Genomic DNA, 144,179 nt, shown 5'->3' with positions numbered 1-144,179 from the left:
TGTAAAAACAAAGCCAGGACCACAGAAGCCTTGCTTCCCCCAAGTAAGCTCTAAATTGGCCCACTGCTGGCAGAAAGTCCGATTATTTATGGCGATGGGGAATTTACTGATTTTTTTCCCCTTAATTACGCCCATCTCTATGAAAGGGACTGAAGCCTCCATGTGCATTCTATAGAGGGTCATTTAGCAAAATGACATCAGACGCTGTGGCATGCTCCACGCATAGCGGCTTTTAAAAATGGTTATTCTGTGCCACTAAATGGTATAGATATACCAACACAGACTAGATTTTTAACTCTGGAAGACGTGCCGGCTCCAGGCTCTTTGTTGGGTTTTGTAAGATGCATTTTGCGCCTGGTTTTCCGCTTGGCTGGAGACACGCAAACTGAATCTGCAAGTGATACAGGCAGCGAGCAAGGAGCCTGCTAGAGGTCGAGTAGGATTCTGAGCACGTCCTTGGTAACTGACAAGAAGCAAGCCAGCCAAAACCCCACCAATTTCTTTTTGAATCTTGGTAATTGGGTACTTTTACACGCTGCTCACGCTATGGGGATAGAGTCACAAGCAGGCTTAGATAGGCCAGAGTCTCAAAGCGACCACACATTTGTACTACATTTACATACTCCAGTCTAATTCCTTTCGGCAGAGAATTTGTATCATATGGGTCTTTTACTTCAACTCGGGATGGAAAGTGTATATATTGGAAGAAATATGTATATATTGGGGAGGGGGAGTATGGGCCTAGAAGTGAGAGCAGAGGAGTCCACTCCACCCCTAGAGTTTGTTTGTGGACAGGGAGACCCACTCCCAACCCCAACTTTCAGCATTGTCCTCCCAAGCACCCAGATCTAGACCAAATCACAGCGCCCAGCCTTCCATCTCCCCACAGTGATAACCTACAATGGGCTGAGCGTGGGGGAGGCAGAGGAGGAGCATCCCTTCCCAGGCTACTGCTTTGGGGAGTTTTTTTTTTTTATTTTTTAGTGTGTGGTAGGGTGAGGCAACTATGAATTGCCATCTATTTCCCTGGGAGTTGTATATCTGCACAGTGGATAAAAGAGAAGATGGTCCCCGCACACAACCATCACCAAGTTACCACTGGAGTAGGACAGGTTGGACCACTTCTCTCCCTCGGTTCTGCAACTGAGCACCCTTGGCGCCTCCCTCCCTCCCTCCCTCCTCCCTCCCTCCCCCTCTCCCTCCCTCCCTCCCTCCCTTTGGGTATTTTGATAACTTAGCCAGGAGCATCAGAGCCAAAGAAGATGAAGAAGTAGAGGCAGCTGGTCATTCTCTCGCTCTCTCTCTTTTTTTTTTTTTATAAAAAAGGAAAAAAGTTTTATTACAAAACTAGTTTGTATAAAACAGGGTTATACATGTTTTCGGTAAGTTTGTAATAAAACAGTAAGGGGGGGGGGAAGGCAGTGGTAGAAATTTCCAAAAGGCAACCCATGGGAACCAACTGGCTGCCACTTTGCGTTTGGACAGTAGCTGCATACACTTTGCTCTCCTTGAACAGTTTTTAATAACATCCTTAATACATTAACAACGCTTCTATGAAGTAAGACACATTGGTGCTGAAGTCATTCTGGTGGCGTTGAGATCTCACCTATGAGGAGGGTTCTTTACAAGGGGCGGGGGTGGGGGTGGGGTGGGGTGGGGGAATGGCAGTTGTAAGATGGACCACACATCTAAAGTATGCAGAGGTAATCGCATTACATGTTAAAGTATCAAGATATACACATTTAAAACCATTTGTACAAAACTTCTATAAATTTTTTCTCTCTCTTTCTTATGTACAAAAATATCTTAATATATCCCCAAAACTGGTTAGGATAGATACAAATAGATTTTTTTTTCTTATAATAAAAAAAAAATTCACAAAGATTGGAAGCATTCTATGATGAAAACAGAAGCAAAGACCTTGGGAGGGAGAGTGAGGGTTTGGGGAGGAGACCACCAGGAGGGGGGGGGGTGCCCAAGAACTGATATGGTATGACACAGCTGCTTCGCTGCAGACAAACGCCCACAGCTCACTGGGATGGGGCTTCCTAAGGAAAGACGTCAACCCAAGTCCAAGGGCTAAGACTTGGTTTGAGCGAGGGCGGGCGGGCGGGCGGGCGGGCGGGGAGGTGAAGGCACTGGCGAGTGCTTTCGACCCTGCCTGTTAGTGGTTGGCTGGGAGTCACTACAGGGTGCGTGTAGCTCTCTCTTGCTCTAGGAAAGGAACCCACTGCTTTTGCACACCAGCTGTGACTTGGGCTTGGGTTCAGGTCCCAGTCACTCTTCTCGTGTGTCTGAGAATGATTGGAGTGCAAAGACACTGTGTGGAGCCCGCCCCCCGTTTGCTGAGAACGTGGCATCTCCGTCGAGTTGCCCCTCGAGGTGGGCCGTCTGGCTTGCTTGTTTTCTTTCTTTTTCTTTTCTTCCTCCTTCTCAATGTCCGTGGCGAGAAACAGTAAAGACCAGGATATGCTGTCACCCTGTAACAGAAACAAGAGAGGTTAGTGTGAATTCAGAGGGCATCGGCAGAGGCTGTGGGGGCTTGGGGAAAGCCTGTCAGGTGAAACATCTCTTTGGACAAGTCCCAGGACTCAGTACCCAGCGTCTTCGCACCTGACCTCTACCCTCCATTCCTTAGAAACTTGGGCAAAGGCACTTTCAGGGGTCAGTACTGAAGCTAACAAACCAGGATTGGAAACAGTCCTAACAGCAAAAAGCAACCCCCCCCCCGCGTTCCTGGAGGCAGCCCCTACCCTCCAGGGACCCTCAAACAGAGGAAAGGGGGCCCAGGTGAGAAAGCCTCTGCCCAACCCCAAATGACACGTACCTACTTCGAAAGTCCATTCCCAGTGGGCCGGACAGGCCCTCAGAACCAGTTGGTGAAGTCCAGCAGCTCCTGTTCCTCTGGGCTGAGAGGGTCGTAGGATCCCTCGTCGGAGGAGTAGGACGAGACCGGAGAACCCGCCATAGAGTTCATGTCGTTGGAGTAGTTGGGGGAGATGGTGGGCGACAGGACGCCCGCCTGGAAGGCGGCGCTCACCGCGTCGTGCTCGTCCAGCAGCTGCTGCAGAGCGCGGATGTACTCGACGGCCGAGCGCAGCGTTTCCACCTTGCTCATCTTCTTGTTGGCCGCGCCGTTGGGGACGTGCTCCCGGAGGGTCGCAAAGCCCAGGTTGACCAGCTTGACCCGGTTACGCTCGCGCTCGTTGCGGCGCGCCACGGCGGCCGGCTGCTGCTGCGGCAGGCTGTAGCCGAACCCGCTGAAGTTGAGCCGGCGTTTGCAGCGCATCAGTTCCGGAGAGGACGAGCGCTGGCGCTTGACCTGCTTGGCCGCTGACTTGTGACCGCCCCCTGAGGGCTGGCCGTCGGCCACTGGGCTCAGCTGCGGCGCCTGCTGTGGCTGCGGCTGCTGCGGCTGCGGCGGCGGCTGCTGCTGCTGCGCGCTCTGCGCTGCTGCCGCTGCTGCCGCCGCCGCCGCCGCCGCCGCGGTAGCAAAGAAGCAGGCTGCAGGCGGCAGGAAGGGCTGCGGGGGCTGCGGCTGCTGGCCAGCTCCGCTCTCCATCTTGCCAGAGCTCTCCATGCCCGGCCCAGGAGTCGCCGCGGGAAGAGCAAGAGGGGTACGCCGGGGTGCGCGGAGCGCTAGGGGGACGCGGGACTCGGAGGCACGATCAAAAGGGGCGAAGCAAAGGAGAGAGGGAGAACGGGCCCCGGAGGAAAGTTAAAAGAGAAGAAACGCTCAGAAGGCCGCAGAGTTCTCCAGCGGCAGCGGAGGAAGGTGCCTGGGCGATCGTCTTCCCTCTGCGCCGCCTCCTCCCTCCCCTCCTCCCGCCGCGGTTGGCTTCGGGAGCCTCGCGTGGCGCTCGCGTGTGCGGCCGCCGCCGGCGCCTTCTCGGAATTAAAAGAAAAAGGGAAAGGGAAAGCAGCAGCAAAAGTCAGTGCTGAGCGCGCTCTGCCGGGTCGCCCCGCTCCGGTCGTGCTGCACTCTCTTGCGCCCGCTCTCCCCGGCTCCAGCCTAGCTTGAGCCTAGTTCTGGGATTATTTGGTTAACCCCCTCTTTTTTTTTTTCTTTCTAATTCCTCCTTCGCCCCCAATCCGCCCTCCCTGATGGGCTCCCAGCCGGTACGCCTTCCACGTTCCCTGGCCAGAAGTGAGAGAGTGCTGGGCGGCTGCGGGGCGGCCGCCTTTTCAATGGGACACCCAGCCCCACGCGCAGCCCTGGCCCCGCCTCGCCCCCCACTCCCCACTGCTGCCGCGGGCGGCTGCAGCCCCCACCCCCCCTCCTCTTCCCCACCCCCTCAGCTCCCTCCCTCCCCTCCTTCCCCCCCTCCGGTTGCCCGCGCCCGCTCCTTGCAAACTCTCCATTCAGCCGGGTTTGTTGTTGCAGTGCGTGCGCCTGGCGCGTGCCGGACTCCCGGCTGAATAAACAGGCTGCGCGCTCGGGGCGGTGGCTCGGGGCGCCAGGGGGTGGCTCTAGAAATGGGGGCCTTCTTCTTAAAGAGGGTAAAGGGCTCTGGGACTTGGGGTGCCTAGGTGGAAAGTCTGGAGGGAAAGTGTCTTTGGAGTCTACTGAGAACTTGGAAGAAAATGCACAATACACGGAAGGATTTAGTCAGGAAAAAGTAGCCAGGGGACCTCATGGAGGTTGGGGGACCGGGTTTCTGTTTTTTTCCCCTCTTTCTTCTCTCCACAGTTATTCTGGAGGATTGTTTGACGGCCCTTAAACAAGCAAAACAGATTTGTAATTAGGTTTAGAAAGATGGAAGGGGAGAGACGTTGCAGACAGTGAGTAAGGTACTGGTCACTGTATGAAAACTTGAGTCCCTTGGGTCCTCTGGCTAGCGTTGCGGCGCTAGGTAAGCTCTCCCCTCTCTGGCCGCATCTGTGGCCGGGGAAAGCTGCATTAAGTGGGCAAGGCTGTCCTATTAGGCTTCTCCAGCTTCAAGACAAGGATGTGCTGGACACAACTCGCCAAGTGTGGAGAGGATAGAGGACGTGGACTGGTGCTTACCAGTTCTCCAAGAAACGGAGGCAGGAGAATCTTAAGTTCGAGGGTAGCTTGAACTACATAGTGAAACACCCATCGGTTTAGAAAATGGTGTGTGTGTGTGTGTGTGTGTGTGTGTGTGTGAGAGAGAGAGAGAGAGAGAGAGAGAAAGGTGCGTGCAGGTGGTCAGTGGTGTAGGGACGTGTATATGGGGAAGCTCTCAGGGTTATCTAATTCTGGCCCTCTGGAACACCTGCCACTCCTCAGAAGATGCTTTCTAGACTAGCTGTGAAAGGAGAGCGCTCCAGGATATTCCAACTCCAATGGAGGAGGACGAGGGCTGCTCGGAAGGAATGGAGTTGTGTCCAGTACATCCTCTTCTTGAAGCTGAGTTTGGGCGAATGGAAAGGCTTCCCTCCTTGTCCTGCTCTGCCTCGGAGGCCTTGGCGCAGCCTTCATCCCGCCCCAGGCGTGTGCCTGGCGGGCCGGTGGCAGGCGACTGGGAGCGGAGCCCGCTGGGGCCGTGTGCTGGCACCGCGAGAGAGGGGGAGGCGCCTGCCGCGGTCGCCCGCCTGGCCGCTGGGACAGTGCCTGCCCAGGCGCCCTTCCTGGGCCCTAGGCCTGGCGCACGCTCTGTCCGAACCAAGTCCAGCTTAGAAACGCCACGCACTGCAGGCAAAGGTCTCAGACTGCTCTGGTACACCCTGGGCTGGTCTCTGGTCGGGGTCTACATAGGCAGAAACAAGCAGAGACCAGTCCTCTGGTAGATTTGTCCAGAAGTCCTCAGGTTCGATCAAGGGCTGGAGTGCAGTAATGATTATGGCGAAGTACCAGGATAATGGCTTCTAGTTATCGTGGTTATTGTCATTTTAATTATTATTGGAGCTATTTTTTAGTGTCTTACTGCAGAGCCAAAGCTGGCCTTGAGCTCTAGGTAATCTTCCTACCTTAGCTTTCCCAGGACCGAGATTATGAGCATTGGCCACGACTTCCGGCCAGTATAATTGCTTCTAGATGATTTCTCTTTGCGGAGATAGGTCTTCCTAAAGGGTCCATGAAGATGTCCCAGAGCGATGCCCTAGACATGAGTGGCTAATTAAAAGTGTTCTTAGAGCAATAGTGATATCCACGTGCAGAAAGAAGGGAAACTTCCCAAATGAATCACAAGTTGCCTTGGCTCTTTGTAGAAGGATAGTTAGGGCGTGCATAGGTTGTACCCACGCCAACAGACCATTCTGTAATCCTTCCCACTCACACATCCTGTAGGCTCTGCCATAGTTAGCATATTGACCTCACCTGTACCATGCCACGCCCCCTCCATCACAGGCAGAGATCACGGAATGAGACTGGATTGATGAGGAAGTCATTCTCAAACACCATCTAGGACATGTGCTGTGAGAGTGTCTAAGTCATCTTTCTATCACAACTACCAAATGCCTGAGATACTTTATGAAGAGGAAAGTTTCCTCTAAGCTCACAGTTTTAGAGGTTTTAGTCTGTGGTCAATTGGTCCCTTCGTTCTAAACCTGTGTGAAAGGCATATCATTGCTGAAATACATAGAATGGCAAAACTACTCACATTATGACCAGTAACAAAGGGGGCAAGAGAAGAGTGCTGCTTGTTTTTGTTTGTCTGTTTGTTTTTGGACACATCTGGGAAGACAGAGTCCTAACTGAGAAAAAGCCTCCATCAGATTGTCAACTCACAAGTCTATGGGGGAATTTTTTTTATTAATGGTTGATGTGGAGCAGAAGAGCCTGGCTCACTGTGGGCGGTGCTACCCCTGGGCAGATAGTCCTGGGTTGTGTAAGAAAGGAGGCTGAGCAAAACCAGGAGCAACAGTGCTCCTCCTCGGCCCCTTCCGTAGTTCCTGCCTTGAGTTCCTTCTACAACTGCAAAAGGAAATAAACCCTTTCCTTACCAAGTTGCTTTAGGTCATGGTCTTTCTCATAGCAATAGGAACCCAGCTAAGGCAGAAATCGGTACCAGCTACAATGCTGTGACAGACCTGACCTTATTGTTTTGGGGGTAGTTAGGGAAGACTTTGGAACTTTGGACTTGAAAACTCATTATAGCTTAATGCACTGTTGTGGGAGTTGAAAGGAAGGGATGCTGAAGGAGAAGCAGATGATGGAGACCTGGCTTGTAAAAGTTTGCAAGGAAGCAAAACCGATTCATGTGCGATTTTGAATGAGGAACCTGTGGCTCTGGTCAGCTGGGGTGGACATATCAGCTGTGATTAACACAAGGCGAGAAACGCTAAAGAGAACTTTCGCTTTGCTGGAACCATCAATGCTGGTCATCTACAGCTGGAGCTTAGAAATCAGCCGCAGCTGAGACGAGGAATAATCACCTGAGAAGTGTTTCCTGAGGAACAGCACATGGAAGCTGTGGACCAGAGGGAGCCAAGGCTGACAACTGAAGATGCTAATGTGTAAAAGCCACCTAGGTTGTACTGGTTTTGAATGCATGGAGGAGTCTCGGAGAGTAGTTGAGGCTTGGCACTCTATGGCAGGGCAGGAGTTCCTGAAGAGACGCCCTTGGTGAAGAGGCAGCCTCACTTATGGTAGTGACTCCAGCATATTGAAGATACCAGTAGCATCATTACTGTCAAGGACATCAGCAGCTGTGGAGTGGAATCCATCTGAGCCTATGAGATGGGTTTTATGAGTTGTATATGACCAAGCCAGAGAAGTAGGGCTGCTCAGGCTCTTTGGAGGCCAGAAGATGATGAGGAGTGAGTCCCAGATGATGGACACTAAGCTATTTTATACTACTGAAGTTTGGCTTTGCTCTGATTTGATTATGATGAGGGTATCCTGATTCTTCTTTCGTGGAGTAAGAAAGTATTTAACTTATTTTTTATTTTACAGGAGCCCACAGTTGAGAGACTTTGAACTCTTTTTTTTTTTTTTTTTTTTTTTTTTTCGAGACATGGTTTCTCTCGTGTAGCTTTGTGCCTTTCCTGGGACTCACTTGTTAGCCCAGGCTGACCTCGAACTCACAGAGATCCGCCTGCCTCTGCCTCCCGAGTGCTGGGATTAAAGGTGTGCGCCACCACCACCCGGCTTGAGACTTTGAACTCTTAAAGAGATATTTAGAGACGAGCATGGTGGTTGTCCAGTGCCATAGAATCAGCCCTGAAAACATACATATAAGCAACACTATACAGACTGCACAGGTTAGATTTAAGAATATACATGTATACACATATTTGTATGCAATAACGATTAATGAAAAAGGAGTCTGTAATAAATTTGAATGAGAAAAGGGAAGGTTATACGGAAGAACTTAGGAGGGAATGGAGAAATGTTGCCATTAAATTAAAATCTCCAAAATAAAACAATAAAAAATAAATGTTAGATTTTTAAAGGAAACTTGAGCTTTTAAAGTAATGAAAAATTTAAGACTGGGACTTTCAAAGTTACGCTATGCTTATATTGTGATATTAGTGGGAGATCTTGGGGATGAAGAAGAAAGGAAAGGCTATAGTTTAATAAATGATGTCTTTGTGTGTCCAGTTGACAGTGGGTCAATTGTACTGGCTGGTTTTGTCAACTTGACACAAACCTAGAACTATTTTGGAAGGGGGACTCTTAGTTGAGAAAAACGCCTCCATCAGATGGAACTGTAGACATGCCTGTGGGGCATTTTCTTGGTTAATTATTGATGAGGGAGGGTCCAGTCCACTGCCAGTGCTGCAACTCTGGGTGGTCCTGGATGGTATAAGAAAACAGGCTGGGCAAGCCATTGGAGCAAGCTAGTAAGCAGAGTTCCTCCATGCCCTCTTCTGCAGTTCCTGCCTTGAGTTCCTGTCTTGGCTTCCTTCCGTGGACTGTGACTCAGAATGTGCAAACAAACAAACAAACAAACAAAAAACCAAACAGACGGACAAAAACAACATTCCTTCCTTAAGTCTCTTTGGCCATGGTGTTTTATCTCAGCAATAGAAACTCTAATAAAGAAAGGGGCTGTGATCCCACAGTTTCCCTCAGGGACCTCAGACCCTCCCAGGTGGCCTTAGGAACCTCAGAAATTCCCAGGAGGCCTTATCTCTTAAAGAGTCTACCACTACCCATAGCATCACCCTGAAGGGAGAAAAAAAAAAAAAAAAACAAGAACAAAAACAAAACAAAACAAAAAAACTAAAACATTTAATCCATGAAGCCTTAGGGAATATTTAAGATCCAATCTAATGTGGAGCAGGAGACTCAACTCTTGGCTTCCTGGAACCCCACTGTGATAATTGTTCTAACTACTGGAAATTCAATATTGTGTCTCCCCTAGCACTAAATAATTCCTTTTATTCTTGGTCAGTGATGATGCTGGTGGATCAGGGTGGTAGAGATAGGAACCACATTTTAGGACACCAACAATCTTGAGGCTATTAAATACCGATGGTGCAGTGTGATCATTCACCAAAGGAGCTATAGAAGGACCACTGGCCCACATTCTACCATCAGCTTTCTGTGGCTTTCTTGCCACCCAGTGGGTTGACTGCAGACGAGTTCCCAGGGTTTTACTTGACCAGGTCACTTGAACAAAGTCCCGCTTTATCCAAGAAGAACTGCATACCTTTATCCCAAACTCATCAACAACTCCTGTGCCTATCTGTCAAAGCCTTTACCAGAATGAAGTCAGGAGCTGTCCACGAGACGGCTTTGGAAAGAGCCCCATGGGTATCAGGGAATACACAATGAATGTTCTGTCCTGTGATGGGGCAGGACAATACATCTGTGTTACCCAGAACACAGGCACTCTGGCAGAAGGGGATGACTTGCCTCATCTTTCCATACACTACGGGACTTAATTTCTACATTTGGTTTTTCTTATCTCATGACATCCTTGAGCTGGACCATACTTTAGATCGGTCCTTCTCTACATTCTGAGCCAAGATCCTGTAGGGGAGAAGGCTTTCCTGGTGAGCCATGGCAACTGCTTCCTAGATGGCCTGAGCCTGGCACCTTTAGTTTTTTGGAATCTTCATTTCACTAACAGTAGAAGATCAGACAGGTAATACTTTCATTCACATACAGCTCAGAATCCTGTGGCTTTTCTCTGTGGAAATGAGGTATGCCTCATCTCTTTGAAAAATTTCCATTTATGTCACATTTTTGAGGTGGGACATTCAATACTAAAGACTAAACTAGGTTTCAATTGCTTCTTTTATTTTAATTTTGTTTTTGTTTTTCAAAATAACGTTTCTCTGTGTAGGCCTGGCTGTCCTGAAACTCACTCTGTAGACCTCAGACTCGGAGATCTGCCTGCCTCAGTCTCCTGAGTGCTGGAATTAAAGGTGTGGCTAACTTAGGTTTCCCATGAAACAGTTTCTTAATAAGGTTGTGGGTATAGTGGATCTTAAATGAGGGGCAAAGAGTAAAAAAAAAAAAAAATAACGAAGGTAAGTCTTGGACTCGGATTTTTGTGCAGTCTTCAATTTGGGGGAGTTTTGAATCCCAGAACTTCAGGTGCTCTGAGAAAAGAGGATGCAAATGGAATCAGTTGCAAACACAGCTCCAGGCGGCCACAACACAAGGGCTCATTCCCCGGAGGGTAAGCAGTCCTAAGCCCACGCTAGATACTGTCCTAAGGGGAGATAGTAGCCTACCCAGGGAAAAATGCGTCCTAACCGGGGTCTCCTGGTTAGGCAAGCCCTGTCTGCCCTTTCCTAGGTAACCTTGGGGGAACTGCTGGGTCTGCAGCGAGGCAGAGAGGGCCCCTCAGGAGGACAGCGGAACACAACAGCCCGCCCTGCACCTGCATCAAGGACTCCAGACTTCTAATGAACCTATTCAGTTTTTCAATATGTCTTAAAAAGAAAAAAAAAGTTGGAAAAAAGCAAAACAAAACAAGCACAAAGTATATTTTATTGTGGCTTTTTGGATAAGGGGGGAAGGAGGGGAGGGAGTAATTTGCAGTCAGCCTCACAGGAGCTTTTGAAGTTCTCCAAATAAGGAGAACTAATGCTAAGTCTTTATTTTTTTTTCTAAAGCCCCATTTACATTATGATTAAATACCTTCCTTGGATAAGCATAAAGAAAGTCGTTAATCTATATAGCTCTCCAAAGAATCAATACATTCTAAACTTTTGTAGGATTTGTTACACTCTATTTTGTTGTTACAGTAGGCCGGCCCAGCTCTGTCTAGGCACAGGGCTCTTCTTCCCCCACCCCTCAGCACCTCCTCCAAGAATGAAAACAAAGCAAAGGTCTTTCACCATAAACAAAACCAGCTGATTCTTCACAGAGAACCCCTGAATAGCTTGGGAAGGGGGAAAAAAACCTTACAATAAATGGTGCATTTTTTTTCTCTGCTGGGTATATTATTCAAGGATCAGGGCAGTATTCAAACAGAGGTCCATTTTTTTGCTCAGCAAGAGAGTTTAGAAAAGAAGCGTGGAGTCCATTCAGAGCTTCCCCTCACAATCACAGGGCTCTGTGAAACCTATCTTCCATGCCTTGTCAGACTGTTTCTGGGGACCAATTAGCGCTTTGTTGCACGGCTTCTTTGCTGAATCTTTGAGCAGCAGGAAAAAGCGCTCTTGAGTCTCCCCTTATTTTGACCATTTCAGTCATTACTCAGTGTAATAATTAATATGACAACTGGACGCTCCAGTTTGTATAGAAACACCTCAGCGACAGGAGCGAGTTTGCAGTGGGTGGTAATGAGCCGCACATCGGCCCCAGAAGCCACACACACAAAAAGGGAATGAATGGCGACAGAGAAAGAGAAGGGATAAAGATAAAATAGTTGGCACAAGGCAGAGGGACATAAGACAGCCTGGAATGGAGAGAGGGAGGAGGAACCAGGACAATTAGAAGGGGAGGGGTAAACACCCTACGGAGGTTAACTTATTTTGAAACTGTTTGTGAATAGGACCGTGGACGTGAGTGGCCAGCTTTCAGCCCATTGCCCCCACCCCGCCCCCGCCCTTTTATGGACCATCTTGGAGGAAGGATGGGGATAGGGGATGCTGCAATCTTTAGATTGTTCTCGGACTCCTAGAGAGTGCATCCACCGGCTACCAGGCTCAAATCCCAGCAGCCCTTCGCTTGGTGTTCTGCAAAAGCCAGGTTACGTTGGCAGGACCAGAGATACCCTACTGTCTCGGGGGATGAATTTTGGGGAAAAGAGAGGTCCAGACTTTCAGACACTGCATCAACTCTGCGCAGTCTACCGCTGCAGGGTTCCGGAGCTAGGAGGTGGCTCTAGGGTTGCTGAGCAGCTACTGCGTCCCCGTCCCCATGTTGCGCGCTGTGCCCCTGGGCTGCGACCCCTATGGGACAGCATAATAAATAATTAGAACGTTTAAGTCTGTTGGCCACAGCTCATGCTAATGAGGCCGATAAGAACTCACACTAAGCCTAAGCGACAGTTTGCATATAAGACAAAAAACAAACAAAAGCTCCCCAAACTGAAACCCTGCTCTTTTTGCCCCAACTCGCTCCTTCTGTAATTCCTCTCCCGAACCTTTTACTTAATTCTGACTCCTCTCACACACATTCCCTCCCTCAGTGTGCAACTCAACATTTCTTCCACCCAAAGGGCCTGCCTCCCTGTGAAGACTGCCTCAGTTCTCTGAAAGTTCACTCCCAGCCGCCCTGTCCGGCCAGGCATCTAGTGATGATTTTCTTTGTACGGAACACATGCTACCTCACATCCTGAGGGTAGGACTTGAAAGGTCAGGAAACCGGGAGCTTCTCTATGTCTTGGGTGCTGTCCAGGTTCAAGGGGCAGGGGGATCTTCCACGTGGGTGAAGAACAGGGGCACTAGGAACCTAGGAGTTCCTGAACTGCTCCTCCCGCCTCCCCCGAAAGCAGGAACAGTTTACCGAAGTGTCTGAGGTCAGTCGTGTGTCCCCATTGTGTGGCCACGCGTCCTGTGTCCATCAGCACCTCCCCAAGCCCAGACTCAGCCTGACTCCTTGCGGTGCAGTCTGGGAATACTGTGGCTTATCAATCAGTGGACTGGGGACCTGGATCCTGGCGCTGAGGGCCAAGGAGAAAGTTGACCCTGGACAGAAGCCCGACCAGTCACTGAGGGAGACATCTAGCCTGCCTGGTTCAGCCACTGGTCCATAGTCCCATTTTTATCACAAACAAGGGACAGCAGCCATCGGGATTTTGGAATTCTTGGGAGCCAGGGGGGAAGGGGGCATCAGGGAGTAATTTTTAATATGGATACTCCTTGACGTGAAACCTGTAGCAGCAACAAAGATGAGATTTAGGACTTAATATTTATAAAATTCTCTGTGTTAAATATAACGTAGCAAGAGGACACAGGAGTCCTGTCAAATCAACACTGTTTGATTCTAAACGTGACCGAGACCGGTATGAGCATCGATCCATCAAATAACTGGCGCATTTGAGAAGAGGGAGACAGGTCTCATTTGCTGCTTCCTGGGAAGGTTCGGATGGAAGAGTCGGTGTGAAAGAAAGAAAGTCCCTTCAGACAGCAGGACAACAAAAGACTGTCCTCTTCCTCGGACCCCACCCTCTCCACATACCTGAGTACCGCAGATATAAATTCCAGATAAGAACAGGGGCTACAAACACAGATCTTCAGGTCACCCAGAGCCTCTCTCCTAAGCAGATGTTTGGCAGTGTGGAAAATACAAGCTGGACCACACAACACTCTAGTGACAAGTCTCTTCCCTCTTTGAACTCGTGTGTGTGTGTGTGTGTGTGTGTGTGTGTGTGTGTGTGTGTGTATCTTCCTTATAAAATAACCTTCATGGGTAAATGATGTTATCATCAGCCTGCACTACATAGTGGTAATGCTAAATGCTGAAATTATGGGCCCTGCTAGCCAGAAAGCAACCCTCAGCATCCCAGAGACAAATGATTAGGGCTAGGGACAAGGATAAACTTCGGGCCTTTGGTGCATCTTGACTAACACGCAACAGAATGAAACACCACTGTTCCCCACAGCTTCCCTGGAGCAACAGGACATTGATCTGTGACTGCAATAGTTTCTCATCTGAGATATGGGGACCTGGTGGTAACGGCCTTGTCTTCCCTTGCTGGATGTGTGGGTCGCTTGCCACCTGCTGGTTATTAGTGGAACTGCAACAGGAACGGTGTGTGTGGAGGGAAATCTGCAATGGAATTCGTTCCACATCACTCAGTTCAGTTCTATTAATTCTGCTCTATGTAATGCAGATATATATGTCACCACAATGGCCACAGTAATGATATCTGAGGTGTTCTCTATGTGTGTGGTGTATGTGTGCATACGTTGACATGTGTCTGGAAGCCAGAGGACGATAGTGAACACGTTCCTCCTCTGTCAGGCTTCACCTTTGTTTTTGACAGTCTCTCACTGAACCAGTAGCTCATCCATTTGTGAAACTCTCTGGCCATTGAGCTCTAAGGGTCCCCCTCTTCCCTTCTTCCCTCCACCACCGTGACTGACTTTTAATTTATCTTTACTTTTACTAATCTGAACTCAAGTCTGAATATTTGGGCTGCAAGAACTTTATCGGCTGAGCTGTCTCCCCAGACATGTGAGGTGCGTTTAACACTAGGATTCTAAAGCTTCATCCCATGCCTAATCAAGCAAGACCAGGGACCTTGTTCTCTCAACAAGCTACGATTCCCATGCCAAGGATGGGAACTGCCTCACCAGAGGCATGCTGAGTGGTAAGGTAGTGAAAACTGAACCCTTTCTGGTAAAGAATGTGTATTTGTCCTGAAAGGTCAGGTACCCGGGTAGTTTTGAGGGAGAGGAAGTGGGTAAGTTAATACTGAGATGCTTGTCTTACTGAGCCTAGGGAGTGGTCAGAATCCTGACTCAGAGGGAAAGGTGCCATACAAATGGCCTGCCCAGTGCCAGGGATTTACATGCCTTTACTTCCAGTCCACTGAGTCCTCCAATTGGAGCTACTTCTTGGCCTTACTGTGGGATCATCCACAGGTTCCTCACTACCCACATTCCTGCTCTGTTTCTCTCCAGCCTCAGCTACTTTCTTTGAGTTTGGTCCCTCTGCAATTCATTCCAGAAAGCTTGACTGATTACCCTAGATTTATAAACACTAACCGTTTCTGGCAACTCCTTTAGAGAAGCCCATGTCCGCGCTCTTCAGTGTCTTAGCTTTGGTTCTGAGCATTTCTCTTCCTCTCATTATTTATTTATTTATTTATTTATTTATTTATTTATTTATTTATTTATTCATTCATTCATTTATTTTATCTTTATTATCTACAACAATTTTTAAATTTCAATAGATTTTATCATATTCCTACCCTTCCCCAAGTCCTTCCAGATCCTCTCACCTTCCCTACCCACTCAACTTTAAGTTCTTTCTCAACAAAACAAAACAAAAACAGAATCCTCCAAAACCAAGAAAACAAAATAAATAACCCCCAAAAGAAAATAAAAACCACCAAACCATAACCAAATGAAAAACCACACACACAACTTCTGTAGTCCATTATATGTTGGGCACCTGTGCCTGAAAGTGGGTCCTGACCTGCAGTGGTTGATGTGCCAATTGTCACTCTACTGTAGAAAACTGATTTTCCCTCTCCCATCAGGTATAAGTGACATTTCAACCACTCTGGTGGCTAGATTTTCATTCATTCATTTTTTAACAAAATAAAATATAATAAGATAAAACAAAACTATCACTTCAGAATTGGACAAGACAAACCAACAGATGGAAAAGAGCCCAAGAGAAGGAACAAGAATCAGAGACCTATTTGTTCACTCAGGAATTCCCTAAAAACACTAAACTAGTAGCCATAATATGAAGACAGAGGACCTGGTACAGGCCTATGCAGAACCCCAAGTGTGGTGATATGTTCCCCAAAATATTGTGCACCCTAATAAACTTATCTGGGGTCAGACAACAGAAGAGACACTAGATATAGAGGCCAGAAAATGGTGGCACACATGCCTTTAATCCTGGCATTCAAGAGGCAGAGATCTGCCAGGATCTCTGTGAATTCAAGGCCACACTGGAAACAGGCAGGCATGGTAACAAGAGCCTTTAATCCCAGGAAGTGATGGCAGGAAGCAGAAAGCAATGAATAGGATAAGCAATGAAATTTTTTGTCTGAGTTTATCAAATGTTACTGGACTGGACATTGTTAATATATATAATGGAGTTTTTTGTCTGAATCTGTCAAATGTTAGTGGACTAGACATCGTGAATGTAATTCTTGACTGTATATATATATATAGTTATTGTACTTAATGTATATAGTTTTTTTATATTAGTTATAACTTTTTTCCTTTTTTTCTTTTTATTAGAATAGAAGGGGGAAATATGGCTATGTTTTATTTGTGCTGAAATGTGATTTTATTTTTGTGTTAATAAATAAAAGTGCCTGGGGGTCAGAGCTAATAACAAGCCATTTAGCAGAAGTCTGGCAGTGGTAGCACATGCCCTTAATTCTGATCACATGACAGGCAGATCTCTGTGTATTCAAGGACACCACCAGCATGGAGACACACGCCTTTAATCTCAATACCAACCATAGAGACATGGAAGTCTGTATAGACAGGTAGTGACAAGGAGGTCATGTGGTTAGGTTTACAACCAATGAGAAGGCAGAACAGAAAGTCAATAAAAAGACAGACACATAGGAAGTAGGTCTCTTTCACAGGGGAAAGATGGCAGCGGCAGTGGGTGATAAGAAGGTGGTCTTGGTCTCAGCTCTTAGCTACTGATATCTGACTTCTGGGGCTTTTAACTCTGCATTTGGCTCTGTGTTTCTTATTTAATAAAACTGTTCAGAATTACATCTACACCCAAGCTTGCTGCTTCAGTCTCCGTGAGCTCATGTGAGCTTTGCATGTTGCTTTAAAGGGCCTGAGTTTCCTGGTGTCCTCCATCCCCTCTCTTTGACTTCTCTTCTGCAGGATTCCCTGAGCTCTTAGGGGGGAGGGAAGGGATTTGTAATCAACCAATAACTGATTTGACTTAAGGCCCACTCCCCAAGATGTAACCCATACCTGACATTGGTGTAGATAGCCCTGGGACCTAGGGAAAACCAAATAATACTGGTCTAAAAAAAGAAAAAAAAATGTAGTGATAAAATGACTCTTAATGATATTCTGCTATACTCATAGACCAGTGCCTTGTTCAGTCATCATCAGAGAAGCTTCCTCCTGCAGCAGATGGGAACAAATACAGACCAACAGACAGATACTACACATATAGTGAGAGACCCTGGAGTCACAGCCCTGAATGGGATGTCTGCATCAAATCTCTTTTCCCTTAATCCCATGTGTAAGCCTGCATCATCGATTTAATAGCTTTATTAAACCACAATTATACTCATAAAACAAACAAACAAAACAGCTTTTTCATCCAAAGAAGAAGCCTATCCATCCCTTGACTTTATGACTAGCTTTACATCATTTATTTCTCATCCCTGCTGATGTTTCCCCTTTGCCAAAGGTCCTAATTTTGATGGTTAAATTGGTATGTGTACTTGACTGCACCAGAGTGCTCAGATATCCAGATAAATGTTTTTAGCACTGTCTCTAAGGATGTTTCTTGATGACCTTAACGTCTGAATTGTAGACTGAGTATGACATTACATTTCCTATGTTGAGACCTCATCCACTCTAATGATGGCCTGAATAGAACAAAAACGGGGGTTTCTGTCTGCCCCACTGTTTTTCTCACTGCCATCTCTTGCCTCCAGACTTGGGCTCGGACTAGAACGTATGCTGCAGGAATCTTTCTGAATTAGCACTCTGACATCAATGAAAATAGAAGAGAGGAAATATATTTGCCATGGATCGAAGCCAAGATAGTTCCTGAAAGGCCTTGGTCCTAGGTTCACTTTGCATCCTCGTTTTATACTCTAAAACCACAAGGTGGGGTGAGCAAGCAAGGGAGATTTTGCAGAAGCGTACATGGCAGCCAGCCCTTTGTTTTTAAAGGCCTACATTATAGTGGATATGTGTAAGCTTTTGTGGTCAGGTTGCTAAGGGCGATGACCCATTGTTCCAGCCATTTCTCAAGGTCTTTTTGTTCCAGGTAGCCGGTGAATTCATGCTTGGAAATGAACAGTACAGCAGCATTTTAAGTAAATCACTAAGTCATTATCTAATATTTTTTTTCTGTTATTCTGCTTCATTTGTTCCTGGGTCTCTAGGTTGGTTGTAGGACTTGAGGCTGAGTGAAGTAATACTGAGGGATAGTATCTTATCAATCTAATTGATCTATCTTTCATCTGTCTGTCTGTCTGTCTGCCTATCTGCCTGCCTGCCTGCCTACCTACCTACCTATCTGTCTATCTGTCTGTCTGTCCGTCCGCCCGTCCATCTGTCTATCTATCCATCCATCTATCATTTATCCACTCATCTATTCATCAATTTTTTTTCTAATCTCCTGCTGGTTCTGATTCCCAAGAGCACTCAAGACCGATACATTTGACTTTATTTTGCTCAATGCATTGGATGCTTCAAGCCCTTGACTGGCACAATGCATTAGGCACTGTTGCTGGCCTGTGAAGTTTAGTCTTAGTTGTCAACATAACTGTATCTGAGATTGATTACAAGGCAAGACGTTGGGCACTGCTGTGAGGGATTTTTTTGTGGATCAGATTATTTGAAGTGAGAAGAACCTGCCCTACATCTTGGTGCCATTTTTCATTGGCAACCTAGATAAAAGGAGATAGAGGAAACTTTGCCTTCATTCTCACCAGCAAGTTCACATACTTTATGCTGTGTACCTTTTCTGATATTAGCACTCAGATTCTATGGGTTTCCAACAAGGACTGAAGACCATGAACTCCCTATTCTTCCAGTACTATGCTGGAATTGCTGGGGCACCCTGCTTTGTGGGTTGAGAAGTTACCAGGTTCTTGGCTTTCCTAATGTGAGATATCCATTGTTGGACTATCCAATCCATACAGTGTAAGTCAATCTAATAAATCCCCCTTTAATAGTTATTCATTTTATCTATTCTGTTCCTCTAAGGATATGATTCTTAATAAGGCTATCTACATAAGGATACAAAGCCCCTCATATCCTCTTGAATTCTCTTTCTTTAGGATGCCATGTTTGTTATCCCCTTGATCACAACAAGAGAAAAATAGAAGAGTGTGTCTACATTTATTTATGCTTTATTCTCAAGAATACTCTTGGCGCCGGGCGTTGGTGGTGCACGCCTTTAATCCCAGCACTCGGGAGGCAGAGCCAGGCGGATCTCTGTGAGTTCGAGGCCAGCCTGGGCTACCAAGTGAGCTCCAGGAAAGGCGCAAAGCTACACAGAGAAACCCTGTCTCGAAAAACCAAAAAAAAAAAAAAAAAAAAAAAAAAAAAAAAAAATACTCTTGGCTGTAATAGCAAGAACCTGGAAACAACCTAGATACCCCTCAACTGAAAAATGGATAAGGAAAATGTGGCACATATACACAGTGGAGTACTGCTCAGCAGTAAAAAAAAAAAAACAATGACATCATGAAATTTGCAGGCAAATGGATGGAACTAGAAAATAGCATCCTGAGTGAGGCAACCCAGACTCAGAAGAACAAACATAGTATGTACTCACTCCTAAGTGGATACTAGATGTGAGGGAAGGGATGGCCAGACTGCAACCCACAGCTCCAGAGAGGCTAGCTGACAGGGAAAGACCCTAGGAGGGACACATGAACGACCCTGCGAAGGAGAAGTGGATGAGATCTACATGAGTGGACTGGGAGTGGGTGGTGGTGGCGGAGGGCGAGGAGTGGGGCATGAGAACATAGGGATATGGGAGGGTGGAGCTGGATCAGGGACAGAGTGGGAGGGCAGAGAGGAAGACACCATGATAGATGAGGACATCATGGGAAGAGGAAGAGGCAGGGTGCCAGGGAGGCTCTCAGGAATCCACAAGGATGACCCCACCTTGGTCTGCTGGCAGTGGTCCAGAGGGTGCCTGGACTGGTCTACTCTGGTGATCAGTCTAATGAATACCCTAACGGTCATCATAGAGCCTTTGTCCAGTGACTGATGGAGGCAGATGCAGAGATCCATGGCCAGGTACCAGGCCGAATCCAATCAATGAGAGAGAGGAGGCATTCTGCAGGCGGGGGACTTCAAGATCATGATGGGAGGATGTGCACAGACATCATGAACTGTGGACTAGTGGCCATGGAGCCCCCATGGAACTGGACTAGGCCCTCTGGATATGGAAGACAGTTGTTTGGCTCAAACTGTTTGAGGGGCACCCAGGTAGGGGGATCGGGATCTGTCCCTGGGGCATGGGCAGGCTTTTGGGAGCCTGGTGCCTGTGGTGTGACACCTTGCACAGCCTTGGTGAGGTGGAGAGGGGCTTGGACCTGCTTAGGCTCAGTGTGCCGGGCTCTGCTGACTCCCCATGGGAGACCTTGATTTGGGGGATGTGAGGATGTGGGATGGCTTGGGAGAGAAGGCTGAAGGGTGGGAGGAAAGAGGAGGGGGAATCTGTGCGTGGTATGTAGAGTGAGTAGAAAATTTCTTAATAAAGAAAAAAATGAAAAAAAAAATACTCCTGGCAAAGAAATTCTGGCCAAGAATGGAAGTGGACTGTGTGCAACAGAAGATTTCTCAAGACTGTAAAATCAGATGACTGACAGGACTGGATGCCTCAGGAGCCCCCTTTCACCTGAATGCCCAGCTTCACTTAACTGTCCATGAAATGATGTAATCACATTCACTAAAGACACATGAAATGTATCTTAGTCTGAACTTACCGTCTGGCTCTCAGAGTCTGCAGCCCCTGGATATGAGAAATGTAACAGGTGAGAAGGGATGTTCAGGAACATGTTGTGCAGTATCTGTACCACACTAAGAAAGAACCTCATGAGCATGGGTAGTGAAATAAAATATAGTGAAGTGTTAGTGAGTAATGGGTTGAGTGTCACATTTTTGATATACATACTTTATTCAATTGTTGAGTTTATTTGGTTTATTTTTAAGTTACAATTATAGTTAGCAACAGGGTTACCAAATTCTTGAAAAATCATTCTTGAAAGCCTGGATAAGCTTCCCCTAGTCTGTCACTGATTATAGTGCAGCGGCTGCATGAACTTACCTTGTTCATCTAACCTCAGATCACGCCTTTCTCTCCTGCTCCAGCCACAAGTAGCTCAGGTATACTCCTGGATATTCCTAAGAAGTGTCATATTTAATTCTAATCTAGATGTTTATACAGGCATTCCTTCTATTAGGAACCCCCTTTGCTCCCAAATCTGTGAGTCTGTGACCTCCTTCTGACTCAGTTCTCAGCTCAAAGTCTCTATGTTCAATAAGTTTCCTCTTGATGTAACCAGTCTCCCTCAAAACCTTTCTTTTCTTTTTTTTTTTTTTTAGAAAAAAATAATAGCTCTTCTTAAAACATTATTTCTTCTTAGTCATACTCAAGGCTAACATTACTTGGCTTTTCTTGTTTCTCTTTCTCGTCTTTGTGTTTACTGTTCCTGTTCTTACTAGAATGTGAAATCAATGGGAATGGTAACCTTGACAGTTCTCATCACCACTGTCTAGAACAGTGCCTGGTAAATATGTATTCAGCAAATATTTACTGAGTACATGAGCGAACAGATGACCATACCCAATGATCTCACTCTGATGTTACCCAGACAGGATGCTAAAAGTATGGCCCCAGAAGCTGTGCTACATCCATGCAGCCCTTCTTTTCATTTAATAGACCTTTAATCAAAGGCACTTGATTTACTAATTGATTTTATTATAAGTCAATGTAATGCCTAAGTTCTGCTCAGAATTCCTGGAATAGGCAGCCCTAAATATTATTCTGATAAAAAGCATGACTTCATATCTTAATCACATTTAGTGTACAGGGGCATTAGTTGATAATGACCTTCAAGTTTCTGGGCTGTCTCTGTTGGGAAGAAGATTATAAAGAAAGATGAGGTAGAAATAAAATTCTGCAGAAGGTGATTGCAGGGTGGGAATTTCCTAAGAGTTGAAGTGTGGCATTGAAGTGTGTCCTTTAAATTCTGCTGAGGAAAGAGCAGTTCTTCTGATGATAAGTCCATCTTGTACTTCCTTTTCTTGTTTCTCATCTTGTCAGGATTAGATGTGGCTGTGAAAGAAGTCTCAGAACGTGGGTGGGTTTAAGCAAATTAGCAGTTCATTTTTCTTTCCTACAAAATGCCAGGCCAGCACACTCCTAGATGTCAACTACCGTGCCCTTTCTCTCTTGATCCCTCTCTTTTTCTGCATTGAAAATTATGGATGGTTGACATTCTTAAATTTATCCCATAATCCACCATGGTGGCTCTTGCTCCAATGGCATTTCCACATTGAAACCATCAAGGGGAAAAAATGGAAGGAGAAGGGTATGCCTCCTAAAATACACTTCCTTGTAGTTATGTGGATTTTCCTCCTGGATTTCTTGGGTTACACATCTGATTTGTATATACTTAGCTTCAAAGAATTCTGAGAAACGCACCTTTTATTTTACAAAGAATTTCAGCTATCGCCCAAGCTCCAAGGTTCCATTTGTATAGGTGAGGAGGACACAGCCCCTTTGCCTCCTGGAGCTGGCCCTGAAGTTTCTGAGCTGCAGCCTAAGATAAAAGTGGGACGGTCCATGCATCCATAAAATGGGCCAGTGGGGCAGCAGTAAGGACAGATGGGTTCCCTTATTACTGTAAATGTCAGAGAAGGTGTGGCTTTTGTTGGTTCTCCTCTTTAATTTGGAAATCTTCAGGTAGGATCTAAGCCGAGAGTGTTCTGGGATGAGGGCACTCTGATGGTAGCAGGGCACTGATGGCAACTGCTCAATGCTCTTTTCCAAAAATAAACATGATTTTTTTTTAAAGCAAGTTTTTTTTTTTTTTTTTTTTTTTTTTTTTTTTTTTTTTTTTCTAGAAAGAGGAGGGAGACATCAAGACAACTCTGAGTATCTTCAGAGCTGGAGATGCTTTCTATTCTTATTATACTGACCTGAAAAAACCCTCTGACTCAAAGGGAGAAACAATTGTCAGGGCACTTATAAAATACTGCATTAGAGAAATATTTAGAATCCAGAATACTTTTTGGTAAAAGAAAAATTTAGAGGACAGTGCAATGCCACACTATAAAACTTAGGAAATTCCCACTTCCTAATACCCCTGTGGCCAGATAGGTCACAGGCCCTAATACTGTTATTCTGCCAAGTAGATGTAGTCTTAAAAAAACAACTCCCAGTGACTTATTGCTCTACCCATAGATCGGAGTGCTGTTCAACCCAAACCAGGGAAGTTTCTCTTTTCAGTAGATAAAAAGTAACCCAGACTCCCAGCTGGTCAAGGTGCAGAGGATAACAGACAATTGCGTGCTCAGCCCTAACAGGGATGTCCTTATCAACCCCCTTGGCCGAAGACTCACGGATCTCTGTGAAAGGTGGGTGGAAGGACCATAGACTCCAGAGATGCTCGAGGGCAACACACGCTCGGCTGATAGGGAACCGAAAGACATCTCAAAGTTGGGTGGGAAGGGAAGGGGGGGGGATGAAGGGGGTGGCTGTTAGAGGTGTTAGGGGTGGTGAATATGTTCCATAGCAGGAAAGTCTCCAAAAAATTGTTAAATACTGTCTAACAAAAGAAAACACCCAATGCCATGTTGCCATTGTGGAGTTTATTTTCTACCTCAGTGGAACTAGACTTGGAAGTGAGTGCTGCTTAGAGACAAAACCTTGGCTTTTATCCTGCCCTATGATTTTTTTAAAAAATCTTTTTACTTTACAATAAACAGAAAATAAATTATATTTACAGAAGTGAGGCTATAGCTCAGTGGTAGCATGTGCAAGGTCCTAAATTCAATCCCCAGTACCAAAATATTTCATTTAAATATATGAAAGCATTGCTTAAACTAAAAGATATCATAATTTGAACTCATGTCTGCTCCTGCTGTTTGCATCTGGGAGAAGTTCCTCCCAGAATTCCTTTGGTGTCCTGTCCATCAGTCTAGGGGTGAAGCAGGGAAGCAAGCTGCCATGATGTCTGATGTTCACTCAAGTGTTGTAGTCTCTGCGGGGAACTGACCTGGTAAAGACTGTGGGCTTGTCCCAAGCCATGTGAATGACCTCTTTCTGTGAAAAATGACCAAGCAGGCCTCTGAGATTCATTCAGCGGATGCTTAGTTTGTCTTTGAATTGGAACTTTTTGATATTTATCACTGGTTGTTATATTCCACCTCACATTGTGTTAGAATATGTTTAGGGAAAGAGACTTGCACTTTGCCAGTAGACAATACATTGGTAGAGGCTGATTAGAGATAAAGAGAAAAGCTGGGAGTATCCCAAGTACCTGGAATTGAAATAATGTACTCTTTAAAGCCTTTCAATTATTGAGATTATATTTAAAACCTCAAACTGAACAGTAGTATAACACACACACATACACACACACACACACACACACACACACACACACACACACACACATACTCACACACACACATACTCCAAATTAATGAGCCTCAACTACAATAGTACTTAGAAATATTTCATTTTAAATGTATTTCTTAGGAAACAGAGATGAATGAAAACAAACCAGTGCTTGACCCAAGAAGTTGGAAAAAGATTAACAAAACAAATCCAGTCAAGGGAACAGTAAGGACAAGGAGAAAGGAACCAATGAAAGAGAGAAGAGCAGAGAGGAGGTCAGTGTGATGAAATGCCCACCCTTCGTGGACAAACATCAGGTAAGATGAGAGAAGATATAAATAAATAAAACACAGGCCCGGGGAGACAGACCAGCCTGGAAAGTGCTTGTTGTGCAAGCAGGTGGACCAAAGTTCCATGCTCACAACCCATGCAAAAAGTCAGGCACAGTGAGAGATGGCACGTGTTTGCAATTCCAGTCCTGGGAGTTAGAGACAGGAGGATCCCCAGGACTTGCTACCCAACCAGCCCAGCCTAACCATGCATCAGGATGATGAGAGATCTAGGTGGATGCTATCTGAGGAGGAAGACACCAGAGGTCATCCTCTATGCACGCATGCACACACACACACATACACACATACACACACACACACACACACACACACACACACACACGTACGCACGCACGCACGCACGCACGCACGCACGCATATACACATGCCTGTGCACCCCACCCCCAACAAAACAATAATAATGACATACAGAAAAAGGAGGGAAATACATATAGATAGATAGGGAAATAATGTTATGAACTGTAATACATTCATTTCATGGAACCCTTAAGAGACTGCATTAATTCCCAGGGAAAATGTAAGAAGAGATGTAATAGATTATAGCAATAAGAGTAACAGTTAAAGAAATTGAAATGTAACCTTAAACCTATCCCTGAATACCTCCTCCTACCTCTTTATCTCAGACCCTGTGTATGTAAGAAGACTGACCAAATTCTTAAGAAACAAATCACTCATGTCTTTTGAAGATGATTACCAAAATTATAAAAACAGAGAAAGTTATGCAAGGTCCTCCATAAAGCTTTTATAATTGCTATTCCAAAATGAGATGACAGACACGTGAGGAGATGATGGTTCTATTTTCCTAAAACATAGGCAGAAAAATCCTCCATGAAACATCACCTGATAGGCCAATGAGAAGGTTCAGTGGGTAAAGGCTCTTGCCATCAATCCGGATGGCTTGAGATTGTGGGAGTGCAGATGGAGTTCACCAAGTCTGCACCCCACATGGTGGAATGAAAAAATAGACTCTGCAAGTTGTCCACTGGCTTCTACACATGTACACACCTGAACACACACATACACAAATAAACACAAAAATAAATGTAAGAAAATTAAAATATATGAACTAACCATATGTAATAGAACATTTAAAATAATAAACCATTAAATAAAGGTTACCCTAGAATGAAAACTATTTAACGTCTGAAAAACTATGGATATAATCCTACATGTTAGCTTATTAATGTTTAGCCATATTAACAGACCAAACGGAATAGATCACATACTTCTTTTAGTAAATTCTAAAAGCCATTTCTCCAATTCAACACTTTATGATGAAAACACATGAACTTCACTCCATAGTCAGAAGGATTTTGCAAAGCCAATGAAGGTTACAACATCAGAAACTTACATCAAACAGCAACAACAGTGGTTACACACAGAAGATATTTTACACCAGAACAGGTCATCAGCGAACTAAGTTCCCATCCCTGGGCATGACAAAACCTTCAGCGTAGAATCTGAACTCTATGGTACTTCTATATGCCATAATAAACCTATAGAGCAACATCACATATCATGGAAAACACACTCCTATGCACCCACCTAACATCAGACATGAAGGCTCCCAGGATGTTCTTTTATCTTGATTTCTCAAGATGAAAGAGAATGAGCAAATCAAGTAACAAAAGTGGCTCGTAGGCTTTGATTGTGTGCCAGGAATCTGTGGATTATGATTAACAGCCTCGTACGCATGAAGTTAAATAGAGAGAAGTCGATAAACTAGCAAGGGTTGGGCAATCTTGAACTTTTAAATCAGCGGAATCAGTGCTAAGATTGCCAAGTCCGGCGCTGGATGCTCCTCTTCTACATCGCTCTCCCTCCTGTACATCCTTTAAAGTGACCCAGTGGTCTGCAGACTGTCAGCATGAAAACATCTGGATCTGCACTTTCCTCTGCCTTTACTTAGCACCTGCCACTGCCCCTGTTAGCTACAGCACCTATTCCACCCAGTCATCTACAAACTTTACTTCACCAGCAATCCCCTGTGATGGCAGGTTTGTGCTGGTCCATAGATAAATGTGATCCTTCTTTTGCCCAAGCAAATTTTTGGTTTGTTTTTTTTTGGAGACATGTTTTCACATAGCTCAGGCTAGGCTTGAACTTGCTTCTGTAGTCAAGGATTATTGAATTTCCGACTTTCCTCCTGTACTTTCCCAGTGCCGAGATTACAGGCATGCACCACCACACCCAGTTTTCTGAAGTGTTGGGGATCAAACCTAGGACTTCTGGGATGCTAGGCAACTACATTACTAAGCCATGCCTGCTCACAGAGTCGGGTTTTTGTTGTTGTTTTTAACTAAGAAACTGTTAGTAGTCTTTTCTCTGAGACAGCAGACAGTGAAGTATACTGTTTTTTTTCAACCTAGACTTGGGGCACTTTAAAAAAAACGTGAAATGGATTTAGAATTCTATTTTTAACTGGTGTGCCGAGAAAAGAGAAGGGTCATCGCCATGTTCTCCTAAAAACCACACGATTATTTCAAAAAGGAGAGAAAGAAGATTTAAGGGCCAAGGCTTTGGGTTTGAATCAAACATTGTTTGAATTCCAGCTGTGGATTGAAATGTCCTGGGCAGCCATTGCTTTGTCTGTTTAGAGGATAGGGCTGGTGGCAGGAAGAAGTGAAATGCTGCGTACACGCGAAGAGCCTGGCTTGGTGTTGAGCACACAGCACGCATGCAGATCAGGCTGCTGCAGCTGTGTCCTTCATCATTACCAGACCTTCATATTGCAGGGTCTTCTGATGGCACTGCCCTCGGTGGCACACCAACATCGATAAGGGACAAAGTGGCGTTTCTAAGACAGTCCTGAATGGAGGACCCTATTTCACATCTACAACCTCTAGAGCAGGGGTTCTCAACCTTCCTAATGCTGCGACTTTTTTAATACAGCTCCCCATGTTGTGGTGACTCCAAACCATAAAATTATTTGTGTTGCTACTTCATAACTGTAACTTGGCTACTGTGGTGAATCATAATGTAAATATTTTTTGGAGAGAGGGGGTTTACTGAGGGGTGGCGACCCACACATTGAGAGCTACTACTCTAGAGGGATACTGAAGTCAGACAGAGAAGGAGAAAGTCAAGATCATGAACTTGAAACTTATTAGAAGGGAGATTAATGAGACACCCAAGGAGTCCTTTGAGACAGAAATTATTCTTACAATATTGATGTTCTTGGAATTCAGGAGAAAGTGTTGCACTATGGAGATTCAAAGAATCCTGAACAATAGCCCCAGACAGACCCACATTTTAAAGACAAAGAAACCGAGGCATGGTTGGAAGCAGCTAATTTTCTGATGAGGAATGAATCCACTTGTTTTGAATCTCAAACTTGAAATGTTGTTTTTCTTTTTTGGCAGCTACTTGGTTATTAGGTCAAAGAATTGTGGGAGGGATGGGGTGGACTTCTAGCACCTTCTATTATTGGCCTGTTTCCTCACAGCCCACTAACTTTGCCTGGGTAAATATTAAGCAGGCTTTGAGTCCTTGATGGCCCTGACTTCTCACATCTTTCAGGAACGGACCCTCCTGTGTTTTTATATTTTGTGTTTCCTGCTAGCAATGAATATCTCATCTCTGTTTCTTCCTCTGAAAATTGGGTTCTGTCATGACGCCTTCATGTCCATTTGGAGACCACTCCCCAGTACCCACCAGCTCACTCCTAGCTCATCTTGCCATTTTTTTGTCCCCTGAGGCTGAGTCCTTAGAATGGTGCACTGCTGGCAGGGAGGTCACGTGTTCCCTCTGTGGTCCCAGTGCCTACGACACCACCAGGAGCACAGAACAAATGCTCAATAGCTGTCTGTTGTCACCTTCTGGAGACAGACGTTCATTCATTATCTTCCACTTTTCCAGTGTTTGAATATGTGGCGAGAACGGTACTGACTGGACATTTAATGCATCACCTCATTCTCATTACTGATGTGCCTGAAACATCTTAGCAAGGCGGCCCCTCTGTCCTCTCTGCAGAGTCCCCGGCCACTGTGTAGGTAGCTGAAACTGGCTGGATTCCAGCCCCAGGGCTCCCACCTTTGGTCTTTAGCTGCTGTCCTCAGGGCCACAGTGTCTTCTGCTGTGGTTTTCTAAAGAAGAGAATGTCAAGGACAGTGGCGTGTTTGGTGGTTAATAAAAGGTGAGTTGAGGGTGGGAGCATTTAAATCAGGATCCCTGCTCTATTTCTTGCCGCCAGGGGATGATTATCCTTAACTATTATCAGCAGGCTGTCCTTGGTTCCCTCCGGTTGCAGAGAATCCAGACTCCAGGCACCCCAATGTTTCAGCAATGCCAAACCTGTCAGAGCCCCAGGATACAGGTGGTCTGGACTCTCTGCCTTCTACCCTTACCCAGGGCAGTCTGACAAATGAGTCCTGCTGTGGCTGCCATACCTTCCACCACGCCTCCACTTGGGGCAGCCCAGGACTAGTGACCTGGGGTTGGACACGGACTACTCTTGCCCCTGCACTGCTACGTCAGGGCAACACCCACTGGAAGAGTGACCTTGCAGACCGCAAGACACCCTTTGAAACCTCTCCTGTCCTGTCTCCCAAGAGCCAGGTTAAAACCATCAGCCTCAAGTCCTGAGAGCAAACCTTGCAGAATCTGCTGCCGAGGGCTGAAGACCTCACTCGCTGGGAGCCAGCATGTCAGCTGCGGTCGTGGAGAACCCAGTCCTGAGCAGGAAACTCTCAGACTTTGGACAGGTGAGCCTCCACAGCTGGAATTCAAATTTCCCCAGATGGAAAAGCAGTCAGGGAAATACTGGTATTTCCTAAGGCCACTAAGAAATATGAATTTATTTAAAGATGAGGAAAATGCCCAGGAAGTCAACTCAAAAGACTGTCCTTAACAAGTGGGGGGACATGTATCCTTTGAGGATACCAGAGAGGTTGGAAATCTGACTGCCAGAGCAGCTACCACATCTGTGTGCTTTTAGATAACTCATTGGCTCCTGTGTTACTGGCTTTACCTTCTGAAAGGAAAAGGCTGGTCCTTAATCATCTGGGGTAGCAGTCCTACCACATCTCTTCAGTGATATCCATACAGCCCTTTCTTCTGGGTTTGGAAATGACAAGACTGTAAGAAGCTACCCTTCTTTAATTTTCAGGAGATGATGTGGCATGAAGACGATTTAGGGACTTACTCGGATGTGACAAGGGAGAAAATAAGTCAAGAGGAAAATAAATAGGAGTTAGCTCTGAGTCTAAGCATGTCTTGGGGATTATGCTGGAGGTGGAAGGTGTCTGTTCTCTCAAGCATTTGTTGTCCTCTCCAGGGAGCTCTTGCAGAACATGTGCTTTACTGTGATTTATGTATTTGCCCCAGGTTGGGAATCATGGTTTGAATCCTGAGATTCAGGCCTTGGAGGTAATGTATTCACAGGTAGCTGCTGCATACAATCCTAGGGGACTGTTTGTAGAGAGCCGAGTGGTTCAGGACAGTAGGAGAGAGTGGATGCCAAAGTCATAATAACTAGAAACACTGAAGAATTCCCTAGTGGTCAGCATGTCCTAGACCAGGAGAGACACTTTGGGAGCCCTTCCTCTGACAGGACTGAGGGGATGAGGGGTGCTTGAAGTCAGAGATATAGTGTTGAAGAAGGTCGTTATGAGGGGCAGGCAGGCCGGTCTATACATCCTGTCTCTACTTTATTCTAGGCTCTTGTGTTGCTGGCACAGACTCTTGGCCATCTGGGGAGCTTGAGCCAGTGATATGGGGGTGGTAACTAAAGGGAGGATCTTACAGCTTTATTTATAAAATACTTAGGTGACTGTGAATCCACAGATTGTCCCTACCAACAGCAGTGACACCAGAAGAGGATCCAAACATGACCTGGTACAACCTCAGCATAAGAAGCAGAACATTTTCTTTAGAAAAATAAGAATAAAAAGACCCTCAGAGTCTAGAGTTAAGATGAAAGTTAAACAACGCCTATAGATATCTTACTAAAGTTTCAAGACCACTTGAAACTGTCAATGTGTATTTAGCCAAAGCTGATTTGTTTGTTTAACAGAATGTGTCTTGAAGAGCAGGAAAGACAGACAAGGGCAGATGTTGTGCCTGGTGCCGCTTGCTCGTGGGAAATCCTCCACTCACACAGTCAAGACACCAGTGTTGTCTCTTTGGGGACTTAAGCCATGTAGTCATTTGGTGGGGGAGAGGAGGTTGTTTAGTGTCTATAAAATTGAGGTGGGATGCGGGAATAGGTTAGTATTTATGGTGTCTTCTAGCTCTGTCAGTCTGCAGCACAGACACATTTTTGAGTTTAAAATTTTTTTTATTATATTTGTTTGTGTGTGAAAGGAGGTGCAGTATGTGCCATGGTGTGTGTAGGGGTTGGAGGACAACTTGGAGGGGCAGTTCTCTTCTTTCTTCCTTTCTTTTTTCTTTTTTTAAGATTTATTTATTTATTACGAATACAGTGTTCTGTCTGTCTGTATGCCTGCATGCCAGAAGAGGGCACCAGATCTCATTGCAAATGGTTGTCAGCCACCATGTGGTTGCTGGGAATTGAACTCAGGACCTCTGGAAGAAGAGCCAGTGCTCTTAACCGCTGAGCCATCTCTCCAGCCCCAGTTCTCCCCTTTCATAGTGTGGGTCCTTAGTATTGAACTCAAGTTGCCAGGCTTGAGAGCAAGTGCCTTTATCTGCTGAGCCACCTTACCAGTCCTGTTTGCATCTCCTTAAAGCTTCCAACCCAGATAAAGAGCCTACATTTGACACAATTCTAATATCAGGGAGACTGCAGGAAGGAGCCTCCGTTTGTTGAGGGCATAGGATATGTCAAAGCTTTATCCATATGGCAAATGTAACCGGCCCGTGGGAGTGAGTGGTTTGGTATTCTCATTCACCCAACAGGTCAAGAAGCACCTACTGTGTGCTAGTCACGGCAGTGTTCTTCCTCTGGTAAAACTACTTTAGTCCAGGAGATAAGTGGTAAACGGATTAACAGAATGAAAGCATAATGTCGTTTCGTATAGAGACAAGAGTTGTGGAGAGCTTAGGCAGAGTAGTGGGGTCAGTGAGGAGCTCAGAGCCACTAGCAGGGACAGGGCAGCCAGTGTTCCATCTAATCTGCTTCCCACAGCTGAGCACACTACTTCACTGTGACATTTCCTCCTGTTCGACAATGCTGAAATATGGAGACATATCATGCCCGCACCCTGCCTCGTAGAGACGTGTGGCTCAGGACCGTCACATCTTGTTTTCAATGGTTCTTCAGTGTGGATGGACACAAGGGGTTGTAATCACACATGCAAATGCACATGTCTCTGTAAGCCCCACATCACCAGCACTTGCCCTACAACATCCTTGACAGAGCACATTGCTTGTAAATGTGAAATGTCATTATTTCCAGAGATAACAGAAGGCGTCTGTGTTCACCACATAGCTAACAAGAACAGTCTGTGCTTATCACTGAATGCATTGCCCAATGGTCAAAGTTCCCCACTCTTTGGTTCCTGGTTCTTTTCCTTGTGCGATTTCTTCCTAGACAGCTTTGGAGCTACTTTTGCTTCTAAGCCAATCCCCACGTCTGTTAGAATCAAATAAGGCATCGTTTCTGAGCCAATAAAAGTGCACTATGAGCCAGGCGGTGGTGGCGCACACCTTTAATCCCAGCACTTGGGAGGCAGAGCCAGGCAGATCTCGGTGAGTTCGAGGCCTGGTCTACAGAGTGAGATCCAGGATAGGCTCAAAGCTACACAAAGAACAACCCCCCCCCCAAAAAAAAAACAAAAACAAAAAAAGCACTATGAAAGAGATTAGCTTATGGGCCCTGGATTGGCTTGATGAACCTGGCATTCAGATCCACACCATCACAAACTTCTCTGGGCTTCCTTTCATGCTTTGAAAAGAAGGAGTAATTGTGTCAGCTGAGCCTGTCCCTGGGAAGCATAGTAACAGTGTTGGGATCCACGAACCTGGTTGCAAGCCCAGGCTTTGCTACGCATTAGCTGGGTTGCCTAGGACTAGCCACTTGGCCTATCTACCTCTGTGTGTTTATTTTCCAAACAGCAGCTCCCCCACCCTCACCGCTCTTGTGAGGACCAAACGGCCTGTTCCAGGCAAACCATGCAAAGAGAGCTAGCTGCTGCCAATGACAACATGCATTGAGCATAAAAGGACATGGTGTGGTTCCTGCCCCATTCAGGGCACACAGGGGTGCTGTCACCAGTAACAGCAGAGTAGGGCCATGTTATGTCATAAATGTGAATTTGTAGACAGCTGCGGGAAAAGTGATGACTTAAGAACAATGGCAGTACATATTTATTATCAGTGGTTTTGAAATTGTCCATGGTTCAAATTCATTAACAATGATTTTGATAATGAAGGACATGGGCAAAATCCTGTTAGGACAGGAACATTGTGGAACACTCAGCTAGATTCGTGGGATGGCAGTGGGAAGGACAGAAAATGACCTGTTTCCTAAGAATCATTTCTGGAGAAGGTGACAATGGATTCAGTGATTGCTGGACACACACAAGGAGAAGGATGGTGGAGGTGGACACCTGGGGTTCTCTCACAGGTGTCTTCAGCTCTAAGGTGGCATGTGTTGACATGTATCAGGAATGCCTCACTTTTCTTGGAGGTTAAGAGAAAAGTGAACTCGAAACAGGAAAGTCCTTTGTTGTTTCAAGGAACCCAGAAAGGACTGAGGCTCAGTATTCTCTGGGGGTGGTGGGGTGGGGGTGATGGTGGTGGCGGGGGTGGGGTGGGGGGGTGGGGGGGTGGGGGGAGGGAAGCTGAAGTCAGGCTCATCTGCATGTCTGGCAGGCTTTAGGAGGGAGGGAGGGAGAGAGAGAGAGAGAGAGAAAGAGAGAGAGAGAGAGAGAGAGAGAGAGAGAGAGAGAGAGAGAGAGAGAGAGAGAGGCAGAACTGAAGCAGGTCATGGTTCATGGTCATTGTGCATGGTCTAATGGGCCAGTTCATACATTAGCTCCATTGCTGATTGTGGAATTAAGAGCCAGTTGCTTAGCCGTGTGTGTGTGTGTGTGTGTGTGTGTGTGTGTGTGTGTGTGTGTGTGTGTGTGTGAGAGAGGGGGAGAGAAAGAGAGAGAGACAGACAGACAGAGACACAAAGACACACAGAGAGACAGAGACACACAGAGAGAGTTCATGTTTATACAGTGGCACAAGTGTACGTGAGCCAGAGAACAACTTTGAGAGTCATTTCTTTGGTACCTTCTTCCTTGTTGAACAGACAGGTGTCATACTGGTCTGGAACTTGCCATACAGCAACCAGGATGGCCAGGGAGCTCCAGGGATCCACCTGGCTCCATCTCCACAGTCTTGGGATTAAAATCACATGTCTGAGCTATCTCCAGAGCCCTAGTTACTTAGCCTCCCTAAGGCTGAATCTTTCCATCAACAAAAGGAGGGGCTTGGTGCACAATAAAACCTATTCCCTTGATTCTTTTCCAAGTTAAATGAGATTATCCAAATCAAGTACTGGACATGGAACATTAAAATCTCTTTAAGATAATACAGTTTTCTCTTTAAAAATATTTATTATTTATTTATTTAATGTGTATATATGTGTACCGTCTGCATGTAGGAGCTCACGGAGGTCAAAGGAGGCTTTAGATTCCCTGGAACTGGAGTTACAGATAGTTGCAAGCCACCATGTAGATACTAGGAATTGAACTTCGGTCCTTCGTAAGAGCAACAAGTGCTCTTAACCACTGAGCCATCCCTCCAGCCGACAGGGACATGACAGGATAATCCTCTAATTTACTCGAAGGGGCCTATAATCCAACTTGCTGATAAGTTTGGTACCTCCAGCTTCATATAAGATTCTGGAGAAAATCTGAATTTTCTGAAGTTACAGATTTTTGTCCTCAAGAGTCTTCTGTGCTCTCGATCTTATTATCCTGAGTCCCTGACAGGAATCTCCCCACCACTGCCTCCTGTCCCTGAGATGATGGACTATCCACACCATTAACTTAATTAACTTCCTTATAAGAGAGTAATTGGTCCTCACATTTTCTTCTCCACTTTAGGGACATTCTGTATATTGGGGGTGCACACAGAATGTTGTGAATTATCTTAAAACTTGACAAAATGTTTTAGCAAACTCTGAAATACCTACTTTTATTCCAGTTTCTTTTGTTCCCTCCTTGAAGGCACCCATTGTCTGATAATCGTTTTACATATAGTGCCAATATTCTATCTAAATTTATATTTTCTTTTTTCAACATTTAGATATTATTTGGCCAGAGCATATTCTTCCTATTATTTTGTAGGTGAGGAAATGAGGCAAACTCATCTGCTCAAAATGGTCCTGGTGGTGAATGGATGAGAGAGGATGACACCCAGGCCTTTGGACCCACAGCCTATGAATGTCCCATTTTTAACGTTTTTCTCACATTTTGTTTCCCAGCGTCTTTTTAAGGAGGGTTTTTTTTTTTTTTTTTTTTTTTTTTTTTTGCAGCACTACATCTGCCTTTAAGAATCTCCTGGATTCTTGCCTATGATGTGTCTGCTGGTCAGAATTTTGGCACTGAAAAGATGGGTGCATTTACCTTAATTCAGATTTACATCTCTCAAAGATATGAGATAGGATATGAGCACTCAGTGGGTGCTCATTAAAAGATGATTGATTTTTGCCAGCGACTGACATTTGCCATTGACATCAATGAGTAATTTGAGCTTCTCAAGTCAACCCAGGAGTGACGTTCACTATTTCAGTGTCCTGGACTAATTTATGTCTGACCACCCTGGCTTCTGTAGAACACATGGAGCTCACTGTGTTCCAGCGTGTAAGGGGAAGAAAACATCGATGCTTGCTTCTTCTGGGGCGGGGGGGGGTTTCCGGGGACTGATTGCTAAGCTGTGAGAAACGTTTTAACCAGGCGATCTAATTCTGCAGGAAACGAGCTACATTGAAGACAATTCCAACCCCAATGGGGCCGTCTCACTGCTCTTCTCGCTCAAAGAGGAAGTCGGTGCCCTCGCCAAGGTCCTGCGTCTGTTTGAGGTGAGGGCTTTGTTCCCGTGTGACTCGGGCAGCGGCATAGTCATGGCCGTATTCACCCTTCTTCCAGTTTCTCCCAGATCTAGTTCCATTTTCCTACCCTTGCCACCCAACTTGGGTTGACCTGCCAGGGCCACACCCTTAAAAAAACCCCAGACTCTCCCTCTTTTACCAGCAATCATGACTAACAGCTCCTCATCTAAGGCGGGACATCTCGTCTACCTCCCCTTTCTATGCTGTTGGTTTGTCTGGCTTGCGCTGCCTGAGTTCACGTGCCCGCTGGCACCTCTGTCGACCTCCCACGCCTAACTGCACTGCTGTGTCTGGAGAACACTCTTCTGCTTTAGTCAGCCATGGCCTTTGGCTCTTGCAACCTTCCTACTCCTCCGGCAATGATCCCCGAGCCTTGGGTGGGGGGGAGGGGTGTGATACAGATGCCTCATTGAAGGCTGAGAATCCGAGTCTCTCATTCTCTGCACTTCGGTCTCTGCTAATCACCGCCTACCACGAACAGAGGCTTCTCTGATGAGAGTTGAGATATGAGCTGATCTATGGGTATAATCACGGTAAGTCATTAGGAGCTGGTTCAATATTATGTCAGTTTAGCTGAATAATAGTAGTAGGTTCTCCCCCAGAGCCTACGACTTGTTGACATACCTTCACGGACACATCCAGGTGTTTGTCTTCTAGGTGATTACGAATCTGATCAAACTGACAGTGAAGATGAGCTATCATCATGACCAAATGACACCAGATTCAAATCAATGAACTGTCAATAACAGTGGTCTGGTGCTAGGTCTGAAATCCAGAGTGTTGCCGTTGCCAGGCAAGTGCTCTAATACTGAGACACACCTTCAGCCCTGTTAATCCATTTTGGACATCTAAAATTGCTGTAGACAATGAGGTGTATGTAAAACTTAAAACCTGATTTTCTAAATTGGTGGTGGTAGTTGGGGGTAGATGAATACCCAAGAGCAAACAGAGCAAGTAGAGAGAAAGAAGTGTTTCCTGAGGGACAGGCTGCTCCTGAGAAGGATGCTTCTGTGAAATGCTCCAGTGCACCTATTTAGCCTTTGCATGAGGGAATCACATGTTCTTGAGAAGCTGCCCCTTGGGGCCAAGTCAGAGTTAATGGATTAAATAATAATAAATGAAGAGGCTGTTTACAGTCTAATAAACAAGCCACAAGTAATAAATTAGCAGAACTAGATGGAGAGCACCGTGTGTGTGTGTGTGTGTGTGTGTGTGTGTGTGTGTGTGTGTGTGTGTCTGTCGCATGTGAGTGCGCATGCTCTGGCTGGATTCTTTGATGTATTATCCAAATCTCAATTCCTTGGGGGCCTTATTTACCCATCCTGCCAAGGAGCATACAGAGCTCAATGTGCTGGTTGGTTGGTGGAAGGCTGTTGTTAGTGTGTATTGATTTCTTTCCCCTAAGTACCTTCAACAGTTACCATAGAAACTCCCCACCCAGCATCCATCTTAAAGCCATATTAACACTCTGATAAAGCTCATAGTTAAGTGATAGTCACTCAAAGTCATGAGTTAAGGAGGAAAACAAATTCTTGTTCTCAGGGCACCACACATGTACGCCAGACACACGAGGATCTTGATTTGATGTTCATGAAACTCGGGGGTGGAAGCCATTCTTGTACATGTGGATGAGGAGACTGAGGCTGAGAGGTTGAGTAACTCACTCAAGATCACACAGGAAATGTGCGGTGGAGGTGGGCTTGAACCTTGGCTCTCAGGCTTCCAAGTCCAGGATCTCTGTGACGCCCACACTCCTGACAAACAAAATGATTGGCCGATGAAAGGGAGGGTGCTGAGGTCACGCTGCTTTTGTATGCTTGCATCTTTTATTTATTTATTTATGTTTTATTTGTGTTCTAACAAAGCTTCTGGACACAAAAAATGAAATCAAAAGGAGTAAATGACAAAGAAAATAAAAGAAACCAAACTGAACTTTAAGGCAATATTTTCTTTTATTTTTTTTATTATTTTTAAAATTTATTTTGCATACCATCACAGTTTCCCTTCCCTCCTAACATCTTGTTCTCTCCCCTCACCTCCTTTCTAGCCACCCCCCCAACCACTCTTCAGAAAGGGTGAGGCCTCCTATGGAGTCAACAAAGCATGTCATGTCAAGGTGAGGCAGGACCGAGCTCCTCCCCCCTCCATCAAGGCTGAGCGAAGCATCCCACCATAGGGAGTAGGTTCCAAAAAGCCAGCTCACATGCCAGGGACAGATTGTGGTCCCACTGCTAGGGGCCCCCAAAACAGACCAAGCTCATAACTATCACCCACATGCTTAGATCGGTCCCATTCAGACTCCCTAGCAGTCTGTCTAGAGTCCGTGAGCTCCCATAAGCTCAGGTCAGCTGTCTCTCTGGGTTTCCCTATCATGATCTTGACCCCCCTTGCTCATATAATCCCTTCTCTCTCTTCCACTGGACTCCCAGAGCTTGGCCCAGGGCTTGGCTGTATCTGCTTCCATCAGTTACTGGATGGAAGTTCTAGGATGACAATTAGGGTAGTCACCAATCTGATTACAGGAGAAGGCCACTTTAGGCACCCTCTCCACTATTGCTAGGAGTCTTAGCTGGGGTCATCCTTGTGGAATTCTGGGAGGTTCCCTGGCACCAGGTTTCTCCCTAGCCTCATAATGGCCCCTTCTATCAAGATACCTTTTCATTGCTCTTTCTCTCCATCCCTCACCCAACTCGGGCATCCTGATCCCTCATGTTCCCACAAAATATTCTAGAAAATTCTATATTGTTAGAAAAGAACTCCAACAATCCGTTTTAGATCTGGATTTTGGAGAGCTACAGTGCACACAAATAAGTTAAGAACTAGTAAGCCTGCAGTGGGAAGACCATTGTCACACTTTGTATTTCTTAAACATATTTGACCATGACACCTTCTTTAGGGAGGACACATTATCTTCCAGGTTTTAGTATTTTATTAAACTTACATTGGCTTAGGTTTTCAGCTCTAAACTATCAGCAGTAGCATGTGTTGTGTGAAAGACTTTTCCTGGGAAGACGCAACACACCTGCACAACACACCTCTACTCAGCCCACAACAGACCAAAGTAATGATTGCAACAAAGTCCAAGCTAATGGACTGATGAGTTTTTATTGGGGTCACTATAAGGAATCAAGTGAAGTGTTACTTATAGGAGCAGGGATGCTCAAAAACAAACAAACAAACAAACAAACAAACAAACAAACAAACAAGCGGACAGTTGCATCACCAGAGACCTCTCATGCGACCCTATATTGGTGACACCTCCCCAACACAGCAACTCTGGAGCTCTCTGCACAGCGTGCAGATAGTTCACAGGTCAGGGACGCTATTTTGTTGCAGCTCAGCTGTTCAGAGCTTCTCTCAGAGCAGATGTTGTCTGGTGCTGTAAACCTGAGGGGGGCCTTTGAGAACCTTCTGAGTTCTCCCTTCCCCAGACATGTGACCCTTTGTTCACCTGTTGAGTCTCAGGAGCCTCCTCTTCCCTCCTAGACGGAAAGTTTCAATTTGGAGAAACTGCCATACAGCGGTCTGATTTTTGTGGCACTGAGGAGTAGAACCAAATTAAAGTTAAGAGTTTCCTGTTTAGAACCAAAACCCAGTTGCTCTACCTGTGAGATGGCTATAAGCAACCTGTTTAACCTCTTGGCTTAGTTTCCTCAGTTTCAGGGTGAGGGTAATAATAAGCCTACTCTAGAGTTTCCACAAAAATTAAACTTATTAATTTGTGCAAAATGATCGCAACAGTCACTGATATAGAGTAAGATCTCAATAAATGTTCATTGTAATTATTTCTCTGTACTGTATCCTTAGAGTCACAGAGCCTGCAGGGCTCTGAGTTCTTGATTATAGAAAAACTAGTAAAAGAATCAGATTTATTTGGTTGGAAGAGAGAAGGCTTTGTATGGGAATATTCACCTAGCTGAAGTTGTCCATGGAAAGAGACTCCTAGATATCTTCTTAGTGTCAGAGACAAGATGGCAATGAGTAGAAATACAGAGAATACATTTCAAATCGTTTACAAGTGGCTTCTCTAATATGGAGGGCACTGGAAGGCATTCATTTCAAGCATTATGTCTGCTAAAATAGACCCCTAAAAGGACAACATCAGAGCAAAAGTTGTGCTATAAATATACTTATCTTCCTTAATAGAGACAGAAGGTAAAAGTTTGTCTTCTCAATATTGGCCCAAGAGAGAAAGCATTTCATAAAGGGATAATCATGTATCTCCTATGAGTTTCTTATTAAATTGCCCCACAAGGACTCTGGGTTTGATGAGCAGTTCCAACTCTCCACACCCTGTGGTGTAGCAGAGACACAACAGGATACTTTGTCAGCTCTCACTAAATACTCAGAGTAATGACAGTTACAGTAATGTGAAGACCGTCTGGTCCTCTGGCCTAATGCCACATGGAATTTTTTTAACTTAACTCCTTATAGGAAACCCTAAAGTATGCTAGCTCCTCAGAGAAAGAGCAATCTATAGTATGTGTGCAGGCTCCTCTTGGACTGTACTTTCCATTCAAGTGCATCGCTCCATGGCACAGTTAGCTCAAAGTCACCACCCCATTAAGGAACCACTTTGCCCATCGATGGCCTTAGAGACCTCGACTGGTAGCTACATCAGAATGCACCTCAATGGAACCCATATTTATAAGAAACATAGATTACTGTGTTTGCGTATGTTTGTGGAGTGACGATTAGAAATGAGGTAGATATCTGGTAATTTGTGTCCAAACAATTAGGAAAATGCTCAAACCACTCCTTACTGACCTACAGACACCCACTGTCCTCAGTAGATTGTTTTACCTCTCAATTCTTTATGCATTTATTTAAATATTTTTCACAGCATTCTGTTTTTAGCCCCTGCTAGCTCATATCCCATGTTTCTTAGGAAAATAGCCTTTTTAACAAGAAGTTTAGTGGTGAATCATAAAATCAGAAGCAGTCTCCTTGGGGGAAGGTGCAAAGAAGAACTTTTTCTTTCTCTTGGTGTGCCCATGAATTCCCAGGGAAGGGACTAGGCAAAGGAACAGATCGGCAAAGCTCTGAGACCTGAGGCCATCTCAGACATTCTCTGGCAGCCTCGAGTAGACTGTTTAACTGGTGGGGATGAAGAGCTTCAGGTTTGCAAGCTGCCCACACCTGGACAGGTACAGCCGCTGTTGGTTGATACTCCACTTTCATGGAGGTGATTGACCTTTCAGAAACAGTGGAAAGAAACGGTTGCATCTGTCACAGGCATTTCCTTTGCCCTACCCCTGCCGAGAGAATACACTCCTCCCACTCCTCCATTGTTTGGTGACCTCATGTCCACTCATTTACCAGCCCTTTACTATCTTGGGAGCAGATCCTGTTGTTGGTCCTATATAGAGGATGGAGACACTGGAGTGAGCTAGGCAGCCAACCTCTGCGGCTGCAGAACGTGCAGACTCTGTTACCAGGCTACTAAAACGGAGTTCTTGTGGATAGTCTGCATTCTGAAAGCTGTTGTTCCTTGCTTTATAGGCTTCCATTTGATGCTACAGGCCATTTAGTCATTCCGCTGCTGAGGGTGTTTAGTTAGCTTGCACATTTTGGTGAAAGACTTCGTGAATTTTTTTCCTAAGTTAGATATCTGATATCATAAAACATGGAGTCATGAGATATAAACTGTTCTCTTATTATTCCCCCTGCTCTCCCCTCCATTCCCTCCTCCCCCCTCTTCCCCTCCCCTCCCCACTCTTCCCCTTCCCTCCTTCCTCTCTTTCCCCTCCTCCTCTTCTTTTGCTCCCTCTACACCTCCCCTCCTCCTTCCCCTTCCTCCTCCTTTTGCTTTTTTTATTGAGATGGTGTCTCACCATATAGCATTAGTTATCCTGGAACTCATTATTAGACCATACTGGCCCCAAACTCACAGAGATGCTCCTGCCTCTGCCTCCCTAGTGTGTTACCACTTCTGGAGAACAAGGCGCTTCTTGGAAAAAGTGGCTACTTTCAGGGGTGGTCTGTGGGTGGGCGGTCAGTCCCCCCGAGGTGTGGTTGGCTTTCTAGCTTATCTTCCACCCTGTGCACACACCTCTCTGTGTTCTGTCTGTGGATCTTCTCAAACTGTTAGACAAATAAAAGTTCTCATTTTGGTTCTTGGCTTTACTGTATTCTTTTCTCTGTTTTTGGCCACATAAGTGAACTTTCTTGCCATTATTTAAATTTTTTCATGCACTATATTTTGATTATATTTCCCCTTCCCTAACTCCTTCCAGACCCTCCCCGTTTTTCTCTATACAACACAGACTTCGGATTCCTCTTCAATTTCAACAGAAGTATACAGAAGGGAGGGCTTACACATTCCCTTTCTTCCTAAGCCAGGAAACATGACACCACTCTTTGCATTGTTTAGATAATGGCCTCTGTTTTCCTGGGGAAGCTTCAGAGTTGCCGCTGTCTCTCTGGCCCTCCCTTCCTCCTGCAGGGCTTCTCTCTCCTACTTTGGGGCACTCATGTGAGCTTACCTGAATGACAGATGATGCTCTCTGTAGATTGACTCTGTGGCCAGTGGTAACACCCTGGTGCCTCGGGAGTCCTAGAGAAGAACCAGACGGAAGAGAGCCCAGATTAGAGAGCCCGTATTAGACTCCTTATTCTGTTCCTTGTACCCAGAGATTCTCAAGTTTTTGTTTGACATAATAGTAACGATAATGAAAAAAGTTGACATTTTAAGAGTGCTTACTGTGTCCCTGGACGAGAAGGCAGTATTCACAAAAGAACAAGGACTTTGCCACTGAAAAAAAGTGTTCTTTCCACATTCTTCACAGCAAAGCATTTTCATTTTGATTTTATTCTTTTTCTTCCTTAATCATCTCAAAGACTAAAGAGAAGGTCCCACAGAAGTTCTCTAACCTACACAGTGGTATTTGAAAGGATAAGCTATGGCCCTTGTGATAACATTTGTTTTCAGCATTGTATCATTTATAACTGGGTATACATTGCTTTCAAACACAAAGTGGATGAATTCATTTTTCTTTTTTTATAATCTTAGAGTTATTCATGTTATTGGATCTCTGGGACATGTTTTGTCCATTTGAAAGGTGGTATTTATTTACTTATGGATACATGATGTGCCCTGGCACGGCTGTAGCAGTGAACTCAGGCTTAGTGAATGGCACATGAGTTGTGAAGCATTTTTGGAATTTGGGGATCCACTTAAATTATTCTGTGTGTGTGTGGATGTGGGTGTGCGTGTGCGTACGTGTGCGCATGTGTGTGTGTGTGTGTGTGTGTGTGTGTGTGTGTGTGTGTGTATGTGTTAGTCACTGTTCTATTGGTGTCAGGAGAAACTATGACCAATGCAACTCTTATAAAAGAAAACATTTAATTGGAGGCTGGCTTACAATGTTAGAGGTTTCGTCCATTACCATCGGGGCAGGAAACATGGCAGCATGTGCTGGAGCAGCAACTGAGAGCTACATCCTGATCCACAGGCGGAGCAAGAACCTCGGCCTGATTTGATGTTGGGCTTTTGAAACCTCAAAATCCACCCCCTGTGACGTATTTCCCCCAACAAGGCCACACCGTACTAGAACAAGACCACACCTGCTCGAAACAAGGCCTAATAACCCACACCTCCTAATTCTTCTAATCTTTCCAAAGAGTTCCATTCCCTGGTAACTAAATATTCAAATGTAGGAGCCTCTGGGGCTAGTCTTATTCAAGCCACCACAGTGTGTTAAGAACCACGTGCGCTAAAGGACTGCCATCTAAAAACACTGACATTGAGGGGAAGCTGTGGTAAATAGCCCTTGCTTAGATGTTTTCATGGCGTTCATAAAGCAGGGTCACACACAGCTCCTTATGTGAATGTGGGCAGCTGTTTTATTAGGCAAGCTTCTCTGTTGGGGAAGCTGGTTAGGGATTGCAAGTCGACTTCTTTGTATTGGAGGCTCAGTGCGTTTTATCAGATTTCACAAAGTGCAACATTCACATTTTAGTCAATTTCTGCACCAATTTGAAGTACCCAGATTTTGCAAGAAACCATGACTTGTCACTATTAGAAATAGACCCACAATCAAGACACTTTTCATTTCTCCAAAAGAGACTATCCAGAGGTAAGTGAGAGTTTTGAGCTCTGGCATTTGGAAGTCAGGACCGTTGCAGGGAATGAATCTGGGTAAACGACACACTGGCCTTGTGATTGTTCATGCCCTGGTGATCCTTCACATGACCCTTAAGATGTCGTAAGAAACCAGAGAAGCCTATGGGCCTGGCTGGAGTTCTTTGGGCACACAGAGGAAGGAATGTCTGATACTATGGCAGCAATAAGGAGCAAGTTTCCTTTATCTGAGAATGTATTGCAAGGAACATTCCCTAAAAACTCCCAGATTGTTCTCACTTATTGTTTTCCTACATTCTTTGAGACTATTTAAAAATTTGTTTATGTGAAGATATTTAAAAATAGACAGGGATAATATTATCTTGAAAAAACAATACACAACACAATATCAATCTATAAACAAATATTATTGATCCAGATAAGGAGCTTTATTATTGAAAATGTCATGAATCACAGAAAAAACAATACACAACACAATATCAATCTATAAACAAATATTATTGATCCAGATAAGGAGCTTTATTATTGAAAATGTCATGAATCACAGAAGAAGAAAAGTAAATGGCTAATAGCCATGGGGAAAGATGTTCAGTCTTGCCAGCAATTGAGTGAAAGCTTGAATAATGAATTACAAGCTCTTTTTACATAACAGGTAAAAAAAAAAAAAAAGAGAGAATCCTGATAGTTGGTACTGGTGAAGAATACAGGTTCTCTCATGAACAGGTGAGGATAGCCCTTTTTGATAGCCGTGGGGTAAGACAAGTATAGAAACTTCAAATGGTGAACACTTTCTGGTTCATCAATGTAGCCCCAAGGCATTTATGCTGGGAAATCAACTAGGCAATCAGGGAAAAAACACGTAGATAATGCCACCCATTGTTTCTAGTGGCAAAACTTATGAGGGCACTCATATACCCGTCACTAGAACCCTTATTGCAGAAATGAAGGCACATCCAGATAAGGGACTCTAGTAAGTGCTGAGAAATGGTCAGATGGTTGGCTGTCAACCTGATGAGAGGGTGAAGGTGTCTGCTGCCAAGCCTGATGATTTGTTTAACCTGTGGGGTCCACAGGATAGAAGGAGAACATTGACTCTTGCAAGCTGGCCTCTCACTTCTCACATGTTGTATGTCAAGTGTACTTAAGTGTGCTTACACACATCACACACACACACATGCACACTACACAAGCAAATAAATATTTAAGAGATGGTGTGATGGGGCAGATATAGTACAGGTGGCTGATGTCAAGTAAGTCTCTAGTTCATCTCTCTAGCTATGCTATGGTATTTTATTCAAAGAAGCAACTCTAGGGAGGTGTGTGTGTGTGTGTGTGTGTGTGTGTGTGTGTGTGTGTGTTCTTTCTTAGGAACTCTGAATTCTCATTCAGCCACATTGTATCAAACCTGAGGATGGAATGTGTTCTAATGGTGATTCTTCTTCCATTTGGTTATCCACAAACTCCTCCCATGGTCCTTATACTTTTGATCCTGGAGGCAATTACATGAATTTTACAGCATATTACTCTTTCTATTACTTTCACACTCACCACCGTGGCTGCGACCACCATCACATCCCATTGGGGTTTCAACACTGACTTCTCAACAGGGCCTGGTGGTTCTGTCAGGTCTCCAAGGTTTAGTCACAACATGGGTGTCAGGTAGGTCACACTAAGACAGTGAGATCAGGTTGTTTGTCTGCTCAAAACCTCATAAAGACCCTGATTTCTTTCAGAATCAAGGACACACCCTTTAAAATAATTTGCATAACTGTCCTTCCTCTCTGTGGGTCTTCATGTCTCTCAGCTCTTTTGGGATGTACATATGATTTGTTTTCTCAAGGAGACCTCATGTGCAGATCCTCTTAAATACTACACTGTACCCTACCCCTACCCCCAGGACAGCTCATCCATTTCATGTGCTCTGCCTTGTGTTTTTTGTCCCCTATCATTGTAAAATAATACATAAGCTAGTTGTCTTTTACAGTGTTGTCTTTATTCCCCCCACTTGAATGAAAGCTCTAAAAAGAAGGAGCATCTAGATATGTTCTGCTCATCTAAAGAGTGATTGGCATCTAGTGAATATTACACATATATTTATATAGGTTATATCTGTATATATAATGAAAGTATCACATATATTTTCGTATATAATATAAATGATATATCTATATATAATTACCAAATGACTTAAATGAGCATATGTGATGTTACTAGTAGTTCTGAGCATTATGTTGCACCCGTCGGAATGTATGTATATGTGAGCTTGTCCAATACCTCAAAGAGCTCATGGAGCAGGTATCTCTAAGACCACCCATGTGTAGATGGGGCAACTGAGGGATGAGGAAGCATGAAAGTAAATTGTCTAGCATTTCATAGCTACTATAATTTAGAACTTATGAATACAGTGCCTGTGTCCTGGGGACCGTATTCAAGCAAAACAATATTGTGTCAATATTGCTTATCGAGGTTCTATGGAATTTCATTGGGCAAAAGAGAGGCTTTCTCATGTAAATATCATTACAACTACTATCTTAGACATTTGGTTCAAACACAAATCCTTTGCAGGCAACTCTAGGCTATTATTAGATGCCCCACGTAACTAAGTTTGGAGGCACGTGACTTACCATTCCTACCTTGTCAGCTAGGGCTTTGGTTTGCAGAAGCTAAAAACGTTTCTGGAAATGTAAGGGCTTCCTTATACTCATGTTAAAAAACCAAAACCAAAAACAAACCAACAAAATTACCCAACCCTGTTCTTCAATGCCGGTTTGCTGTCTTGTGTTATGTTTTGGCTCTGTGTTTTTAGCCTGTGGTGGTAATGAAGGCTGACCCCTCCCATTCATAATTTTCTCTGTAGGAGAATGACATCAACCTGACTCACATCGAATCCAGACCTTCTCGTGTGAACAAAAATGAGTATGAGTTTTTCACTTACCTGGATAAACGGAGCAAGCCTGCTCTAGGCAGCATCATCAAGAGCCTGCGGTATGACATTGGGGCCACTGTCCATGAGCTTTCCCGAGACAAGGAGAAGAACACAGGTGAGAGATTCACGACTCTTGTGACCTAAACAATGCAACGCTGTTTTCATAAAACAATTGCGTGGATAGCAATTTAAAGGTGTGTGTAAGGGAGAGGAAGTAAGTCAAGTACCTAAACCTAAGCCTAGCATATCATAGACACAATTATTAGCTCAGTGTAGCTGAGTTTCCTCAGTGTAGCTGTTTCTCACTCTCAATGAACACGTTAAAAGACTGTGTAGCTACACTGTGTAGCCCAGAGTGGTCCCACACTCACTAAGTAAGTGAGGTTGCTCTTGAACTTCTGATCCTCCTGCTTCTACTTGCCAAATGTGTGGATTACAGGTGTGTTCCACCATGCCTAGCTTATACAGAACCGGGGACAAAAGTCGGTTCATTGCACATGCAATTTCTTATGTATTTTTTAAATCCCTGGGTTATGATACTCTCTGACCCGACCAAAGGACTTTCCCCAAATTTTTAGAGCATGCCAAACCCGGAGGAGGGATCACCTGGCTCCTTGATCCTGACGCTTTCACTGTCGTCTTCTATCCGGTTATCTTTCTCTTCCACCAAATCACAAACTCTTTTACTCATGTCTATAGCCTCAGGGTCTAGCGCAATGTGTGGCACATAGCAATGCCCGATGAGTGGACAGTTAACATAGGCGTTGTTAAACCTTTCTGTGTTCCACTATCCACTGGAGTTACAGGTACAAGAGGCTTAGAGTTGGATCAGTGTGGGGTCAAGTCATTCCTTCAGTGACTGACTTTGAAACCCCTTCTTGTGTCTTCCTGGTGCCTTGGTCATGAACAAAAGGATCAGGCACAAATGCTGCTTAGCATAGTGTCTAGAATATCACAGGGACTGGCTCACTGACAATGTGGGGCTGCTGCCCTCAGGCTTCGCCTACAAAGAATACAGACAACAAGATGATTGGTTGCTTTTTAGGATGCCAAGTGTATTCAGATTAGCTGCTCTAATAGAATTCAGTTTTAATTTTGCAGAAAAGTGAGCAAAATGTACAGAGATTTCTTATGTATCTTAGTCTCCCTCTTACCAATCTGCATTACTACAGTACTTTTTTTTTTTAAATAATTGATGGGCCAGTAGCGATTTATTACTAGGAAGTAAAGTTCAGCGTTTACGTTCAAAACCTGCTTTGTGTTGTAGAGCCTTATTGGTTTTGACCAAATGCAGGGTGCTCTGTATCTGCTACCGCAGTGGCATGCAGAATAGTCTCAGTGTCTTACGACTGCCTGACAGTCTGCAGGGTCCACCCCTCCTTCACACCCACTATCTCTTAGGACAAGAACACACTGGTACTGAACTGGTCCACAGGTATAGGTACTCAGTACCAGTAAGATAAAAGAAACAAGTCCTATTCTACTGTAAAATAAAAGATGATTCTTAGTGGTTAAAATGAACTTAAAATAAAATATAAATAAAACAAAGTATTTAAAATATTTGGCCACAAAAAGGTGACCAATGTTTGAGGATGATAAACAGGTCCCTTCAATTTTAACATAATACAATTTCCATGTGCAAAAATATCACATTGTATCATCCAGATCCCCCTCCCCGTCTCCCGTCCCGCCCCCCTTCCCTTCCTCTGCCTCTGTCTCTATGTTCTGGGTATTGAGCCCATATCCTTGAGCATTTTAAGAATTGGCACAATTCTTCTATGCCAATGAAAACTATTAAAATATTCATTTAAGAGGCAGAGATGCTTTCAAAATAAGACAAGATGCACTTTGTAGAACAGGCAACAGAAACATCTTCTGAAAGGCAGCTCTGAGCCTCTGCCGAGGATGTCTTCTGTACCCTCTCCTGTCATAGGCATAACTGACAGGAAGCCCCATCTCTGCCTTGTCCTGGCCCAGAGCGGTCAGACGGGCTCAGGCCTCAGAGGGACCCTTGTAATTCCTCCTCATCAGACGTCTTCACCTACTTCCTTTGGCCTCACAGGCTGATGCCTGTCCTCTCCTGCTTTGCAGGCCACCTGCTCCCAACAGGAACTTCAGGGCCTCAGGACAAAGGGTGTGCTGGGTCCTGGGGCCAGCTCTGCCTCTGGTTGGAGCAGGTGGAAACTGGGCCAGCTGGACTCTGGAGTCGAAAATCAAAACAATTGACAGGCAGGCAGGCGCCACTCAGAGAACTCTAAAGATGTGTGTAGGCCAGCTGGAAGGCTGCAGCCGGAGCTGGAAGCTCCAAAAAGAGGTTCTTGGAGGGGATATAGAGAGGTAGTTAAGAGCCTGGCTTCTTGAACCAGGACACAGCACACTTGGTGTGACTTTGAACAAATTACTGATGCTGACCACCTCCAGCTGCATCCAGTGGAATTAACAAGAGTCCCTGACATTATAGGGCTAATGGAATTATATCACGAGGCACTGGCAATAGAGCGGAGGTTATTTAGGGGCTTCATAAATGCTCTATATTCTTGTCACTATTATCATTGTTATAAAAGAACGACACAATCACAGGAGCCACAATCCAGCTTGCACACAAACTTTTCTCGTAGATTCCACGAGCTGGACTATGATCTCAGAGACCATGCCCTACAGACCCCTCATTTTTGCATTGTGAAAATGGAGACTGTGACTTGCCTTAAGGCAGGGAGTAAATTCTGCGTGGTCACAGGCAAGAGTATGTTAAGTACCAACTGATCTATGTCAGTCACTGTCAGGTACCGGAGAGAAAACAAGTCAACTGCTTGTTCCTAAGTCGGGGACAAGACACCCAGGTAAACATAGAAGAGAGACTGCTGTTGTAAGGAGACAGATGCCACATCACGTAACTCTCAGGACCCACCAGTGAGAGAGTGAAAAAGCTAATGTTGTTTTCCTACAGAGCTATCCTGCAACCACTGCTGAGCTCCTTAGATACTAAAAGTAGCACCGACTTAATTCCTTAGGAGGCTGCTCGCCTCATTGCTCAGGATGGAGGAGTGTTGGTGCTTGAAGTGTGTGTGTGTGTGTGTGTGTGTGTGTGTGTGTGTGTGTGTGTGTGTGTGTGTATGGAGTGGGGGAGGAATGGGGGTGGCAGTCTTATGCAGCAATGAAGAAACAGCCTGTTCTATTTGAAATGTGTTTTGTGACCCCAACTTCTTGGAATGGCTGGTCACTCCGAATGGCTGTTTCCACCTGGACTGAACTTATCTGTGATTCAGCAGCTGCTGGGAATATGGCAGATGTTGAGGTGGCACATGGGGGGAGAGACTGGCCATCAGGGCTCCAGTGGCAGGTCTGTGGAGCGGAGTCGGGGCCCCGAAGCTGGACTATTGAGAGAAGTGAGCCTTGTTCTGCATAGCTGCTCTTTCCTATCAGCTTCCCCAGGGGAATGATGAGAGCAAGAAAGCCTAGGAGTCGATGGAGACCTTTGCTTCTTTCTCCAGACAAAGTGCCCTTTTTAATGAGGGGCTCAGATCTCAGGGGCAAGTCTGACAGCAGGTTCAAGTGAGAGACCTGAACCCCTCAAAGCAATTAAGCGAAACCACTTTCCACTCCCGTCTCTAAACCATTCAAACAGCAGTGTGGGTGATAGAAAACGAAAGTTTCTCAGTTTCTTAATTGCTAATGTTCCCCACCCAAAACAGCTTGAGGGAAGGTTAATTACGGTGACAGGTTAAAGAAACCCCAACCTTCTGAAATGCCTCCTGGAGAAGCCGATGGGATCTTAATAGGATTTTAATCCAGAGAGTCTTTTGAATGCTTAGTCTATTCTCCTGCTGCCTTCTCTCCTGATGACCTCAAATCCTTCTTCAACTCAACATGAAAGAGCATTAATATCAGCCATCGATCCATCTACTAATCCGTTTACCTTTCCCTTTGAATCTTCCGCATGACATTGCATTTAGCGGAGGGTGGGGGGGTGGGGGGTGGAAAATGCCTACATGGAGACAGATTGCAGCCAGGGGAAGCAGACAGACATGGACACACTGTCTTAGGTAGTTAGAAGTTAGGGGCCTTGCCTTTTGAGAGACCCGCTCTTTGTAGATGTTTCTTAAGACTTTGTAGATGTTTCTTAAGACTTTCTCCAAGTTGGGGTTGTTTAACAGGATATTGTGTTGAAAAACAGTGAATTCTTATTTCCACTACAAAAACTTTCTATTATATTCTGTGCAAAACAGAAAGAATGGCTTATGTTTGTCTGTCTATCTCTATCTACCTATCTATCTACCTACTTACCTATCTATCTATCTATCTATCTATCATCTCTCTCCATCCATCTATCTATCTACCTATCTATCTACCTACTTACCTATCTTCTATCCATTCACCTGTTTTCCTATCTATCTACATAGATACACAAGTATATATATATATATATATATATATATATATATATATATGTATGTATGTATATATCATATATCTATCTATCTATCTATCTATCTATCTATCTATCTATCTATCTTCCAGCCATTCACTTGTTTTCCCATACGTTTGCATATACACAAGTACATATATGTGTATAGATATGTATCACCTATCATCTATCTGTATATCTATGTTTCTATCTATCTATCATCTATCTCTGTACTATCTGCTATTTATCTTTAGAGCTAAGATTATTGACAGAAGACAGAAGAATCATTATTACTTAAGTTTTTCTCTCTTAGCCCAGCCCCCTGTAGGCTTCTCTTTTCTTCTTCAATATTGCTGCTTTGAAGTGCCATGCTGAGTAAGACAGATGTTTTAGATTCATTTCGGATTTCTGTGGTCAGTGAGAGGGATCCCTTAAAAGGCTCTGACCTTCCCCTCCCTGGACTTGGCAAATGGTGCACATGTGTGCACGCCTACTTGTTTTTAAGAGAAGGGTGTTCAAAGGAGTCATGGTTCCCAAAGTGTTAAGAGTCTTTAGAAGAAAGCTGCTTAGGGCTGAGTAGTCCAGATGGTTGGGGTTTCTTTAGCTCCACCACCTGCACCTCTATTTTTTCTATCCCTTTCTCCATCTATCTATTCCGTTCCAATTCTTGTCTTGTTCTCTTTCAATTGGAAACTTTCTCCCATGTCTTTTGCTTTCTCCTGTGTATGACTTTCACAGCCATAGCTGTATACGCTCATGGTCCTAAATCTGCAGGAGACCAAAGATCTTTGGACTGATGGAAACACACAGTAGCATCTCCATTTTGTCTTCATTTAAATGCTCACAGGATGTATTGATGTGGCTGTATGTCCTGAAAGCTAGGGAGACAACTCCTTTTTCTTCAGACTGCCCCTGTTGAGACAAGCTGGCTCCATCTGGGAGGATAAGCATGTTCAGGAGAAGAAAAGAAATGTGGGGGCACTATATGCAGAATCACTCAATGTCATTGATATTCTGCTTGTTCCCCCAATTCTGTTAATATTTCAATGGCAAAGAAAAAATTTGCACAAATACCCTGATGAGGCTAAGGTAGATGGCTAGGCCACAGAATTCAAGCTAAGGAAGACCATAGAATTATAAAATAGGCTAAAAGAAGAATTTCCCATTTGTATCTTAATGTAATCCAGCTCTTAAAATTCTTCCTTATTTTACTTGTCTTATTTAATTTTTGCAATAGCCAGAGTAGCCAGAGACCATTATTCATACTTTCAGTATTAGAAGACACAAGTAAAGTTGGGAGGCAGAACTGTTTTATGTTCTTCATTGTTCCTGGTTAATCCCTTGTCTGTATCTGGTTGGCCAACTTGTTTGCTTTCTTTAAGCCTCCCATGTCTCATTTGAAAAGTGAAGATATTTAGTGCTAAAGTGATTGCAAGGATTATATGATATTATATAATTTTGGTAGAGGTGCCAACATGCAGGGCCCATGTTGTCAGTGAACTTATATTTGAATCTTTTAACAGGACACACATGATTCTTATGGTTGTTCAGGGCCAGAGTCTCCAGATTCATAATCTTTGTTAAATATAAGGCATTACCACATGCTGTTTGGGCTTAGACAAACATCTGTGAAAGTTAGAATGCCTTTCTTCTGAGTGACATGCATGGGTCCCTAAGTTGCAGGGAAGAATAAGAGGATACAAAGCAATCGTAACTAAATGCCAACTTGTCATTCACAGTGGGTCAAGGGATCCAGAAAGAGCAATAATTTTAAAGTCAAGAGCCGATATTTGGTTCTCTGCTTTCTATATGGTCATTTGTCCCCTTCCAATGGGCAATTTCACCAACCTCTTCTTCATATGTGAAATAGAGCAAAGACCTGCCCAGCCACTTCCTACAGTCCATGGACAAGATCACGTGAGATATCTCGAGGCATCTAAAGGTTTGAGTTGAACTTGCCTGAGATGAATAGGATCTTGGTCTCTGACATCTTTGGGCCTCAATAGGGAGATACCTCTGTAACCCATAACCCAACCATTATCAGATCATTTGTTACACCAGCTTACGGAAGTAGACCCTGACCAGGGTAATAATGCAGAGGGAATTGATGGCAGCCTTCCCCACACTGGGGTTGACTTTACCCATCAGTCAAGAAAATAACTTCATGTGTGGGGCTCTGTGATGGCCCTGCGAATAAGTTCCCATTTCCAAGCTTTCCTGAGCTTGGCAGTGCCACTCAACTGGGTTTGGTTGGGAAGATCAGGGGCAAGTGAGGCAGGAAGCTAGAGTTTCTCCTTCCCTCTCTGGTTCCCTTTTCCTTCCTTCTTCCGTTCTTACTCCCTTGCTCGTTCCCACGTTCTCCTCCTTCCTTTCCTACCAATTCTGACAAGGCTCATTACCCAAGCGATGTCTTTGCGGGGAGAATTCTCATCATCTTTGACGCCTTTGCCTCATCTGATGCCCTTATGTCTTGTACTTTACGTATTATGTGAGCCTTTCTTTTTAAAACCACGCCCACTGTGATTTTCTCCCTTTTACTGCTGTCCCTTCTTGAACTTGATTTAACTTTCCCACACTTTTCTCTTTCATTCACATTTACCCTCAGACTTTCCTTCATTCATACTATTCAGGTTAGCAGCAGGAGGATACCAGATACAGTGCCCAAACTGACGTGGAGTTGTTGCTGTATGCCATGATGTATGGTAATGACTGGGAGATATAATATTCCTTGGGAATATCCTTTCGGGTACACCGAGCTCAGCTTTGGCTCAGCAGATAAGAGGAGAGGAAGTGGGACCGGGCAAGATCTGGCGTTAAATAAGGCTTTACATGTATCCTGTTTGACCCAATAGAAGCATGTTGACCATGACTCAATTTGTGAGTGACAGGTCACCTGGTCTTATACCTCTGTGACTTCTGAGAAGGCAGAATTGGATGTTTGGGGGATGTAGTGGACATATAGTAACTTTGGGCCTGAGAGATGGCTTACAGTTGGATGCTGAGCACCCAAGTGGGGTGGATCTCAGCTTTCTGTAATTCCAGCTTTAAGGGGATCCAATGTCTCTGACCTCTTCTGGCTCCAGCCCTCTAATGCACATACCTCCTCCAGTTAAAAATAAAATAAATCTCCTAAAATAAAAAGAGAGACACATGGCACCTTGGGAAGGTCATGGGGGAGTAGCTCCAGTTGAAGGGACAGCTGATTAGTGGGCCTTACAGATGATTTATTTATTTATCATTTCAATGTTTCATTGAAATTCCTATTCCTCACTCATTTATTTATCTGATTCTAAGAAGGTGCTCTTAATTAGTAAACAGAGACCAAATGCTTTACCCATCCCTTCATTGATGGTGCTCCTCTGTCCAGGACACAAAGGTGAATAGTTTGTCTTGTCAGTCAAGCTTTGGCTTCTTTATTCTTGCCAAGACTTTCCTGAGGGTTTTCCTTTCCCTAGACATGAACATAGAAGTTCCTCAAAAGAAGAATAAGGCCCTGCAGGTCTTCACCTGGAAGATCTGGCAGCCATGCCCTCTCCCTGCGCAGTGGCTCCTGGGACTCACACAGTAGCTGCTTCCTTACATGTCTGGAGGCCGTGTCTCAGAGGAGACGTGTGGGAGCCTGGAGTTAGGGTGGAAGCACCATTCTGTGCTGGGCCTCAAAATTGGAGGATTTATTACTCTTCCCGAGACAGGATGGCCACAATCCTGGGTGCCTTGTTGCCTCAGTCCCGGGGCTGGTGAATGTCTGATGCAGAGTTTGAGCTAGATTGTGATTTGTCTGCCTTGAACTACTGTGGATTGAATGGGCTTGTGCTGACCCACCAGGCAGGAAGTAGGCTTGCCTGTGGGGCCTTGCCTTTGGGAGCACTCTGGAGCCAGTGGTCCCTTGGTGTCTGGGTAGAACAGTTGACCCCGACTTAATGGGACACAACGTGGGTGTCCAGGGCCTGCTCTCCAGCAGGCTGCTTCCTTTGGAGCCAAATCAATATTTATTAATGATCTGCACCCCCTCCCGGGTGCCAGTGACTTCACAGAGAGCCTCTGTTGTACCAGCAGGCTCAGTAATTCATTAACCCCAAGACCAGAGCCTGTGGAGGGGCTTGCAGAGGCTGACCTACCACCGGGGTATTTGGCAAGGTCATTAATGAGCTAATCTGATTTAACTTTTCAAAATGAAGGCCTGGGTCACTGGGGTCAGTGCCTATTCCCAGCATTGTGAGTGAGACCCGTGTGTGTGTGTGTGTGTGTGTGTGTGTGTGTGTGTGTGTGTGTGCCCAAGGGTAGGGGGCTGCAACCCTACTGAGGAGGAGACAGCGTGTGGAGGAGATGGTAGGTGTTATGAATTACCACCGATGTCCAGGAAGGCTTGGATGGAAGACAGGAAGGAATTCTTCAAGGCTCCGTGGGGTCCTGCTTTAGCTCTTCAAAAGAACAAAGACAACTAGAACTTTTTGACTAAAAGTTGGTCAAGCCTATGAGGCTAGGGTCGCAGAAGTGGGCATGGGCTCTGCCACCAGTAGCCCGAGTTACAATATTTACCTAGCTAGACGGGCACCTCCAGGCTTTGATAAGAGGTTCAAATGCAGTGACCGGTGACACAGACCTCCCTGCTACAGGTTAGTTGCCTCCCATATCAAAGGAGGTGACAGATGGTGGGATTAGTTGTCTGATAAATTTTACAGATGAAAGCTTTACAGGTGCTTGCCCTGCCCCCAGATTCACGGGGAGAGAGTAACTCGCTCAGACTCACACGGTGGGTGCCCAGGAAGATACCTGCCGGCTTCCAGTCCTGGATGCTCAACTTCTGTGCATAGTGTCAGGACAGATGTGTTTGGAGCTGGGTGGGCCAGGCTCTTCTCTCCGGGCTCCCTGCCTCTGGCTTTGTGAGTACCCAGACTGCATGTCCTTCACACACTGAAGAGAAAAGAAGTCCTATGTCTGAGGACACTCTTACCTGCTGTACTCAGAACCTGTCTCCCCCTAGGTCTCTTCTCAAGACTCATCCCTGATTCCAAGGTGACAGACTGTGAACTCTTAATGGACCTGGGTCCTTCTAGCCCACAGGACACAGGGTGCGGCCAATGGCCTTAAAAGCCTCGTCTTGGAGGAGGTGGGGGTTTGAGTTCAGGTTGGGCTGGGCAGCTGCCAACAGTGAGTCCCTTTGGCCTTCTAATAGCAGTGAGAATAATAACACTACCAAATACTTAAAAAAATCCCTTATGTATGCTAAACACTTTTGTAAGCTCTCTTTATGGACTTATACACAGTTCATCATTTTTTATCTGTGTGTGGGTGTGTAAATGTGAGGGCTCACACAGTGTGCAGTGTACAGTGTGCAAATGTCCCAGCATGAGTGTGCAGGTCAAACCCCTGGTATTGGTTGCTTTCTTCTACTTTGGGACAGGCTCTTTGTCTCATGTCTCTGTACACCAGGCTAGCTGGCCTGGGAGCTCCTGGTGATTCTCTCTGTCTCTGTCTCCCATTTTGCTGTAGGAACGTCGGGATTACATGGGCATGGCAGACTGGCTGTACGCGGGTTCTGGGAAGATGTTTTATGCCCTGAACCATCTCCCATCTCTGCCGGGGAGATTTTTGATCTCCTCACCAACTCTCTGAGGGACACATGATTTTTATGGTCATTTTGTAAAAGAGAAACCAGGGAGCCACCCAGAGATTGGGCAGTTTGCCTAAAGTCCAAGGGTTTGGAACTAGCAGAGAAATCCTCTAACGCAAACCTGTGTTCGGAGTTCCCAGCTTCTCCAGTTTTTTAATTTGGCTGCGTGTTGTGGCCAATTTCTGGATGATAACGGGGATCAAAAGTCATGAGGGGTTTCTGCACTTGGGTGGCTCCCATGACCTTATAATTCTGCAATCTCTAGAGCAGATCCTGAGCTCAAAGGCCTGGAGTTTACCAGGCTTTTGCTCTTTGTATCTTAGAGTCCTTGGAATTCCTTCAAGTTCTTTGATTTATTTATTTGTGATTCATTAGTTAGTTAGCTAACTTTGCTACTAAGAGGTCTGAACTGAGCCACACTAGCCCAACTAGTTTATTTTTGCTTTTAGGGAAGAATTCACCAGAGCTGGGGACTGGCTGGCTTTGTTGCCCTCTGGTGTTGAGTCGGGAGATAGTCAGTGTGCACGGCTCTGAGTCTGGCATCTCTGCAGGAGAGGGATGCTGTAGACGGTGCCTTGAGGCCTGACACTCTAGTGACTCTACTCCCAGGACGTAAACGCAGCTGCCTTGCTGACAGTGGTCGACGCATCTTCTCACATGTCCTCTGGTCAGCCTCTCGCAGCATTCGGCACATCTCAGAACACAAGACTCACTAAGACCACAGCTAAAAGTAAATACAACCTGCATAGCTCACAGGAGGAAACGGGGGGGGGGGCAGTATTAGGAAGGATTTTAACATTAGAGCCAGATGGAGAAGCAGTTCTTCACTCTAACCTCTGGTTTCCTCCCCCACTTCTTCCATCACGACCAGAATGATTTAATCTGTCACCACAGTAAACATAGATCGAGCCTGTCTGTGTGTTGAGCATGGGACTAAGACGTGTCGCGTTGGTTGTGGAATCCAGTCCATCTAACAACAAAGAAAGATTATTTGAATCTGTTTTGTGGGTCCAGAAGACAAAATACAGGCTTGCGTATAGTTATATAACAAAGGAAGAGGCACACTTAGTAGTTTTTCTGGAAATTTCACTCTGCTCTTTGTGTAATGAGCCAAACAACACAGTGGCTCTCTCTCTCTCTCTCTCTCTCTCTCTCTCTCTCTCTCTCTCTCTCTCTCTCACACACACACACACACACACACTCACTTCTTCCTTTCTCTCTCCTCTCTTCCTCACTTCTTCCCTTCTCCCTCTCTCTCCTCTCTCTCTCTCTCTCTCTCTCTCTCTCTCTCTCTCTCTCTCTCTGCTTGTTTGTGTGTGTACGCATGCTTGTGTGAAAATATATACACTTGTGCTCCATATAAAGATGTTACAGACCGCAGTGGACCCCTTATAATGAGTCCCATAAGATAATAGTGTTTAGTAATATTGTGGACATCTGAGCTTACATGAATACTCTCTGGATCACAAAGGGTAAAATTGCACATTTCTCAGCATACATTTGGTAAGTGACATGTGACAATGTGTGTGTGTTTACAATTGAATAATACTACTGTTCATTATGTATCATAACTTTTCAGAGAAGCATACATATTGCCCCTTCTAAACACTTATTGTTCTTATGAAGGGGTACTCTGCAGTTGTTCTTGCATTACCATTTTATGGAAGGAATACCGAGGCGCATGAGGTTTAGTCCTTTAGATGGTAAGGACAGAGGCAGGGTGCAAACCCAGGCAGTCTGACCCCATTGAGGGACTCTTTGTCTTTCTAGACTCACTGTCCTAGGAAGAGACGGAAAATGGGGGCAGCAAGCACATACTCTGACTGTCCCAGATCCCGCTGAGCTCTGGCAGAGTAGGACTGAGTCACTAGGGTCTTCAGGAACTGGAGGAATAGATGCCATTTAAAGAGCATCCTATGACTAACAAAATGGGTAAGAGATAACCAGTGTTGGTAAGGGCACAGGAGAAAGAATCCCTCTGCACTGCTGGGCAATAAATTGGTTCAGTCTTATGAAACCCAGTATAGTTGCCCCTCATATTAAAATAAAACCAGCGTGTGACCGGATATACCACCTACGGCTACCCATCCAAAGACTATGAAGTCAGTATCCCGAAAAGCACACCAGCACTTCCTTGTTCACTGTGGCACAATACGCACAGGTACACACAGCGGTAACTATACGAAGCAATGGATGAGTTCCTCAACTTGACTGTGGTAATTACTTCACAACGCATATGTACATCAAGTCACTATTATTAAATACAGCCATATATATGTTCAGTTAATTATAACTCAACAAAGTTGGAGAACTTTGGAAAGAAATGAATGAAAAAGCACACCCACAGCTTCCGTCTTCCTGTTCCACTTTCTTCTTCAGGAGCTTCTAGCGCTGATGTCTACTTACGGTTTTATTTAATTGCTTATTCTGTGCCGCCCCCCGGGGAGTGTAAGTGCTCCAGGGTGGCCATCAGCGTCGTCGCCTCTCATTGCTAGGACCTGGAGTGCGGTGGATGCCCAATGTATGCTGGAGTGTTGGAGGGTCTGAGCGTCTGTCCACAGGTTGAAAGGCAGTGCAACGAGAAAGTTTGCCTTGTGTTTCTGCTGACACCAGACCTGCCTGACCTGTGAGTGACTCTCAGGCAAGAGATAAATGAGCAATACGCAACAAGTGGTGGCCGGAACCAAGGAGACGGGGCTGTTAATGGTACTCCACGGACAGGGAAGAGAGACAGGTCTCATCGCCCACAAAGGGCCATTCAGAGAGGCCCTTTGGTGGCAACACTTGAAGAGACAGGTGAGGTCTCACGGGAGACCTGATATTTCCTCGGCACTGCTGAGGCTGACTAGGAAACAGATGCCAAGGCTGACATCAGAATTTCCTTATGCCAGGAAAACACTGGGGACAGTCCTGTGGGGGTCGGTCCCTGTAAATGCTGCAGCCAGCAGAGAAATGATCTGAGTGAGGCAAGAAGGGAATCCGGCTAAAACCCAGCTTAGTTAGTTGATGTGGGTTCTCACTTCTGATACCGGTCAGTTTATTTCGTAGGCATTTAAGTACAGTACAATTTTAGAAAAAAAGGTTTCCTGGTAGCAATTATGTCAATACCATGTGTGCTATAAAGCTTAAGGCAGCGCAAGGGCCCAGGGGAGGACCAGACGTGGTCTCGGTCATACAGAGACCACATCCTAGAGGTCACTACACTATAAAATACGCGTGACATCTTCCCTTAGGATGGGTTCTATTGAGTGAGAAACAACGCTCAAGCTAAAAGTCTAGGAAGGAAGGATCTGGGATAAGCAGAATAGTCTGGGGGTTCGGGTGCAGCCTAGCCTTACAACTAGCACAGGTCACCAGGCTATTAACAGAATCCACTCCCAGCCTTCTGGGTGGACAGAAAGGTATACTCCCTTCCACTAAAGAGACAAGCCTGGGCGCTTCACATTTCTGCTTTCCCTGGCGCTTGTCGGTGAACACAGGGACCTCATGCCCTCTACCCAGGGTGGGCAGGAAGAGGGTGTTGCTGCCTAGAGGCTCCCAAGACTCAGCAGCCTGCCACCAGGAGCTACCTTTCTAGACTTTTCCCCCTGGCCCCGAGTGCTGCCCGCCATCTGTAACATGGGAAAAATGCTGCCTACCTCATGGCGTCATGGTGAGGCCTGGAGGACGCAGCTTTAGGTAAGGAGCTGGGGGTGGTACCTGTCCTGTAAGTGTTATCAGCACACAAGCTAAGACTGCTTCTGCTGTCACCCCCCCCCAAGGGAGGTGTGGACAAGGGACCCGTGCTTTAAAGCCATGGGAACCCCAGTGTGAGGAACTAAAGAGCCAGTCAGGCTCCAGAACCAGCGCTCTCCGTCCGGTGGCCATGCCACCGACCCTTACTTGACAGATGGTTGAGGTCAAGATCCAAGAATGAGCATGGAGGCAGCTGGATGCGAATCCTGACCCCGTCATTCACCAACAGGGCGTGCATGTGTGTATGTGTGCATAGGGTTTGTTCATGCGCATGTATGTGTAGGCATGTGTGTGTATATCGTCTGTGTTAAACCTGAACTCCTGAGACCCATGAAAATCTAAAATGGTGTCATATTGCATTATCCCAAATACTAGCCAGAAGCAAAGGGGTGATTTGGGGGTAATTGCCTCAGCTAAGGCTGCAAACACTTGAAAACCTGTTCACCTGCTTTTCAAAGCCAGAACGCTTTACAGTCACAAAAACTGTGGGCACCTCTGTGCCTGTTACACAGAGATACCAAAGAGTATTTAGAGCCACAGCAAGGGCTGGTCTGCATTGCTGGATCCACAGAGACTAGGCTCTGACTTCATGTTATGAGGGCAAGTTGGTGTAAGTCCTTGTCTCCTAGTTTTGGGGGAAAGCCTTGTCTTTAGGCGCTTGCTTATATCTACAGAGGGCATTTCCTCAGATTGACCACTAGATGGCAGGAGTGTTCTTTCTCACCCTACTTGAGCGGGCAGGCCGCAGAACCCATTATAGCCTCCTTCATTCTCTCCTCATGGAAACCTCGGACTAAAGAACACAGTCCACCCCAAATGCTAACCCCAGCACCCACCACGTAGTAAGGCCTCAGAAAACATTCGCTGTCCTTCCTATTGTTACTGTTTCCATTTCCACAGAGAAGGGACTGAACACAGGGATGCTGATGATCTGAAGCCAGGCCGGCGGGTGGGGGAGGGGGGGAGCTGCTTGCCGGCTCAGCATTGGGCCCTTCAGCCTCCCTTCGTGGGTACCAACCACTGCCTTGGCTCCCTGAGTGGACCCCGCCGTGTCTATCGGCTCTCATCGGTCAGGCACTGTCTTAGTCCCTGTGTGATCTTAAACCAATTATTTCAGATTTTTAAAAATAACCGGCTTTTCACGTGTATAACAGAGGCTGTAATGCCTTCCTTATTTGAGGAAGACTTCAGAATCAGAAACCAGGTCAGAACTGCGAATGGTGCTCACTATTGCTAAAGTGATATAACTTCCTTCCTTCCTCTCCTCAGCCACACAATACTCACAGCTCCTGCCCTCAGGGAACTCACAGTTCATGTTTTCCTAGTCTCCATCCATACATGGGACACTTGGACCCCTTATGTCTCTTTTTTTATAAGCCACAAGGATTTGGGTGGTATCATCTACCTTTCTGGTCCCTCTCCAGGAATGACACTATTATTGCAGACACAAAATTCAGGCATCTTGTCCTCCCTCGGGACGCTATTACAGAAACTGAGGGACAAGCTACCTGACTGTCGTCTTCACACGGCCTGTAACTGGCTTTGAGATCAGAAGGTTTCATAGGGATGCCCAAGGCACTCGGGAGGGAGCCACACGGTGGGAAGCTGATGTCTAAAAGCTCATCTGTCTCTGTTTAATTTTTGTCTGATTTATATTTGGGAGCTATACATAGTTTTCTGGTGAAGAAAATCATTGGTGACAGCTACTATAAATGGGAGGCAGGGGATGAGTTTGAGACAATTCAAGAAAACCTTCAGGCATGAGACTGGGAGCTGGGGTGTGGGCTTCACTCCGTGTTCCAAGGGTGAACTCTAACATCCCGAGTGCAGAACTTAACTTCCCTGTGTTCTGTGGGCAGGGAAAGGGTCCTTTGCTGGGCTTCTGTAGAGGACAAGGCTAAGACTTTCTCATTTCTGTTCTCCGAGACAGAGTTCCAAAGAAGAACAGCCCAGACCAAGGCTTAGGCTGCTGATCTCTTTCGGACGTGTTTTAAAATCAGTTTTACAAGAAAATGGAATTTAATATTTTTTTAATTTTCATTTTATTAATTTATTTATTTGAGATAGGGTCTCTATATGGAGCCTTGGCTGTCTTGGAGCTAGCTCTGTAGACCAGGCTAGCCTAAACTCTTAGAGATCTGCCTGCTTCTGCCTCCCAAGTGCTGGGATTAAATGTGTGCGCCACCACCAGCCAGGTTAAATTTTCAGCTTTAACTGTTTAGGGGTTATGCAGAATCTTGTCTTCTGTCACCGTCATGGTGACCAATCGGGGATCGGGGAGGCCGTTAGCCACGTGTCCCACAGTCTGCGCTCAGGATTCTGTGCTTTCTGTGTTGCAGTGCCCTGGTTCCCAAGGACCATTCAAGAGCTGGACAGATTCGCCAATCAGATTCTCAGCTACGGAGCAGAACTGGATGCAGACCACCCCGTGAGTCCAGGGCCCGGGAGGAGAGTCTTCCAACCTTCTCTCCATCTTCTCTTCCTTCTCCTTCCTCTCACATCTTCAGCTTGGAGCAATGTGCTTGTTTATTTGGTCAAGAAAAGATCACTGAGTCCCTACCTTTGCCCGGGCTGGGAAAGCAAAGATTAACGAGACCACGGGATCTCATTGTCCTCATGACTGTGGTCGTTGCTGTCGGGGTGAATGTGAACCAGTGGCCAGGAAATGCTCTCCCTGTACAATGGTGTGAGCTTCTATTTCTGTCTTTGTATATTTCATGGACATTTAAATCCAGCACAGCTAGGGTCGGACAGTGAGGAAGTTGTGTAGAGGGCTCTGGTCAGGTGAGGGAGGAGAGGCATTTGGCTGAGAGGATCACATCTGCTGTGAGCGTTCCTCTGGGATGGAGATGAGTGGGTGGTGCTTCGGGTATGACAGGGAGAGAGTGAGGTGAGACACGCAGAGTGGTGGATTTCACTGTGCCCTGCAGAGCCAGCTTTTTAAATGGGTTCTCACTAGAGGACTAGATCAGTGTGTGTGTGTGTGTGTGTGTGTGTGTGTGTGTGTGTGTGTGTGTGTGTTGAGTGGGTTCTTCTTATTCCTCCTTCTTCTCTGGGGTCAGTGGTCCTTGGGGTTGAAGAGAGGTGGTCTAGCTGCTTCTTGGGGTGAGCAGTGCGTCATTATGACCCTATGTTCTCTGCTCTCTGTCAGGCAGTGGACTCTCTGACCATTTTAACCAGGAAGCATTTTATATTAACAAGGTTTTAGTGTGACTGGTGCTGGGGCATGTCTGTGCACTGTCAAGAGTCTCCACACAACCTTATGGGGTCTAATAACCAACGGGAGGCTTGCTCTTTCCAGAGGCAGTTTCCTGTAAGCAGGCTGAGGCTTCCATCTCATAGACAGGCACAGTGGTTCCAGGTACCTGCTCCAGTGTTCCTTGTTGATCGAACCTGGGCTCCTTGGACCCTTACCCCAGTGCTCAGGGTAGTTGAAAACACAGGCTTGGCTGGTGACAAGAATCCCAATCTCCTGCACGCCAACAAATGGGGGGCCATAGGCCAGCCTTTCTGGCGCATGCTCCAACCCAAGTAGTAAACGTTGTGAGAAGACTTGAAGTGCATCAGGAAGAGAGTGAAGACTCCAGCAACTATAGTTACCAAGTTTTCTCTTTATCCCACCCTTCAATTAAAAAATAAAGGGAGAAAGCATTTTATGAATAGAAACAAGGGGAATTCATCCCACCCTCTACACTTCAAAGCAGAAAAAAAATACTACCTTCATACTTTTCTAAAATAGTATTGATGTCTGGGAGGGGTCCCTTACACCCACAGCCACACGAGTGTGCATATGTGTGTCAACCTAGTCCTGTTCTCATCAGGCATGGCCAACCACAAGCCCAGCTCTATTGTTACACTGAAGTCAAGGTCTCTGCCTGACGTCTTCAAATAGACTTAGAACGGCTCTCCTGAATCTTAGTTGTGAGGTTAGAGCAAATTATCTTAAGCTGAGGGTAGACGTTGTGTTTAAGCACCCTATTTAAGCCTTAAATACCATGTTTCACGGACGTGTTTCACTTGTGAGCCTCGGGCAGGAGGCACGTGAATTCTAAGACAGTCTGGGCTATGTAGTGAGACTCTGTTTCTAAAACTAAAACAAACTAGACCAGACCCAAACTAGATCAAATCAAATGAAATCAAACTAAAAATGCCAGCTTTGGAGGGACAGGTTCTCTGTTGTCTTTCTGTATATGACACAGTCCATTTCAAGGAGCTCAGCAATGGCAAAGGCCACACTGGCCACATCCTGATGTCCCCTCTAACAGGCCTCTGCCTGTGCCTCTCAGCTGTGGGCCCTGCAAGCCAAAACAGCTCCGGAGATTTCTTCCCGCCCCAGGAAAGCAAGTCCGACGCACACATGAGAACTTCTCTTCTCTCCCCAGCCCCATCGTCCTGCCTTGACCCTCTGTTCTTCCCATTGGCCTCAGTCCTAATCATTTGGGTGGGGGGAGAGGCCAGTCCAGAGAGAGAGGGACACGTCCTTCCCTGTACTGTCATGTCCCCTCAGAAACCAAAGCTGCCCTGAAAACCTCTCTGGAATCCATTTCTCTTTGCCAACCCGGGCCACAGCTTTGGCTTCCCAGACTCTCGGTGTCATGAATTTTATCATAAAAACACAACTTATCAGGTACACGGTCCCCCTGTAGCGGAGGCGCCAGGCTCTCTCTGTTCTGTCGGTCTTTCCTCAGATGCCGGGAACAGGGGCCAAGCATAGAGCAAGGCGGCGGCGGCGGGTGTTTGCCTGCAGCCACCGGCCCCCACAGCCCCCACAGCCCCCACAGCCCCCACAGGCCCAGCCTCAAGGTGTGAACTGCCAGCAGACACCAGGCTAGCAGTGAAGGGGTTGTTCTTCTTCAGGGACCCTCTGTTCTGCTGTGTCCCTTGTAGTCAGCACGATCCCTTCCTCCCTTGACCCCTTGCCCTTGGCAGGATACATTTGTGTTTGACCTAGTACTCCAGAGCCTCCCAAACAGCCGCTCTGTGAACCGAGGGAAAGGGAAGATTGTTCTGGAAATCCAGGGTAAGGGCACTCTGCCTTCAGCTTCAGCTAAGTGAGGAAATGGAATCGGATGGCCAGCTGTCCTTCACTCTGCCCCTCTTGCCTTATTTGCTCCTCTCTCTCTCTCTCTCTCTCTCTCTCTCTCTCTCTCTCTCTCTCTCTCTCTCTCTCCCTCCCTCCCTCCCTCCCTCCCTCCCTCCCTCCCTCTCTCTCCCTCCCTCCCTCTCTCTCCCTCCCTCCCTCCCTCCCTCCCTCCCTCTCTCTCTCTCCCTCCCTCCCTCTCTCTCCCTCCCTCCCTCCCTCCCTCCCTCCCTCTCTCTCTCTCTCTCTCTCCTCCCTTCCTCCCTCCCTCTCTCTCTCTCTCCCTTCCTCCCTCCCTCTCTCTCTCTCTCTCCCTCTCCCTCCCTCCCTCCCTCCCTCCCTCCCTCTCTCTCTCTCCCTCCCTCCCTCCCTCCCTCTCTCTCTCTCTCTCTCTCTCTCCCTCTCCCTCTCCCTCTCCCTCTCCCCCCTCTCTCTCCCTCTCCCTCTCTCTCTCTCTCTCTCTCTCTCTCTCTCTCTCCTCTCTCTCTCTCCCTCTCTCTCCCTCTTCCTCCCCCTCTCTTCTTCCTTTCCACAAGTATTTATCAAGCTGCTGGCGTCACCAGCTAAGCTTTCTTGATCACCGTCTGTGTCCTAGGCACAACGCTAAACACTTGGCACGTGGTTCATTTTAGTGTCAGTCGGCACCCGGGAGGGCTGGGCTTCTCATGGTCAGGTGAGGGCGCTCAGGAAGTTGTGAGCTGTGTTCCGCCCAGGTCAGAAAGGGAGCTGAAGTGGTAAGACGACCCATCCGTGCCCACACGCCCCTCGAACTACAGAGCAGAAGAGGAAGAGCATCGACTTCTCTGTGCAGTGCCAAGGGAACCTGAGGTAGCAACTCAAGCTTGGTGGGCAGAACCCCAGTCGATGTGCTTGATTTCCGTTCCCCAAGATGGCCATGCTGTGCCCTTTGCCTGAGCTGCTCCTCCTCAGAGCACCGTCACTGTCCGTTCTCACTGGCAACCAACGTCTGCTGCTCTCTCAAGGCTACACTCCCCCCTCTAGCTCCCGAAAGCCATGTTCCTGTCTCTTCGCCAGGCCACAGCATGGCGTTCTGTTATCATAGGAAGGGCTGCATGCTTGTGGGTTTACTGACGAGCGTGAGAGTTCTGTCTTTCGTGGTTCAAGGGACCTCACATCATTTTCTATAACGTTTTATGTTCCCACCAATAGAATTCAAGTGGCCCTTTTTCTTTACAAAATTTCAGTGCCTGTTACCTTTCATTCCAAATGTTAATTTATATAAGGGGGGGCTTGGTGATGGGCCCCTTTAATCCCAGCACTTGGAAGGTAAAGGCAGGCAGAGCTCTGAGTTTGAGGCCAGCCTGGTCTACAGTGTGAGTTCTAGGACAGCCAGGGCTATGTTGAGAGACCCTATCTCAAAAATTTTATAATTATTATAGAGAAATATAGAATGTTTGTACATGTATGATGTATGTGTATGAGTGCATGTGTGTCCTTGCACTCCTGTGGAGGCTCGAGGACAACTTGAGGGCATCTGTTCTCTCCATACACCTTGTGGGTCCCAGGTACTAAACTCGGGTCATCAGGCTTGAGGAACAAGTACCTTATGCTGCTGCAGAACCATCTGGCTGGCTCTGCAGGGGCCTTCAAAAGGCCCGAGGGTGTGTGAAGAGACTCAGTGTCCCATTCCAGAGTGTACCTCCCTATGTTCTGAGCCAGGAACTCCCCCCCAACCCTGCTTTCATGTCTTTGCCTTTTTGCACTGGTGTGCCGTTCTTTGAGTTCCTGTTCTGTGCCCACATGATGCTCTGCTTATGTGACCTAACCTTGTCATGTGACTCAGTGAAGCAGGTGTGATTAGTGATCTCATTTTCCTTATGTGGGAACTTCACGGCCATGCCCCCAGTGAGTGCAGCAAGGATCTCCTTGCTGTCCTGAAGGTGGTGTTTGTGAACTTTAACCCCAGCTGGGACACGAAGACATGGTGAACTAGGTATGTCAGTCTAGAAGAAGCCTCAGAAGGCATGTCATCAATACCCCTAGGTAATACATTTTCTGAGACCGAGAAAAGGGATCGCATATAGACTCTGCTGACGTCATAACTTATTTTAGACTTCCCCCTCCTCCTTCCGACCCCCCGCTTCACCACTTCCTCACTGACAATATGTTTTCCTGTCAAAACATGGTTACACGCAGGACAACTTAAATCACTGCTATTAGCTTAATTGAGGCAGGGTGATTATAAATAAACTACTTGCAGTGTCGGCGAAATTGCTGCTATTAGTCTAAATTGAGACAGGCTGATCAGTCACCACCAATTACAGCGTAACACAGAATGCATTTCATGGGGATGGATGCAGGGACTGTGTGGTCACCTGGCAACCCAAGAGATGGAAAGCCAAGTCCCTAGAAGGATAAGCTTCAAGGTCGCAGATCCAACCAGAAAAACCCTTTGAGACAAAGCCTCTGAGATCTGTTTGGTGGGAGTGCTTTGTAGGTTGATAATGAATGTTTTAGAGATACGGGACTGGAAATGAGCATAGGAGATGTCCCCAAGTGATGACTCTAGAACACGCTACACATGTCTGTTCACGTACTGATTGGATCTCCTGCAGCTACCCTAAAGTGATTTGAAATGGATTTAGAGTATTATTTTGTTTCCTACTTATTATACACACACACACACACACACACACACACACACACACACACACACACACACACACACTACATCCTTGCAGCAGAAAATTTCAAAAATGTACCTAACATTGCTGGATAACCGCTATCTCCACCACCTCCAAGGAGCATTTGTTCGAGGTAGGTGAATCTCTTCCATCATTACACTTATATATTCCCCTCAACATGGGAACTATCTACTAGATACGTAATTTTGCATAGAGCTTTTATTTTCACAGGTGGAAAATCCATAAAGGACCTAGACAAGGCACGTTAATGGTGAACAGTAGTTGAGTAGGGGTGAGAATTAGATGTGGTCATTCCTTTCCTGGAGGAGGCGTGAACTGGAAATCCTTCCATTTCTGCTTCTGATCCCAAATCTCAACTTCCCAAAATCCCAAATCTTGCCAGTTGGAAAAGCTCAGTGAAAATGCTGTGTTTCATTTTTTATTCTATTATTTTATTTTATACTCCAGGGTCCTTCAGCCAATGGTCTAATGGGGTTTCACTTTCTACCCTCCTGATATCAAAGCAGAGCTAGACATTCTCCAAAATGCCTGGTGGTGTGAAAACCTTCCTCTTATATTTTGAAGGGCTAGAGAGAGATGCATACTACCGTCTGTTAAGACGGACTAGTCAAGATGACAATTGTTAAATTTGAGTTGATATTTTGAGCTCAAGTAGGAAGATATGGATAAGTAAATGTTTATTGTTTAGTCTAGTAGAGATATTCCCCCAATGGTGTGCTGGTGATGCTTGTAAATTAAATCATAGGGTCCAGTTTTCTTCTTCTTTCCTCAGCATAAATGAACCCTATGTTGACTGCAAGTTCTTAGGTTCCTAAAGCCTGGTGTCAGGGTACACACACATAATCCCAGTACACAGGATCTTGGGGCAGGATGATGATATAAGCCAACCTGAACCAAAAACTGACAGTAACTAGCATAAACTCCCCAGGTTTTGTTTTGTTTTTAAGATTCATTTTATTTTTATTCATGTATAGGTGTGTGTGTGTGTGTGTGTGTGTGTGTGTGTGTGTGTGTGGCACCTGTGTGCAAATGCCATGGAGCCCAGTAGAGGATGTAGTAGCCCCTGGAGTTGGATTTACATGTGGTTGTGAGCCACTTTATGTGAGTGTTGGAAATCAAGCCTGAGTTTCCTGGAAGAGCCACAAGAACTCTTCTTAACTGAGTGAGGATGCTGAGCCATCTCTGCAATCCTCTATTTGGAATTAATGATTTCAACCCAGCCAGTGTTTTAGGGAAAACAACAGCTTGTGCTTTGTAACAACTGTGTCATAGAATCTTTAAACCGAGCAGTACTTCCCTTCACTGGGATTTGGGTGTGGAATAACTACATGGTAATTTTACTTTATTAATTGTGTTGCATTTGGGGTTTTTATTCCTTAAAATCCATCCTGGTAAACAAACTGGAAATCTCCCATCCCCCATCTTTCCTCTAGTGTTTCTCTCCTTCCCTCCTTCCCTCCCTCCCTCCCTTCCCTCCTCCTTCCCTCCCTTCCCCCCCCTCTCTCCCCATCTCTCTTGCTCCTTCTTTTTTACATCAGGAATTCTTTCTATGCTCCCATGCTCCAGGTTCTCAGGTAAAATTACCTTATATAAATTGCCTTACGTTTTGTTTGAAACCGTTGGTTGATGCTGATATAAAAAACAAATAAACCCCAACAAACCAGTCAAGCGAAGAAAACAGAGGCAACGTTTGGAAACCAGGGGGCTATCAACATTCTTCAAAAGCATCTTTAAAGACTGTCTGTGACACAGCCTGAGTTTTCAAGTCATTCAGCCCATGGTTTGGAGACAGATAACTGCAAATTAAAGTGATTTCTGGGGGAGCTTGTTGGGAAATGTCTGCAGGGAACAAAGGCAAGTTCTATGGCGATGGACCAGTTTCTCATTTCAGCAAATTTCAGACCATAATGAACTTTTCTGTGAAGCACCCTTCTCATCATGGGGCACACTTTCAACTCCTGATGTGCCCCCACTCCCCCTAAACACTCAGAGACACACTTGGCCTCTTCTCATTTGAAAAATGTGCTGCTTGACAAGCCTGGGAAGACCGCCTGCCAGTCAGTCTCAGAGAAGTCATCAGCATCTTTCTGTCTGGGGTAGCTTGCTCAGCCTGTGGAATGCCTGCCAGGTCAGAAAGGTTCATGATGACTGAAGTGTAGTGAAAAGAACAGAGAGCTGAGTGATCCAAAGCCTGGCCTCCCCATCATGGATCCACTCCCCCAAGTCTCTTGTTGATTCTGGGAGAATACCTGTACTAATCTGCCTGACCGCTTTATGGCAAAAGCTGTCACAGCTGTAGACACCTGGTAAATGACATTTTAAAAAATTGCCAGCAGGGCATGGTGGCACAGGCCTGTAATCTCAGCGCTTGAGAGGCTGAGGCAGGAGAGTTGAGGCCAGTTTGAGCTATCCAGAAATATTTTATTTCAAGAAAATAAAATGCAAAGCATAAAATTGTCATAGCAGTAAGTACATACCCATTTGTTTACCAAGAAATGAGGAGGAGCCTCCATATTAATTTCCTTAGTGGCTTTTTTTTAAAGGAGACCATGGAGATAGCTCATCTAGCAAAGAACAGATGTACAGGTACGATGACCCAAGTTCAGTCCCCAGCATCCATGTGAAGAGCTGGGCATGATGTCACATGTCTATCTCATAAAACAAGGTGAAACTTTCCTGAGGATTGACACCCAATATTGACCTTTAGATTCAGCATGCTCCCACCCCCAAATATATATATATATATATATATATATATATATATATATATATATATATATATTTCAACACACACACACACACACACACACAGAGGTGCACATGAGGAAGCATTACCAAATACACACCACTTGCCAGAAATTGAGTGATTATTTAATGCCTTCAACACAGACCTCTAACTTGGCTTGATCCAGTTAGTTTAGAAACTAGGAATGGTGTAGGTGACATTTCTTTAAGATCAGAGTATATCTGTAGAGATTGGAATCTCAGGGTGGGGACAATTTCACTGCATTGAAGGTGTGGCTGAGTGTGTGTCACTCACAACAATGGGAAAAACCCCTCTGTGTTTAACTGAGACCGTGTGTTAGAGCATCATCAAGGAAAAGAGACATTTACCATCATAGCTAAAAAGCTTCCACTCAGATTGGTGATAGAGGTACCATGTAGGTGGAGTTTTTTGTCAGGACCACCAGCTCCCCAATAAAGGACATGGAGACTTATTATTAATTATACATGCTTGGCTGACAGCTTAGGCTTGTTACTAACTAGTTCTTAAGACTTAAATTAATCCAGATTTCTTATCTATGTTCTACCACGTGGTGGTGCTTTTTTCAGCCTGGCAGAGAGGCATCTTGCCTCTCTCCAAATCCTGGTGACTTGGCCCTTCTTCATCCCAGTGCTCTCTCCCTCTCCACAAGTCCTGCCTAACTGCTTCCTGCATAGCTATTGGCCATTAGCCCTTTATTAAATGAACGAGAAAGCAACACATCTTCACAGTGCACAAAAAGGCTATTCCACAACAGTGCCAGGCCTCTCCCTCTGCAGACCTGAGTCATCAAGTGTCTTCTCTCTCCTAGGGCTTCAAAGATCCTGTGTACCGGGCAAGACGAAAGCAGTTTGCTGACATTGCCTACAACTACCGCCAGTAAGTCTCCCTGTCGGACCACTGAGAGAAGAACACACACCTAACCCTTGCTCTAAGTTGGAAACTGTCATCCCAGAACACCCTGCTTTGTGTGTGTGTGTGTGTGTGTGTGTGTGTATTTGTGTATGTGTGTATGTGTATGTGTGTATGTGTACATCTTAATGACACATTTTTAAAAAATTGCCTCTAGATCAAACAGAAGTACCCACTGCCATAGCCTAGCTCTCTCCCAAGCTTGGCTCACTCAGTATCCATTGTGTCTGGAATGATTGGAGAGGCTTCCATCCTGAATGGAACAGCCTCTGGTCCTCTCCACATTAGACCAAGAAGAAGAAAGCTGACTGCTCCAGTGAACTAAGGAGCCCTGGAGCCTTTGGACTAGTCACATGCCCATGCTCTACTGGTCTTGTTGACCCAGCCATGTCAGGGAACTATCAGATGAGATTTTTTTTCCTGTTCAGAATTCTATCATTTTATCCAATAGGAAATGGCCATATCAAATGTGGTGTTTGGGAACATAATGACTTTGCTGTTCGGGGTCCTCAGGGACTATGTAAATTGTAACTTGGGAAACTTGGTGTTTTGAGAATAGCAGTTTCTGAGTTAAGGGAATAAGCAAAGACATGCATGAAAAGAAACTCCAGAGCTGTCCTGGAGACTGAGGTACTGGGACATCACCTTAACAGCTTTGGTGGGACATAAGGAAATGCCGGGGTTTTATGGGGTGAAAACAAATCTACCTCTGGATGGAGAGACATTCAGAACATCACCGTTTCTGAGTGACTCCTGAGAGTGGAAGGACGCAGACTTAGGTGGCCTTAGTCAGATTAAGGTCCATTTGGACCCTGCCTCCTGTTTAGCAGAAATAAGGGAACATGGTGACCTTCCTCTGTCCTCACCTTTGTCCCACTAAGTCAGTATAGGCAAGAACATTTCTCACAGTCAGGTTGATTATCATCTCTTTTCTGAGTATTTGGTGTTTTGCTAAATTTCACTCACACACACACACACACACACACACACACACACACACACACACTACTCATTTTTTTTAGAAGAAGAAACAGAAGCTGAAAGAAGTTAAATAACTAATGGGTGACAAAGGCAGGTTTTAACTTTATCTGTTCCCAGAATTAATCTCACCATTCCCATGGAGTCTAGTAACCCCGGGCCTAAAAGCAGGTTCAGAACTCAGGGTCTCATTCCATCTTTCTGGCTCACTCCCTTAGGACTGTTCTTGTTACAGGCTTGACCTCATCTTCTCAGAGACAGATTCCACGTGATGTCCCAACTCAAACAGAAGTTCTCACTCTTGCCTGCAAAGTCAGCCCAAGTTCTGTGATTGGGTCTCAATAGATCTGAATAGACATGGGCCGGTTTGTCAGCCAATCACTGGAGTCAAAATAAAGAGACTGTGATTGGATAGCCCTGATCACACTCCCACTAGTGAGGGTAGGAAACATTGAGAGTCCTCTTTCTAAAATGCCACAGGCTGAAAGGTGTGCTTTACTGCAAGAGGGGGAAGAGATGCTGGGTCACTGGAAGAGAAAGGGGACAGATGCATGTGCAAAACGTCACCACTAATGGAAGTTGGTTGCAGAAATACCAGTTGCCTGTCTGTTTTTGTTTTTACTTTTGTTGTTTTTTATTTATTTGTTTATTATCTTTGTGGTTGTTGTTGTTGTTGTTGTGTGTGTGTGTGTGTACCTGCCATGACTCATGACAATTTGTGTGAATCAGCTCTCTCTGCCATGTGGGTTCTGGGCTTAGCAGCAAGTGCCCTTGCCTACAGAGCTACCCTGCTGGCCCCATCAATGCCTTTCTTTGAAATAAGAACTAGTTATTTTAATGATCAATGGTTATTGCCAGTTCCAATATTAGGAACTTGTGAATTTCCCAAGTCACAATTTACGTATATATACACACATATATGCCTATTTATTTATATACATATATTTGTGTGTTTGTATATGTATATGTGTATAGTACTTTATGCATAACATTTCATATAATCTTGTCCGCATTAAAAATGCATGTTAACTGCAGTTCTAATGCTCCTAGCAGTTCACTAAATTGCCAGAAAATGGCAGGGCTGAGTTTTGTTCGGTTTCTATTTCCAAAGCCTTTTTCTCTTTCCTTCCATCACCACTTAAGCCTGGATTATGGTGTAGTCTTAGGCAAAGGCTCACCTGACACTGTCTTGTGGTCCTTGGTGGTGGACCAGAAGATCCCCTCAGCTTGAGTCCTTTTCATTTCTCAATCACTAATCTGTCTTTCCTTCCCATTCCTGGACCACCTTTCTGTAGAAAATAACAAGTCTTTGCTCTAATGTCCTTGGATGAGCTACAATTTTGAAAGTGCAGGAGGAACTTAGTTTGGAACTGATCCACAGTTCCAAGGTAAACAGTCCCACTTTGTCCCAGACTCTGTGTCCCTGGTGACGGAGCAGGGTTGCAGCCCAGGGAACAGGCCCTGCGCTGGGAGGTCAGGCTTTGTTTGGTTTTTATTGTCTTCGGGACACAGCTCAGAAGCTTCCAGACTAATGAATCTTAAATTGTAGCTTGCGTCAGTCACCTAGGGAGTTTATTAAGCTCCACCTGTCCACGGCTTTCCCTGCTCTGGTGCGTCAGGACTGTGGGACAGGGTCTCACATAGGTGCTTTGACACACTTGACTTATAAACGTATCTCATACCTTAGCATGCTTATTTGCTCCTCCATCTCAATATTTATGATTTCTTACCTTTGGTCTAGAACTTTGTTAATAATTGACAAATCTGTGTGCTTACGACATGTAGCATCACACACACACACACACACACACACACACACACACACACACACACACACACACCTTAAAGATATATAGATATATATGCTGTGGGACCTTAGCCTACATTTAAATAACTTCATAACCCCCCAGGAACAGAAGCAACAAACTCAGCAGGTGCAAGCTCCCCAGACAAGTTCCAGACACACACACTCTGGCTATTAACCCCAGGTTAGCCAGAGCTGTTCGTTTATTTGATATAATACAAGACACTCTGGTGCTTTCACTGAACGTGGGTACCCTTGTTTGGAAAGAGGATGCATTGTCTAGTCGTCTCAGCTGCCAATCTTTGTACTTCCCTGTACACACTGCTTTACACCTGTATGTCACCTGCCAGCCACCCCCCACCCCCAAAAAGCAAGTTTCTACCTTGAACAAACAGTTGGACTGTTAGAAGAGCAGAAAGGCCAAATGGCTCCCTGGGATGATAGCAATTCCTCAACCAAACTGTGTTTTCCCTCGGGAACCAACACAGCAGTTTCCTATGAGATTTTTTTTCTCTTTCAAACAATGCTTGTAGTCCATGCTGGTCAGGGGTGGCACCTCACAAGTTGTGGGGCTCTTCTGACCTTACCACATTGTGTGCCCTGACCCTTCCCTGCTGGAGACACCTGTTCCGTGTCTGTATTCTAGTGGGCAGCCCATCCCTCGGGTGGAATACACAGAGGAGGAGAAGAAGACCTGGGGGACGGTGTTCAGCACACTGAAGGCCTTGTATAAAACGCATGCCTGCTATGAGCACAACCACATTTTCCCACTTCTGGAAAAGTACTGCGGGTTCCGTGAAGACAACATCCCCCAGCTGGAAGATGTTTCTCAGTTTCTGCAGAGTAAGTCCACATCGGGGCCAAGCCCTGCAGGCAGTGGGGTGGGGGAGTGGGGGTGGGGTGGGGGTAAACGAAGGCTGCTGGGAGTAGTGGTGATGTAGTGCAGGCTGAGTCTCCCAGGAAGAGTCCAGCTGCATTGTCTCCTGCCTTGCGTCTCACCTCCATTATTGATCTTCTTCATTATTGATCTTCTTCCACCCAAGCAAGAACATCAGGTGTGGATTTCTGCCATGTAATTGTCTCTGAAAGGATTTCCTCTCATACCCTAAGCCTGAGGCACCCAGTCAGTGTTTCCCCTGTGGTGCCCACTGTTAGGAAATGGCTACAATGCCCATTCAAGGAAAAAGTGTGATCTTTGTGGGCCAGGGCCAAGAGTCACTTGTTGTGAGTTTATTCATCTGGGATGGATCCTGCCTTTGACCTTTCCGGGTTGTGTAAATCTGCCTTCGTGATGTCACCTGCCAAACAGACACGGTCGCCCTGTTGGCATCCGTCACAGGGAAATTACGAAAATGGAGTGAGATGTTGCATATGAAAGCACTTGGTATAGTGCTGGCTGGGTCCACAGTCCGGGGTCAGTGAGTCTGGGGGCTAACGGTGCTGTGAGATGCTCAGAGATGCATTAGCTGAGGAATGAGCCTCTGCACAGTCCTTCCAAAGGGAGATTGCTGTTTTTCCTTCTGACGGACCAGAGGGTGGTCATTCAGCAAAATCCCAGCAGTCAGCCAGTTCATATTGAACACCTACTATGTGCTCAGTAGAATAAGGAGAAGTAGGGAGATGAACCACGGTCATATCGGAAGGAATAATTATTCTGTGCATCAGAACCTCAAAGAGATAGGAAATGGGCCAAACAAAAGTATATGGCAGGGAGGGAGCTTAGAACTGGAACAAACAAGGTGATCTTCAAGGTCTCTCCCTCTTCTAGGATAAGGCAAAGGGCAAGAGTTAAACAGAGTAATTATCAGCCTGAAAATGTAGAGTGAAGGGAGAGAGACCCAGTCCTAAGGATGGTCTCCAGTTTACTGCTGGAAGTTGTGACCAGTAGTTATAATGATAAACATCAATGCTAACAGTTGCCAAGTTATATAATTACAGTCATGAAGCTTTGAAGCTATGGGGCCCATGGCTTGTGGCCCTGGACTAAAAGCTTTAATCCATGTCTCAACTTCCCCATCTTTAAAGTGGGGATGATAAAATGTCTTCCTCACAGTTACTGCAAGGGTTAACTTGTGCCTGGCATGTGTTAGGTAGTATGCAGCCTTAGTTATGGTCATCAGCAGTGACACTTTCTCCTCCCAGTGTATGGTAGATTGAGAAACAGAGCAGATGTAGGAAGTAGAAGACGGTTATCAATTGATAACTTTAAAGAAAAGTTATGGAGAGGGTGTGGCATAGATGGGTGCTCAAAAACTTCCCAAGACTTTAATCCCTGATTAGGAAAATGTCTTCTAGTTCTCAGTACCCTCTACATTGCAGAGCTAAGAGAAACCCACATGTACTGCTTTATGGATGAGAGAGAGAGAGAGAGAGAGAGAGAGAGAGAGAGAGAGAGAGAGAGAGAGAGAGAGAGAGAGAGACATTGGATGCAGTCAACTTCTCTTCACTTCTGGTCAGACAGGACATTTCTCCTCCCAGGATGGGCTGTGTGTGGCACAGTAGAGAATCTGGAAGGGCCCATGGCACACTCTACTCCTGATGTAGACCTTCAATCTCCTTGCTACTCCAGAAACATGAGAAGTAGTGGGAAAGTATTTGATCCTAATAAACAGTAACAAAGGAGACATTTACTGGATGTTTGCAATGGGCTAGGCTCTGCTAAGTAGTTTTTAGTCATTGTTGTTTTGACGTTCAGCATATCCCTCAGTAGGACCCACCTACATTTTGCAGGTGAGAAAACTGAATCTCAGCAATGTGAGTTTACTTGACCCAAAATAGCCAGGGGAACAGAGACCGGAAGCCCACATTTTCGGGTATTGGTTCTCTACAGGGGGTTTTGTAGCCTCTCTGGCTTCACCACAGGCTTTGAGTTTAAGGTTCTTTTCTGCTTTCCAGCTTGTACTGGTTTCCGCCTCCGACCTGTTGCTGGCTTACTGTCCTCTCGAGATTTCTTGGGTGGCCTGGCCTTCCGAGTCTTCCACTGCACACAGTACATTCGGCATGGATCTAAGCCCATGTACACGCCCGAACCGTGAGTATCAATCTTTAGCTACCACTCACTGCTGGTCACAATGGGCACTGGCCTACTGCTCTAGGAATGCTGCTGAGGTTCGTTGTAGGCTGGTCCGCATGACTCGTGGCCTGCTTTATTTGATCAGAGTTCTGAGAGAAACTCATACCCTGGGGATTTTCTTGTGCCAAATAAATTTGGATGCACAGATTCGGACATCCCGTGAACCAAGGACTGGGATCTCCTCAGGCAGCAGGAAAGGGGGGGTTCCATCAAGCCTCAAAGTCAGACCTCTGAAGTTCCAAATAGGATACGACCAAGAGTAGCCAAGAGATCTCGGCATCTCCTAAATACACATCGAGATGATTCCGGTCCTTTGCCTAGATTATGTCTTGGCCAGAAGGAGAGAATGAGAGGCCACAATGCTTCCTACTTGGGCTCTAGCCATCTCGTTAGTCATATAGAAATTGATCCAAAGAGATCAGTATGATGCCCCAAATTAGTTCCCCTCCTCAAGACGTTAATGGCTACCGATTAGGAAGGATTTGTTGCTATGGACCTGGTACTGTTTTAGATAAATGTAGCCACCCCTTTTTTTGACTGTTGACATGCTCCAGGCCAAGAAAAGGGCAACACCTTTTTTAAAAAAAAAAGTTCTTATTGAAAAAAACTGGACACATTATCCCTCTCCAGTTCAGTGAGTGACAAGGAGATTTGGGATGGGAAGAATCTGTGACCCAAAACTCACTCAGGTATCTGAGAAGAGACCCATATGAATGCTGGGTCCTTGGCTCTGCACCTCAACCCCTCCAGTCTCCCAGGACTCCTGATGGCTCTACCTCTGCTTTCTTTCCTTTCCCTTTCTCCCTTTTATTTCAAGGGATCCTTTGCTCGGCACATGGCTCTCTCCTGAGAGTAAAATCCCAGGTCTCAATGAGCTATGTCTTCCTGTCCATTCTTCAGATAAAATTGTTGAGTCTAACTCGGTTTAACCTGGCCCTCTTCTAAATGCTGTGCTTTCTGTTTTAGGGACATTTGCCACGAACTGTTGGGACATGTGCCCTTATTTTCAGATCGCAGCTTTGCCCAGTTTTCCCAGGTAAGGAGAAAAGACTCCATTATAGGGTCGAGACTGCATTACTGGAATGAGTTAATCCCTGACAGAGGGCTGTCACATGCTCTGTAAAGAGTGGAAGCAAAACACAATTCCATGGTCCTACCTGAGAAGAATCGCACCGAGAAGGGAGTGTTGTAGCTAGAGTTTTTCTGGTCCTTGCCCACAGTCAGGACAAATCTCTGTCTACCACCAGTCCCACAGCCGCTCAGACCCAACCAAGTAAACACAGAGACTTATATTGCTTACAAACTGTATGGCCATGGCAGGCTTCTTGCTAACTGTTCTTATAGCTTAAATTAATCCATTTCTATAAATCTATACCTTGCCACGTGGCTCATAGCTTACCACCGTTTTCACATGCTGATTGTCATGGCAGTGGCTGGCAGTGTCTCCTCCCGCCTTCTTGTTCTCTCAATTCTCCTCTCTGTTAGTCCCACCTATACTTCCTGCCTGGCCATTGGCCAATTAGTCTTTTATTTATTGACCAATCAGGGCAATAGATTTGACATACAGACCATCCCACAGCAGGGTGTGCTTCTGTGGACCAGGCTGAACACTTGTTCTAAGAACTGCAGCCTGAGGTTGGTGATGGATCATCCTCTGACATGCCTATGCTCAATTTGCTCATCTCAATGATCCTGTCAGGTGTACATTGGGAGCCTTGTCACTGATGAAAGCATCTCTGATCTCTAGGCAGACGTCACCTCAGCTGCTTCCAAATTTGCCTACTACTTCCCATCTTGTCAGGTAGCCATCTGGATGTGTACTTGAACTGGGAGAGATGACATTTGCCAAGAGTTCAATGGCAATGATCTTATGTGTAATTGACTAGAGAAAGAAGGAAACAAAGAGAGAAAGATAAAAGAAAGTGTCCAATGTGTCATTGCCCCTGTCAAAACAGTGCCTTGGCCTTGGCTCATCTTTTCCAGTAACGAGAAAACTTGAAAATATTTTCTGATGAGTTAAAACGTTCTCATAATTCTCTCTCATCACTAAGAAGGATTCTCACCATTTTGAGTGTGTGTGTGTGTGTGTGTGTGTGTGTGTGTGTAGGGGGTGTCTAGGGAGATGGCTCAGCAGTTAAGAGAGCATACTTCTCTTGCAGAGGACCACAGAACTCACATCAGGCAACCGATAGCCACCCCCAACTCTAGCCCCAAAGGATATGATGACTGTGGTCTCTGCAGGCATTGGTGTTCATATGGACATTCCCCCACAGAGACACACGGGCATCCAAATAATTTAAAAAGCTAGAAAAATATTTTAAAACACAGCTGGTAGCTGGGATTTTGGAAGACTGAATGATGGCTCTAAGGTACTTAGTGGCCAAACCCAGAACTTGGGTGAACAGGAGCTGTGTGAACTGGGACAAATTGTGAAGCCATCTTGTGTCTCAGTTTCCACGTATTTGAATGAGTAAAATGTCTTCCTTCATTGTCTTCTTCCTCGCTAGAAAGAATGATGATCAAAGGGTGACTTGTGAGTGAGTGCTGCTCCTGGTAGGAATTTGAGAGTAATGACGTGGTGTGCAAATCTTCAAGCATTTCCCATCAGTTCCAGGAAGTGTTTCTACTATGGAACAATGAAGCTGCCACTTGATATTTGCAATGAACCAAATAAAAAGTTCAACTGACTCCTTGACTCCTTAGCAGACTTAGGCTCTCCAAACAAAAACACTTGCTACTTCCATGTGAGGTTTTGAGAATTATGGAGCTCGGAAACCATTGGACTTTAGAAGTGGGAGTGTCTGGTTGAACTTTAACTGTGGGAGTGTTATTGCCAATTGTGTAGTTAGAGCTGCCAAGATATTGTTGATTTCTCAAGACAGTTTTAAAGCAGGGACTTGTTACTATGACGGGAGAATTAGAAGCTTTCTCCTTGGAGAATAGGAAACTTGAGTTCTTGACAGCATAGATGCTCTGTCTAGCTGTAGAGCAGATGGCAGTCTTCCTTGCATTTTGGGTAACCCTGGAGAGGAGTGGACAATTAACGTCAACAGACATTGCAGGATCATCTGCTTGATACTCTCAGCCTTGACATGGATGGTTCCAAGGCTAAAGTTGTTCTCTGAGAACATTTTGTTTTGATTTAGATGCAGCAGTTTCTTACCACCGTAGGACAGTATGGGGATGGTGATGGAGTACAGAGGGGTATTTGGGGCCCTTGTGTAAGCTCTCAGCTTACGAAGAATGATGACAAGCTATTGGGTGTTGTGAAATTACACACCTGTAATTTCAGCACTTGGGAGATGGAAGAAGGAAGATCAGAAACTCTGGCCTATCCTTGCCTATACAGTCAGTTTGAGGCTAGCCTGGGATACATGGGACCCTATCTTTAAAAAAAATGATGTTAAGAGAAAAGGGCAGGGATTTGACCTCAGTTTGTCAATGGATTCTGTTAAACTCGGGATTGGCATATCTAGGAATAGAGTAGAGGACAGTTAGAGTAGAGATGGAGGAGAAATAGGGTAGCAGAGCCAGGCTAGAGGCTATCAGACAGTACTTTTTGTAAGGACAGTGTAGGCCAGTCTCTGGGTGGGGCCCAAAGAGGGCTATGGTGATACGGAACATGTAGCCTCTTGCTTCAAGATAGACAAAATCCTTAGTCCTCCTCCCTGTCCACATCCATTCCTTTGGTGAGCTTAGCCAATCTCATGGCTGTGGATACTGTTGCTAATGTAATATTGAACATTCACGTCCTCCGCTTAGACTTCAATGCTAAATTCAGACTTACATATGAACCATCAACTCAGAATCTCCACCCCACTTGATATTGATTAGACATCTGTATATTCTTGTACAAAGCTGAATTTTGAAGCTTCTCCACCCACAGATTTCCTTGTATGAGTCCATGGTAACTCCATTCTTTGACTTGCTCAAATCAAAAACACATCTGGGGGTTAATATGATCTCAGCTATTCTTGTCCCACAGTTGTCTTCTTTGGTAGCTTCCTCACTGGCGTCCCACCTTTGCCCTTGACCCTACAGTCTATTCTCACAAAGTAGCTAGACTAAGTCTTCGATGACCTACAGTAGCTCATGTCCACTCCAGAATAATTTATATACATGTACGAAATTACCAAAGAAGAAAACCAACACAAGTTATCAAAAATCCTAGAACAGATTTTCATTTCACTGAAAAGAAAAACCCAAGTCCTTAAATGTCTAAAAAGTCCACATGGTCCCACTTGGGATATTCGATTCAGTGTTACCTACCAATACTCTCACTGTGCTCTAGCCGTGATTGTCCCTCCCTCTATGCTCTTTGAAGACCTCATTCCCCTTGCCTAGAGAGTGTTCCCACTAGTTGTATGCTTCTACTTGCTCTACAGTATCCCTCTTCCCATCATCGGTGGAACCAGTGACATTCAAGTCTTTCCCCAATTACCACCTTCTTGATGATGCTTTCCAGGAACCCAAATTAATAATGCTGTGTGACCATACGCAGGCTTCCTTATTATTCCTTTTTGTAAAGGGAATGCAAAAGAACCAAGTACTGGTGACACACTTCTCTGCTCCTGAGGTCTGTGCCTCCATGCTATATGGTCCAGCCAGAGTGGACTTCTAAGATTATTCAGCAGCGTCAGTCTGGGCCCTTCAGAAGGTGCTTTCTTAGTCATGCATTACCTGTCCATGGCTGGGTGCCAGGTCGGCACTGAGGGTAAAGTCTTCATATGGACTTTCCAGTGACTCTGTTTCTCCATACACAGGAAATCGGGCTTGCTTCTCTGGGTGCACCTGATGAATACATCGAGAAACTGGCCACAGTAAGTCTCTCTTGTCCATAGATGGATTACAGGAATGCCACGGGCTGTGGCCTTCAGATCTTTGAAGATTTCTTCTCTCCCTGGCAGTTAGGGCATTTGAAATAATATGAATGTGTTAAGTTGCATTCACATGAATGAAATGTCACATTTTGATTTTTCTTTAAGGGGCTGAATTTTTATTTTATTTTATTTTATTTTATTTTTTTTATTTTTTTTTTTTTTTGGTTTTTTCGAGACAGGGTTTCTCTGTAGTTTTAGTGCCTGTCCTGGATCTCACTCTGTAAACTAGGCTGACCTCAAACTAACAGAGATCTGCCTGGCTCTGCCTCCCGAGTGCTGGGATTAAAGGCGTGTGTCACCACCACCCAGCAAGGGCCTAAATTTTTAAGTGAGCTTGCATATGAGTATTTCCACATACTTGTTAATAGGATCTCCTTGAAAACATCAACCAGTTGTAATAACAGCCCTGGAAATCCTTTGGCTCAAAGTGTGACAGGAACTGGCTAGATTTATAGCTCTGTTCAGTGAATATTTACCTCTCTACCTCTGTACTGAAAGTAGCCTGAGGGTCTTTCTCAGACAGAAGGTAAAAATGGGGCGGGGCTTCACATTCTTGCTGAACATTTCCTCTCACAAGAGAAGCAGGGGCCAGGTACACACAGGAACCGTGGGAATACCAGATCTGCACACCTTGCAATTTCCTTCCTTACATTTTCCAGTTTCAGTATATCCTTCTCTGGGTATAGAACCATGTTTCTTATCATATGCCCAGCTTGGAAGACCAAAAAACAAATTTTTTATGTTAAATTAAAAACTACAATGAATGCAAGACTAGCATTGACATGTATTTGGTTAGAAGTTTATATACTCCCTCCTTCAGAAAGACTAGAAACTTCTAGGTTTTGGCCACTGACCATGTATTTGCTCTGAGTTTCAGGGCAAGTGGCTTATGTTTCTTTATCTCTAAAAATCAGCATAAAGTTTATTATCCATCTCGAAGTATTTCATGTGGATCTAAAGAGTTAAGTTTGTGTGAATGCGCGTTTTTACATTTTAGGTATCTTAGAGAAGCAGCTTTCCAAGGGGTTCTAGAAAAAGTGGTTAGAATTTATTATTTATAAGGAGTAAAGTCCTCAGTTCCAGAGTACCTCATTATGCCCCTCACTGATGAGAAAAGGAGCCACCATATTGGTCCACTGGACTAGGAAGCCGATTGATGTTGAAGAATCCACCATATTGATACATTTGACTGGGAACAGACCGGTGTCTTTTCTGTGCCTTTGGTTTTGTGTGTCACGGTTGCCTTAACTTTCTAGGCTGAAGGCTTGCTGTGTATGGTGAAGTCGTATTTGCTAGGCTCTGATGACCTTCTTGGGCTTAATGTTCTGCAGTCTAACAAGGAGACTTAACTGTTAACCCACCCCCAGTTCTCCAAGATGGTGACCATCTCCAGAATCTCACTGAGCCCTGGTCTCCTCCTGGTGCCAGAACTCCAAGACTGCCATCTAGGCCAAGTACCAAAGACATGTTGGACTAGGAGGTGCTGCAAGAAGAGGGTGTGGTTATTTGGGAAGACACAGAGCTGTTGACTCCAGCAGTACCCCATGTTTTTGCATAGCAGAAGAGTATGCACCTCATGGATTCTCTCACCTTCCAATCCCTTAACCACTCACTTCTGTTCCTCGATAACATTACCAGATGATCCCTCCCAATATAAGGATATCCCAGGAATCTACCATTCCTGTTTGTGCCACAGACAGGAGAGTAAAAGGCATGGAGAAGTTTCTGTCACACAGAGAGGAATTTGTTGGGGATGTCTTTAGGAGATCCTAGCACACTCTAACATGGTCTTGTCACACCACGATTCATCCATCCCTGATTCAACAGGTGACAGTAGAGGAAGGCAAGGAGCGCAGAAGTGATGCTAGGTCTCACTGATTCCGAGCACACATCTGTGCAGACGCCTACCGACAGATATGTCCTCGTTCTTTGGGTACCCGATGGCTTGTTCATCCCTTGTAAGTGCCTTTTGCTGGCTCTCTGTTCCAGATTTACTGGTTTACCGTGGAGTTTGGGCTCTGCAAGGAAGGAGATTCCATAAAGGCATACGGTGCTGGGCTCCTGTCATCCTTCGGTGAACTACAGGTTTGAGTTGGACAGAAGTACCAAGCATGGGTGCTCAGAAGCAAGGATGTGAAGGCCCATTCTCATCTTCGTGGCTTTGCTAAAGTGCTGTTAGTTCATGATTAGGGGTGCACTTCCCTGGGCAACTGGTACCTTAGCAGCCATGATTTGACCACAACTGTGTTGTTAGAGATAGAAACTCAAGTACAAGTACAAGTCTACAGGACCCTGTGGCCTCCTGAGCCCAAGCTGACCTAGACATACAACTTTGTTAAGAATGCAGACATACACCGAGCAATAGGGTCGGCTCCCCCAATGTCTATTGCACGCCTTCCTAGAGAGTGTGTTTGAAATGAATTGTTCCCTTCTCGTTTAGGTGAGCTGTGGAGAGTTGAATCTAGTATGTGCTAAATAACTCGGTTTACTGAATTTACAACGGGGTAGGGAAACTGTGAGATGGGAGAAGCTTTGCAGAGGATGATGGGATGCAGGTGGGAGCACAGGCCCTGACTGAACTGAAAACTTTTCACTGGGTCCCTGCAGTACTGTTTATCAGAAAAGCCGAAGCTTCTACCCCTGGAGCTCGAGAAGACAGCTTCGCAGGAGTACAGTGTCACCGAGTTCCAGCCCATCTACTACGTGGCAGAGAGTTTCAATGATGCCAAGGAGAAAGTGAGGTGAGGTTCCAGAAAGAAGGCCCGACATTGACTGTCCAATTAAGATACACCCAGGGAGGTGGGTGTGAGCACTCCCCAAAGTCAAATGGTGTGCTCCGTAAGAAGAGAGGGAAAGAGACGTAGTCAAAATCCCAGATGTGCATCACGTGAGGCATGGCACCACCTGGGTTAAAAGCTCCTTTCAGAGAGGAAAGATGGGGAGGCAGACGTAATGAACTCACAAGCAGTGTGACAGCACTTGTCACGCCCCTTTGAGCCGAAGACTGTCACCCCCCTAATCTCACAAAAGAATAAGGAATGTGAGGAACAGAGGAGGTGAGCCTCTTGCCTGTGATCACAAGGACTGTAACTGACAAGAAAGGAACCCAAAAAGCTTGACTTGGGAACTTAGGATGCTGCTTTTGCCAAACCCAGGCTGACTCACTGCCTGTCCTGATAATTGTCATTTTTTCAAAACAGTAGCTTTTACTTTCATCATAGGCTAACCTAGAAATAATACCCAAGGTGTCTTTGGAGTGTCTTGTTAATTACACTGATTGATGTCCCCCATTAAGGCCCTCCTGGGAGATTCCTACAGAATTAGGAGTCATGCTTAGGGAAGGCAAGAAAGCACCTGGATCAGAATCAGGCTGCCTGGGTTCCTTCACAGCCCTGCAATGGACATTAATGGTCCGGGTACTCAGTTTCCCAAGCCTCCGCCTCCTCATTTGTAAAATAGTGGCAACTGCAGTTCTTAATTCTTTACCCTTTTGTAAAGGGTTGCTTCATGATATTTTTAAGAGGGTTGGGGCTATTAGAATTTAATGTGGTTCTAGGTTCATGCCCAATCCCCATCACTGCAATATTTTATTCAATTGCCCAGAGCTGTGTGTCTGTTTGCATTGATTGTCAAGTACCTTAGATATTTTTCTAATTGTATTCTGTGGCTAGGTTTCATTTACTCATTTATCCTATCTAATGCATGTATTTTGTGCTTTTACACACATGTACAAATGAAGGCTTCCCCAGCTGACCTCATTCAGTGGCATTTCACACCTCAGCCCCAGCTTCCGAGCTGCTGTTTGAGGAAGTTACTTGGCTCCTTCAGCCTAACCTCTCTCTAAGTGAGGCCTTTGGTGTCGGTTTCAGGGCCTTTGCGGCCACAATCCCTCGGCCCTTCTCAGTTCGCTATGATCCCTACACTCAGAGGATTGAGGTCCTGGACAACACTCAGCAGCTGAAGATTTTGGCTGATTCTATCAACAGTAAGTAACTCACAGCCCTGGGACTACCTTCTTTCCCAGGGTAGAGGCGTGTCTTCTCACCTGTCCCACAGGGACAAAAGAAACGTCTCCACATGTGCTGTAGGTTCACTGGAAGGAAAAGAACTACGCAAATTGCCTAATCTGCCCCTTTGCCTTTGACCTTCTGGCATCCAATCCTATCACTCACCACGACACTACCTTCTCACACCCAGCCTGTCACTCTCAGATTCTCCCTCATCGTTTGCCTCTTTTCTCCTAAATGTCCGTTGATTTCACCCAGCCTGGAATCTCTCATACTGAGTACTAAATTCTGTCTGCTGCATTGGCTGCCCATACCCCAACTCATCTACTGCTGCTGGCCTTCTGCTTTCCCTTGGTGGTGGATATTATAGCAGTTCCTCTGGGAACATCTCTGGTTATCTTGTTCACACCTGGTTCTCTATGGCCACTGAAATTCCCCTCTAGCAACGCAGATCAGCTTCTGGCCCCTGCCCGCTCTCCTGTCTTTTGCCCAAGGCATCCTTTCTGCTTAAAATACTCTTCTTCCATGCCTACCTGAGATGTCCAAAGCCAGTTCATCTCATATGACTTGGAGGGTGACTGGCTCGTATGTCCTTCCTTTGTCTTTATAGTCTTGTTGATCTTCCTCTCAGAGGATTTCGCCATTTTAGAATTAGACACTTCCTAAGTGTCCCCAATTAGACCTGAGCAGAGCTAAATATCAGGCTCCCTGTTAAGTCCCTAGAACCTAGTTTTATTCATAAGAATTATATTAGATACTTAAGAGCTTTTGAATGAATGGGTTTATGACTTCAGGGAGTCACTAAAAGTGGTTTTATATATTAAATCATGTTTCTGTAAGAACAGAAAAAATTTTGTACACACCATTAGAACACTGCAATTCATAATATGTAATGGCTACACATATAACCCCAGCTGTTTGAGACAGAGTTTGTGTGTGTTGTACTGCATGATGGCTGGCACAGTACCAAAATGTGCATCTTATGTGTCCAGAACCAAAACTACAGTCGGGTGGCATCACACGACACAGGCAAGTAATGCCAAAACCACCTGGGATTCCTAATGCATCTAATTCTTAATTAGTTTTTCGTTTCCATTATCAGCATGGTGGGCAGGGTGGCCGGAATGCAAACATGGTGCTGGAGAGCTAGCTGAGAGTTCTATATCCAGATCCACGGGCAGCAGGAAGAGAGAGAGAGGCACTGGGCCTGGCTTGGGCTTCTGAAACCTCAAAGCCCACCCTCAGTGACATGCTTCCTCTAAAGGCTACATCTCTTCCAACAAATCTACATCTCCTAATCCTTCTCAAGTAGAGCCACTCCCTAGAGACCATTTATTCAAATATTTGAGCCTATGGGGGCCATCCCTATTCAAACCATCACAAATGCTGAAAAATATTTATAGTCCTGAATTATAGTCCCAAACTCAACTTCCTAAATTTGTGCAGAGGCTTGGGACTTCAGGTGATTCTGGCATGGGAGACTTAAATGAACTCCACCCCATCAGGTTTTTAACAGCTTAGAGTCTTGAAGCTGTTATGGATAGGTATGCTAAAAAGAGTGCACCAACCTAGGTGTTTGCTTAGAAAACTTGTTGCTTAGAAAAGCCCCTTTAGTGAGGAAACAGCTTGTGAAAGGAAGCAAACTATATAGACAACACTCATTACTCATACGACCTGAGCTAGTGTTGGCTCTGTAACTAAACTGTGAGTGCTTTGAAGTTTGGGGTGATGCATGCCACTGACACTATTGGGCTTTGCATTTATTAATGAGTGGCTCACTTTTGTGCTATTCTTCTTTGTAGGTGAGTTTGGAATCCTTTGCAGTGCCCTACAGAAAATCAAGTCATGAACAGAAAATGATGTCATGGGTAGAACTGGGGAGGTCAACCAAAAATTGTTGATAGAAATATAATAACTACTTCCTTTCATCTGAAAAGAAAAACTTTAATTTGAAATGTTGGCTTTTATTACTTCTGCTAACACAGTGAATCATCACCAAATATATCAAAATTCTCTTAAATGAAAGTATATTAAACCCTTCCAGTGGAAGATCTTTCAGAGTCATCTTTGATTTAGACATCTCAAACCTTCAATTTAGTTTAAAATGTAATTTCTCACTTCTTACCAATATTCATAAAAATTTGTTATCCTTATCATTCAGGATTCATCTATTTGTTTTTATCTCCCAGGTAAGCCCTAATGGAATATATATATATATATATATATATATATATATATATATATATATATATATGGCTAAGTATGAAACATAAGACTGTTCTCAGGAATGAATTGAATTGTTACATTCAGTACAGAGCTCAATCCACAAAGCTTAACTTCTGCATTCATTCACTATGGCTCTCAGAACTGATTCATTATCCTGCCTATAAAAATATCCTCTGATTTGAGACTCTATCAAGATAGTTATGAGCAATAAAGTTTTAGATAATTATATAAAACATTCTATGTGCTTTATTTATGTATACTATGCTGCATACTATAGATCTGCCCAACCAATCCTCGTCCCACAACTTTTGATATCATTTCCATGTTATTTTTCAAGTATGTTTGGGAAATATTTTGAAAGAACTTGTGATCCAGAAGATATTAGCTAAAGACAGTTGAAAGCCTTTGAATGCTGGGAAAATAGCTGGATACATTTTAAAATAGTAAATCCACTAGAAAAGTAAGGATTTTATTTATGCTGGGGAAAAATATCAATGTCACAACATTTTAAAGTTTTAAATGCTTCTTTGAATGAAATATTTCTCTCACTGCTTTAGAAATCCATTAGCTGGAAATTCTTGTGACACAAACTGGAGGCTCAGGGGCCCAGCCCACTGCATGGATCATTGTGATAACTGAAGTCAGTTGTGGGGAACCAACAGACTTTGGTTATTGTTGGTTATGAATTTTACATGAGTATATGTAACATATGAGAGGCAGTGGGGGGTGCCATTGTCTTTAAGAGTGTGATTTAAAATTCTTACATAGGGCACAATAGATTTTTAAAGCAGTTAAGTCTTAGGGGATTTATGTGGTGCTTCTTCAAGAGTTCTTCTCAGACCAGTTGTAGCATCAACAATAACCCTGGAATATTCTCTTATCTCTTCTCATTGAGAATTACTGGGCAAGATGCCCAGGAGCATCCCCAGGTTATTCTTTCTTTTACATTTATTTATTTATTTATTTATTTATTTATTTATTTATTTACTTACTTACTTACTTACTTACTTACTTACTTGGGTCTGTATGTATGTGTCATGTGTGCATGCCTGTGTGTTTATGTGTGTGTGCAATCATATGCATGTGCAGATGTGTGTGCCTGTGATTGCTCATCTGAAGGTCAGAAATCAATGTCGGGTATCTCCCTCTAATATTGTCCACCTTATTTTTTGAGTCAGGGTCTCTCATAAACCTCATCAAGTAGCCCATGATCCTCTGCTCTCCACTTCTCCATGCTGGAATCACAAGTGGGTGCATTTGCACCCGACCTTTTGCTTGAGTGATGGGGATCAAGCTAAGGACCTCATGTTTACACGGCAAGAACATTACCCACCAAGCTATCTCTTTGCCCTGCAGTCTAGGATAAAAAAAAATGGAAGAAGACACACAGAAATGGAGAGATGTCCTATGTTCATGGAGCAGAAGAAGTAATATTGTTAAAAAGTCCATCTAAGGATGTTTTACCCCCTCCACAGCCAAGATTATATGGGTAGCACAAATGGACTTGGTGGGGTGTTGAAAAAATAAAGAGAATGTGGAGTTGGGAGGGGTGAGGGAGGAGGTGGAGCTGGATCAGGAAGGAGTCATGGGAGGAGAGTAGGGGGTGAATATGATTAAAGCACATTGTATGAAATCAACAAAAATTAATTTAAAATGTTCATGTAATCTAAAGCGATTAACAGATCTAATGAAATCCCTGTCAAAACCCCACTGATCTTTTTTTTTTAGCAGAATTGAAAAAATAAATCCTGAAATTCACAGGCTCCTCAAAGATCCTCATTAGCTAAGGAAACCTTAAACAAGAAGAATAAAGCTTGAGGCATTATACTACTTGATCTCATAATGTCCTATAAACCTTAATAATCAAAATGACATGGTGTTATCATGTGAAAAAGACATATACACAAATGGACAGAAGAGAGATCCTATAACTAGAGTTTTCCTGCCTGGCCCACAGTCAGGACAAATCTCTGTCACCCGCCAGTCCCACAGCCACTCAGACCCAACCAAGTAAACACAGAGACTTATATTGCTTACAAACTATATGGCCGTGTGGCAGGCTTCTTGCTAACTGTTCTTATAGCTTAAATTAATCCATTTCCGTAAATCTATACCTTGCCATGTGGCTCGTGGCTTACCGGTGTCTTCACATGCGGCTTGTTGTGGCAGCGCCTGGCAGCAACTTCTTCCGCCTTCCTGTTCTTTCTTTTCTCCTCTCTGTTAGTCCTGCCTATATTTCCTGCCTAGCCACTGGCCAATCAGTGTTTTATTTATTGACCAATCAGAGCAATTTGACATACAGACCATCCCACAGCAGATCCCAGCAAAACACCCACATCCATGGTAAGCTGATTTTTGACAAATTTGCCACAGATATTCCAATGGGGGGAGGGGAAGACAAACTTTTAAAAATAATATTGGAGAAGCTAAAGATACATATACAGAAGAATATAGTTTGGCTTTTATCTCATATGTATGAAAAGCAATTCAAAATGGATTAAAGATTTAAATGTAACTATATATATGTATATCTCATCTAGCTAAAATATATAAAGAGCTCAACTAAAAGGGAAGAAAAAATCTGATTATAAAATATGCAAAGGACTGAGCTCTGCAGCTCCAGACTCCATCCAGAGGCTGTAGACCAGGGCCTTAAACACCCACTGGGCAATGCTGGCCAGGACCATGGACAGCTCCTGCTCCCTGGTCCTTGTCCTATGAATCAGTCTCCAGCTCTAACCCCTAGAATAAGCATCATGCCGATGGATCTTCCTTTCCACCACTAGGTGTTTTCTGAGTTACTGGAGTCCAGCCTTGAGCTAGGAGGCCCGCAATGTTCCAAAGCCAAAGAGCTCAAAAAGGAATTCCCCATGAAGGACAATGTTTGCAGCTGTATGGCGCTCAGTTTCCATATCCTCATATGACAAGTGACAGTCTACTGGGACATTCAACAGAGAAAGCAGCTAGAGGATAGAGATATTAGAGCCCAAGTCACTGTTTTTTTCTTCAGGGGGTAATGGGGTGGTGAGACGACTTGTTGAAAAGAGGCTAGGCCTGCTTCCTTTGAGGTCTTGTTCATTTCCAAGAGAGGAAAAGATGAAAGAGAGATGTGTCAGAGTCCTCCACACAGTAGAGATATAGAGAAAGAGATAGATAGATGATAGATAGATAGATAGATAGATAGATAGATAGATAGGCAGGCAGACAGAGTTAGTTTTATGTTTGTGTACACGTGGTTGTATGTATATGTGCTCATGTGGAGGCAAGAAGTCAATGTTGAATGTTTTCTTCAATTGCTATGCACCTCATTTTGTGAGACTGGGCCTCTCGCTGAACTTGGAACTAACTGATTGAACCAATCTGACTGGCTAAGGATGGAGCTGAGCTCATTAGAATTGGCAGAGCCCCTCTGCTTCTCCCACTTCCCTCCCATCTTGCCTTTCCTCACCCATCTGTTTGTGGAAGAGGGTCTATCTATTTGATATTGCTCTTCTCAATATCCATATTTTGGTAGCCATTGGAAGGCCTTCACAATCGTCTACTCCCTTTCTTTCCTTTTAAAATTAGTATTCTTATTTATTCTTTGCAAATATCATGTATTTATACACTGTATTTGGATCATAGCCACTACCTCCCTCCAACTCTTTCTAGTGCTCCCAACCCTGTCAACTTCCTAACTCGTGCCCTCTTTTTTTTATTGTTGCTAAAAATACCCTGAGTCCAATTCGTACTACCCATTTGTGCATGTGTGTGGAGCCATCTACTGGAGTGTGGACAACCTACCAGCAGCCACATCTCCAATGAAGAGTGACTATCCCTCTCTCGTCAGCCATCAACTGTCAATAATGCATCCACTAGGGGTGGTGCCTCAAGGGCTTTGTTCCCATCTATGCCGGAATTTTGATTGGCTTGATCTTGTTCAAGTCTTGTGCAGGTAGCCATAGCTGCTGTGAGTTGATGTGTGCAGTGGACACGTCATATTCAGAAGTCACCACCTCATGGCTCTCCTCCTGTCCTATTTAGTTTTTATTGACAACTTGACATAACTTAGCATCATCTGGGAAGTGTGAACCTCAAATGAAGTATTGACTCCATCACATTGGCCTGTGAACATGCCTGTGGGACATTGTCTTGATAGCTAATTGATGGAGGCGGGACCAGACCTGGACAGGTGAACATGGGTTTTCTGAGAAAGCTAGCCAAGAAAACTAGAGAGCAGTATTACTTTTTTAGTTCTGCTGTGAGTTCCTGCCTAAGTTTCTACACTGGCTACTCTCAATGATTGATTACCTAGACGTGCAAGCTGGAATAAGCTCTGCCCTCCCCAAGTTGCTTTGGGTCAGAATGTTTTATCCCAGAAACAGAATGAAAATAGAATAGCACCCCACTCTCTGGCTCTTACATTCTTTCTATACCCTCTTCTGCTGTATTCCCTGAGCTTCAGATAGGGAGAAGTTGATCTAGACAACCTACCCACAGCTGAACACTCACATTTACCTACACTCAGCACTTTGATTGGTTATGAGTCTCTGCATCAAGCTACCATCCACTACAAAAGGAAGCTTATGTGTTATACTAGCAAGTATCTTGAAACAAGCCAAGTGTCCCTCAGGAAAAGGTTGTTTAGACAAATTATGGTCTATGTAATGTAACGGGATATTGTACCTATAAATTCTGACCAAGGAAGTTTAGAACATATTGCAAAATGAAGAAAAGACCACATTTTCAGTTTTTAAAAGGTAGCAATAGCTTATATGTCTAGCCCACAGAAGAAATAGACCCTAGCCTTAGGAATGTCAACAATGGTCACTGCAACTGGGAACCAGGCTGAGAGCTACTTTCTTTCTTTGACTTATACTATCTTTTGTCTCTCTCAAAATTCATGTTGGAATTAATTCTAGTTTTGAGATATTAAGAGGTGAGAACAGATAGTACTAGAAGAGGTGATCAGGGCTTTTGGATTAATCATTTGGGTGGTTAATGTGTCAAATGGGTTTCTTGGTGGAGGTCTTGCTACAAGAACCGGTTTGGTTGGGTCTCCTAGGGGTTCTGCCCTTGCCATCTGGTGTGTGTTTGCCAAATAATCTTCTCCATTTCTTATAGTGTGTGTGTGTGTGCATGTGTGCATGTGTGCGTGCGTGTGTGTGTGTGTGCATGTGTGCATGTGCGCGCACGTGTGTGTGTGTGCGTGTGTGCATGTGCGTGCATGTGTGTGCGTGCATGTGCGTGCATGTGTGCATGCACGTGCATGTGTGTGTGTGTGTTTTAATCCAGTTTTTGGTGATTGTGGTAGCAAGCAACAGAGGATGGACAAAAAGCATTGTTTTAAAGAGAAAAAGTGATGTGATTCAAATTAACTTTAATTTGATTTTGGCTGCTGATTTTCTTTTCTTTATTTCAGTAGTTTATATATGACAAATACTATTAAAATCAAAAAGACCCAAGTGTGTGAAGATGTTATTTACTGATACAGTACCCTCTTTTAACCCCTTGAAGAAAGATTTACCATCTATAGTCCAGAACTGCTTCCAAAAACAAGGTGATTTGGCCTGAGGGAAATTCACATGAAGCAAGATATTCCTAAGTCTAGTGCCAGCTTATGTACGTATGCCTTAACACAAGGGCTCAGATGTGTGCAAGCATGGATCAAAGGAAAGGGTGTGTCATGATTCCCACTGTATAAAGCAAAGCAGGTACAGAGGATGCTCTGTCAATCATCCTGTGTGTATGGATTGGCTGTGTGTACTAAGCTGTCATCTTAAAAGCAGTTCTCAACACTGCAGAAGCTGCAGTCTACTCAGAATTGTATTTCACACTTTGCTGACTGGGGAAGCAACAGAACATAACAATTAAGCAAGGAATTCCCAGAGGCTGCTTTTCTCAGTCACTGAATATATGGCCTTAGGCAAGTTTTTTATTTCCTGTAGTTTGTCTTCATCAGCAGAGGGAACACACTCAACCCAACTGTATACGTGTGATAGGAGTGAGCACACACACAGAGTTTAGGAGAATGCTAATTATGATCACTTTTTAGCACTAGCCCTGACCAGGAAAATTCGAATCAAGTGGCAGAGGAAGCTATGGGAACCAACCTGTATGTTTTTCTAGCAAACCAATTACCCAGCATGGATAAGAGAACAGGAGCTAGAGAAGCAGGCATAGACTAAGAAGCTAGACATAGTGGTTCATACCCACAGCCTCAGCACTTGGGAGGTTGAGGCAGGAGGACTAATCATTGCTTTGAGGCCACCTAAAGGTAGATAGGATAGCATGGATTTTAGAGTCAGGCTCACTGGGTTCAATGCCTGGCTCAACCAAGTAACACCTATTCCTGCACAGGCCGTTATATTACATCTCTGTCCTTTTCTCAACTATAAAATGACAAGAATGGCACCTGCATTACATGGACTGATACTTAAGTTCTGTGTATCCAGTAAGCTACTGCACCTTGTCCTGTTAAATAAACAACTGATTTCTGATGTTGTCAGTGGCCAGTTTATTTCTTTAGCTGTTCTTTGGTGTGATGTTCAGAGTTCCAGCTCCTAAGGGCTTTTTTTCAAAAGTCTGGTTGTGTTCTGAGGAAACGTACTTTCCGTTATGGTGAACCCAAAGTGCATGACAATGAATACCCTCCCCAGTGGTCCCCCACCAGTGACTGGGAAGAGGTGACAGGCATGTTTTCTCACTGGCTTTCCCTCATGATATTGAGCTCAGTTGCCCAAAATCATAGGTGCACAGTCGTTCTTCATTTAACCATTGTCATTCTTGCCCTGTCTCTCTTTCCCACTTTCCTCTCTTCAATAGTAATCAAGAAATTATTTCCAGTGCAATCCTTTCCTTAATACCAAAGCAGAGGCAGTGATAACACAACAGCAGCCATGATGATGATGTCATACACTGCTCACATAAGGTCCAGAATGGTTTCCTTTCAAGATTCATACCCATAAACTCTCATCTAAGGAAGTGATTAGTTTTCATGTTTTTCTTTTCTTTCTCCATTTAGATACATGCACATCTCTTTTGTGTAGTTCCATGGTTTCCAAAGAAAACACAGGACTACAACTACTAGCTGTTAACCAAGTAGGAAATCAATATGGACAATTATCGCTCTGTAAGCACCCTTCTTGGCCATCCCTCCACCCTATAGCTTATCATTTATCCTCTCCAACAGTTCAACAGAGCAACTGCTTGCTTATCTGTACCCAAGCAGCTGCTCATCAATACCCAAAATAAATACTGCCAAGGTTATAGTCATATGGAATTTTGACAGGCAGACCCTTTTCTTTCCTAAGAGTATGTTGTGGTGATATTGTGTTCCCCAATATATTGTGCACCCTAATAAACTTATCTGGGGTCAGAGAAAAGAACAGCCACTAGATATAGAGACCAGAAAATGGTGGCACACACACCTTTAATCCTAGCATTCCAAAGGCAGAGATCCATCTGGATCTCTGGGAGGTCAAAGCCATACTGGAAACAGCCAGGCATGGTGACACACACCTTTAATCCCAAGAAGTGATGGAAGGAAGCAGAAAGGCATATAAGGCATGAGGACCAGGAACTAGTCTGGTTAAGCTTTTAGGCTTTTGAGCAGCAGTTCAGCTGAGATTCATTCCAGATGAGGATTCAGAGGCTTCCAGTTTGAGGAAACAGGGATCGGCTGAGAAGTTGGCAAGGTGAAGTTGGCCTGTTCTGTCTCTCTGTGTCTTTCAGCGTTCACCCCAATACCTGGCTCCAGGTTTGTTTTTTATTAATAAGACCTTCTAACAATTCGTGCTACAGTTTGTGGCATACGAACATGGATTCAGTTCAGTACACATGCTACACTATAGCCCCGAATGCATAGACAGTTGTGAATGGAGATCCCCTGTTCATTTATACCCAGGAAAAACCATTCCAAGTACTAGCCTGAATAGTCTGGAGAAAGCCTAGGTTCACATTCTGGCTGTTTCACTGCATGACATGTAACCAACGATGCATGTTTACATACATACTATACATACATACCTTAGGGGGTTTGGTAGGAATTAAATAAGACAGTGCATTCAAAGTACTTAAGTATCTAGAATGTGTTAGTCCTCTCTTTCCCTATTGACACCAGTGGCATCATTTTTGTGAGAGAACCATAAGGAGCCACATAGCACAGTGTAATTTATAGATCCTGGAGCTGAAAAATGGCCATGCCATCTCAGAGCACAACACCCCTGACTGAAGTCAGTTGAGAAGACATTGTATACGACATGATTTAACAAGCAAACATTTCTTAGAATTGTTGGTTCTAGGATTCTTACTGCAGCCACTGTAGGCAAAGGAGAGAGCCTGTTGGAAAGCCCAAAGGTCATCGGTCTGTGTAGACACCATGCATTGCCGCTTGGCAGAAGACCAGAAGCAACACCAAACACCTACCGGAAATAGGAGGCCATCCTATTCTATAGGCACGGGTATCACCAGGAACCTGTTCACCTTGGGAAGGGAGCTGGGTCTTATTGTGCAGTTTTCTAGAAGGGAACACAGTTTAACTGGGTAAAAACACTTAGGTGAAGCAGAGGGAAGCAGTGAAGGATGCATGGCTTCTTTTTCAATGGTCTCTGTGACATGTCTTAGTCTTAGTCTCTAGGAGAGAAGGATCGCCATAACTCGCAGGTTCAATGCTATCAGGAGACACAGTGGAGTTCGCCATAGGACATTTTGGACCTTTCCTTAAAGCCTGTACCTCAGAGGAACTATTCAAAGTGAGCTACTGGAACTGCAGAGATTTTAATGCAAGCAAAGCCGGCTGCCTTATGAACTTTCTTGTACATTACTTTTCCCCCTAAAGAGCCATTTTTGTGAGGTGTGATGACTCTGTTATTCAAAGCACTTGCTGTTCTTTCAGAGGACCCAGATTTGTTTCCCAGAACCCACGTGGTGGTCACAACCCCCTATAACTCCAGCTCCAGGGAAGCTGACGTCCTCTTCTGGCCTCCACAGGTACCACATGCACGTGTTACATATGCAGGGAAACACTCCTACACATAAAACAAAATAATTAACTAATAAATAAATAATTAAAAAGAACCATTATCCTCAAATATCCAATTGACTGTTTATTGGAATTTTGGAAAGGCTATGTATTTGACAAGCTTTTCCTGGGGAAGTGCAGCACACACACGTCTACTCACCCCAGACAGGGACCCCCACTAGACCAATGATGACACCAAAGCCAGCCTGGTGAAGGAATGAGTTTTTATTGGGGTCACTAACAGGAGTGTGGGTGAGGGCTGACTTATAGGAGCAGAGATGACTCAGAATAGCAGTTGCATCATCAAAAAGCTCACCCCAACATGCCTAACAGCTCATGAAAGCTACACCCCCAGAACTGTCTTTGCAACATGCAAGTGGCTCGACCAGTCCATGAAAGCTCTTTGCAGCTCAGCTGGTCAGAGTCTCCCACCCACCCCACTTATGGCAGCTGCTTTCTGGTACTATAATTCTGGGGAGTAGTCTTTGAAAATCTTCTGAGTTTCCACTTTCTGAGAAATTTGACATTTTGTTTACCTTTAGAGTCTCATGAGCCTTCCTCTCCATTATGAGATAGGAATTGAGGAGCTAGAGTATGCCTTGGCTGTCTCCATGCCCTCAGAATAATCACAGTGCCTGGGAGAGACTTCTTGTGATGATGAATAAAACTAACATTTATAGGGAAAGCACTTCAGAAACATTGCCTGGCACTGTTATTAATGAGTTCAACTTTACGACGACTACACTCATTAATCTGGTCACTGAGAAAACCAAATGAGACCGTAAGCAGGAAATGCTTTAAATGACAGTACTCGCTCTGTGCATCAGGGAGATACCACCAAAACTGCAGAAGCTCCTGTTCCCTTGGGAGCAAATCGCAGAACACTAATGCACACAAACAAATAAAGATAAAGCAGAAAATGCTTAACCCTTAGGGAATTGTCTTATTTCTATAATTGTAAGCTCGTAGCCCTGATAGGCATGATCCAGTGTCACCACTCTGAGCTCTATCCTGTCAGTGTGTTCCTTTTTGCTAACTATGTCTCTTGCTTACAAGGTAACTGGTGGCATAAATTGAGGCTAACCACTTCCTTTTCTTTCCAACTAACTGACCGACAGCAATCAGATGCTCACATCCTTATCAAACTATTTCTTACTGGAGTACCAAGCGCTGATTGCCTGAAATGATAACTGGTAACTGATACCGAGACGAGGTTGGACCAACCATCATCCATCCCCTGAAGCTGAGACATGAGTCACACAGTATCTTAGTTAGGGTCTCAGCAGGAAGCAGAAGATATGCTAAAAAGAGTAAAAACAGTAGAATTTAATAAAATGACTATGAGGGGCAGGCAAAGGTCAGTAAGAAGTGGTGCAGAACCCAGGGGCTGCCAACTACTGACCGTTGGTGCTTCTCTGGGCTAGAAGAATGGGAAGCTGATTTTAGGACATAGGGCCTAAGATGTGGATGGAGAGCATTGCTGTTGAGTGCCTTCGTCCATTTCTAGGGGGAGCCTGTGCGCCTGAGACTGCTAGTCAAGGAGGAAGCCAGCAGAATGGCTCACTCAGAAAGTCACAGTGCAAGGGGACCATTAACACAAGGCTATTTCCAGAACAGGCACGCAGAGTGGGTTGGAGTAGAGAAAGACCAAAGTGCATTTGGAGGAGTGAAGGGACATTAACACAAATGGGTGCTGAGCATGCGTGGGGTGCAGAGGAGGAAGAGGATATACACCTAAAATCATGACTTGGTAAGCCAAAGGGAAAGGCGCTGTGGATGGCCGGCAGGATTCACCCCTAATGCAATTGTTCAAAATAAAGTTATTTTGTTTCCTTTCCAAATATAAATTATCCGAAACTGCAGACATCTTTACTTTGTAAGCGCACATCCTCCTGGGAACAACACAAGGAGATAACAAATGGCTGAACCATCACTGCTTGACGAGGGATTCAGGGAAAGGCGGTTGCCCTGACCTTTCAGGGAAAACTGAAGAAATCTACTCCCAGGAGGCTTTGCCGAGGGAAGTGGCCGTTCCCTCGATAAGGCCAAGGGGGGCAAGCTTAATGAGGCCCAAGCCAGTTACATGGTGTAATTTACTGAATGGTGTTGGCTGCCTTGCAATGTTTCAAGACTTTTTTTTCAATACATAATTAGCAGAAAAAAGATATTTGGATGTTGCCATTTTGCAAAGGAAACTTGACTACGGTCAGAAATAGAGAAAAATATCCTCCTTGAGGAGTCTCATGTTTCCATGCAAAGCGGTGTCCCAACTCAGAATTTACACAATGTGTTATTGCCTAGCCTATGAGGATCATCTAATTAGTTGCGAATCAAATGCCAAGATAAACAAACCCAGTCCTTAAAGGATTCCAAGAAGCCATGTGACTAAGAGGTACCTTCAGGGGCAAGGGGAGGCCATACCATGGTTCACCACTGGCTGCATATTAGAATTGCATGGGACCTTTAAAACTCTATGCCAAGACTCCACCCAGAGTAACTAATCCAGAATTTCTTTCAGTGATGTCCAGGCATAGGGATTTTTGTTGTTTTTGCTTTTGTTTTGGAAAGCAGCTATAGCCATATGCTGTCAGAGTTGGGACCCTTTGGTCTACAAGACACCCCGAAGTCTCTAACACATGCCACATGCCTGAAGCCATCAGATCAGTTGTTTTGCTGATGAATCAGTTCCACCCAAAAGCCGTCTTGGCCCCCAGAGCCTGTGGCTCTTTTTTCCACTGTCCTTTACCACATTTTGAGGTAATAGGACAGAGGTGTTAAGTGTGGGGGCTCTGAGATCATGCTGTGTCAGATGAAGAGCTGAGTCTACTTACAGATGATGTGACTTCAGGCAAGTCATTCAGTAGTCTCAAGTCCTAGCCTCATCACGTGGAGACTGGTGGCAAGGGTAGGAGCTGTAATAACCTAGATCTTTTTTTTTTTTTTTTTTAACACTAGGCTAGAAAATGTTCGTGAAGGTCTCAGTGCAGTGCCCATCAGAGAGTGGACCCTCATTATCATCATGTGTCCAGACTGAAGTCAAGTAGGAGCCACACATGGGTCCTTACATTCTCTCCAGTTGGCTTTAGAATTCTCTGACATGGTAGTGGGCAGAGGATGCTGCTGAGGTAGCTGGATCTTTGGTCCCTTCTCACTAAGCATCTGTAGATATGGGAGATGCTCTCTGATCACTCCACAAGACAGGGACACTTACCAGGGAACTCTACTATTTCTGCCATCATAGACACCATCACTTGAGGGTGCCATGCATTTTGGTAGACACATCTTCTCTCAATCCATATATATATATATATATATAGTATATGATGTATATGTATATGTATATAGTATATGATGTATATGTATATGTATATGTATATGTATATGTATATATCTCCACAGATACATGTATACTACACTTTACTAAAATTCTTTAACATAGAGAGGGTTAGCAAATTTCTCCAGGTTATTCAGCTTCATAACTACATAAAGGTCAGAGTTCATATTTGCCTGTGAGGCTATGGCCTTGTCCTTAATGATGCTCTCAATGTGAAGAGGGCTTTCAAGTCTTCTCTTAGGGAGGAAGAAAAAAAAAAGATTTCCTGATAAGTCCATGGGCCACAAGGGAACTCTACAAGGCTGATCCCTGCCTTGGGTGCCTGTCTGAGGCTTGCCTCTTGTGCTTAGCAGTTGGAGGTCATGCATGGATGCAAGGGGCTGCCAGCCTGTCCAGAAGATGCTCACATGAGTCAATCTGTAACCAGAGGATGTGCTACCTACCTAACCCAGGGCAGGGCACCAAAGCCACTCAGATGCCATGTTATCCTGGCTCCAATGACCTGATGTGCTCACAAATAAATTTTTCCTGATTTTGAAAAATACTGTGTGAAAATTCTTACAAAGGAAAAGTATTTAATTAATCACATTTACACATACTGTATATGTGCATCCAATATCTCTTTGCAGAGATAAAATGATGAAATACTTGACTAGTTCTCTTGAGAGTTTTTTTTAAATGTGCCAATCTTTATATTCACTTACTTAAGCCTTGCTATTTCCTTATAAAGAGTAAACCTAACCTTTTAGCTGGGAGAACCATAGCCCATAGATGTCAAGAACTTAACCAATGGATTCTGAAATACATCTCCGGCATCTATCAGGATTCAGCAAGAACCAGGGCATTTGCTTGGATAGGGTAAGTGGAGGAGACTAGATATAAGGAATAGATGTGGTCCAAGGAAATAAAAAAGGGGAGGCAGTACTAGGTCCATGCTTATGGTGAAAGACCTGTGACTCTGAGTGGAGGGAGAACACAGGGCCAGACAGGGAAAGAGTGGACAGAACATGGACCCCATTACCCTCCTCTTTGTCCTCCTGTAGGGTTCTGCATCGCCTGACTGGCAATGCCTGAGGCCAGCACCCACTGCTCATGCTCAAAGCTCCCTGCCCAGCTTGGCGCTCAATCTATTTTCTCTGGTGTTAGTATGTGTATATTCCCAACTGTCTTAACAAATGAGCTCCTATTCAGCAGCCAGATGAAAAGGAGAAGTATGTAGGGAACAAAAGGAAGTAAGGACCGTGTGCGTGGAAGATGGGTCTCAGATGTGGAAGTGGATGGTCTCAGAAAACCTCTGAGATGATTTTGTGAAGAAGCTGTGGCTGTATCTCCACTTTATCATGTTGCTGTTTCGATGAAAAACTGGATTATAGGGCCGTGTAGCTTTGACGAGGTTGGCTGTTTCTGTTAGTTGAATTTGGTAGCCAGCTCTTTGACACCTTTGTATCTTTACAACTTTGCTCAGTGTTGAGCTTATGTCTTCCCTCGATGAGTGCCGGCCCCTCCCAGAGGAAAAGGTCACGTCATAGAGAACCTGGAGGATCACAGGAGTCCAGAGCAGTTCCTTGAGCTTCCAGAACTTTCTGTCCCTCTTTGTCAAGAAACCACTAGCCAGCCATGTATTCTGCAAACACTTAGTGATCACCTGTGAATATATACCCTTATCTTCCGTATGCACAGATTTCTTCTGTGAAGCATTGTGTTTTCATGAGACGGATTTAGAACCTTAGCTCTAGCTGAATCCTCTGCCTGCAAGGGTCCACTTTTATACCTGATGATTTACTAAAGGAGGCCTTGGGAGTTGTGTAAAAACACAGCCTAAGCACCAACATCAACTGTTACTTTGCTTCACTTTCTCACGACACCCGTGAGCACGGCTCTGTTTTCTGTCCAGCTGGGGGCAGCATACCCTTACGTAGAAAAGGACCTTGGAGGAACCAACCTATTTGCTTCCAGAGCTCCTGGCTTTCAAACACAATCTGTTTCCTAAATTATTGACCCCCCCCCCCAAGTATTCTGAAGAACTACACATGAAAAAGACAGTCACAAAGTCAGGTGAGGTTGAAAGCTGTGGGACAAGCAGGTTAAGTGGGACCCCTCAGAACATTTAACGTATTTTCATGGTGCAAAAGAAAGAGAAACTTAAATGCTTTCACTATGAAGACATAAGTATTTGAGGAGACATTTTCCACCTGATTTGAACATTACACAATGAATACAGGCACAGAAACACCACGTGGTGTTCCGTCAGTGTGTGCAACTTTGATGTTTTAGGGGTCATTGGGAAGATAATTTAATAACGGAAATCCCCCAGCACAGCAGGTTCACAGCTAAGTGTTTCACCTGTATTGACCTAGCACATCTCCATGGCAACACTCAAGGGAGTCACTTGTATTATGCCATGTTTTACAAACGAGGAAACAGAGGCCACGGGGCTTAGGAACAATGGTTTAGTTTCAAATTTAGACCTAGTACAGGACTTGTGTGTCTAACCATCACGCCGTAACCACACACTACATTGTAATGGAGACTCCGGAGTGGGGGTTTGAGCACACTTCACGATGTGCTTGCTTGGGAACTCCTTGGTCCTTCTGAGCAGCAAGCAGTACGGGCGTTTTAAGGCCTGCCCTTCAAAAATTGCTCCCAAAAAGTGATAACTTCTGTCATCCTTCTCCAAAACTTAACTAAAAATATTAGTTCATGGGTCTAAGACTAGGAAACCAGCTAAGCAGCTAAACATAGCATTCTGGGGAAATTTGGCTATTTCCACTCCCTCACGTAAACTCCCAAATAAGACCTAGCATCCAACGGATGCTGGAGTGTCAGAGTCGGAGCAAGCATGGCACCTTACACACACACACACACACACACACACACACACACACACACACACACACACACGGGATGGCATGTCAGGCCTCTGGGTGCCAGATGAACCTGGTGGGGACCTTATAGTTTGGTTTCAAAACTACAGACATTTATATATTAACTCCAGGATATTCTTGTCCCCTAAAGATCATACTACAATTATATACTTAGGATCCTCTTTAAATTGTCTTACATCATTTCTTAAATTTATTTTGAGTAAAAACTTGATAGCTAAACACCATTTTGAAATAATAACTAAATTTTAACATCTAAATTGTATATATATATATACAATTTCCTTGCATTCTGGGTAAAATGATTTGTATATCATTATTCAAAATCTGTCTTCTAAAAGACAAAAACCTATCAGAGAGAATGAGAAGTAAGCCATATAGAAGACATAATTAAAAGAGGGAGACAAGAGGAAGGGTGGGGCTGAAAATACAATGGGAAATAAGTCCATTTCTGACTGGACGTGCGATTTCAAATTTCTTATGTAAGTTATTTTAAAACTCCCAATTTGCTTGCTTCTGTTTAAACATACTGTTGAATAAACTGAAGATTCAACTTCACACAGATCATGTTTCATTGGTTCTGTCTGATAACTGCATCTAAGACGGCAAATGAATGGGATATATACATTGCCTGACCAAGACGATGTCTTTTGAAGCAGTTTAAAAAGTTAATGACCCATAAGCATTCTGTATAGGACATCATCTTTTAGACAGATTTGGAGAAAATTCTTTTATATTCAACTGCAATGTGGTGAAATAAAAATGCATAAATATATTTAGCTGTTGAATATATTTAACTACAGATCCAGTGCTATTGGGTATAAATTTATCAATTTAAACAAAGAGATAAGCATCCATACTTAATAGTATTGTAATTCTCACCTTTATTTTTCTTAAGGAATTTTAGAAATCATGTTTTAGAAATTCTATGGTTATGAGAGCTAGATTGTTTTAAATTAAGTCACTTTTACTCTAAAAGAATAATTTGGGTATGAGAAAAAGTTATTGTCTCAATGAATGCATCATCCTTTTTCACAGGAGGTATGAAACAGGATTACATGTTGGCCTTCAGCCTGGCTGTTAGACAAGGATAAAACAGAGACCAAACTCAGCTAGAGGCTGTTGTGTAGCACTGTGGAAGAGCCATATGTCTCGAGAGGGATTCATGCCAGTCCATTGATTGGTGTAGCAGGATTCAGGTTATGCTCAAACCACGAGCACTGATATCACATGTCCAGTGCATCACAATGCATGTAAAAATGTACCTACATAATCCCTACACTGTTCATTATCTTCTCCCAGGATTCTAGGTAGACAAGAACAAATGCCAGATCTGCTTTGTTCAGATTCCTATGTTTTTCTCTCCTGGGATGCTCCTTTTAAGCTTCCTAGTAGCGTTAAAACCTATTCACTTCCTATATTGTCAATAGGAAGCTGTTTGAAAAGCAACTGGAATTCAGGCATGATCCTGGGGATATAAGACGATATGATTTCAGTCTACAGGAGGTAGCTGGGTAAAGTGAGTTGGTATGATAAAGTCTCAATAGTGAAACAAAAGCCCTGTGAAGACACGGCACAGATAATCCAGAAATGAATGTACACAGAACAGCATAGAGAGATACCTAATCTAGTGTCTGTGTCAGAGGGAACTAAATCAGAAAGTAAGGCTCTATTTACAAAATCTTTTTCTGTCTTATCTCATTGCATATTTTCTAAATAAAAGCCCATATAGAAAGTAGATTATACAACCCAAAATATTTTCTACTTGTGAACTGACTCATTTATTCATATAGAATTTGTTTTAATGTTTCCAAAATCACTACAGATGTATTCTTCATACAATTTTTTGGTTGACAATCTACCATGAAGCTCCAGAATATCATTGTTCTGTGTGTCAATCCCTTTGGCATCATTAAATGGGTGAAATTAAAACTTGTTTCTAACAAAAAATTTTCTCATCATACTGGATCATTTGTTTTTTAATATCTATTTATTCAGTGTGTGTGTGTGTGCGTGCGTGCTTGAGTGTGTGGCATGAGCACACTCACATGCTACTGCACTTTTGTGGAGGTCAGAGCACAATTTGGAAGATTTGGTTCTTCTATTCCATCATGTGGTTCCAGGGGATTGAATTTAGGTCTTCAGTCTTAGTGGCAGGTACCATGACTCACTGAGCCATCTTTGCTGATTCATGAATAAATACTCCTAATTGTGTAGTTTAGATTTATCGGCCAAATGGAACTATGGTTTGTAGACAAGGGAGTTTCTATTTATAAAACAGTATGAGTGGAAGCTAGGAGGCATCCAGATATTTTTCTCATGATAAATAATGGCTATCAATCCCAGAGACAGGCAGGTAATGTAATGTAATGTAAACATGATAAAGTACATTATGTACAATCCCCTATCGGTCAAGATACTTATATTCCTATTAAGAACACCCCTGGCTCGTTTTCAGTTGTTTGCTAACATGCTCTCATAACCAAAACAAAAAAAAGATAGAGAGAAAATTTATTTGTCAGCAAAACTAGAGACATATTATCTAAGGACTAAGATGATTTGTATCCTACAGAAATGTTTGAAGACTCAGGAAGAAACATATCTTGATTCCAAAGCATATAAAGAAAAAAAAAACACTATAATCTTAACATTCTTATTTATACTTAACTACATGTCTGTAAAACAGTACATCAAGCAATCAACTGCAATTAAATTAGTTTATGGTTGTTATATTTAATTTGAAATGGGAAATGTGGCTGAACTTAACACTAACATGCTCAGTAGATTTGGTGGGCTAACTGAAGAAAGGGCACCAGGTGTCACACACAAAAGGACAGTACCAAACCTTTCTGAAAGGCATGCCAAGTCATTGAGTTGCCAGTTACAGGCACTGAACAATGGGTTCATTGTCTAGACAAAAGTCATATGCAAGAAAGTCAAGTCATTGTATGAATTCCCACAGTTACACTGAATCCTAACCCTGACGATAATTGTCATCTCTTGGCTCCTGCCTGAGATGTGTGGGATTTGTACCCAGTGTGTGGGAAGACTTTGAGCCATCTGAATCTGACTCATCAGGACGGCAGTCGAAGTGCAGACTCACAGTCCATACCACAGCTGTACCCAGGAATCTACCTTCTGCCCCACACAATGTTGCCTATTGTTTTACTTTTTTCTAGTGTCTTAGTTAACTATTTATCTATTCTGCTCTAGTCCATTCAGCTGCTCCGCTTGTCTCTAGTCCACTGATGAACTGGATTCAGTGAACCTGTTGGCACAATGTGAATATGATAAAACCAATAATGGCTTCTTTTTAAAAGACAATAGGCCCCACATGGAGAAACGAGATGCAGAGATTCTTAACTGAACAACGCAATTCAATAGACTCAAACATTCTAGAACTATCTGGAAAGAGCCTGAGACCTACTGGTGGATGGCAGGAGACAACTATGAAGGTTGAGAGAACTAAAGTTAGGGATAGAAAAGCTTGCTTGGTAAGAGCTCAGAATAACTACTGTGGTCAGCCAAGCTTCCATTCTCTCTGATTCTTTGACTTCCTTCTTTATTTCCTGACTGAAATTCTCAAAACAATGTATATATGGACTTACGGAATGTCCTAAATATGTCAACACCCAGAACTCTTCTGGGTGGTGAGGAATCCACAGTGAGCAAGTTAGATTTACTCCTTAATTTACATGAGATTATAATCTATCGAAGAACAGGGAACTCTGGGGATTAATCTCAGCTCTTCGAACCATAAACTGTTTGACATTGGACAAGCTTCTTGTTTTCTATTTATTTTGTTTTAACTTCTACTTCAGCATAGTCTGGAAGTCAAGAGCCTTGAAGAGTCTGTGAGGTACCATCTACATTGTATTTCATTGGTTCTGTGTCTCTTGCTGTGTCCCAGTCAACTTCTTGTTTATTTGGTTCTGGGCCATGCCAGATCAATGAAAAGACTTGCTTTCCCACATGGCCCCACCCAAGGACCCCTGGGACCAATGACATCAATCCTTTTTGGAATTTCATTTCCAAGTTCATTTTCATATGATCTGGCTCTGTGAGGTGGTCACGTGGATGTGCTGGCTGCAGCAAAACCCCTGGGGAGGCTTGTGACCCACTGCAGCCTCCTCCAAGGGCCACCAGGGGAGGGGTGGCAGGATGCTTCCCTTCTGCGATGCTCCAGTCCCATAAAAAGAAGCGAAAAACCACCCCAGGGTCACAAGAGTCACTTCTAAAGTAGCTCTAGGGTTACAGCTAGTGTGATAAAGAGGAGGAGGAGAGTCAGAATTTGACCCAGGAAGTAACAGGCCTGGTAGGAGACCCCTCAGCAGAGACACCTATGAATATTAGGATACAGCGTGCCTTCCACGCATCATGAGTTTAACCAAGTTTGTCAGATTCTGTTGTGGCATTTTTTCCAAACATTTAGACTGAATTTGATTTTTCTCAATTATGTAATTAGTTCAGAAAACATACTTGGAGGATCTATATACATCAATTTATTGACTACATATTTAGTCTCCATAATAGTGTTTGGCATCATTATGACCTTGAGGTATAATGATGAACAGCGTCTGAGGCTGGAGAGATGACTCAACACTTATGAGTACTCTTGCTTTTGCAGAGGACCTAGGTTTGGGTTCCAGCACACACATAGGGGGGCACAACTGCATACTACTCAAGTTCCAGCAGATCTGATGCCCTCTCCTGGCTTCCACAGCCTCCTGACGCATGTGATGTACATAAACTCAGGCAAGCACACATCCATACACATAAAACAAATCTTTAACAACAAAAACACAAAAAAAAGGACTTTTATCATAGTAATTCTAATCAGGGAAGGTGGCATGTAAAACTGCAGTAGTTACATGAGAAGACAGGTGTGATATAACATCAGGTTAACACAGAGAGCCAGAAAGGGGGGAAATACAAAGGATGCTCTTTACAACAAGTGTGAGCGGGGAAGACTGAAGGACTGAGGTGATATTTGAGTGGAAAGTCACATGAAAGGAGTGGGGGGTGATCTAGGCAGATATTGGAGGAAAGAAGATTCCCTATAAAGGAAGCAGCCGAACCAAGTGTCCCCCAAGCTGACTCTTATGTATCCCACGCACATTATGAATCTCTGCAGACTTAGTGGCAACAGGTGTTCTCCTGACATTGAGAAAATCGTGGTACACAGAGGTTAAGTGGTGGATTCAGGGCCACCCAGCAAGCAAAGAGGCAGAGCTGGAAGGTGAGCCCTGCTCGTGATTTTTATTTCTGTGTCACATTGTTCCAATTGTTCTTCAGTTTTAGGAGGGATCAGGCACTCCCACAATTGATTTAAACCTGATATCTGCTTTCTCCCATCTCAGACTCACTCCTCCACCCCTCCCTTGCACACTTAGCAGCTCTGAGTTCTAGAATTTGATGCAAATCCTACCAGACAGCTTGGTACCAGTGGCCCAATTCTCAGAAGAAAAAGAGAAAAAAAAAACTGATGAAGAACTGCAAGATTTCTACATTTGGAAGCACCTGGAAGCCCTGAACTCTTCTTTAATGTATTGTGGGTAAGGTCAGCCTGCTTTAGACATTCAGCAGCTGCCTTCATAAACTTACTCCTTTTCTGTCTTTGTGGGGAGCACTAGGTTTGGGGTGAGAAGTTTCCGGTTTGCCCCCCATAAAGAAGGAAATGTGCAGAATGGAAAGGCAGCCATTACCCAGAGCTGGCTACTGCCTCCTTAGCAACAACAGCAGTGTGCGCGCTCACACACAAACACAGCACCAAAACAAGCAAAGGTCACTCTCTGTGGGCACTTCCAAGAATGATCTCAATTTTTCATAAAACAATGTTTATAAATTAGATGGAACCCCGGAGCAGTCCGGGAATAGAAATAACCATTTTACGAGGCTTCCTGCCATTACATTACTGCTTGTTTGCTTGGAATGAGCAAAATACAGTGTGCGGCCGACCTCTTCCAGAGCCAAGCAAAGATCGCCTTACAAAGCCCCCAGGCAAGTGAGCCTCGGTTAGGAGGTGTACTAGGTACCAGGAGGGACATTCATTTGGGGCCTTTTGGCTGGAATCTTCTTAGCTCCAGATCCTAGGCCTCCTTTACCTTTCCTCCTCAGCCCCTCTCAAATGACTGGTCTAGCACAAGCAAGAAGGAAGTGATTTTAATTGTTGAGTGAACAGACTGCAGGGTTGACTCAATAATGAAGAGTGAAGAGTCTGACCCCAGGGTAGATCTATACATCTTTTTACATTCCCTGAGTCACTGCTACATGGAAGGCTCTACTCTGTATGCGAGGACACTGAAGGAAGGCATGGCTCTTTTTTTGCATTCTGCTCCCTATTCTTACAGATCATCCTCGTTTCCTTGGGGCCATTAGGCTGTTTGCTGTCGTCTTTGACAAAGGCTGATTTCAACGTTCTCTCCACAACACTCTCTTTTTACACGTAATTCATATCACCATCTCAGTTCTCTGACTGCAAATCACTGAGGAAAAGCATGTGATAAACTAACTGTACCTGATTGAGTTACCTCAGAGCAGAGCCTGGGGCAGGAATCCAACAGTAGGTGCCTAATTTGGAACAAGAGACTGGGGAACTAGAAGACATCTAGGAAAGAGCCAGAAACTCAAGTCAGTCACTGCTGCGGGCCACCTGACTTTAGCTGCATGAGAAAACTCTGAATAAATGGTATGAACAAATACGGACCTCCACTGCATTGCCTCATCCGGAAGCAAGGGTACCGGGGTTTGTTATATACCACATTGCCAATTGTTGCCTGAGGTTCTTAGTCTCCTGGTCTGGCTGGGCTTCCTTGCACATGAACAGATAGCAGACTGTCCGCAGAGAAAGCTCTCAGGCAAAATGGTATGTATGCCTGTGGCTTTTGCAAATAACTTGGGCCTACAAAAGTTCAGGAGCTGATGGGATGTCCATGGGGCACTGAGGCGGCTACCTTAACTCCTACGGAACAAAGCAGATGATGTTAACGGCAACAAACTAGCATCATGGTGGGGTGCGACCTCCCTAAGAGCTGCTGGGACAAAGCCTTCACCCACATTGATGCTTCTTTTAGTCAGGAGGTAAGAGAAGTACAGGTTTTTAGAGTAGAAAGAGGCAACTGGGTCCCCTTTTAAGAAGGGCCAATATATGTGAATTTTTCTTGATATTCTGGGTAAGAGCCACTTTCACAAAGGAGTGGCAAGATGACCAGTCTTCTCTCTGTGAGAGACGCCTAGCAGCAGCTGGGTAGCCTCTCTCAACTCCGTCCTGTTAGCAAGACCTGAATGCAGTTCAGCTAACAAAAAACAACAAAAACCAAAACAACAGCAACAAAACCCAAAACCCTTTGTACCTTCTCAGAGGACCACATCCCCTAACTGCAAGATGTGTTTTCCCTTATCCTTTTCCTTGCTCACAACCTTTGAGAAATAAGGTAAACTTATGAAAGGCTACAGATCTTATCATTAGAAGGACGCTCACAGGTCCTGTCCTCCAAGCTTGACACTGCCATTTAACAGAGTGGATCCCAAAGTTTCTGGCCCAATATCACATAGTGGTTGATGGCAGACATGCTTCACTGTTGGCCAGCTACAACCATTCAAAGTCTTTCAAGCAAATAGGGGTGGAAAGCTGAGAAGCATGCTTTACAAAATCATTGAAAAGGCTCAAAAGGAAGTCAGGAAGAATGTCACCAACCTTTAAGTCATAAAACGTTTGGACTCTCTAGCATCTGGAAGTCAGTTAACTTCATGAACCTGAAGCAGGTGAGTTTCAGGAAACCATTACAGAACCTCATGTTTGCATGGAATCTCATCCTGTGCCTTTGAGAAGGATGACTTGCATCTTGTCCAGCTTCTATTTCCTGTGTGAGCATAAACTTCCTGGCAGATTGTAGATTGTATTGTAATCTAAATTCTAGTTAGATAACACTGGAGGTAAAGAACGAAGACACTTTAGTCCACTGGATTCCAGCTCTTAAGATTCAAGGCAGAGTATATAAATGCAGATATCCCTAAACTAAACAATGCAATACCCAGCATTGTGATGAACCCCACTTTGTAGGCAGAGATGAGCTGGGTGAGAAAGGGATGCCTTAGTTTGCTTTCTATTCCTGTGATCAAAGGCCATGGCTAACAGCAACTTGGGGAGGAAAAGGTTTATTGAACCTTACAGCTTTCAATCCATCATGAGGGGGAGTCAGGGCAGGAATTCAAGGCAGAAGCCTGGAGGCAGTAACTGACAGGGAGGCTAGGGAGAAATGCTTCTTGTTGTACCATACATCACTGAATCCCCAAAGAATAGCCAGGGAGGAAGTGCAAAGACCAGTGCTGGCCAGGAGTTGTGAAAACTTGGTCCTGCCCTAAGCAGGGTCCTAGAAACTTGGCCCAGTGGCTTCCCAGTATCATCTGATTGTCCGCCATATTTGCCATCTCCAGCGTTTTGTTCTTTCAACCTTACACCTATAATGCCCTGAGTATTAGGTAGTGGGATATTCAGGGGACAAGTCACTACAAATAGAACAATTGGTATTTCCCTTTTCATAAGGGACCCCTGCTGGTGCCTCATGGGAGAATACATACTTGAAGTTGCAAGGCTCCTTAATATCCACCGCTTTGAGGTAAGTTGGTTTGGGTTATGGCTTTGACTTAAGGTTGATGCATGATTTTTGGACAAGTTATTTTCGTTTCTTCATCTCTGGGGTGAATGTTGTTGGGCTATGATATTTCTATTCCCAGTTGTGACGTTCCAGTATTTTGATCCTCAACATGTTATCTTAATTAGAAGATTGCAACATTGCCCTGAACCCTGAAGCATGGCAAGGTTTCATTAGTCTCTTGGACTTTCTAGCCTTGCAGGGAAGGTTCCACTTACTTTACTCCTTCCTGATCTTTTCCTCCCTTCACTGGGGTCAGGACTGAGTTTTGGGGGCCCTCAAGGTCACTGTGGTGTTTGGATAAAAAAAAAAAGTCATAAACCACAGTGTCTAGTACAATGGTAAGTTTTCCATGGTAAGCCAAGTCCCAGAAAAATTGTGCCAGACTTTGGAGATGACAGCATCTCTGCTTCCTTTCAGATACCCAATGGTGTCAGTGTTTCCCCTGATTCAAATTCCTCTAGTGTAGACACTCATGCTCCCAACTTAATGTTCTTCACTAGTCATAACTTGTCAAGTGTCACTCCTTCCTAGGATCCTCTTTCTCTGTTGGTTGTGTGATGAAATCCCTGTGAACCGATTAACGAATAATTACATAATCATGCCTAACATAAAGTGTTTGACTAGAAGTATGGTTGTTGCTATTATTCATGTAATAATACATAGTTATTGATGGCAGTGGGGATACTTTAGTTTAGGAATCTGTGGGGTCTTTCAGTGATTTCATCTTTAATGTTTCTAAAAGAGGGCATCAAGCCTCAGAGATTTGCTTAGGATGACTGATCAGTGACAGGGCAGGAAACAAAACCCTCTCCAGCTGGCCTCTGGTCCACGCTGCTGTCCCTCAGTTTCTCACTGTTGAGAAGAAGAACCTAGAGAAGTCTCACAGTAGAGATAACTGAGGAGGGTGAATATACCAAGAGGAAGAGCAGACTCCTTGGTGCCTCCCATCATGCACTTCAACTTACAGTTCTTCACAGCAGAATTCCCATCTGAGAAGATGATGCAGCTGTTCGACAGGATGATCTGGGATGATAGGATTTCCATTAATAAACATGTATCTCTAGCTGTATCAGTCTGGTGTCCTGCCCCAAGAAACAAACCAAGGACCCTCATCTTTGTATGGTGATATTTTATTTGTACTGAAATGTGATTTTATTTGTATGTTAATAAATAAAGTTGCCTGGGGGTCAGAGCTAATAGCAAGTCATAGCAGAAGCTGGGAGGTGGTGGTGCATGCCTTTAATCCCAGTTCTTGGGAGGCAGAGCCAGGCGGATCTCTCTGTGTTCAAGGATACAGCCAGCATGGAGACACATGCCTTTATCTCAATATCAACCATAGAAGACCTGGAGGTCTGTACAGACAGGCAGTGACTAGGAGGTCATGTGGTTGGGTTTACAACCAATGAGAAGGCAGAACAGAAACTGTAAAAAAGACACACAGGAAGTAGGTCTCTTTTGGAGAGGTAGGACCACGGTGACAGTGAAGGGTAAGGTTTTTAGCCCTTAGCTATTGCTCTGACCTCTTGGCTTTCATCTCTGTATTGGCTCTGTGTTTCTTATTTAATAAGATGGTTGGTTACATCTACATCTTTGTTAACAGATGGACACCTCAGAGCCTTTGGGGGTACTATGCATAAAATAAGCACTATAGATTGGGATTGATTGAGGCAATATGAAGAGAAAAGAAAGCGGAGCCAGACCTCTGCAGAAGTAGGCTGTCCTTTAATGAGAAGAGTGAAGGGTCAGAGGCCTCTCTGTCAGAGTAGATACTGTGTGCCCAGGTGCAGAAGGCTGGAGGATTTATAGGATGGAACAGGGAACTTTTGGGGTGGAAGATTCTGAAAACCCCTCAAGGTGAGATGGGCTAAGTCCTGCCCCCATACTTCCAAGGTGGGAGAGTGGCCAGGCCCTGCCCTCTAGAATTAAAAAAAAAAAAAAAAAAAAAAAAAAAAAAAAAAAAAAAAAAAGCCACAGATCAGGCCACAAAATCCTTCCAATCTCAAGCCATCCTGGAAAGCTTCGTCCACCGTCCCCCCAGAAACCGTGTATAAACCTGCCTCCTGCTCAGTTCTTTTCTGCTTCCCTCGGGACAGAGGCAGCCACCGTCCTGTGTCTTTCCCAAAAAATCCCTTGTGTGAGGTTTGTTATGCGGTGTGACTTTGTGGTCTTCCTTAGCTCCTGACTGCCAGGATACCTTTCCCTCAGAGATGTAACACTTACAGATTCCATATGTAAGTGTTCCCTACAGTCTGAAGGTTGTAAATATCAGGGGAGGTTAGTATGTTGATCTTCTTATCGGGACTCCCTGGATCCTAACATTATCCAGAAGGAGATATTTTCAGAGTGTCAAATTTCCAATTGGGCATTGTGCAGTTATCGGCTTTTTGGAGATAATGGTGACAAACAAAATGTATACAATATATTTGGATCGTAGTCACCCTACTCTCCACCTCCAGCTTCTCCTGGGTTTGCCCCCATTACTCCTTTCTAATTTCATGTCCTTTTTTCAACTTTTTATTTATTTATTTTTTTGTTTTTGTTTTTTCGAGACAGGGTTTCTCCGTGTAGTTTTGGTGCCCATCCTGGATCTTGCTCTTTAGACCAGGCTGGCACCAAACTCACAGAGATCCGCCTGGCTCTGCCTCCAGATTAAAGGCATGCTCCACCACCACCCAGCCTCAACTTTTTAATTTTTATAACCCACTGAGGCCAATTAGTGCTGCTCATATACATAGGGGTGTAGGGCCATCTACCGTAGCATGGGAAACTGGCCAGGGACCACACCCCTGAAGAAATTTGACTTTTCCTCTCCCAACTGCCAATGGAATCCCAGCTAGGAGTGTGGACTCAAGAACCTTTCCCTGACCCACGATCTAATGCTGACTGGCTAGATCTAGTGCAAAAAAAAAAAAAAAAAAAAAAAAACCTGTAAAAACCAGAGGTGGGGAGAACTGGTTTATAATAGGGGCTTCATGCTCATGGACTCATGGGAGCTGTGCTCTCTGTACAAGACCTACTCAGCGAGACTCTGTGTGTGTGTGTGTGTGTGTGTGTGTGTGTGTGTGTGTGTGTGTGTGTGTGAAAGATGAAACTGAAAGTTCCGAAGAAGGGGCTTCTTAGTGTACTTCAAGTCAGGCAGATAAATGTCATTGATCCTACCTCAGGTATGACTAGATGAAAGATAAGCCTGAGATACTCATTGTTTACTTATTAATTTGTCCCATATTGATTTGGAGATGTATTGATTCTTTCACACAGTCCACATTCATTTAAAAACCCAAACTTCAAGTGGTGGTCTGTGTTAAACATGCACTGAATACTGAGATGCTAACGATCAAATTCTTGCTCTAGAAGAACTTAATCTAATGTGATAATCAGAAAACGGGAATACGAAGCCTTCAAATAGAAGAGCATCCAGAGACAAGAAACATAACACAGCCTTATGTGGGAGCAGACGCACAGGATGGGGAGAGTTCCTTTCTCACCTGGGTGATGGCCCAAGGGTGCATCAAACTTAAAAACAGCTTGTGCAACATCCAGGAGGCATCAAAGGTATGCCTTCAGCATGTGACTTGCATAAGCTCCTTGAAATGCCACGGGCCTGTAGGGAGGTAACATTAGTCTTCTCATTAAGCAGAAGCAGAGTCACAGAGAGATTAGGAATCTTGTTTAAGGCTACACAGATGATAAATAGCAACATAGAACTTGATCCCAGAGAATAATGCAGTTCACACTATTACCTTTGACCTTTGGAAAGCGTGCACAGGTATCTCGGGAAACCCTGAGTAGTTCAGTTTGGCAGACATTTAGGGCTGGGTAGTGAGATAAAGCTGAGGGAATGAGAAGGTGTGAGCCAAGTGCCTCCTGTGGTTTGATTCAGGGATGGCGGTAAGAACAGGAGCCTCGTCTCTCCCTTAGCCCAAGTCAGTGACTCCACCGTTCCCTTTCACTGCTTCCTAGAATCCACGGCCCACTCCCCCCAGAGGCATATACCTAAGAAACTATGGAGATCCCAGGAAATGACTCATCTCCTCCTCTTCACATTTGTACTGAATCCGGACATTTTCCAGAAGTTTCTTGGCCAGCTTTTAAACCTAATTTCCACCCGCTTGTTTGGTTGTTATGAACCTCTTTCCTTTAACGACTGTGATGGCAAGGATGACCCCCAAACCGAGCTGCAGTCATTTGGGAGCTCCGGTGTAGACTGCTTCCAGCTCGTCGTGAGTTTTCTCTATCAATATTTTTAAAAAAATTGAAAAAGTGGCACAGATTTCAAAAGATCTGTCATTCATTCTCTTGAGATTTTTAGTCTATTTGATCAGAGCCAAAATTTATCCTGGAGAGATTCTTTGACAAAATTAAATTATGACTTAGTTGAGAAAATAACTTATTCTGTGAATAAGTGCGAGAGCCTAGGAAGATCACTTAGGGACACAGTCCTAACCCCAGTTCCACTATTAACTAATCTTGGACAATCACCTTGCTTTTTTCTACTTGGTGTCTGCAATGGATTAGACTCTGCTCTCTCAAGACCCTGTCTCTCTAATGCCACAGGCCAAAGCCCTTCTACTGATAGACAGACAAATCACCAGTGAATTGAACTTTTATGCTCGGCTGAGTTCTACAAACTGCTATTGTTAGGGATGAGGCAGTAAGTATCTCAGACTCTGCGGGTCATTTTCTCTGTGACACAGATGCTCAACTTTGTCCTTGTAGGGCAAAAAGAGCCTCAGAAAATACCTAAATGGATGTGAGTGTGTGCCAATACCTATCATTTATAAACAAAGGCAAAAGGCAATGGGCAAGATTCGATGGGCAGTTTCTAGTTTGCTGACCTATGACTTATATCAGGGCTTCTTAAGCTTTCATTTGCAATCCCTTTATGCAGCACAAGACATTTTTATGTAACCTTGACTACAAAGGTATATACGGGTATGTAAATCAAACATTTAATAAAAACAAATCATAAACTTATTTTTAAATGACTTATTTTTATACATACATTTTTAAACTTTATTAAAAATGAACGGTTTTGCATATTAATGAGTTAGATGTGATTTTCAAATGTACAAGAAAGAGCTAATCTTGGCTGAATATTTGACACTACAGGATAAAGCGCATCTTCAAAACGTTTCAGAATTAAGTGATATTTTGGTTTTATAATTCTGAATATTATCATTTTGTTTAAATACATAGTACAAACTGGAAGAAGTATGTTACAGGCCATTCTGAAATTGCTGAAAAATCTTAATCTCATGGCCAAATTTATTGAATAATATGAAACTCAAATCAGCAACTCAAACAGCAGTTTTAAAAATCAAGCATGCTAATAATACAACACAGTCTAAAGCCACCGTGATTTGATATGCACATGCTGAGAAATGACTATAGAAACCTACTGCCCTTGCTTTCTGTAATTACACTCTTATTGTACATTTCTGTAGCAATTCATAATTCACAGTAGTCTCAGCTCTGAGCCCAAGGCAGCGTTTGTGTGATGGACAGCACAGTATGTTGTGTGTTCAGAACTAAGAGGGCAGTGAAGCCATGCAATGACCAGAGGTGAGTGCTACAGAAACGCCTTGAACTCATTATGTGTTTGACTTTGATTTTTAGTCACTGCATTCAATTTCTCCCACTCCATACTCAGTTATTAGGTCCACGGGGTTTATGAACCACAGTATAAGAAGCTGAGATTTAGATGATGGCTATAATATGATTAGAGACTCAATAAAGATGGGGTAGTGACCCATTTCACAGACTTGATGGGGACAAGGCAGTTGTATAAACCTGCTCCAGACCCACCTCATGAAATCATCCCACCTCCTAAGAACCAAAGAATACACTTAGGTGTTTTCTCATTCAGAGAAAGAGAAGGCAAGGAGGGGCACCACTGCCTCTTCCTGAGGAAACTATGCCAACTGGGAGTTTGCTCTACCGTACAGCTGGTGTGCATTACTCCCAGGATCTTTAAGTTAAAGAGTTTTAGTCAGGTCCCCCTGAAGGTTTTCTTCTGCCCAGGGTGAACCTTGTGCTCACAATGCAGGCTGCCTTCAGCCAGATGCTTTTATCAGTCCTGAGGACAGTGGCCATCCTCCTTGCACGCATCCTGTGTGTGTCTTCTCTCGTGCTCCAGCCTTGACCCATCTCTTCTTTCCTTCTAATTCTGTCATAGCATGCCAGTCCACACGGGTCCCCTTTGACAAATGAAAATGGCCCATCTTAGTATGGAAAAGTATGCACGTGAACAATGCAAGTAGTCACCTTGGTACCTGGAATCCAATGCTAGTGTTCTAGGTGGATGCTGGAATCTGTCACAGATGAGTAAGGACACAGAGGGTGGTGTTGACAGACCACCGAAAGCTAGGGCTCCAGACCTATTGCAAGCCAAATGGGAAAAAGAGGCTCTTCTTTCAGGTTAATTCAGACAAAGGCAGCAAGGAGTGCTTTGTCTGGTATGAATTTAATCACTGGATTAACTAAAACCCAAGGAGCAATAAGTAGTTTTTAACAAACTTAACAACTTTCTTTCTAATTTTCCTTCATTGCCAGGCTAGAGACAAAAAAAAAAAAAAAAAAAGAGTAAGGAACCAGATGGTACAAGGGCTTGGTGAGCCATGTTTAAAATAAGGCCTGGAGCTGGTGACATTGCTCAATTAATGGAGTGCTTGCCTAGAATAGACAAAGCTCTTACTGTATAAATGGGCATGCTGGCTTGTATCTATAATCCTAGCACTCCAAAGGTGGAGGCTGGAGGTTCAGAAGTTCAAGGTCATTCTTAGCTCCTGTCTTAGTTAGGATTTCTATTGCTGTGAAAAGACACCATGACCATGGCAACTCTTATAAATGAAAACATTTAATTGGGGGTTGGCTCACCTACAGTTTCGTGGCAGGGAGCATGGCAGTGTGTAGGCAGACATGGTACTGAAGGGGTAGCTGAGAGTCCTACATCTTGCAGGCAACAGGAAGTCTACTGAAACACCGGGCAGTATCTTGAGCATAAGAAACCTCAAAGCCTGCCCCCAAAGTGACACACTTCCTTCAACAAGGCAATACCAATTCCAACAAAGCCACATCTCCTTATAATGCCACTCCTTGAGAGATTATCAGGGCCAATTACATTTAAACTACCACTACTACACAAGGAGTTCAAGGCCAGCATCAGCTAGAGACCCTGTCAACAAGCAAAATAAATACATGAATCAAGTCAGTCTTCTGTGTTACTCTGGGATCCTGTATCCAGGCCCAATCTCTAGGGGAGTTCAGCACAGTGGTGACGATTTAGATTCCTTACACCCAACCACCTCTCTATCCAGTATTTCATCAAAGTATGGAGGAGCCTTAGATTTGCTGGCCAATAACTTACTAGAGAGTTTCTTTGAGGAACCTTCTCATTCGTCTGAAAACTACTTAAAGGGAGCCATTTCCTCTAATGACTGCATTAAAAATATTTCACTTTGGGCCACTGTGAGTCATACTGGTCAAGTTGGCTGTCTTTAAGAAGTCCAGTAGCAAGGTCATACGAGCTGGAGTAGAAACAGAGCACAGAGCATTGAAAGACCGTGATTTGGTCTCTCACTGAACACATTCAGCACACAGTGTGCAAATTTGGATTAGGCCAACTCAAATACCCTGGAGTAAGAAGGAAGGGAAGAATAAGAATCATTTCCATGCTACCCAGTGCTCTTCGAGTCTTTACAGCATGCTGGACTAAGGTCTAGGATAAAGATAGAAGTAGTCACTGATATTTAAACATACTTCTAAGTCATGGCAAAAATGGTTTCTCTCAATTTGCTACATGGTCCCTTATGACCCCAAACAGTGTCCTGGAACCTGCAGGGCATCTTAGACTCCAGGCACTGAAAGGCTTCATGTCTGTGCCAGCACCCAGCTCTGGTCTATGGCAACAGGAGAACTTGTAGTGGACACTACCACAGCAGTTGTTACATGCTTTAGCTATTACTCCTGGCCACAGACCTTCACTAACCAAAAGAAGATATTTTCGTGGAGAAACATTTTCAAAGATGCCAGGAAAGCTCCCTCTCCATCCACACAAGAATCTTTAAAACCAGGGAAAACCAAAATAGAAAGAGTCTTACTGATAATTCATTTATCCCTTCATCAGACATCTGAAACACTCCTGATGTGTACCGGGTGGATACAGATGAGGGCTAAAACTGTTGAATATGATCACAAGAGACAAAGAAATGAATGTGTCCCCTGTGACTCAACAACAAGCAGTGAGGATTGTGTAAGATTCATTCATTTGACAACAGTGATTAGTCCTGACAATGTACACAGCTCTGGTCTAGATTCAATTCTCAGGAGGAAAGGAATGAGAAATAAAAAATAAATATGTGAATGTAGAAACTGCAGTCACAGATGCTATATAGAAATTAAAAAGCATTAGAAAATTATCAGTGGAGGAGATTTCAAGATTTCCTGTTTGGAAAAGGCCTCTGGGAGGGGGTGACACTGAATGAGGCCCTAGTAACAAATCCTTCAGGTGAAGATAGAGTGGGAGTCAGGCTAGCGCCAGTGGGAGTCGACATACCACTAAATGAAGTATAAATGAATCTTCCTGGAAGTTAGGTTCTCAACGTGTGCAAAGAACAGGCTGCATCTGTTTGGGAAGATGCTCACAAGACAGACTGTATTCACCAGGAGGAGGCCATGACGATGCTGCAGCTTGGTTGGGGACAGCCAGAGAAAATGGAACAGAAGCAGGTGTTGAAGCATATCGGTACATAATAGGTACATAATATGTATCCGCAGAGGCATACATTAACACCGAATGACAAACTGGTGACATCAGCCTGTCCAGAAACTTTTCTGACATTGGAGAGTATCTGGATATTTTATAGTGTTTGAGGGGAGATAGGGAGAGGCAAGAGCAATTGAGAAGAAAGGGGAAGCCAGATGCACCATGACGAGTGGCCTTCCTCCCAAAGCTTCCTGGGCAACCCCAGTGGGCCCTTTCTCTGGGATATCTACTGTACACCAGAAGGTCATTCTTCACAGTGCTGTGTTTGGTTGGGTGACCTGGGAGACTGATGAGAGAGATCAGCCCTCTGTCCTGAGGCACTGAAGAGTTTGTGTCTATCATCTGAGGTGCTAAAGAGTTTGAGGCTATCACCCGAGGCACCGAGGAGTTTGCAGCTACCACCTCTGAACGGTCTGTAGACATCACCTTCAACTTGTTCTACAGAAAGGTGTTGCTCACATTTCTGAAGGTCTTATAACAAAAACCCAGAGCCAGATATTGGGGTAAATGCTGAAAGATCAGAGAGATGAACAAGCCAATGCCATGTCTCACCTCTAGGATTCCTCAGCCTGAAAAAGCCTCAGTTTCCTGTCTCTTCACACCGTATATACTGTTGTGCCCAGAGAGACCACCAAGGATGAGCATACCAGAATGCAAAAGCAAGGTTTACTTCTGCTGCAAGTCATGACAGGAAACTCATCTCAAGCCATTTCAAGTGAGGCAGGGAAGAGTTACTCTTTCTTGGGGAAGTTAGTTTTTATAGGCAAAACCCATAAAATTTCTTAGAGGGGAGGGGGTTAGTACGGGTCCATCCTTGATTGGTCCAGTTTTTCCTAGGCCTGGACTTTATCTTATTCTAGCTTATCTGCTTGCCCTGTCAGGAGTTTTACAACTCATCTCCGGGGTCTGGTCATGTTATCTCCGGAGAGGGGCATCTCGTGGTTAATCTGTTACTATCAGACATCCTGACTTTTTCTTTTCTTTTCTTTTTTTTTTTTTTTTTGAGTTCCTGAGGCTGGCACCATCATTTCTGGGGACTTGAAACTGGCCTGGGTCTATCTATATTGAGATAACTTTGTCTAAGGCCCCCTTTTTGAGAAAATAGAGTGAGGGTCTTGTTGTGCCCAGATCGAAGTCCCCAAAGCCACCACTGGAGACTTTAGGTACAGAATGCAAAAGCAAGGTGTATTCTAAGTTTACAAGCCTCCAGGGAGGCTCTTCCAAATCTCTCACTCACAGCAGGGAGGTTGGAAGGAGCACTCCCCTTTCTTTGTGAGCTAGTTCTTTTTTTTTTTTTTTTTTGGTTTTTTCGAGACAGGGTTTCTCTGTGTAGCTTTGCGCCTTTCCTGGAGCTCACTTGGTAGCCCAGGCTGGCCTCGAACTCACAGAGGTGAGCTAGTTCTTAAAGGCACAGACCATATAATTTATTTTAACCCGCCTCCCTTTTTTAGTCTTTTGGTCGAATATTCTGACTCTGTGTTTTCCAAAGTCCCTGTAGCAGATACAGCCACCTGGGAAAAAGGGGTCTAAGTTCTTATCTACACTTAGGAATCCTGGTTGAAGCTTCTCTTTGTCTGTAGGGGATAGATTGGGGGGTTTTACTGAGGTATCACATACCTTTCTTCACCCAGCCCTCACTTTCTTCTTAGTGCTGGAATTAAAGGCATGTGACTTCCCAAGCAAAGGCATGAGATCTCAAGTGCTGGGATTAAAGGCATATGATTGCCAAGTATTGGGATTAAAGGTGTGGGCCACCACTGCCTGGCTCTGTTTCTCTCCTAGACTGAGTCAATCTCATGTATTCCAGGGTGGCTTTGAACTCACAGAGATCCAGATGGATCTCTGCCTCCCAAGTGCTAGGATTAAAGGCATGTGCCACCAGTGCCTGGACTCTATGTTTAAGCTAGTGGCTTATTCTGTTCTCTGCTCTTCAGGCAAATTTTATTAGGGTACACAATATATCACCACAGAAGAGATGACAGGAACTCAGAGAGGGGAAGCTTCTTGCCTTAGGTCACACAGTCCAGGATCTCTCTACCTCTTTGATTTCTGATAGCTCTTCAAACTTAAGGTAACTATTTACAGTGGTTCTCAACATTTTTTTTTCTCTCTTGGTGGGCATTACCTATGTTTTTGACAGAAATATTGAAACATACCAAGATGAAGTACTGTGAGGTCATTCTTTATAATAGTTGAGATCAATTCCACCTCTTCTGGACTACAGAAAGCACACTGCTATACAAATGAATGACAGGACATAATAAATGGATTGACCTTGATAATTATTAATAAATTTTGCTTAATTTATACTTGCGTTGTTTCTAATTTCTCTCCTGCAGATGGACAGATGGAATTTTGCAATGGGAGCTATGCACTTAGGAGAAACAAAAATGTGAAAGACATTGAAACCCGTATCTTATTCTGATCTTGGTAAAGGTTTGCATACTTCTAAATAGCTTGTAGTCTCATCTAAGGGATGTCCTCCTGAAAATGGGTGGGGCTCTTGTCTCAAATTATTTTTCCTTCCACCTTACAACCCTCAAATCCCATATTGGTCATCCTCGGTCTTGATGCAATCTTACCTCCTACCACGAAAGGTCACTACACAGAGCTGCTTACATCGGATTTCCCAAAATGTCCCTGTCTCTTCCCAGGACCTCAGTTCTTGAAACAGAATGTTCTTATGTGGAAATAAACTTCAAGTGGACCCTTGTTATGTGGCTTAGGGCCAGATAAGAACAAATGTCTATTCAGCTGATACCAGACCAGAGTGATAGACCAAAGAAATGATTTTGTATATGTCTAGCTTGGTGGACCTGATAGTTTACTGAGGCTATTTACAGGGGCTTGGGTGACTCAAAGCACTTACATCAAGGAGAATCCTATATCAGCACAGGTGATTAATTAGGAATGTTCATCCTCAGGGCTTCCTGCTCAGCATAAGAGCAGTTCCATGTAAGAAAGTCTATGTAAGAAAGTCTATGTCCCAGCTATTGTAAATTTTGTAACTTTCTGAGGCCCCACAAATTTCCATAGCTCACTGGACTTTTTTATTCATTCATTCATTTGTTTGTTTATTCTATGTGTTTTTCACATCATGTATCTTGGTTCCATTCATTCCTCGTCCCTTTGCATCTGCCCTTTGTCCCTACAATGCCCCCCTCCAGCAAAACAAAATTAGCTAGCTCACTGAATCTTAGTATTCCTCTAACCTTAGTGCAGAAATTTTCAACTTCGAAGAAATTGATACAAAAGAAACATAATAACCTCAAAAACCTGAGGTAAGAGCTACCATGGGACTCAGTAATCTCACTACTAGGTGTATATCAAAAAGAAATGAAATAATTGTATCAAAGAGACACATGAAACTTCTTGATTGCTGCACTATTCTCTACAGCCAAGCAATAGAATCAAGTGCTTGTGGGTGAATGGATGGATAATGAAGCTGTGGTACATCAACAAGATGGAATGTTACTCAGCTCTTAAATAAAATCCTGTCATTTTAGCAGCACAGATGAAACCAGAGACCATTAAGTTAAACAAAGGGTTGGGGTATCAGAGAGGCTTCCTGATAAGACTTTACTCAAGGACAGAGAATTCTGAGCTTTCTTTACCCAGTAGGGCTGCATAATGGGATGATTTGGCCAGGGACATGGTTACCAGGTGTTTCGAAGGGTCTATGCTTGGCTGTACATTGTGCTTTGATCTTGAAAGGGAGAGCTCTTTACCTTGCCCCGTGGTAGTGTATGAAAAGCCCATTAGAAAAAAGGACAAGGCAACTGGTTATTGACCCTTCCTTCACCTCCCGAAGCTATCCTGTGTCTCTGTCATTTCTCTCTGTCTCCATCCATATTTCTATCTAACACTTCCTCATTCCACTCTCCTCTCACCAAGAACCCTTTGACAGTTCGGAGCTGGTCTCCCACAGTAAAGCAAGCCAACCATGGACAGCAATCATGTTTTCACCCATTTTTTGAAACTAAAATGCTGATCTCCTGAAGGAACAGAATGGAATAGTGGTCACAATAGCCTGGTAAGAGCACAGGAGGAGGACAGGGAAAAAAGTTAGAAAAAGTGTAGGGACCAAATGAAGTCCTGAGTGCATTGTTGTGTTGACATGGCCATGGCCATGTCAATGACTCCAACGTCTCAGCCCCATGGGTGTGGCAAAGACTTCCATGAGTGAGGTTCAGTGAAATGACAAAGCCTCCCCTTCCAGTCAAGTTGTTGACAAATGTTGACAGCGTGTGCAGATAATGTCCACCATAGCTCCTCGGAGACCCCTTCTGCTGCCTCCCCTGCTGCTGATGTTTAAGGCCTGAACTGCTTCTCTACAGAGATAGTGCCTACTGAGATGAGCTAAACCTGATTCCTTGTTCAGCTCTATGCAATAGCCCTGCATCCCTATATACAATAACTATATATATCAAACACACTGGGCTTCTGGGGGCTGCAGCTCCTACATCAGAGAGCCCAGACAACTTGATCTCAGCTGTTTAGTGAGTATGTCTGTCTTTTCTCCATTTCTTCATTGCCCCAGTCAGGGTTCCGAGGATGTGAGCCATGCAAGGATGTGGCAAAAAGGACGTCAAAACAGATGTTATAGTATTTTATCAGATCACCATGGATTAAAGTTGGAGTTTAACAACAACACACGCTACAGAAAGCCAAAGACTCACAGAAACTGAACAACTCTCTACTGAATGATTACTCGGTTAAGGCAGAAATAAAAAAAAGAAAGTGAAGACTTCCTAGAACTCAATGGAAATGAATGCACAACATACTCAAACTTATGGGACACTATAAAAGCAGCGCTAAGAGGAAAGTTCATAGCATTAAGTGCTTGCATAAAGAATTTGGAGAAATCTCAGCCAGGCGGTGGTGGCGCACGCCTTTAATCCCAGCACTTGGAGGCAGAGCCAGGCGGATCTCTGTGAGTTGGAGGCCAGTCTGGGTTATAGAGTGAGTTCCAGGAAAGGCGCAAAGCTACACAGAGAAACCCTGTTTTGAAAAACAAAAACAGAAACAAACAAACAAAAAAAAGAATTTGGAGAAATCTCATACCAGCAACTTACCAGCACACCTGAAAGCTCTAGAACACAAGGAAACAAACATACCCAAGAGGAGTGGACAGCAGGAAATAAACTGAGGACTGAAATCAATAAAAATAGAAACAAAGAGAACAATACAAGGAATCAATGAAAGAAAGAATTGGTTCTTTAAGAAAATAAACAAGATAGACAAACCCTTATCCAAACTAAAAGCAGAGAGAGAATATCCAAATTAACAAAATCAGAAATGAAAAGGGGGATATAACAACAGACACGGAGGAAATTTAGATTATCACTAGGTTATACTTCAAAAACCTGTACTCCACAAAATTGAAAAATCCAAAAGAAATGGACAAATTTCTTGATAGATACCACATACCAAAATTAAATCAAAATTATATAATCAATTTAAATAACCCCTAAGGAATAGACAGAGTCATTAAAAGTCACCTAACCAAAATAAAAAAAAAAGTCTCCTAACCGCCCCCCCCCAAAAAAGCCCAGTGTCAAAGAGTTTTAGTGCAGAATTCTACCAGACTTTCAAAGAAGGGTTGATACCAATACTCCTCAAATTATTCTGCAAAATAGAAACAGAAGAAACATTGCCAAATTCTTTTTTATGAAACCACAGTAAACTTGATACCCAAACCACACAAAGACTCAACAACAAAAAAAAAAGAGAATTACAGACAGACCAATATCCCTCATGAGCACTGATGAAAAAATACTCAATAAATTACTGGCAAACCAAATCCAAGAACACATCAAAAAGATCATCCACCATGTTCAAGTGGGCTTCATCCCAGAGATGCAGGAATGGTTCAACATATGAAAATCTGTCAATGTAATCCACCATATAAACAATCTGAAAAAAAAAAACAAAAAACAGAATCTCATTAGATGCTGGAAAAGTCTTTGACAAAATCCAACACCTTGGAGAGATCAGGGAAACAAGGAACATACCTAAACATAATAAAAGCAATATGTAGCAAGCTGACATCAAATGAAATGGAGAGAAACTCAAAGCAATTCCACTAAAATCAGGGACAAGATAAGGGTGTCCACTCTCTCCATATCTATCCAATATAGTACTTGAAGTTTTTGCTAGAGCAATAAGACAACTGAAGGAGGTCAAGGGGGTACAAGTTGGAAAAGAAATCAAAGTATCACTATTTGCAGATGGCATGGTAGTATACTCAAGTGACCCCAAAAATTCCACCAGAGAACTCCTACAGTTGATAAATATCTTTAGAAAAGTGGATGGATAACTAACAAAAAAAATCAGCAGCCTTCTTATATACAAACAATAAAAAGGCTGAGAAAGAAATTAGGTAAACAACACCCTTCACAATAGTCACAAACAGTATTAAATATCTTGGGATAACTCTAACCAAGCAAGTGAAAGACTTGTATGACAAGAACTTCAAATCTTTAAAGAAAGAAATCAGAGAAGATATCAGAAGATGAAAAGACCTCCAAAGCTCATGGATCAGTATGATTAACATAGTAAAACTGGCCATCTTACCAAAAGCAATCTACAGATTCAATACAATCCCCATCAAAATTCTTTACAGACCTTGAAAGAACAATTCTCAACTTCATAAAACAAAACCCAGGAAAGCTAAAATAATCCTGTACAATAAAAGAACTGCTGGAGGTATCACCATCCCTGATCAGAGTTGTAGTAATAAAAACAGCATGGCTTTGGCATAAAAACAGACAGGTGGATCAATGGAATCAGACATAATCCACATACCTATAGACACCTGATTTTTGACAAAGACGTCAAAATTATACAATGGAAAAGAAAGCCTCTTCAACAAATGGTGCTGGCATAACTGGATGTCAGCATGTAGAAAAATGCAAATAGTTCCATATCTATTACCCTGCACAAAATTCAAGTCCAAGTGGATCAAAGACCTTAACATAAAATGAGATACACTGAACCTGATAGAAGAGGAAGTGGGAAATAGCCTTGAATGCATTGGCACAAGAGACATCTTCCTGAATAGAACACAAGTAGCATAGATACTAAGACTGACAATAAATGGGACCTTCTGAAACTGAAAGGCTTCTGTAAGGCAAAGGTCACTGACAATAGGCCAGAATGAGAGCCTACAGAATGGGAAAAGATCTTCACCATCCCCACATTGAACAGAGGGCCAATCTCCAAAACATATAAAGAACTTAATAAACTAGATATCAAAAATCAAATAATCCAATTAAAAATGGGGTACAGACCTAAACAGAGAATTCTCAACAGAAGAACCTCAAATGTCAGAGAAACCTTAAACTTAAAGAAATGTTCAATATTCTTCGCCATCAGGGAAATGCAAATCAAAACTACTCTGAGATTCCATCTTACACCTTTAAGAATGGCTAAGATCAAAATCACAAATGGCAGCTCATGCTGGAGAGGATGTGGAGCAAGGGGAGCACTCCTGCATTACTGGTGGGAGTGCAAACTTATACAGCCACTTTGAAAATCAGCATAGCAGTTTCTCAGGAAATTGGGAATCAATCTCCCTCAAGACCCAGTCATACTACTCTTGGCATATACCCAAAGCATGCTCAATCATACCACAAGGTATGATTGCTTGCTCAACTATGTTCATAGTAGTTTTATTTGTAATAGCTAGAACCTGGAAACAAACTAGATGCCCCTCAACCAAAGAATGAATAAAGAAAATGTGGTATATTTACATAATGGAGTATTACTCAGCTGTTAAAAACAATGACATTAGGAAATTTGCAAGCAAATGGATGGAACTAGAAAATATCATCCTGAGTGAGGTAACCCAGACTCAGAAAGATAAACATGGCATGTACTCACTAATAAATGGATATTAGCTATAAAGTAAAGGATAACCATAATAATCCACTGTCCCAGAGAGGCTAGGTAATAAGGAGGGCCCAAAGAGGGAAATGCATGAATCTTTCTGGGAAGGGGAAACAGGAAAGATCTTCTGGGTGGACTGCGGCCAGGTGGGAATAGGTACTGAAGAGATCAGGTTGGGGAGTGGATGGAGGGGGAGAGTACTGAAAAAGATGACTGGAAGGGGGACATTTCAGGGTCAGGTTGAAGTGTGATGCAAGGGAAACTCCCATGACTCTACTAGAATGACCCCCACGAAGACTCCTGGCAACAGTGGATACATAGCCTGAACTGACCATCTCCTGTGATCAGGTTGGTGACTACCCCAGTTGTCACCAGAGAGCCTTCATCCAGTCACTGCTGGAAACAGATGCGGAGACCCACAGCCAAACAGGCTGAGCTCAGGGAATTCTGCTGGAGGGAGGAAGGATTGTGGGAGCCTGAGAGGTCAATGTCATCATAAGAAAACCCACAGAAACAACTAACCTGGCTCGTAGAAACTCTCAGAGTCTGAACCAACAACCAGGGAGCCTGCACGGGACTGACCTAGGCCCTCTACAAGTGTGGCAGTTGTGCAGCTTGTTCTACTTATAGGACTCCTAACAATGGGAGCAGGGCTGTCCCTAATGCTTTGGCTAGCTCTTGGGAATCTATTTCTCATACTGGGTTGCCCTGCCCAGCCTTAAAACAAGGGGAGGAGCTTAGTCTTACTGCAACTTGATATGCTGTGCTTTGTTGATACCCATGGGAGGTCTGCCCCTTCCTGAACAGAAACAGAGGAGGAGTGAATGGGGGGATGTAGGGAGAGGGAATGGGAGGAGAGGAGGGAGGGGAAACTACGGTCAGGATGTAAAATTAATTAATTAATTTAAAAAACAGAAACTGTAATTAGTTGTGGTTTTCATAGGACAGCAAGGTAAATGTTGACTAAAATAACCTATGCTATATCCCTGAATAGCTAGAAGAACACACACACACACACACACACACACACACACACACACACACACACAAACATACCACACATCTCAGCTTATAGAAATGATGTGCAAGGTAAATGCAAAGTTATGCTTCTTTCCCTATCATTAATTCTGACCTACCTCCTGGTAGTTGGGAGCCTTAAAACTTCAGTGAGATTTGATCACTATACAACTCTTTAGATAGTCCTTGGGGTCTCAGAGAGTTCGTGATCACTCTGAGATCTATAGGGTTTATAGGGTATGGATGGTACAAAGGAAGGTGCCATCCATAACCTATAGACACTTCAGACTTAGGTGTCCTATGAACAGCCAGGCTGAAATGGACACGAGAGGATCAGAAATCCTGCTGATCACTTCCTTGATTTTTCTGACTACAGCATCAGAATGTATAGGAGGTAGGGTGGCTCTTGCGACTTTTGAGAGGAGAGAAAATAATGGGGAATGGTATCTCCTGGCATTACTGCTTGGAGGGTCACATTTCCCATTGTCTGGCAGTAGGCAAGTGGCTGGTCTCTAATGCTAGCGCTCTCCTACCTAGACAGTGCTCTTCGGGAGAATTGGTTCTCTACCTGTCACAGGTCTCCACTTGTTTTCCTGATGGGAATGTCTCTCACTGTCTGCTGCTAGAGCATAGCACCCATGAGGGTGAGTGACTCTGTCAGCTTGACAGACCCCAGAGAGCTGGGAAAGCAATGCTTCTCTGTAGCTGCCAGACAGCAGGAGAGATAGGCCTTTGCAAAGCAAGGCCTAGAAGCTTCCTCCTAGCTCATCAGGAGCTTATAAATGCAGAGGGAGAGAATGGCTGAGCTGGCTCTGTCTTCTTGAGCTGGGATGTTTATTGGCCTTCTTGCACCTGGGTTCCTGGTTCTGGGAATGTTGGAATCTGGCACCTGCGCCATCATATCAGCTCCTGTGGTTCTCAGGATTTCAGACAGGGACTAAGTCACACCAACCGATTTCCTGGGTTTCTGAAGAAAACCATACAGAAGAGTGTGTGACTTGGAGGCAGTCATAATTATGAGAGTCAATTTTTATAGTATCTCCTCAGATATTTACCCTCTATTGGTTCTATTGCTCTGGAGAACTCTACTTTTTACATGCACTGTCTTAAAAAAAGACAATACTACAGACTTACTGGCTTTTAAATTTAAATTTTAAATGTAATAAGAAGGAAACTTCAGAATATCCCAATTCAGCTGTGACACACTGCTTGACCAACCAAGCCTGTGCCTCAGGATGGTACAGGAAAGAGTGACCTGGCACCTTCCAGAGCATCAAGTAGATTAGGGCAGGCAATCCTCTTAGCCCCCCACAGTTAATTTAATTTTCCTAATAGACTCCCTTTCTCCATTACAAAGACGGGGGGAAAAAATCCAATAACAACAGGCACGGTCTACTTGATTTTCCCTTTTCTTGAGACTGAAGTCTGGTTGTATGGAAAGAGGGATACAACTTTTACTTTCTATTCTTTTTGCATTCTACCCTACTACCATGAATTAAGAAGCTATGTCACACACAGGAGGGTGCCACCCACACCCTATAGACACTTCCCAGTTAGGTCTCCTAGGAATGGTCAGGCTGAAACGGACACAGGGGATGAGAAATCCTTCCTCTAAGCAAAAGATCATCCAGGGTTAGTCCTTATTTCTTACACTGAAAATGTATTTTATATGAATAGGGCCCTCATCTTTAACTGTGGAGTCCTTCATCATAATCCTACCCCTTCGCCAGATGGATGTCTAGTTCAAGAAGAGTGAAGGTCACACATGTAGAAAGCAAAAGAATTAAAATAAAGAACACAGGAGCTCACTATGTAGCTCAGCCTGGCCTTGAACTTCCTATGTGACCTTAAACTCGCAGTCCTCCTGCCTCAGCCTCTTGAGTGCTAGAATTACAAGTGTGCTCCATCATGTCCAGCTAAGTACATGAAAAAAAAAAACTCTCTTTTGTTATAATAATGATAGTCTTGAATCTGCCTTCAATATTTTACTGCTAACAGTAATCGATTGCTTTTTACAGTTTCTCTTGCTGAGGCCACGTCGTTCTGGAGGAGCACAACACGGTAGTTTATAGTGTGGCTTCATAAAGCTTCACAGGCTGCTAAGTTTTCTTTCATAACAAAGATTTCTACTGGGATAAAAGAGATGACTGAGTCAGTAAAGTGCTTGCCGTGTATGCATGAAGATCTGAGTTTGACCCCCCCAAACCTCCATAAAAAGCTGAGCCTGGCGGTACACACTTCTAATTCCAGCACTGGGAAGAAAGATCCCTGGGATTCACTGGCCAGTCGGCCTAGCCGAATCAACAAGCCATCACTGCCAGAGAGAGCCTCTGTCTCAAAAAAAAAAAAAAAAAGAGTGAGTCACTCATAAGGAATGACACTGAGGTTGACCTGTGGCCTATATGCAGCCCTAACACACACGAATACGCACACATTCAAATAGTCACACACACAAAATGTATCTATGACCTTCCTACAATGCAAGAGGAGCCGGTTAGTACCCAAGTTCCCCCATGCCTCTGAAGCCACACAGAGTGCTTGTATGTCAACTGCAAATGAACACTACAAAGACAGAGGACTGAACTGAAAGGCTGGCTAACCCTGAGTATGATAGCAGTTCCTTGCTTCCCACCAAATTATTTATGTCATGCATTTCTCTTCATTGTTCAATTTTTGTTGTAATGGTAAAAATTTTGTTTTAATAAAAGCGTCTAATTGAGACTTTGCTATTTTTGTTATAGTTAAGATGTGTTCTAATTCAGACGTAAGCCATCTTCTAGTTCCAAGAACTAAAGCAAACCTCCTGAAGTTTTCTTCTGAAAAATAGAACTGTTTTTCAAATTCTAACCAACCATACAGTAAACGTGTCTTCAAGCTGATCCAAAGCTCACTCCGGGAACTGCTAAATGGAAACTGCAGTGCTGTGTCTGAATATCAATATTCTAAGTGCTGGCCCAGAGTGCCTTCATCTTAGTCTTTTTAAAACAGAGCTGTAAAAGTTGCCAGTCCATCTGATCATCTTTGCTTTTCCTGTATCTCTCTGCCTATAACGCCTTGGCTTGAGGAAGAGGGTCAGCTTTGGTGCTCTTTGTCTTTTTTTTTTTTTTTTTAACTTGGAAACATTTCCATATAATGTTTGACACAGAAATCATCAAATAGAAGTATACAATGTTGACAGGAGGCAGTACATTTATAATTTATAACCCCAAATGTATTTATAAATTAGAAATGGAAAGATCTACAAATGAAATTATGAAGGTTCACCAAAGTCATTTAATCTGTCAGTTTCTCATTCATTTTTATGTCTTAATAATATTCTATTGTATGAATAAGCCACATTTTATATTTCTCCAGTATTTGATAGCTATTTGAGTTGTTTTAACTTTTTTACTATTAGCAACACACTGCTGTAAACCTTCATGTACATATTTCATAGGTGCACATTTTCAGTAGTTTGAGGATATATTCCTAAGGGTAGAATTGTTGAGTAACAGAGTAACAATGTTTTGCATTTTGACCAACCACCAAACTGTTTTTCCAAAGTGGCACACCATTTTACAATCTCACCAAATCCTTGTTTTTAAGGCTCTGATTTTTGTACAAAAGCATTCAATCATTCTGTCAGACCAAACCAGGAAAAGTAAGCTATAGTTCAGAGTTGTTCTATTCCATTTACTATGCAAAGCCATTTTTGGCGTTTGCAACTCTCAGCCCTTTTGAGTATTCTTGCAGTGTTCACCTTTTCCTCCACCACTTTTTTTTTCTTCTTTTTTTTCTGGTTTATGTCTATCTATTACAAATGTATAAAAAATCCTCCATCAACGCTGCTGATAGCAGCAGAACCTTGAAAAATATACCTTTGGTTTGCCTCAGAAAAGGAACACATATTGCACTGTAAAGTTTATAAAATTGGCGCAAAACATTGTGATAATGTTACAATACCAGTTTTAAGAGTTCAGTGACTAATGGGGAGCCGATGGGATACATGCAGAACTGTGAAAGCGATCTTTTTGTCTTTTTTTTTTCAGAGCTGTGGACCGAACCCAGGGCCTTGTGCTTGCTTGGCAAGCACTCTACCACTGAGCTAAATACCCAACCCTAGTTTTGGTGCTCTTGACTTAATTTCATACACCTCTACAAAGAGAGACTTTATTGTCTGGATTTCCAAGGCACATTTCCTAGCATTCTCATTCAACTAGCATTTTCTACCCCGTCTTTGAGCAGTCTGATGGGCAGACCATAGAGAAGATTTTATTAACTGTCTGGGACTGCACTGGATTCTTCTCACATAATGATTCCTTGGCTACTGCGTAGGAACACGATCAGGCACAGCCAGGCCTATGAGAACTCAGGTTAAGCCAACAGACTTCCTGCATTCTAAAAATACCTGAGATTTTGGCTGTCTGTAGGAAATGGAGATTTTCTTTCAAGACCATCAAGCATGGGATAGATAGCCTCTTTATTTCCAGCTGCCCGCTTTTAGCCACTATGAAGTGTATTCATTTGCCAGATAGATGCAATGAGCTAAGACTGATGTACAATCCAACAAGGAGTGTATTTCTATCATCTTCTCCCCCTTATAAATATTAGAATAATTCAATGAACAGGTTTTGAATGTCAACTCTGTGTTAGCACCAACTCTAGGCCAGTGGTTTCAAACTATTTCATCTCTGATCTTTGTTACACTTTTAGAAGCTACTAAGAACAGAAAGGAATTTTCTATTTATGCATTTTATTTTTTTTTTACTTATACAAATTTAGAAATTATGAAGCTGTTAAATTTAAAATAAAATACACACTATGCGTTCATGCAAATATATCAATATTGTCAAATAGCTTTGTTTTCAAAACAATTTAGTGAGAAGAGTGATGATACTTTACAGTTTGAGAACTTCTTTGGTATCTAGCTTCATCTGACAGCTATGCCTTCAGTCAGGTATGATGCAAGTTTGGGTTGACATACAGAAAGAAAATCTGGCCTCTCATAGTTACAAACTCAGAAAGGGGAAACCTTCCTACAGCCTGTGTATAACCTTCCCCAACTCTAAAATATCCATTGAAAAGAAACTTCTTAAAAAGTTATTTGTGATGAGGAATTTGGAACCATGGCAGTTAAAATTCCATACTCAGGCACATGAAAATGCGTTCATCTATCTCAATCATGAAATTAATATTTTAACCATGTATAATTTTATTAACTTGTTCACCATTCACTGGGAACATAGTGATAAGTGAGTTACTAACAAAGCTTAAAAGTTGGTACATTATATTGTTTTGTAGATACTAGATTAAGAGGAATCATACATTTGTTGATATCACCATCTCTTGCAGGCCACAAGAATATATTATAGAGATCCAGCTGTGTATTAAAGCTGTACTTTGACTGGCCAAGGGTCTGTCAAAAGGCAAAGCCATTTATTATGAATATTTGGTGTTACCCAGCCTTTAATATCTCCAGCTGTCTTCTGCTATGAAACTCTAGCGTGCTCAAATATTTCCAGACCATTTGGCTACAGTTCAGCTCCCCAGACCTGTTGAACTTCCCTGCTGGAGCTAGTACTGAGATAAGGTCACTTAGGCAAAGACAAGCTGGCTGGAGACACCTAGCTTTGATTCTTGTGAAAATGAAGCTCAGACCATCTCCTGGCCTTGAGGCCCAGTGGCTCTCCAGAGCAACTGTCTGAGAACAATAGAGGTTGTTACATATCAAGGTGGAAGCTAGTGTGGAAGAACATTCCTAAGGAGGCAGAGAACCTGTGTGGCCAGGGAGAGAAGACAGGCAGTTTTCTGTAGAGCAGACAGAAGGACATGGCGAGAAAGAGGAAGACAAAGGTTCCACAGACGGTAAGCAGGTCTTGTGTAGAGTTTTCTGAGTGCCAGGAATAGAGAGTAGTGGAAATGAAGAATGAGGAAATGGAGGATGGAGATGAGGCTGAAAGCATAGGAGTTTGGTCATTAGCAGGACTATGAGCTAGGGAACTGGACGGAACTGAAGCTATGTAGACCGGATTTCATCCCAGAGAAATAAAGTAAACAGATAAAGTTTGAGCTTGGTATGTCTAGACTTACTCCTGCCTTGAATGCCTGATGGAGCTGTGGCTGTATTGATAGAATTTTGTCTTAGAGGAATAAAGTTAACAGACATAAGAGTATAGAGTACGTAGAATTTTTCCCTCAGATATCCCATGCTGGATGTAGCACAATCCCTGGGAACCCTGGGTATTCAGTAACCATCAGTTTTACCAGAGAAGTCACTAAGCTGTCAGATTGATGATGACACCTACAAGGTTGTCAAGATTTTGTTTCCACTTTTGAATTTTACCATGAGCAACTACACTGTCAGTGTGTCCTCTGGGATGTCATTGCCACCAGTGTTGGAGACAATGTCCAGACACACCCCAATTTAAGAAGCCGTAGTTCAGTCTTTCATCATCCTGCCGAGTGACAGCAGTATTCCATGGCAAGTGCTAGACGTTGAGCTGGAGGCCAAGCAACCACAGCACAGCTTTTCTTCAAGAGGGCTGTACTCTTCTACAGGGTGGTGGGGTTACGCATCATGCACGCATCTCCTTTCATCAAAGGAAATTGTTGTGCCCTGGGCACGAGGCCCCCGAAGAGACCACCAGAGACACGAACTCACCAAAATGCAAAAGCAAGGTGGCAGGGCCCTCATCAAGCCATCTAACACAGCAGAGGCTGGAGGAGGTGCCCGCCTCTCTGCAAGCTCAGGTTTTAAAGGCAAAAACCACAAGGTTACACCATTTAGGGGTGCTAGTATGGGTACAATTCTGATTGGCTTAAGTTTTAGGGGCTTTCCAGAATTTCTGTGTTATCTTACTTTGTAGTTTTAACCAGTTGTCTTTCAAATTTTATGGACTACCTCCTATACTACTATAGATGGCATTGGGTCGTTCTGTGGTTAATTGATTGCTACCAGATGGTCCTTCAAATGTCCTAACTTTGTACTTCAACCATCTCCGGCACTGGGGCATTCTATGGTTAATCAGTTGTTACCAGATGGCTCTTCCAACATCCTGACTTTGTCCTGGGACCTATGTCAGCAGCTCTGAGAATTTTGAAACTCAGGCCTGTTTCAAGCTGGGGTGAGGGGCTTGCTTGGTTTGGGGATGCTTTGGTTCATCAGAAATCATGAAAGGTTGTGTATGCAATGGTCACAGATGGTGATGCTTCCTGCCACTGAAGGACATGTTTAATGAAAGTAGTTTGCTTTCCTCTTCTGCAAGCGTGTAAAGATGAATGACTGTGAATAAATTGGTGCCATTGTTGCCTTGTGCTAGGGAGCCAGCAACTTGGTCCACCATCGCTTTTATACAGTCGTGGCAAATGTCAACATGGTGAAAAAAGTATTGAACATCTTAATATTATTATCAAAATAGTTTTATAAGGCATTCATGGACCACCTTTTTAAGAACTGAAGATATAAGCCAGGCACTGGTGGCACATACCTTTAATCCCAGAACTCCAGAGGCAGAGGCAGGTGGACCTCAGAGTTCAGGGCCAGCCTGGTCTACATAGTGGGTTCCAGGACAGCCAGGGCTACACAGAGGAGCCCTGTCTGGAAAAACCAAAACTAAAACAAAAGCAAACAAACAAAAAAGAACTGAAGGTACAGAGTTTTTCTTTTCATGGGATTACTTTACTCTGGCTATCCAGTTCTTAGTAACAATGCAAGCAAACATAAAGATACAAAAATAAATAAACAAGCTAAGGTCAGAGTGGCAAATACTGTGATGAATAGGTAACATAGGCACCCCACCATCCAGAGGCCAGCATTACCAGAGACATCTGCCTGTGTATTCTAGTCATGGCTGGCCAGAGAAAGGACTACCTGAATTCATCATCAATGTAAAGCCTAGTCAATTACAGCTGGATCCTACTTAGATCACTTGTTAGTAGGATGACTTTAAACAAGTTACTTAGAAGTGTCAAGGTAAGTTCCCAGCCTCCGAGGCAGAGCTTTGAATACACGTTTCCTGGGGGTCATTGCGGGGATTTGGAGACCAGCACCTAAAGAAGCCAAAGGTGAACTGTGATAAAGTCCCAACAAATGAACTAACTGATCACTCAAGATTCTATGAAGCTGGGGTGAACCTTTAATAATGACCTGAATCCCAGCAATGTGATGGAATTTGTATTGACAATTCAGTAGATGTGGGCTACTTGGGGAAGGAGATCTGAACCTGGGCAAGGCCGTTCCCTTTGGCAGAGGGAAGTTCCCAAAGTCAGCTGTGATCCACTAGCAACTTAGAGGAGGGAGGCGTGATCCTATGGGACCCTGGGAAGCACCCCACATCCACTGTCCATAGTCTCTCTTGGTTCTTGTTTCCTTGTCTGCAAAGTAGAGATTTTAAAAAATCAGAATGTTAAAAAAAATGAGAGTGGTTGAGCAATGATATTCAGTACAGGGCTTTGCTCACAGTCATACAAATGAGAATCAGTGCTCTAAGGAATTTACATGACTGCAGTGTTTTGACCATGAATCCTTTCTGATATTAGAACACTATTTATATAAATGTGGTAATGTTTGTTTTAAATAGTAATTTATCTTCAGAGAAGCTGGAATTTCTAAGATAGCAGTATTTTAATGAATTAGCAGTGAGATATTCTGGCATAATTTCTTAAGGTCAAAGCACGCATCTTAGTTAGCATTTTCTGCAGATATCCCTATCTGTAGCCTTTCCCATGTGACCACACCACATCTTGTTCTCCTTCTCTGGAGACTGCGTTTGTGAATTCCTGGATGATGCTCTTTTGCCTGCAGATAAGGAATTGCTCAGCTCTCACGGGTGATTACTCTTGTTTTTCACTTACACTGTCTTATAGATGAATAGCTAGGCTAGGGATTTCTTTGAGGTAGGATGAACTATTCTTCATCAAACACATTTGTGTTTAAGATGTTAACCCATCTTATTATAAAACTTCTTGGAGCTTTTAATTAGCTAATAGACACTGTGATCTTCAAGTGTAGCTTGCAGCATAAAGTTATGATCAGAATGCAGCAGAGTTCGCTTTGAGACAGTTTAGTGACACTTTCTAAGGGGATTGCAGAGCTTATACATGTCTCAAAGGTCATGCTGCATTAAATTCACCCATCTATTTTCCTACTCTTATGTTATAGATGTGCAAACAAAAGTACATCCAAGTTTAGCACAGTGAGGTAATCCTGTTTCCAGGAAAGGAATTCTGGGGAGACATATCTTATATCCTAGACTGATCACCATCCAGCATTCAGTCACATAACTTCTAGCTCGTCATCACCTCTCATTCTAGGCAAATCACTCTCCCTTGTGGTTCCTAGGCCATATGGAAGAACAAAAATTTCACTATCAATTTATTTTTTGGCTTCTCTCAATACATCAAGCAGAAATTTAAATTTTATTTCAAGATGTGAACTATAAAAACAAAATTTATTCCAATCAGGCCCCAATCAATTCTAGTGTCTGGAGAAAAGGTTTTGCTGTTGGCAGCCCAGGACCCACACAAGAAGGCTCCAGCTCAGTGTGGGAAAATCCCTGGCATGAATAGCTTTGAATTGAAGGATAGATAAGGGAAGACACAGAGTTCAAGGCAAGGTGGTTCATACGTGAGAGAAAGGCAGGTACCACTTGACTTGAGGCTCTCATAAGTGATGTCTGTGTTGACAACCCTTATTCCTTTGTTCATCAGAGTGTAGAACTTCCTTGTCACGGATCAACTCAGCTTGTATTAAACTTGGCAACTGTAAGCCTGTATTGCATACACAGGGTTTGTTTACACATAAGGAGATAGAATGACAGACGTTAAACTTTTTTGGTTTATGTCTTGTTGAATCAGTCACGGATGGTTGTTCTACTATAAAGATGATGTGGAGGGGAGAATGTAAGATGAGGAGTTGAGCGCTACAGCCTTGCTTTTGTCCCTGCTTGACTGACTTCTTGGGGAAGTCACTTCATCTCTTTTGTGCTGGTTGCTTCCTTCTGCCCTGGTATAAGCTGAGACAGATAGGGGTCCTGGCTTCCTAGCTTTGACCTTGAGATAGACAGGGGTCCTGACTTCCTACCTCTTATCTTGAAGTTTTCTTTGATGCCATATCATTCTTATATTTGAAAATACCAACTCTTCATTCAGTGACACAGGAAATAACCCCAAGTAACTGACAAATTGGGTTACAAGCTATCTAAAAGCTTCTGCACAGCAAAGGACAAAATGTCATTAGAGTGAGAAGCCTAAAGAATAGGAGGAAATCTGTGCCAACTATACTTCAGATAAGGAGGTGACATCTAAAGTATATAAAGAATAGGGGGGAAAGCAACAGTTCCCCAAATCTTCCAATAAATAAATGGCCTAATAAACCAAATAGATTTTGGTTTGTTAAAAATCTCAAATTTTAATAATTTCTCAAAAGGAGATACAAATGATTAACCAATAAATATTTTAGAAGTTTCTTGAAAATAGTTCTTTTCATCACACTATGTCCTGATTATGATTTTCACCTCTCCAAGTTCCTATCTCCCTTCCCACCCAGATGTCCCCCTTTTCTTTCTTTTGTTAGAAAACAAACAGAATTCTGAGGGATAACAATAAAATATAATAAAACAAAAACAAACAAATCAGAATAGAACAAACCAAACAGAAGGAAAAGACCCCAAGAAAAGGCACAAGAAACAGATAAAGACACAGAGACCCACTTGTCTGCACACACAGGAATTCCATAAAAACACAAAACCAGAAGCCATAATCTATATGCAAAACCTGTAGGGTGAAAAAATAGATAGAAATGAAAGAGAAAAGAGGTAATCACAAAGTTATGTGAGAAGGATGGGGGAATTGAGCAGGTAATAAGGGAAGGAGTTAAAGGGAGTGAATATACTCAAAATATACTGTATGAAACCTTCAAATAATTTATAAAAATGTTTTTAAGAAGCCTCTCTTTAAATGGAACCCCCAAAGACCTTGTGTAACAAAAGAAATTTTGATGAAAATTTCCAGAGCTGTGATCATAAAACTAAGACAAAATAAAATAAAATAAAACAAATAACAACAAATGCTGATTAAGATGTAGGGAAAGAGAAACTCATTGACAACTAGTAGGATTGTAAACTGATGCAGCCAAATGTGGAAATTAGTACAAGGGCTTCTCAAAGACTTAAAATGGAAATACGATTTGACCCTGTTGGGTCATTTCAGGGTTTATACACAAAAGACTATAAATCCTAACACAGAAATGCTGGCACATCCGTGTTTATTGCTGAACTCTTCACAATAGCTAAGAAATGACAGAGGCTTCTCTGTTCATCAGCAGAGGAATGCATAAAGAAAATGTAGTATGCAATGAAATTTTGTCCAGCTAGAAACAAAAACAAAACTAAGATACTTGAAGGAAAATAGATAGGACTAGAAATTATTCTGTTAATAGTAAGCCAGATTCTAGAAAGACAGATACTACATTTTCTCTTGTGTGCAGCGCCCAGGTTTTAATGTTTGCATAAGCATGCAGCTGAAAGAGACAGTAAGACAGAGGAGAGGAATGAGGGACAATGACTAGTTAATAAGATATGTATGAAAGAGTCGTAACAGGAACTCCAGTACCCATAGACAAGCAGGCTACATCAGTGTGGGCCTGTAACACCAGTGCTGGGGTGTGGGGAAGGGATAGGTGCATCCCTGGAGCCTGTTGTCATCCAGTCCAGCTCAACTGGTAAGCTTTAGTGAGAGACTGAAATAAGGTGAGAGCCATCGAAGAAGATTTTTCAGGTCAAACTCTGGCCTCCACATGCAAATATGTGTAGGTGTTCCACTCCCAACACACACACACACACACACACACACACACACACACACACACACACACACACACTATATATATATATATAGTGTGTGTGTGTGTGTGTGTGTGTGTGTGTGAGAGAGAGAGAGAGAGAGAGAGAGAGAGAGAGAGAGCGAGCAAAATCCATTCCTTTGTATGTTAACTTTAGAAACTAATCAAAAGATAATATTGAGGTCCCTCTAGTGTCTTTGAGTACCAAGGCCAAAGTTCTTCAGCTGCTACTGCATCCTGCTCCTGCTCCAGGATCCGCATTCCTTTCAGCCTTACCTTCAATGACAAGTCTGCTTTTGTGCCTCTGTTCAGACCTAGATCTCCTTTAAAGTTAGGCCAAAGTACCTGTGCTCTCCAATGCCCTCCCTGGCCACTTCTCACTTCTCACCACTCATGCTGATGGCCATGGCTCTGTCCTCTGCCTCTCACACCGATGGCCATGGCTCTGTCCTCTGCCTCTCACACTGATGGCTATGGCTCTGTCCTCTGCCTCTCACACCGATGGCCATGGCTCTGTCCTCTGCCTCTCACACTGATGGTCATGGCTCTGTCCTCTACCTCTCACAATGATGGCCATGGCTTTGTTTTTTTACCTCTCATGCTAATAGCTGTTGCTCTGTCTCAGTTTTTATTCATTTGTTGTATTGTACTTTTAGTTTTTATTTACTATGTATGGTAATTTCCACAAATACGCAAACACATTGGTATAATCTATCAGGACTGGTTCTCCTGCACTTTTTAAAAAATGAATTATTTTCTATTGAGAATATTCTTTTTCACACAATATATTCTGATCATGGTTTCTCCTCCCTCATCTCCTTCCAGAAACCTCCACCTTCCCACCCATCCAACTTCTGTTGTTTTTTTTTTTTTCTATCTCAGAAGGTAGTAATAAAGACAAAATAGACAAAGTTCATTAACAACCAGTGCCTCCTGGTTGAACGAGCATTTAATGATTTCCATTTGTTTCCAGCCACAGGGATGAGTAAGATGAAGCCAGTCTCACGTTCTAACTTGGACCAATGTGTCAAGCGTGGATTTATTAATTTGATGGATCTTCTAGAATCGTAGCTTGTGGTTAGAGACTAGTAGCAAGACACTCATCTTTCATGGAGCTCCTTGGGCTCTTTAGACAAGCTCTACAGTTGTGTCAACAAGTCCTTATTGCCTTAACCGTTTTGTGCACTTTCTCCAGACTCTTTGGTGTGTCATACACAGACTTGTTCCAATTAGGACTTGGGCTTAAGAGTTATGATACTCCAATCCCTTGTGACACAGTTAATATATGGCAGAGTAGGAATTAGAAGCAGAACTTTGTGAGTCCAGGCCCCAAGTTCTTATGGGGATGGAAAAGGAATCTCACACAAACACAAAGTTTTATAAAGTACATTTTATATCTATATGTTATAGAAAAGCCAACTGAGAATTTAATTTCTGGGATTTCTGTTCATCTGGCTGGGCTAGGTGAAGAGGAGCTGCTTATTTCATTGTTTTGCTCTGAGCAGGGAGTGCCTGGGAATGTGGAGAACTGTGGTTCCCTACCTTGGGAACCATATCACACTATGGGAACCCAATTGCAATTGACTAGAGACGGGAGGCAAGAATTAAACCTCAACTTCACAGATGTGTAGTGGAGACTCCTATCTCAGTGAAGCGCCTTATGGCGGTTCTGTGTCAACAGATCAGACCAAAAAACAGCAGAGAGAGTTATTATGACCCTTGGCAAGCTACTTACCCTCTCCATACCTTTTGCTTTCTTCTTCTGTGCAGTGAATGTAGAACATGTCTTATACATGTTGAGAGAATGTAATGACAGTGCTTGTTTACTGAACACATTGCCTGAATGCTTCTCATAACTCAGATGGTCTATAAAGGAGCAAGTCATGGAGTTGGGCAAAGAAAGGGTAAAGGTGAGGTATCTAAGGCAATGCAAAGGGAGGGCAGTATGGATAAAAGGGATAAATGTAGATTGAGGAGTCAGTGGGAGATGAATTTAGAATC

General features: G+C 43.9%; 2 protein-coding genes and 1 long non-coding RNA gene across 3 annotated transcripts; 2 read left to right on the top strand and 1 right to left on the bottom strand.

The window, feature by feature from the left end:
- Positions 1-2,426: 2,426 nt before the first annotated feature.
- Ascl1 (achaete-scute family bHLH transcription factor 1) lies at positions 2,427-4,201 on the bottom strand. Its single transcript, XM_028880260.2, has 2 exons — positions 2,828-4,201; positions 2,427-2,480 (listed from the first exon to the last, which is right to left on the bottom strand). The coding sequence occupies exon 1, from the start codon at positions 3,578-3,580 to the stop codon at positions 2,867-2,869; it is 714 nt and encodes a 237-aa protein (XP_028736093.1). The 5' UTR covers positions 3,581-4,201; the 3' UTR covers positions 2,427-2,480; positions 2,828-2,866.
- Positions 4,202-29,124: 24,923 nt separating this feature from the next.
- On the top strand, positions 29,125-88,742 carry Pah (phenylalanine hydroxylase). Its single transcript, XM_028880291.2, has 13 exons — positions 29,125-29,357; positions 35,525-35,632; positions 46,603-46,786; positions 62,765-62,853; positions 71,747-71,814; positions 75,276-75,472; positions 77,525-77,660; positions 78,669-78,738; positions 82,466-82,522; positions 84,572-84,667; positions 85,190-85,323; positions 86,452-86,567; positions 88,392-88,742. Exons 1-13 carry the CDS (start codon positions 29,298-29,300, stop codon positions 88,436-88,438), a joined length of 1,362 nt encoding a protein of 453 aa, XP_028736124.1. The 5' UTR covers positions 29,125-29,297; the 3' UTR covers positions 88,439-88,742.
- An 18,702-nt stretch (positions 88,743-107,444) lies between these two features.
- LOC119089270 lies at positions 107,445-110,733 on the top strand. Its single transcript, XR_005093137.1, has 3 exons — positions 107,445-107,526; positions 109,393-109,587; positions 110,383-110,733. It is a non-coding gene; the product is annotated as an uncharacterized LOC119089270 (long non-coding RNA).
- The last annotated feature ends 33,446 nt before the right edge of the window (positions 110,734-144,179 follow it).

Source organism: Peromyscus leucopus, chromosome 18 (assembly GCF_004664715.2).
Source record: "Peromyscus leucopus breed LL Stock chromosome 18, UCI_PerLeu_2.1, whole genome shotgun sequence".
In the NCBI taxonomy this organism is placed as follows: Eukaryota; Metazoa; Chordata; class Mammalia; order Rodentia; family Cricetidae; genus Peromyscus; species Peromyscus leucopus.
This window is presented reverse-complemented; position numbering and strand designations above follow the sequence as displayed.

Bases quoted from the DNA above. Each gene is read 5' to 3' on its own strand.
- Ascl1 (XM_028880260.2), bottom strand. From the start codon at position 3,580: ATGGAGAGCTCTGGCAAGATGGAGAGCGGAGCTGGCCAGCAGCCGCAG.
- Pah (XM_028880291.2), top strand. From the start codon at position 29,298: ATGTCAGCTGCGGTCGTGGAGAACCCAGTCCTGAGCAGGAAACTCTCA. The intron at 46,787-62,764 runs GTGAGAGATTCA...TCTGTGTTGCAG, and splicing joins AGACAAGGAGAAGAACACAG to TGCCCTGGTTCCCAAGGACC. The intron at 75,473-77,524 runs GTAAGTCCACAT...TCTGCTTTCCAG, and splicing joins TGTTTCTCAGTTTCTGCAGA to CTTGTACTGGTTTCCGCCTC.